At 39.1% G+C, this 141099-nt stretch overlaps 1 protein-coding gene, 1 long non-coding RNA gene and 1 other non-coding gene across 6 annotated transcripts; 2 read left to right on the forward strand and 1 right to left on the reverse strand.

Annotated features, from left to right (window-relative positions):
• Window positions 1-10693: 10693 nt before the first annotated feature.
• On the forward strand, window positions 10694-102755 carry PTEN (phosphatase and tensin homolog). 3 transcript variants are annotated; one of them, XM_042909404.1, is made up of 8 exons: window positions 10694-11290; window positions 36163-36247; window positions 71731-71774; window positions 73839-74077; window positions 88649-88790; window positions 93660-93826; window positions 96338-96562; window positions 99246-102755. In XM_042909404.1, the coding sequence occupies exons 1-8, from the start codon at window positions 11212-11214 to the stop codon at window positions 99429-99431; spliced, it is 1167 nt and encodes a 388-aa protein (XP_042765338.1). In that variant the 5' UTR covers window positions 10694-11211; the 3' UTR covers window positions 99432-102755. The 3 variants fall into 3 exon arrangements, with proteins under 3 accessions (XP_042765338.1, XP_042765339.1, XP_042765340.1); XM_042909405.1 differs by lacking the exon at window positions 10694-11290 and adding an exon at window positions 65891-65935 and having other exon boundaries at window positions 36151-36247; XM_042909406.1 differs by lacking the exons at window positions 10694-11290; window positions 36163-36247 and adding exons at window positions 63338-63360; window positions 65891-65935.
• Window positions 102756-112222: 9467 nt separating this feature from the next.
• Window positions 112223-112328, reverse strand: LOC122202863. Its single transcript, XR_006194919.1, has one exon. It is a non-coding gene; the product is annotated as a U6 spliceosomal RNA (small nuclear RNA).
• Window positions 112329-112765: 437 nt separating this feature from the next.
• On the forward strand, window positions 112766-136365 carry LOC122201945. 2 transcript variants are annotated; one of them, XR_006194391.1, is made up of 4 exons: window positions 112766-114817; window positions 131090-131533; window positions 132206-132283; window positions 133892-136365. It is a non-coding gene; the product is annotated as an uncharacterized LOC122201945 (long non-coding RNA). The 2 variants fall into 2 exon arrangements; XR_006194390.1 differs by lacking the exon at window positions 133892-136365 and having other exon boundaries at window positions 132206-132883.
• The last annotated feature ends 4734 nt before the right edge of the window (window positions 136366-141099 follow it).

A 141099-nucleotide genomic window follows, 5' to 3' on the forward strand; every position in this document is an offset into this window, starting at 1 on the left:
ACTTGGTCCATTTGGGCTGTGGTAACTGAATACGGCGTCCTGGGTGGCTTCTCAGCAGTGGAAGTTTACTTCTCACAGATTGGGAAGCTGAACGTCCGCGATGAGGCTGCCTGCAGGGTCAGGTTCAGTCTGGTGTGGGCGTGCTTCCTGATTCATGGGGGGCTGTCTTCCACCGGGAACCTCACCTGGGTGGCGGAAGGGGAGGGCGCTCTGGCAGGCCTCTTTCCTAAGGGCACTGATCCCATTGGTGAGGGCTCCCCTCCTTCGGACCCAGTCACCTCCCAAAGGCCTACCTGCTAATACCATGACCTTGGGTTAATTTCAACCCAAGGTTTTGGGGAGGACACAGACATTCAGTGCATCGTAGTGTGGGAAAACTGAGGCTGTCCACAAAGGATCAGCACCTTTCCCAGCCTTCTCCATGTACGTGTGTTTGTACAAGAGGAAGGGGTGCCACTCTTGATCTCTTGGTTGTGGGTTACAGTGTTGGGTGCAGAGATCACTTAAAAAAATTTTTTTTTAAAGAGGAAAAAATGGGAAGTGTAAAAGAAAAAAAGGCACTTATCTGGGGAAGGGTATTTAGTGGGTCACTAGGAATTCATAACCACGTGGACGTGTTAGTTGAATAAACGTCTTCGTATTGCTCCTTCTTCTCATGTCCCTTTTGTCTGGTCTCAGCAGAGTATATTTTATTATTTTGAGGTTTCGGTCTTGGGGGAAAGTTCAGAACTAACAGGCATAAATATTCGTGGAAGAGAGGCAAGCAGAGACGCAGTACTCTCTTACTTTCCTGCCAGGAACCAGCTGACCTTTCTCTGGCGCAAAGTGGCCTGGTGAGATCCAGAATTAAATTTTCTCTCTACAATGACCTGTTCAGACGGCAAATAGATCCATCATCTGGTTCTGGGCCCTGCGGAAGACACCCCACCCCCCCACCCCCCCACCCCGCCCACGACTGCGCGGTGCGCCATTTACACCGACTCCGGCCCTTCAGCAGGTGGCGCTGTTCGCTCTATTCCGGCCGCTTGGCGTTCCCTTCCTTTCTAGAGCAAGGTCCCCTTCCTTTTTTTCAGTCCATATGTAACGGCTGCCTCTTTTACATCGTCGCTTGGGAGGTACTCTCCCAGTGATCTTAGCACTGAGGAGGAGAAGCAAATTAGCAACATGGAACAACTCACGTTTTCATGTTTGATCTTTAAAGCCCTCATCTCCTGATCTGATTAATTGCCCCACTTAAGGGCAAGCGAGTGAGCCTCAGAAATCGTATTGTTCACTCATCCCTGTCTTCCCCTATCCTCCACCCTACTTTTCGTCCCTCCTTAGGCAGCCTTCCCTTCTCTTCATTCACCCCTGCCCAAGGCTTCAAAATACTATTCAAAGTATCTCTAAACCAAATTTCTCTCTAATTAACTTCTTTAGGTGTTTATAAAAGTGAAGTTCTCTTCCCATCCTTAATCACGGATGGGGTAGCAGGAATTTTCCCAGGCTGCCATCCCGCGTCCCTCATTGAGTAGCTATGTAATCTGGGCCTAAAAACCCCTTGTAAAATGGGATTGGTGGACCAAGAGACTTTGAGGCGTCTTCCAGCTCTCATACTCGGATTATAAAGCGGTTTGCCACTGCCTTAAATAATAGTTGTACTGTGATACCAGATGATTGTTTCTGATATTTTCTTTGAGCAGGAAAAGTTAAGTAGCACAAAGAGTCAGTGGAGGCAGTTGATCTAGGGAGAGAGGGTATTTGGGGTAAGATGTAACACGTCTACCACACTAGACAACACTCATGACAGATATTCTCATGTATTTCTGTGGTGCAGCAGATACCAAATAGGCGTTTAGGCATAAATTCTAGAACTTTCTTAGTGTGCTTATTTATTTAAAAATGGAAATCAGAATTGAGCTGTCTCCCTGGTTTATTTGATATTCTTCTGACAATAGACATTTGTTGTATTGTTAGACTTCATTCTGTTGGATGAGATCACTTTTTTACCTTATGAAAACACTAAATGATCATTGTAAAGAACCGTCAACACATACAGAAAGAAATGGGAAGAGGAATTCTCCTCCCTCCCCATCCTGTCATTAGAGATAACCCGTATTATTTTCTCTCTTGTTTATTCCTTCAGATATTTTCTATGGATGTACACAAATACCTGTATATGTATCATCACTTCTGTTTTATCACTAAGTATCGATGAATATTTTTGCGGCACATATTAATCCTACTGGAGAATTACGCATGTAAACTACATGAGAGAGCAAATGAAGACACTGTAGGGTTAAGGAGCAAGATCGATAACAAACAGAAAGCACTCCATTGCTGATCAAATAGTCAGCTGATAGCGATTCCTAACAGGTAGAGGTTCTAGAAAGAATTGAGCACGGAGGATCGTGTGTCTGGAGGAGTCCTTTCTAGGGGAGTGTGCTGGGGTCATGGTGGGAGGTGACCACCAATGATTTCTCCACTTCTGTACGTGCTTACAACTCAGAGGTAGAGTCTCTTCTTCTTCCTGTAATGGTGACAGTCTCTTACAGGCTAATGGTGACGCTGTTACAGTTCTGGTGTATGCCTGGCAATTTCAGGTTTTGCTTTCTTGGAAGACGATCCTCATGTGAAGAAGGCTGACCGCCTTGCGGAAGAGAAAGGCCTGACAGATGCCTCTAGAGGATGAGACCCTCCGGAGGGAGATCGGTCCAGCCCCTCGCCATTGCAGCACTCCAGCTGAACCACCAGCCATGTGGCGCAAGTCATCTTGGGTCCTCTAGCCCAAGTCAAGCTGCCCCAGCCGACACTCCATGAAGGAAAGACAAGCTGTCACTGTCATGTTCTGTCCAGATGGCAGAATGGTGAGCAAGAAAATGGTTGATGCTCTTTTAAGCTGCTACAGTTTGGGGTAGTGTGTTATGCACAATAAATAACAGAAATTGATGTCTGAAAGTTGGGTGCTGGCACAACAAAAATCTAAACAAAAATCTAAAAACAAAAAATCGAAAACACGAGGCATCAGCTTTGGGACAAGGCATTGGGTAGAGATTGCGGAGGTGATGAAGGATGAAGGAACTCTCTCTCTGTCTCTCTCTTTTTTTTTTTAAATTAACTTCATCTTTAACATTTTTATTTTGAAACAATTTTAGACTTACAGAAAAGTTGCAGAAACAATAGAGTTCGTGTACCAGAGTTCACCCAGCTGCCCTAATAATAATAAATTACCCAAAGCAGGAAATTAACATAAACTACAGACCTTAAGTGAACTTCACCAGCTTTTCTGGTGATGTTCTTTTTCCATTTCAGAATCCAACCTAGGATCTTGCATTTGCGTTTAGTTGATATCATCTCCTTAGTCTGGGAAGGAGGATCTTAGTGGAGGCTCTGAGAGTGGCGAGTAAATTGTATTAGAGGCTGGAGAAACGGTGCTATATGGTGGCAAAATATTTGGTAGTCCTTGTGTGCAGTAAAACAGAAGATGAAAAATGTACCTAATGAACTTGTAAATCTGGCAACAGGGATTTTCATGCTGAGTGTTCAAAGTATCATTTGGCTTTTAGTGATGTGTGATGGTGTTACAAGAGAGAGATGTGTTAAAAAAGGAACTATTCAGTTTTCAAGCAGAATGTAGAGGAAATAGACAGGGCCTAGGAGATTCTCTTGAGTCAGCAATAGCCTCAAAGTAAGAAATGGCCTCAGGGGGCCTGTTAAATGTGGCCTCCAGGTAATGATCCAATCAAGACTCTTATGTTAAGGCCTGTCAACATTTTAAGATGTTGTCTCATAGACCCTCTCAGCTAGTCAGAAGGGCTTCTAAGAAGAATCTTCAGAGGAGTCCAACAGCAGCTTCCTTGACAAGGCCCAAAGCAGGCAGAAGTTTGTTTTTGGAAGAATTATAGATGTGGCTTTGTGGGCACAGTTGTTGTGGGCAAGGAGTAAACTCCAATAAGAGTCCTAGAAAACCCACAACATTTTAATGACAATTATATTGATAAAACCACCACCGGCCTAAACTAAAGAAGAGGCGGTTTAAATGTAAAAAAGAGCCACTGGGCTCCCCAAGTTTCTATGGATAGGACACAGGCTGAGAGAAGCCGTCCCACTGTAAAGGACAGGCCGTGTCTTATGGAAAAGGAAGCCTCAGAGGTCACAGCCTGCCCCTGAGCGCAGGGAGCCCAGAACGGTGGTCCGGGAAGCTCCCGGGGAGAAGAACCAGACCCTGCTGGAGGTGTGGGTCCCCAGAGTGAGGCTGCCAGTGCTAGGCTGGCTTTGGGGACTGCTATGGATGGCGGTTGCTTCGTGCCTGCCCTGTTGCCAGCCTCGGACACGAGTTCGTGTCATGGTTACCCTACCCCATCTCAGCACTGTCCGCTGTGAATGGAACTGGTCCTTTTAGCTCACAGGTCTTCAGAGAAGCGGAGCAGCATCCAAAATGCCTCATCCACACCTGGGCCTAGCGCATGTCCTCAGAGCCGGCGCTACGCAGAATGACAATTTCCGGGGAGGGACGGGGCGGATTTTGCAGGTCAGCGTGTGGGTGTGTGCGGGTGTGAACTGTTATGTTGGGAGTGTGTCCCAATATGACCGTCCATAATTCCTCCTATTCCAGGTGGTCTCTTTGCTGTTCCCTGGCATCTGGGCTGGCCCTGTGGCCTGCTCTGGCCGCCAGCCATGAAAGTGATGTTCCGGGACTTCCGAACCCCCTGCTTTCGGAGGCCTTGTAGCTTCTGCTTTCTCTTTTGGGACCCAACCTGTAAAGAAGCATAAAGGAGCTGGGGTGGTGAAGCCGTCTTGGCCATTCCAGCCCCAGCCAGATGCACAGCTAAAGGCCCCCACGTCTGCCCCCTCCCCCGCACTGTCTGCATGGGAAGGCAGAGGAACGGCCCAGCTGCGCCTTTCCAAATTGTAGAATTGTGAGAAAGTAAGGGGTGGTGGTTCTTTGAAGCCACGAAGCTCACGGTGGTTTGCAACGTGGCAATAGGTAAATAAAGCCGTTATCAAATATCAGGTTTTTTTCTACTGCTTTGACTTCACTCCACAGGCTGTGAAGAGGTTGTAACAGTGTCAGATAAAGAAGCCAGGTTTTCAAGGAGACTAAATTCCATAAAAGCTGGAGCTCATATGCCACCCACAGTCATTGCTCTGTCCACAGAGCTTAGCACAGAACTAGCACATAACAGACTCCCAAATATTGGTTGACTGGATAATTAAATGGGTGAATGGAGATAAAAGATGCCATACCATGAAAAAGACAAAAAAAGATACTTTAAACAGAGTTTGTCTCATTTTATCTTTCAGAAAAATTTAACATTTATTTATTTTTGAGAGACAGAGAGAGACAAACAGGGGAGGGGCAGAGAGAGAGGGAGACACAGAACCCGAAGCAGGCTCCAGCCTCTGAGATGCCAGCATAGAGCCCAATGCAGGGCTCGAACTCACGAACCGTGAGATCAAGACCCAGGCTGAAGCCAGATGCTTAACAGACTGAACCACTCGGAGGCCTCCACTTATTTTATCTTTCAAAAAGGTGCTCTTAGTTTTTCAAAAAATGTGATGCCTCAGAAGCCACAAGGATGCTCTTAAGGGAAGGACTGGTAGGAGTGAGGCACGGGGCACCCCTGAGTCCTTCTCCATGTCCCTCCTGTGCCTAGATGAAAGAAGGTCCCTCTGGAAAGCACCTGGCAAATGCCCCGATACCTGCCGGTACATACAAATTGTTACCTTTTTCTATTATTGGCAGAGCTGAAAAGCAGAATATGTGTTCCATAGGACTCCAGCTAGAGTTAGTACTAAAGGCAGAATATCCAATAGCCAGTGCCAGGTTGGAGAGTAAAACAGTCAAAACGGATTGATCATGTTAGGGCTTTTCTTTCCCATCACTCTCTGGTCCGAGTCACAATTTCTGAATGCCACTTGGACACAGTGAGTGCCTGTTTCTGCTCTTTGGTTCTCTCAGGAATTCTCAGCCCCACCCTCATTTCTCTGAGAGTGAGAATTTCATCTAGCACACCTCTCTACTGCGATGTGAAAGGACACCCATGTGCAAGAGCTCCAGGAGAGCCTATGGACAAGAATGGAAATTCTTTAGGATACGGTTACTTGTAGTGCCTTCTGGAGAACTGTCTTGGGTAAAATGCCTTTATTTAAAATAACAGCAATATTTGTAATTAGGATAAATGAAATAAGGGGAGAAGGCTTGGACCCTTGCAAAAATAGGGTGGTTTAAATTCAAACCTATAATTATTACATTTTCTATTCTGTACTATTCAGAAAACCGTGGTAAAACAAATAAAAATAGAAAAGATTGCTTAAAAAATTAAAGCCATTGATTTAGATCTCTATTTGAAAGGTCACTGTGTGGGAGATGTTAAAGGCATTATAGCGATCAGTGTTCAACAAAAGACATTTTAGCAGTGGAATCTACAAAGAGCATATCAACTATTTATATCAGCCACATCAAGTTGCTGGTCATTTCATTTATCAAAGAAAATAAGAAAGCTATTTTCTTTGGACATTCTTTGGGTGTAGTAACAATATAGTTTTGGAATCAGCTGTTAGAAACTATAATTAAAGCTGGTTTATCGTGTTTACTAATTAGTCTACATAGTCAGTCTCCCTGAAGCTTTATATAATTCTCCCTTTGTTACAAGCTTCTGTTTCTCCCTAAGGCATTCTGAATCCAGACAGGTAAAGAACTGAAGTGCCTGGAAACCAATGTATTGTAACATCTGTACAGCCAAGCAGCTCTTTGCAATTGAAGTTGAAAAACAACATATAAATTTTAAGCCTTCTGTATATTAGACAGGGTCAGCTATTTAGAGGTTTCAGCTCTACCACTTGGGTAAGGAGATCTCTTGGGTAGAAGGAAGACGTGAAGGAAAATAAAAATCGAAAACAAAATTTCCTTCAGGAGCCTATTTAATGAACACTGGGAAGGGGTGGAGGTTTTTATGCAGTGACTCCTAGTAACTACCTGATATTGCCGTCAGGCTGGCCAGATGTCAGCCAACAGCGGTGATCCTTTCATTCACCACTAGAGAGAAGTAGAGGGACCGCATGTGCAGAGAGGCAGCAAACTCAGGTCCCATTTTCTTCCCTCTGCTAGTGGGAGTGCCGTGGGCCAGTCTTACATTCCAACACTTTGGTGCTGGTGGTGCACACTCTCTCTGCTCTGGAATAACTCTGTGCCATGGGAATGGAAAAGCATCCTCTCTCCTCAGGCCTAAGGGGCAGGAATGAACCCATTTCCTTCCCAGGAAGTGGATTTCAGAACTTCGCAGAGGCTGTGCGGCTAATCCTTACACAGGGTAGGCTCCAGGGGAGGGGCAAAGTAGGGCACGCTAACAGCAGGGACTCTGGAGACAAGACCAGCAACCAGAGAAAGAAAGGTGGGGCATTTTACCCCTTCCCAATCTATCTCCCTTCATTTACCGTCCTCCTCATTTTCCCTTTCCGCACCAACTGGTATTTGCTACTCAATGGGGGCACACACAGCTCAGTTTCTTACCCTGCAATCTTGTGAAACACCTAGAAATCAGGGACTCCTTATCATTGGTTATTTGTAAAATAAATCTCTGGCTCAACCTAGGTGGTGTGGACAGGATTTTCATTTTTGGAAACCAAACGGAGGCCTTTCTCCTACTCTTTCCAGATTACCACCCCACCCCTTTCCTTTTCCACTTGTGGCCTCCACCTCCTGCAAGCTGACCAGGGCCATGCATGAAAACAGCCTCCAATGAATATCCACACTGAAGCTTCAGCAGGTTGCTAACTCCTGCAGAGCTATCTTAAAAGGATGTTGTATATAAATGCAAAGTGTTATGGAGCCTCAGAGATCTGTAAGAACACTGTAAATATCCCTGGTTTAATTAGTAGTCCTGGAATTAGGTAATGGCCTGTGGCTTCTAAGCAAGCTCTCTTGGGGTTTCTAGTCTTGAAGGGGCTGCCTGCAACCGTGATGTGCAATCTTCTTTCTCCGACACCGAATAAATCCTTTTAGACCTTCCTAGGCACCTACTCACAATTACTGCAATACACATGCAAATTGGTTCCATTCTCCCAGATTTTTAAAAAGAAAGAAAAAAAAAAAAAAGAAAAGAAAAGAAAAACGATCCAGCGCCTCAGCCTAGGTTTCAACTCCGATACTTTGGACTCAACTGTCTGCTTGAGTTCTACTTCCCAGGGGAAGGAAAAGGAAGAAATTCCTAGATTCGTGTTGATGGGGTGCTCATTCTCTTCAAGCAGAAACCGGACAACTCACTTTGCAGCTGATCAGTGTCAGGGCAATGCGCTCCAGTTCTCAGAATTTCTGAACCAGCTCTCTCACGGGGACAGGTCAACCAATCGGGGCAGTAGGCAGACTTGACAGGTTTGTTCTGGGCTGACGGCCATCGACTAGGTTCTCGGACCAGATAAGTCACTCGGCTGAGTCTACAGTAGGTGGGGCGCGCTCACCAGCTCTGGGGTAGTGACTGGAAGTTTGTTGCAACACTGGTGAATTCAAGCAGCGGGCTGCTGCAGCAGATACCCTTTTGCCCTGTGAGCACAGCGCGGAAGGGTTCGCCCTAAGGGGCAGGGCGCTAGCGAGGGAGATGCCAGACCCCAGGGGCCCAGCCCGTTCTCCCACGGTTGGGAACGCGCAGTGTTGGCCGACCCGGAGCTCCGATCTCGGGTCTTGGCCCTTTAGCTTGCTGGGCAGGTAGCACGCGAAGGATGGGACCGGCTCAGGAGCTCTCCCTCGGTGGTCTGCGAGAGTCGGCGACCGCGGCCAGCGGTGCGGGGAGGCGGGGGCACGTGCTTGAATGTGGGTGCTTGTGTAACCAGCTTCCCAGGCGCCAGCACCGACCGTGCTTGGGCCGGAGGCCCGTCTGAGCCTGCTCTTCCGCGGCGACCCGGAGGCTCGGGGTCCCGCTACCGGGACCAGCCAGGAGCACCCCGCGCGAAGGAGGCGAAGCACTTGCCTCCCAAGCCATCATAGGGGAGTGGGAATTTGGAAAGTTCCCCAACTAGGAACACACGTGACCTCCTCCTGAAAGTAGTTCCGACTGCGGCCCGCGTATCCCTCCACCTCCTTTTGAACCCTCCTAGGTCTCCTCGGCCCCGCCCACTCGCAGGGGCTGCCGCTTCCTACCGTCCCGTATTTCACACTCGGGCCCGGGCAGCCCCGGCCGCCAGGCTGCGCAGCCCGGCTGGGGCGAGCGCGGAAGCCGGCCCTCGGCGATCCATCCGGCCGGGTTTTCACAGCGGCCCGAAAGGGGCGGGGCGAGGCAGTCCCCGAGCCCCGAGCCCGTCGTGGAGAACCTAGCTGGAGCCCCGAGGGGAGGGATGCTCAGCCCTCCGGGGGCAATGCGGGGGGCTGCGGGTTGGGTCCAGTCCTCCCGGGTCCTCTTTTGGTCCACGCGGGCAGTGGTCCTTGGGGACCTAGAAATTCGGGAGCGATGTGCTCCCACACCGCGCGCTCGATTGCCAGCTCTCGTTTTTAGGGCGAAGGAGCCGAGCTGCCGGGGAAGCGGGAGGTGGGGCGGTGAGAGGGAGCCGGATGAGGTGATACACACGGAGACACAATAGGGGGTTGTTCTTTGTGCTGAGACTGACACCTGGAGAACACGGGTGGGGGGCGGACAAGGAGGGAGGGTTTCTCGGCAAAGGCTGCTGCAGGAGGGTCGCCCCGAGCGACCGTGATCCGGCAGCGGTGCAAAAGGAGGATGAGGCTGCAAGGCCGAGCCGGGGAGGTCTGGGGGCGGTGGCAGGGGGGAGGGGTGCCCTCGCGGCAGGGGCCGTGCCTTCGTTTCCCTGTACCCCCACCAGCGCGGGTCACCTGGTCCTCCCCACCTGTGCGCAGGTAACCTCAGGCCCCAGTCAGTGACACCCCTCCACGCACCCCGGGGCTTCCACCTACGGCCGTCCCTGTCCCCGCCGGGTTTGTGGGCTCAGGCCGAGGCTCGGCTCATCTCCCCCCTCCTCTACATCCACCGCCCGCTCCCTCTCCCCCCCCCCCCCCCCCCCCCCCCCCCCACACAGCCCCGCGCTGCTGCAGAAGCAGCCGCGGCAAGTGCAGCTCCTGACGGGCGTCTCGCACAAGCCCGAGCGAGCCCTGGGCGCTCGCACTGGGCATGCTCAGTGGCGCCCGCAGGCCGGGGGCCCGGCGCTCGCCCCCGGAGCTGCCGCCCCTGCCCCGCCGCGTCCCTCCCTCCCCCGGCGCGGTCGCGCCCGCCTCCCGCCTCCCCTCGGGCTCCCAGGCGCCGGGCTCCCGGCGCGGCGGCGGAGGGGGCGGGCGGGCCGGCGGGCGGTGATGTGGCGGGACTCTTTGTGCACTGCGGCAGGATACGCGCCGGGGCGCCGAGCCGCGGCTGCGCTCCGCTCTCTCCTCTCGGAAGCTGCAGCCATGATGGAAGTTTGAGAGTTGAGCCGCTGTGAGGCGAGGCCGCGCTCAGGCGAGGGAGATGAGAGACGGCGGCGGCCGCGGCCCAGAGCCCCTCTCAGCGCCCGTGAGCAGCCGCGGGGGCAGCGCCCTCGGGGAGCCGGCCGGCCGGCGGCGGCGGCAGCGGCGGCGTCTCTCGCCTCCTCCTCGTCCTCTCTTCTAACCGTGCAGCCTCTCGCTCGGCTTCTCGTGCAAGGGACGGTGGAAGCCGCGGGCCCGGGCGGGAGCCGGCTGAGGCGCGGCGGCGGCGGCGGCGGCGGCGGCGGCACCTCCCGCTCCTGGAGCGGGGGGGAGAAGCGGCGGCGGCGGCGGCGGCGGCGGCCGCGGCGGCTGCAGCCCCGGGGAGGGGGCCGGAGTCGCCTGTCACCATTTCCAGGGCTGGGGCCGCCGGAGAGTTGGTCTCTCCCCTCCTACTGCCTCCAACACGGCGGCGGCGGCGGCGGCACGTCCAGGGACCCGGGCCGGCTCTAAACCTCCCCTCCGCCGCCGCCGCACCCCCCCCGGCCCGGGCTCCGGAGGCCGCCGGCGGAGGCAGCCGTCCCGAGGATCACCCGTCGTCTCCCCGTCCCGCGGCCGCCGCGGCCAGGCCTCTGGCTGCTGAGGAGAAGCAGGCCCCGTCGCTGCAACCATCCAGCAGCCGCCGCAGCAGCCATTACCCGGCTGCGGTCCAGAGCCAGGCGGCGGCAGAGCGAGGGGCATCCGCCACCGCCAAGTCCAGAGCCATTTCCATCCTGCAGAAGAAGCCCCGCCACCAGCCGCTTCTGCCGTCTCTCTCCTCCTTTTTCTTCAGCCACAGGCTCCCAGACATGACAGCCATCATCAAAGAGATCGTTAGCAGAAACAAAAGGAGATATCAGGAGGATGGATTCGACTTAGACTTGACCTGTATCCATTTCTGCGGCTGCCCCCCTCTCTGCCTTTCTGTCACTGTCTCTTAGAACGTGGGAGCAGACGGAGGCGAAAAATTCCCGTGGTTTGGGGGCCCGTGGCCGCTACCCCGGCTCGCGTTTCTCGATCGTGCGTGTGTCTGGTGCCTGCTTTGAATGCATTCAGCCCAGGGTGTGTTCGGCGCCGTGGAACTCTCTGCCTGGTTGCAAGTGTCAGGGCACCAGATTGGTTTTCTCGGTCTGTCCACGGGGTCTCCTCTTAAGGGCTATTGTCCGTTAATACGGAATCCAGTGCACGGTTAGTGGATTAGTGAGCTCGGTAATCCGGTCTGCTAAATGAACAGAAAAGTAGGCGCTTTGAGGTTGAGCATATTTCGATTAAATCTTGGCTTTAGGCCCTAGATCAAGGGTATAGATTAGATTAAAATGAAAATTAGTGTTTCACGTATGCATATTGCATCAGAATCTTGCAGTGATTGTTTTTAGTTTCCTGGGTTGCATTGATAGACTTTTTTTTTTTCTTTTTCTTTTCTTTTCTTTTTTTTTTTTTTTTTTTTTTGATGTGAGTTGTGAACTGATTTGCATAACTTTGGAAGCAGAATCCTTTTCGGCATATATGGTGTTCATTTGAGGGCCAAAGTGGGCTTGTATATTTAAACTAAGTCAATCACAACTTTGAAACGGCATTTCGAAGTTTTGTAGCTTCCCATCAGTCGTGGCATACGTAATCTGCCTCCTTAAGGCGTTCTTGCTGGATCTTTGTTAAATTTGCCTTTTTTTTTTTTTTTTTTTTTTTTTGCCTCCGCTGGTGGGGTCGTGTAGGATGGGGCACGAAATTTGCAGTTCAGTAGCACCTTATATCCAGCGGTCTTGTCGCACGAAACAGAATGGAGAGGGAGTGCTTTTTGATCCCGGATGATGATGTGCAGCGTCTGGGCTGTTGCAGGGGTTCAACTTCAGCTCTTGCTTGGAATTGAGGGGTTCCTGTGAGGCCAGAATTTCAGGGTCGGGTCCTCTGACACGTCTGGGTGTCCGTGAATGTGACTCTGACTTGTGTAACCTGTCAAGTGTAACTTACCAGCTAATCACCAGAAATGCTGGCTAGGGTGGCTCACTCCGGCTTCAGACTGTGTAGGTCTGTTAGCGGTTTCTCGCACGCTGTATTAAATTTACTGACTCAGGTTGTTGAGTATTCAAGACAGAAACCCGAGAATTTTAACAGAGTATCGTTTTGGTTGTCTAGGCCTTTGTACCTCAAAAGATAGTGGTTATCGAAAGGCATTAATCTTGGCAGTTTCAGGTGTAATAAGCTGGTTTTGATCAAGGGTGGGGATGGAACCCTCCTTTTTTTTTTTCTTTTCTTTTCTTTTTTTTTTTTTTTTTTTTTTTCAGAATGGAAAGGATCGCAGACATTGCGAGTTCCTGGTAGGTGAGAGGCACGAAAAACAATTCAGTTACTGGCCCGAGGTGACTGAAGCATCTGGTGAAGGCCTCCCTTAAGACCAGAATTTTGGTGATGTGAGTTATAAGTGTGGGCATTACTTAGTGAAGGTTATGTAATTGCATGAGCTCTAACAGAGCATTCTTGATTAAAAAAAAAGAAATCATTTCTGGGCAAATACCAGTAAACCTTTTGCTTAAAGGTAGAGTGGTGCTGGAGTGTCTGTACGTCCTGCTAAAAATCGTGGGGAAGATGTGTCTTTTGAAGACGAGAACGTGCTTTCTATCTGAAGAGGTTTTATTCCTTTGGATTATGTAGCTGTGCACATAAGCGTGCACAGCTAATTTTGCCCGAGTGTTTGTTTTGAGATGAAGAGAAAAGTTACTGAAGAAGGAGCTTTGTAGCACACAAAACGTAAGTTTTCTGTTAAGTTAAAAAATAATATTTTAAGGGAATATTTAGAAGTTTTGGAGCCTGCATTAATTGCAAAACTAGGAAGGCTGAACTTGACCCGCTCGCCTAGAAGATAATTAGCTATGGAAACCCTTCTCTGATTTGTAATTTATTTCAAAAGCAGTCTACTGTTGGCAGGAATTGACAGTCATCTGGATGTATAGGAACAAATTAATTAAATGCTTATTTAACTTTTTAGGAAAAGTCCTCATGTAAGAAAATGTCTAGAATGCTGTTTGGTAGATTGCTTTTATGATTTAGAGTACGTTTATACTATTTTTACTTTACCCATTTGCTTTCAGATTGTCAGAGTTTGAAGATTAAAATTACTCTGCCAGGTTCTTACATGTGAGTAGTGAGATGATTGGCCAGTTCTCTGACTTCAGATGTTTGCCTCTGTACGTGACACTTACGTGACTTAGAACTTTCTCTAAAACTGTGCTTTTCGTATTGGGATGCATAGAAAGCAGTATCAAATATTGCATCAAATGACTAATAACACTTAATTTCTAGAGTTGTGGTTTTATTGAGCCAAATATTGATACGGAAAAAAAAATCACTTAGGAAAAAGATCAGTGAAGGGCTCGCTTTTTTGATAGTCGCACTTCCAAAAATTTTGATGCACCAAAGCACTTTGCTTTGCTTGGTTTCACTTTAGTGTTCTGTGTTTATTTGGGGGGGGGGGGGCGGGGAATTAAAATGGCCATTGAAGACTCTGTCTGGCAGGTTGTGGTGTCTGTTTCAGCAGCTAGCCTGTGAGAAGGTAAATTCCTTTATGAAAGTAGCGATTGGAGTATTTCTATCTGTAAGATGATTTCTCAGAGGAGCAACGAGAACCATTGTTCAGTTTTAAAATATTATTTGCAAAATTGAGTTATTCTAAAAATAATTTGTTGGTATCTTACAGTTAGTCTGGAAAGTAGTGCTGAACATGAGACTGTAAAAAATTTCGTGTCTTTCGATTTCATGGAAACTTTAGGCTTTGGTTGTATGTATTTTTCTTGTTCGATGAGTTTGGGTCTTTTCAAATATTAACCATAGGGAATATTTTTTTTTTAACTTGCAGAGGGTACAGTGACTATTGAAGTTAGCTGTATTCTAGGATTAGTGCTTACTGAAATGACCGTATTGTATTGTCAGGTTTGTGTGTGTGTGTGTGTGTGTGTGTGTGTGTGTGTGTTTAGGTTTTTTTTTTTTTTTTGGAAGATTCTATTCACGATTTTTACTTTACACTGTTTTATATCTGCTAAGTTGTATTTTCTGAAGAACATGACCACCTAATTGGGGCCACCTAAGTGCTGTATGACAATGTACAGACTTCATTTTCATGAGAAGTATTCAGGAATAAAGGGGATCTGAAAGAAGAGTAACTTGAAGTTTATATGATTTAACATAAGGAAAAAGGAATTTTATCGCTGTCCATTGTAAAAGTTTGCACAGTAGTACAGTCCTCAGTGCAGATTTACATTGCTTATAATATACTAAATGAATATTAGATGAATAAACATCATGGTGAACAAAAATGTGGTGAGTTGTATATAACCTCCTTACTTTCAAATATATTTTAGGAAGTGTAGAAAAGATGCATTGGTATTCCTTACCTTTTAGAATTTTATTTTAACAACGTCAGAAACGTATCTGTCAATATTTTCGCTTTTGTGTGGAACGGTGTATCTGCTTTTTCCTAATAACCACATAAAATCCACAAACCTCTTAATGTTACAGACTTCTGTACTTTTTAGAAGTGAAGTCTTCAATTCTTATTTTCACGTGTTCTCATTTTGAGATTTGCCCCTCTTGCTATGTGGTCATTTGGTGATAGCTCAGTATTTTAATGATTTTTAAGTCACTGAAGTAATTCCTTCAGTGACTTTTAATGGAGGAGTATTTATTATGGGAAAATCAGTGCACAAAGTTTCACCATTAATTCACTCTCAGTGAACCTTTTATTTTAAAAATTTGACCTCAGCCTTTTAGTAGGACAGATGTGTAGGAAATGTTTTTATATTAATATTGTACGTGAAATGGAGTTTTTAAAGAGAAATTTAGAAGTGTGCGTGCATGTGATAGTTTGTCACTTGGTGGTGATACAAGGATGTAGCTTCCAGAGGATATGTTATTAATGGTGGTATAAAAGATTTATTTGATATCGTATTTTTTTTTCCTGTAGAAACCATTAGTTCTGAAGATTTATTTCTATTCCATAGAACCCTTACTCTTTACTTGCCTTTTCTTTCCTTTCTCCTTTCTTGTTAGATAAACTTTAAGTCAAGTCAGTTTTGGAGAATTCTTTTGTGACCTGAATTCTTTCAGAAAAGGTGTTAGGATTGTTGTAAGGGTGGTGACTTGAGACATTTGTGTCATCTTCTGAGAGGGGTCAGTAATGATTTCAGTAAATATTCAGTTCTGTTTTACAGTTGCTTTCGGTCTGGTGGCTTTGAAATTAATGTCGTTGCTGTCAGAACTGTCAGTAATGTTGAGGTTCAACTGCATGACCTTAAGTTGGTAAGATTCTCTGAGCAAATTGGTATCCTTAATTGTCTCCTAAAGGCCACATACTGCCACATGCATTCTTTGCTAGGTGATTCAAAAGTGTTTTGGTCTGTCAATAATGATCGTCTTTCTAAGTATTGGATACACGCAGCTAGTAATGTAAAACGCTTGTCATTTGCGAGGAAAGGTGAAGTTAGTATAGTGGGTTTGACTCTTCACCTGTTCCCTAGTTTTTTAAATGTTTTTCATTGGTTACAGAAAAGGTATTAGCAGTGGGGTTCTTTTAAAGTCATTTGCACTGGAGTAAAGTCTATCGGAAACCTATTAATATAAGAAGAACACACATTGTTCAGAGGTGAAGTAATTTTAGGTGGGAAGTTGTAGCTCAGTATAGCTCAGGCGTATTCTCTTCATTTGCAGCACTTTGCATTAGGAGGCAGGTGGACCTCTTCAGGGTGTTAGGCATTTACGTGGTAGCCTGGACGGTCCTGGGAGGTGGATACAGTGGAAGACTACTTACACCTGCATTTTAGGTGGTTCTACACTTTAATTGTCGTCAGTAGTCGTCGTGTCGACTACGGAAGTGTTTGAACATTGGGTTATTGTGTGTAAATAAGTATAAAGTCAGCAGACTATCCTAATATTTCTAAGTAAGGAACTCTCCAAAGAGATTACCTTGGTGGATATTGTTTTACAGTTTTCAAATAAGATTAAATTTATTTCAAATTGCGTTAAAATATTACTAGTTTTATGTACACATTGTGTGTACGTTGTTTCGTTTTAGATGATGGGGTAGCAGTGTGGGCTCTGCAGCCAGACTTTCGGCCTGTGTTGGGATCCTGGTTCTCCCACTGAGCAGCTGGGTGACTTTGAGTAGGTTACTTCATCTTTCTCCATCTGTTTTCATCTGTAAAATTTATCTTAAAGAATAAATGAGATGATGTAAGTGACTCACTTAGCATACTGCCTGCCACATTGTAAATACATGGTAACTGCTGCTGGTAAAACTTACAATTTCAGATTACCCACATGTGAGAAATTTGTATTTTCATTTATTATGGGAGGAGCAGTGACTGTAACTGAGTTTCCTCAGTTTGGGATATGTTAGAATTTTAATTGGTTGAGACTATGAGTAGAGTTTGAACTCAGGGTGTCCCTTTAGGCGCTCTGAGTGTAAGCAGTCTGTGACTGCTTTGTGTCATCACACACGGAAGGCAAAGGTCCGCTCCCTCCCACAGTCTACCACAGAAAATCAATTATGCTAATCACAGAGGATTTGCTGTAAGATAGGTAAGAGGACAGCTTCCTGGTGTTACTGCATCATGAAGTAGATGTTTTCAAGTAAAAAATTGTTATAGTAAGTTTTCTTTAGTGTTAAAGATAGGTCAATTTAAATATCCTGTATTTTATTTACAAAGAGTAATCTTCTCAAAGAAAACTTTGAATGTATGATACAAAAAGTTATATAAACTTTATCAATAAAGGTATGTATCTTAGCATTTCTTTTTTAAGTTCATAGTTTGGGGAGAGGCATGGGACTTTGAGTGCCAGGTTTCAGCTACTACAGTACAATTTATAGTTAATCTCATGGTGCATTCATATAACGTAAGAATTTTAATTTGGTGTTGAAATTTTGTGTTATAGTGCATCCCATGTTCACATTTGATCAAGAGTCTCAATATAACTTTAGTCCCTGGAAATGGGAAGAAAACTAAAGAATTTTTTTCTTCATTCATTCTTACCAGGTGTGGCGAAGGATGGACTAAGCTTGAGATCTGCCTAGTAAAGGCCATCGTGTGTGTATAGGGATGCTTCTTTTTTCCCTTTGTCCCTGCTGGTCCCTCAGCTGTCTCCCAGTACTCTCAGTACTGGAGCACTTGATTTCCAGTGAATTTCTGGGCTTGTTGGTTTGTTTTGCATTGCAGAATGAATGGTGCCCTGTCTCATTATATATGTGACTTCTACGTATTTTGTTGTGTGTTGTACTAACTGGCTGTAGTTTTGGTCTGGTCCAGGTCTAGGTTGGAGAGTTGAACGTTTGACATCTTCTAGGACAGTAGAGTTGTCTAAAATCCTCTTTCTCTCATGCCACATGCCATCTGTGTTTTGCTTTATATCACTACCCAAAACTTACAGTTGATTTAATACTGTTAAGTCCCTTCAGAATAGTTGTGAATTTTATTTTCTTTGATTTTTGTAGATTTGCAGGCCAAAATATCAGAATTTCTTCATTACTAGTAACCGCAAGGATTGCATTCTGCCAATTTTATATGTTTAATACTTTTGACCTTTTAGAAGGAGTATCTAATTATTTAAGGTGTTATGAAATGCATTGTGATATGAATCACATCTTTTTAAAAAAAATTTTTTTAACATTTATTTATTTTTGAGAGACAGAGACAGAGCGCGAGTTGGGGGAGGGGTGGGACACAGAATCCGAAGCAGGCTCCAGGCTCTAAGCTGTCAGCACAGAGCCCAACCCAGGGCTCGAACTCACAGACCATGAGATCATGACCTGAGCTGCAGTGGGACGTTTACCCAACTGAGCCACCCAGGCGCCCCTTGAACATGTATTCTTTAAGTCAGATGGATTCTTGAAGTGATTTATAAATACAGAATACATGCTCAAATTGCAAACAACTCTTTGCTTTAAAATCAATGCAATTTTTCTGTTTAAAATTCCTTTGCTCTCATGAATTAGACTTCTTTTTGAGTATTTTAGTCATTTTGAACTGATTGGAGGTTAAATAAGTAGAACTGAAAACTTTTTTCTACTTTTAAAATGAAGTTTGGGTGATGTTACTAAGCTTGATTTTTAGGTGTTTATTTTTTAAATGTGTATTTATGTATTACTCTGAGTCTGTTAGAGATCAAATGGAATGCTTGGGCTTTTCCTGTTTTTTTTTATTTCTTAATGTGAAAACTGTGTTTTGCCAGGCTGTATCTAGCCATGATGTAAAATTTATTTAACATTCTTACGTAATCATTTATGAGATATGAAATGAGAAAGATGAGAACTTGAGTCAGAAGGGTGTTTTTCTTTTTAATGTAGTAAGTAGAATTAGCTGGCATGTATCCTACCAATGTCTTAGATTTGTTTAGCGTTTTTTATTAACAAAGCCTTTTCTTAATCTTTAGCTCATTTGGTTTTGCAAAGAAGAAAAGAGCCTGAACAAAGTATTACTGTCCTTATTTTTTTGTAGTATAGGAATCATGGCTCCAGTAAGAATCAGTAACTTGTTAAGAGGTAGTTGAGATGGAGTCCAAGGAAGGATGCAGCATGTGCAGGCACTTGGTGCAGTATTTTTCCCATTATGTTATGTCAGTGGTTCTCAAACTTTAGAGGGCATCCGAATAACCAGGAGGGCTTGGTAAACTATAGATTACTTGCCCTACACCAAGAATTTCTGAACATTAGGTCTAGGTTGGGGTCTGAGAATTTGCATTTGTAGCAGGTTCCCAGGTGGTGCCAATCCTGGTGGTCCGAGGGTCATACTTTGTGAGCCACCATACCATACTATCTTCAGTCAAACAAATCCTTAACGTGTATTTGTTCTGTAAACCCTAAGTAGCTCAACATGGCAAATGTTATTCTGATTATGTAGATGAGGCAATAAGTTTAGAAAAGCAGCATGGTGGAATGCAAAGAGCATGGACTTAGGAGTCAGCTAGACCTAAAGTCCAGCTTAAATCCTTGCTCAGCCACTTGTCAGTTGTGTGATAAAAGATACACGGCTTAACATTAGTGAACCCTATTTTCCACATCTCTAACATCGTGGTAAAAATCCTTGTAGGGTGGTTTTTAGGTATGTTGGAACTATAGGTTAGGTGTTTTTCAGAATATTGGTTGCCAATTGGGAGTGACCCCTTCCCACCTTGTCTGGGCGTTTGGCAATGCATGGAGACATTTTGGTGGTCATAGCTGCGAGATCGCTGTGGGGAGGGATGCTCTTGGCATCTGGTAGGCATCTTGTAGCAGCCCAGAGATGCTGCTGTGCATCCTACAGGTTACAGGACAGTCCCTCCCACAACAAAGAATTATCTGGCCCAAATGGCCAATAATGTGAGGTTGAAAAACTCTACTTTAAACGTAGCAAGTGTCTGGTACATGATAAGTATAATATTTGATGGAAGTCAGTACCTTTGCCATTAGGCTGCGGTATGGCTTGTCAATTTGCTAATGACTGATGGAGCTAGGCTTTTACAAAACATCTAGGTCTTTGGACTGCTGTTAGCCCGGTACTCTTTATAAAGAGAACTTTGCCCACAAAAGATGTCACTGGTGACTAAAAAGGTTTATTTGAAAAAGGCTCATGTGTTATTTGGCTGATTGTGAAAGTTTTGCTTTGAACTCCTTTTAGAAAGACTGAAGATGTTTTCAATAAATGTCTAAATGTACCTTAAAGGGAGGTATTCAGAAGGACGTTACATAGAACCGCTCTAACAGGATGGATATGCTTTATTAAAAAACAAAAAACAGAAAAACCCAACTTTTTTTCATCTTTATATTGGCAATAGTTTTTAATTTTAAAGTAATCTTTAGCTTGTTTCCTTTAATTATATACTTGTGGAGCAACTGAGAGATACTTTGCCCCCAGTGTATTTGGTTTTTGTTGTTTAATGCATTCTTTAGTCTTAGACTTTATTCTAAAGCTGTTTTTATTATAGTCAGATATGGTGGAGTTAAATGTGTGGGTACAAAATGGCAAATTTCTGACAAGTTATTAAAAACTTCTCATATCTTTCCAGATAATGATAGTAGGGCTGACTCTGAGGTTCCCTGATGGATGTGTTGCATTCTTTTCCAGACCCTAACTTTGCTGTGTCAGCCTGTTGAATTAAAGTGCTTTATTTATCTAATTAAAAAAACTTGCATTAATGTGAAGTTTTTAGAAGAAATTAGGACAGAGCTTTAGATTAGTTCAGAGATGAGATGTCAGGGGAGTATCTTGGTGGATTCTGAATTTTGTTTTGTTTTTAGGGCAGACAAATGTAATTACGAAAGTGTTCTAGGAATAGATTGTTTGCTATGAGGATTTTTTGTGTTTTTTTTTTCTTTTTCTGTTTGCTTGATTTTACAATTTACTTTGCCTCTCATTTTACACAAGCAAAGTAAAATGTCAGGCCTATCTTAAACCTTCTTATGAAATTTAAGTTTTGACTGAGTGTTGTGATTCTTTTTGAAATTACAGGAGGTATCCAGAGATACTGATAAATATTTTAAAACCGGGACTGCTAATTATATGATAGCTTCAGATTTGTTAAGGAAAACAGATGGCATTTATTGCTATAATTTAATTGAGTAAGGCTCATGGTATTTATTTCATTACATGAATAATAAACTTCATTTGCTTACCATACCTCAGAAAATTTCTTTTAAAAAATTTGTTTTATAAATATACAACTAAAGAGAATTTTTTAAAGTGCTCATTGTCTTTCTTTGAAACTTCACGTTTCCATTTAGCTTCTAGTTTATGTGCATTTATTTAAAAATGTAATTCATCAAAAAAAAAAAAAAAAAAAAAATGTAATTCATCAGAAAAAGTGTCATTCATCATAGTGAACTTAAAAGGTGTGTGTGCATTTTTAAACAATTTCCAGAGTCCCTCATAATTGGCTTAACTGTTTTAAATGTCGAGGCTATTAGATATATTTATTTCCCTATAGTTATACATTAAACTTGTTTTCAATATTTGGCTAATATTTTTTCCTGCTATATTTTTCTGATTTTTTTTTAGAGCAGATTTAAGATGACCTAATATTAGGAAAGATTTTCATGATTTTGATTCATAAAATCATAATCTGTTATGCACACAAAAAAGCTGAAGTGTTGGACTATTGAAGTTTTTTTCCCCTTGGTTATTTATAGGAAAGCTATCGCATATTTAAAGTTTTAAGCATATTTTACTCATTTAAGTAAGAAAATATCTAAACACTTTGGATCTGTCAAATTTCCTTTTGTAGGAAAATTGTATTGAAATTAAAGTGGATACAGAAGTAATTTGAATAAGCTATCACATTTTATACTAAAAGTAGTTATAACTCTGTTGCATTCCTATCTTTAATCAGAAAGGGTATGGCTTGTCATGATGTTACTGTTCCCTGGAGCATACTTTGAGTGATACAGTTTCTATTTGCATAGTTGCCTCGGTAATTGGTGATATTTATTGATGAAGGTTTGCTGTGCATTTGCACTTATAATCAAAAGTTGCATTTGTTAGTGTCAGATTTTCAAGTGTCAGGTATTAAAATAGGGAGATAATTTTGACATTAGCTGAATGATAAATCTCAGTGAATGTATTAATTCGTGTACTTAGAACAAAAATATTGAGGAAGAAACAGACTTCTCTTTTTTAAACAAAATTACTTGTTAGAGTAACATTTTTCTTTTTTTTTTTTTTTTTTTTTTTTTTTTTTTTTTTTTTTAGAGTAACATTTTTCTAAATGAGGTAAAATTGTTTCAGTTATTAAACTAAAAAAAAAAATTTGATCTAGGTGTGGTATATGCCTTCTTGGTGCTAATGTAAACAAAGTAATAGTAAAAATACTTTGTGAATGTATGCACGTGTCTTTTGAAAACTGAAGAAGCACTCTGACGTCTGAAGAGTTCATGGACTAGTTGTAGGAACCTTATGTAAAATAAATAGCAGCACACTGAAAGTACGATGCAGTTTTGGATATCTAGTTTCTGTCCACTGTGATCAAAATTATATGTATTACTGCAAAATACACCAAGGTGCTGGTTATTAAGGCTATTTGGATTTTTTTTTTAATACTGAAAAGGTCACACAGATTGTGATTATTGTGTTGTGTCCAAGAACTAAGGCTTACCATCTGTTACTCAAACGTAGGGAAAAGTTAAGATAATCTACTGATATAAGTGGTCTTGACATTTCTGGTTTTGGAATCATCTATTAATTACAGTCTTTAAAGACTAATATCAAATTTTAAGCTTTTGCAAAAACAAAACCTAGTGGTTATGCCAGTGTTTATATTTTTCTACCAAAATGCAGAGATACTGGTTGAGAACTAAAGCTTATGTAATGGAAGTCTGGCTTTTAGTCATTTAGTTTTACAAGGTTATTTGGATATTTAAGTGGAAACATCATGTTTTAACTGAGGTATTAAGTTATACAAGATTTCGGTATTTTTAAACTCTTAGTTTTCCTAGCAGTTGATACCTAGGAATTCATTATTACAGAACTTAATCAGGAAACTGATTTAATATGTATTCCTTAAATATTTGCTTTAAAATATTTTTCAGGTTCTCTGCTTTCTTGTACAACTCACTTCTTATCTTTCTGCTAGTAAATGAGTTTTCTGCCTTTAAAATTTTGCTGTTGCCTTGGAGCCATTACATAAGGTGTTTCTATAACTTAATTCCTTTTCACCCCTAAGAACTTGGTCTTGCCAAGGTGCAAAGAAGTCTTTAAAACTGCATGTTGGGCATAATAAGATCTGATTAGTTTTAATCTACTTTGTTTTATTTATTATATTGACTTTGTTTTTTTATTGAGAAGTTTGTCATCATGACAAATGATTAATGTGACCCGGTATAATATATCAGTTTAGGTAGGATTTTGGATTTATGTTCCCACATCCAACTTTGTGTTTAGGGCCTCTTTTTTTTGTGTGTAAGAAACATCTTGCCAATTTCAAATTCATGTCTGATGGAAGTAGATAGTTTTACCAGCATCAGTTTATAGAATTTGTTCAGGTCTGCACTGTAGGCCATGGAAAGAATGGTGCCTTTTTGGATAGACAGATAATGTGTGCGTAAATTTCCTCTCTGACATTAAGTGAGGCGGCACACATTAGGTGAGATTTTTGTCCAGATACTAAGTTGTTACCTGTTTTGTTTACTGAATAGTATTTAAAGAGTGTGTGTAAGGTGTTAAGAGCTCCTTTCTCTCTTTTTTTTTTTTTTAATGTTTTTTTATTTTTGAGACAGAGGGAGACAGAGCACGAGTGGGGGAGGGGCAGAGAGAGAGAGAGAGACAGACAGACGGACAGACAGACAGACAGAATCTGAAATAGGCTCCAGGCTCCGAGCTGTCAGCACAGAGCCCAATGTGGGGCTCGAACCCGCGAACTGTGGGATCATGACCTGAGCCGAAGTCGGACGCTTAACTGACTGAGCCACCCAGGCGCTCCATTCTTTCTTTTATTTTTGTCTTTCTGTATATTGAACTTCATGTTTTTAAAAAGTTTATTGGTTGACAGAGTTGATTCCTTAGTTTTTGCTTTCATGTTTCAGTTTATTTTCCAAGATGATTAGTATGTTCTCCTCTGAATATGAAGATTCCACAACTAATTATGATCAGTAATTGGGCATTTTTTTCCCCAATTGTAATAATTAGATTTATACTAAAACGATAATGCTTCAGGAACAAGCATTTAAGGGTAGCTGATGAAAATTAAAAGTATTACCTGTTCAATGTAGACTTGCTCTCATATTTTTTAGTATATTTAAAAATTGCATATTATTAAAATTTAAAATATGAATTTTCACTTGTAATTCAGTGTATGTAATTTCAGGGTTTTTTTTTTTTTTGATAATCCACATATTCAAGTGATTATAAAGTTCATATAATGATAAAAATACACTCAGTGGGAAGTGAATATTTTTCAATATTATAAGACAGTTATCATAAAGTCAGTAATATGAGTCTTCCTAACGTAGTAATGAATGCCAGTATGTGTGCCTTCGTGTTTTAAAACCTACATGTATTTCTGGCTTATATTGTTTTTATCCAGGATTAAAATACTGCAGTTAGGCAAAACTATTTTTGCCAATTGGAAGAAAAAAAAGAAAAAAGAAAGCAAGTCCTTTCCAAATGATTTCCTGGCTTAGATATAAAATAAAAAGACATGATTTTATTATACTAAAGCCAAATATAAAATGAAGCAGTCTAGCTACACACTTGCTTGGAGCTGGTGTGTGTAGTAGTTTTTGAATATTAGGAAATTAGTGCGTGGTTGTATCTAAAAGATCAATACAGTTGGAAATGTTGGAATCTTTTTTTTTTTTTAATGCAGTTTACTACTCTTGAGTAATTTGCACTAAATATTACTAGGCCTTTATTCTCAAACTCTTGACACATCCCTGGTCATCTTCCATATCTTACCTGTTTGTTTTTTTTTCTGTAAAAGTTAATAGCCTTTTGTCGTTTTGCATAACTGTATAGAGTAGCCCAAACCTAGTGGTTTTATCTGTGGTACAATAAATGATAAAAGCATGGCTTTTATAACAGAGTGAATTACAGAAGTAACATTAAGTCTAATAGCGAATACAACATTTATAGCGTTATAGATACTCTTTTCTGTATAGTAATGGTGGATCAGTGTTATAATTTTAACTTTTCTAATTTTTCATGTTATTTATTATGATTTTGCTGTAGAAAATTAGAGTTAGCTTTGGCTTAGTTCGGGTATATAATGCTGACAAGTATGTCTAATGCATTTTGTTGACCTAATGATCTTTTTGAAAGTTGTTATGTAAGTTATAACCGTATTTTATTTGATTTGTCATTGGTAGTCAGTCTTGGATGTTTGTTAGTGGAAGCAAAACCATAGAGAGGGGGTAGGGTGTGCGTGTGTGTATTTTAACAGCAGCAGAGTTCTGAAACAGGAAATCAGTCTTATCGTATTCATCCAGAGACCTAGGAAGAAGGTAATTGTTTCTCATACTCGTTAAAACCAGTTAGTTGGGCAACTTAAATTTTTAGAGGTTCACAGATGTAGGCTTGAACAGTTGTAGATACATTATTTCATAACAACTCTGAAGAAAAATTGATTAAATTCGTTGAGGGGACTAATCCAGCTAATACACTAAAAAATTGTACTTTGGATTTTAGAGTATTGCTAGCATTATCAGTGACTTGATAAGATACTTTTCCGTGGTTCTGATTTGCTTAAATTTAAATAAAGTTCAGAGTTCCTTGATTGTTCCTTTAAAAAGTTTTTAGAAACTGTGTGTAATCTTAATCTTAAATTTAAACAGTAGGAAAAATAGTTAATTCTGTGTCAGGTGTATGTCCCTGGAAATTGTCTTTCCCTCTTTGTTAATGTACATATGCTCATAATTACATACATATGTATTCACAAAGTAATTTTTATTTGTCATTTTTAAAGCTATATATAGGTAATATTTCATCAGGTTAAGTACCACATTTTGCTTACTGTACTATGTTAAGGTTATTTCCATTTTTTTCTTTTATAAACAGCATTATTGTGAATATTGTGAAAAGTATAGTCTACTTTTTTGTTTGTTTTCGGGTGTCCACTATAAAAGGGAAGAGTGTTTCATAGCTCTTTGTTACAGATTGTAGATTTCTTGTCAAATGAACCAATGTATAGTGTTGCTACTAAGCAGAAGACTTACTAACATTCTTGATGTTACCTTTGAAGAATGTGATTTTTTATTTAGAAAGTGAGATCTAGGGGCACCTGGCTGGCTCAGTCTGAAGAGCATGCAAGTCTTCATCACAGGGTTGTGAGTTCGAGCCCCACGTTGGGCGTGGAGCCTACTTAAAAAAAGATTTTAAAAAAATTTAGAAAGGGAGGTCTGCACTTCATTTCAAAGCAAAAATATGTGTAAACTTTTCAGTCAAGACAAGTTGGTATAATATAACAACACGAGAGAAAGTTGTGAGGTTCTAATTGTTTGGAGGAGTAGAAAACTCCAGTAGAGTTCATAAATTACTTGGCAGTCAGTCTTCCTTTCTGGTTTGGCACTGTGGGCAGTTAATTTAGAAGTGTTAAAAGGAACCTAAAATTTATGCTAAAGTGAATTGAAGTGAATGTATTGGAATTCTTTCTTTTATAATTTGTTTATAAAAACACCATATTGAGTCGCCTTGTAATGAGACATTAAAACTAAAATTAACAGGACATTTCTGACCCATGCAAACCTCAAATAATAATAACTTCTTGCTACAATTGTAGAGCCCTTTTCAGTTTATAGATTTAAAGATATATCTAGATATCTCATTTGATCCTTGAAACAACCAGTGAAGAAGTTACAGCAGGTATTATCATTATTTTGCAGAAAAAAAGACACAAAAAATATTTGAGGCCCAGAGATTTAGTAATTTACCTCAAGTCATAGGTTTTTAAATTGCAAAGCTGAGAACGGAACTCTGGTCTTCTATATTAAATGACAGTATGCATTAAGTGCTCCCGTACAGGGCCTGGCACCTAGTAAATATTTAAATGTTCCTGTGTCCTGTGTTGTTCTGACCATTACTTCTTTATTCATAAAATGCCCATCATTGGGAGCATTCTTTCTATTATATTGCTGTACTTCAAGCTTTGGTACTTTAGAAAATAAGATTTTAGGCTGTGTTACTTTGGTCTGTACCAAACTGTATACCAGGAATGATTATATGCTTTGTATGTTGGGACAAATTGTTCTCAAATAATGAACAATTAGCACTTTATCAACTGGAAAATTCAAGGAAGTCCTATTTCTGCTTTCCTACCCATATGAGTCTTCAATTTAGAAACCAGATACAAACATTTTACACATTTAATAGGAAAAAAACAAAATGTAGTAAGAAATAGGAAATGTTTCATTAAATGAAAAATTCTTACAAGTCTATGAGAGTGGCAGTTATTTAAAGCATAATTTGATTAGTAAAGTTGATAAGACAGATATAACTGGGATACGCGTGGAAACTATTTGTTACATTTAAACTTGTTAAAATTTGTTGAAACAAACATGTAGACCTGGTGTAGCTTATGAGTCAGTGGCTGAATTTTTTTCCCTCTCACCTGATCCTTAAGCATCCGTTAGTTGAAAGCCCTGACAAAAAGCAGGGAAAAAACTCCAGAAATTCCTGGAAAGGAAACTTAAATGGTGAAGTCCTGGTATTTGCTAACTTGCTTTCAATTCTCCTTTTTAGTCTATTTATTCCTTCACTCCTGTTGCCGGCTTAGCTCAGTGTTCTCTTGTGAGCCAGGCCCCTTCAGATTTGCTTTCGACGCTTTTTGATCACTACCTCTGTGAATCTGTATGTCATTTTCCGTGTGCCAGCCAGTCGTGTTCCGTGTATGTTATGGCTTCATTTTGTCAACTTTCAGCCAGTTAGAATTTTAAAGTAGCTTATATGTGATCGGTGGAAATAAAATATTTCCCTAAAATAATTATGGCAGGAAAAAAGTGTTACTGGTTTGAATACTACTACTCTATTAGTTTTTTAGTTTATAAGTTGTTTAGGGATAAGTAGATTTATATATTATGTTGAATACTACAAAGAAACTTCAGAACTTTATTTTCAATAATTATACTTAAATTAAGATTCAGTCTACCTTCAGGAACACACTCATAAAATAAGGTTTAAGGAGGTATTTTTGGTTCTCCTCTATTTGAAAATTCTTAAATTTGTAAAATAAACCCCATTAATTTAGGTTCAAGTAAAATTTTGAGAAGGTAGGTATGAAATCTCAACTCACAAGTTGTTTTCTAAAAGGTGTTTTGTTAACTAGGCGTAACTTAGCATATACTTTTAGTGTTTTAAGTCATGTCATGATTGGATACTTAGAACAACCAGTAAAAATTTATTTAGCTCATATAATAGCCATGTTATTTTACAGCATGTCAGTGAATGTTATTGGTGAAACGGACTTCTGTGGACAGGTGTTAGGACTTAATTACCTTTTTTTAAAATTTTTTTTTTAAACGTTTTTATTTATTTTTGAGACAGAGACAGAGCATGAACGGGGGAGGGTCACAGAGAGAGGGAGACACAGAATCCGAAGCAGGTTCCAGGCTCTGAGCCGTCAGCACCGAGCCCAATGCGGGGCCCAAACTCAGGAACCTTGAGATCATGACCTGAGCCGAAGTCGGTGCTTAACCGACTGAGCCACCCAGGCGCCCCTTAATTAACATTTAATTTTTTTCTTTCATTCAGTTTTCTGTCGTGTGAGATGGGATTGTTGTAGCACTTGAATCAAGACTGTCCAAATATGGTCTATGTAATTATCAAAACAGCAATGAGTCCCTTAAGATCTTGTATTTTATTGTATGTAAATGATACCTTAATTAAAACAAGTTGAACACATTTGCTCAAAGGTTGGGCCAAAGGAGACTGTCTGCTGTATGTCATGCATGTCATCTCCTGTAGCAGTGGTGGCTCTCGTGGCTCTCCAGCTTAGGCGAGCGAAACACAAAGTACCAGGCGTGTACGTGTGCGTTTCTTCTGCCTCCCTGCTTCCTGCACGTGGCCACTGATAATGGGGAAAGAAGGCTTTTGTTTTTCCTTTGGGGAATTTGGGAATATTTTACATTTGTTCTGTTTCTTTTTTTTTTAAAGTTTATTTCAGACAGAGAGAGGGAGGGAGGAAGAGAGAGAAAGGAGAGTGAGGAGAGAGACACAGAGGATCTGAAGCGGGCTCTGCGCCGTCATCCCAGAACCCGTTGTGGGGCTTGAGCTCAAGAACCGTGAGATCATGACCTGAACCGAAGTCAGATGCTTAACTGACTGAGCCACCCAGGTGCTCATGATACTGTCAAGTGATATTGTCAAGATTTCAAAGAGTTAAGGTTTCTGTTAGGCTTTGGTGCTCTTGAGAAGGATTAGGCTATTCAGTAAGTCCGTGTCAGTGGAAAAAAAAAAAACCACCCAAATAGTTACGGTGAGCTCCTGTGGTCTAGGTCTGTGCCATTCAATTGTTAGACAACTGCCACTATGTTCTGGTCATTTTTTAAATATATTCACGCATTTATTCCTTAGAAAACCCTGTATGATGAGTATTTTCACCAGTCCCATTTTTCATAGGAAACTGAGGATATGGAACTTGCAAAAAGGATGTACCTGAAGCTAGAGTTCAAGTCCAGACAGTTTGGCTCTAGAGCAAACGTTCGTAGCCTTGGCGCCATACTGCCTGCGAGTAGATCCCTAGATGGCAAAATATTTGGCTCTCTTTAGTGACCTAGTTAGTATAATTCTTTATGTTCGGCATTTGTAAGTCATTAGATCAGAATTTCATATTAAACCCTCTACTACTTGTTTAAGAGTATATCCAGTAAGTTCAGGTTAAGGCTGTTCTGTATTAAAAATCATACATTATTTTTTCTCACTTATATTTATTTGGTTTAAATTGTCTAAAAAGGTATGTCAGAAATTTAGACATACTGGTAAGCAAAAAAGTCATATTAGAGGTTTATTGGCATAAGTCTTGGCATAAGAAATACTTGTTTCAAAATTCAGCCCTCGTTATTGCTGACATTCAGTATTGGAAATGCCAGTGAGTTTTGTATTATCTTTTAGAAGTTTTAACATTTGGTTAGTAAAATTCACTTTCATTTGAGCCTGCTTCGTTTGTAAATTTTTTATTATTGATTTGGAAATATATAAAAAAAATTTTAATCCCCTTTTGTGAGGCAGCATGGTATAAAAAGCCTGGGCTTTGGGTTATGCACTTAACAGGTTTGAATCATAACTTCGTACTTATTGGCTGTGGAACCTTGCACAAATTACTCAGTCTTTTTGACCTGCAATTTTATCATTTATGAAATGGTAATATTACTCAGTAGGATAGTTAGGATTAAATGGGAAGGTATTTCCCATACCGTGGCACGTGTTCTCTGCCTCATTCTAACTTCTGATGGGTGCCAAAGTCTTGGGTAAAATCTCAAACTGTGAAAAAGGAAGGTGAGAATTTGAGGAAAAGGAAACCTTGAAAGACCGACTTCCTAGATTCTGTGTAAAGAAAGTATTGGATTGTTGCTCTGCAAAAGACCCCCACGTTATTTCTGGCCTCTGACTCCTTGTGTGTGGTTAAATTGAACTCCCTGCCGACAGCATCCTTAAAACTAGACCTAATCTTCTGTCTTGGTGCTTTCTCCATAGAGCTTTGTGTGCGAGCCACATGGGACTGCTGGCTTTTTCCAAATATTTTATGTATTTCCATAACTCTGTCCTGTACTCTGCTTGGAATGTTACAGTCACTCTTGTTCTTCTGTCTGCTGATGCCTGACTGCTTAAGGATTATCTAACATATCGCCTGCTTTGTGAAGCTTTATCCGTGCCCTTACAGAATTTATCCTGCTCTCTTTTTCTCTTAAAATATCTTGATCTTGTATTCAGTAGAGCCTGAGGCACGGTTGCACGTCTGTGTGTCTGTCTTCCCTGATAGAACAGGAACTCTCTCAATGCAGTAGGCTTTGCTTACTTAGCGTTACATTTTCAGTGCCCCTTCCGTAGAATGTTCAATTTGTGTTTGGATAAGTGATTGAAAGAGGGGGCCAATTGAGTTTACTTTAGTGAGTATGTAACATCCCCATTTATGTATTGTCATAAACAAATAGTTTTTTAAAGTAAGTTAATCAAATCCTTTGCAACTTTATTTTCTTTATTAGTTAGTATTCATAGTGTAAGGATAAATTTGAGTTTAGTCCTGGTAAAAGTGACTGCATTTCAAGGGCCTTTGTTTTACTGTGCTCTTCTGTAAGGCTAAAAATCTTCCTAGCGTTTTCACTGAAATTAAGAATTCAGTTAGGAAGTTTGTTAGTAGCAGTCATTATTATTTTTTGAATAAAACATATTTCTCTGTTGTATTGCTCAGAAAAACTTGGGTGATTTCTCTCTCTCTCTCTTTTTTTTTTTAACGTTTATTTATTTTTGAGAGACAGAGACAGATCGTGAGCGGGGGAGGAGTAGAGAGAGAGGGAGACACAGAATCCGGAGCAGGCTCCAGGCTCCGCACAGGGCCGGACGCGGGGTTCGAACTCACAAACGGTGAGATCATGACCTGAGCCGAAGTCGGACGCTCAACTGACCGAGACACCCAGGCGCTCCTTGGGTGATTTCAATTTATATTTTTGACTGACATATATTTATAATTTTTAAGGTAGGAATTCTGGGCTGGCGGCAGCTGCCACTGCTCTGGGGCCTTACTGCTCCCTCATGTTGTTTTCCGAGTGTTATTTCTCATTTTCTACATGTTGGTGCTCCCAAGACAGAGTTACAAAGTAAAGATTATTTACTTTAAGGAATTACACTGCTGTAGACTTGATTTGAGCCTCCATTCTTTTATTTTTCTCATGAATGGGTATAACAGCCTAAACCATTTCGATAATTGAACGTAGCTGCTTTTTTTAAACATTTTTATTTATTTTGAGAGAGAGAGCGTGAGTAGGGGAGGGGCAGAGAGAGAGAGGGAAAGAGAGAATCCGAAGCAGGCTCTGCGCTGCTCAGCTTAACTGACTGAGCCACCCAGGCTTCCCAATCATAGCTCTTTGAATTGAGCTACATTTTTAGGTGGGACTACTTTCTTATGTGAGAATAACAGATGACAGCTGATATTTGTAATGTTAAAAATGATAATCCTAGTAGTTTTGGAACCTTTCCAGTAAAGAACCCTTTGAGGTTGGGGTGAATTTATAAATTCTTAAAGTAACAAAAATTGCCACATAGTAAATGCTATTTAAGTGTTAGATACTTTTATCATTATATGTATGTGTGTGTGTGTGTGTGCATATATATGTGTATATACATATATGTTTTTGGGCAGAAACTCAGCATTTTTTTCTTTTTTTAGCTACACAGCTGAAACTGAGTCATGCAGGATAAGACAATATTTTGTCATGATGCTTAGTAAATAGACTTAGAGATAATTATAATCTTTTATAGAAATAGTACAGGTGCATTGTACCAAAAGTAGAAAATATAAAACAAAAATGAGAAAAATATATATTTCTACCACCCAGAGATGATTACTTTTAGTACCTTAGTTTGTAAATCTTTTTGTCTACATATGTCTATATGGATATATATGCATTATTATGCCAACATGACGAAATGCTATATGTTCTCTTTTGAAACCTTAATTTCAGTCAATAATAATAATACTGTCTACTTTTCCATTTCAGTAAACTTTCATCTTATCTAATGCCCAGATGATATTCATATTTCTCTAGTTAGCTCAAAAATGTTCTTTATGCCTGGTTTGCCTAGAACAGTATCCAGAACAGCATTGTACATGTGAACTTGGCTCTTAGAACCCTTAAGTCTTTTTAAGTCAAGGATAGCTACCTGTCCCTCCCCTCCTCACCTTTAAAAACAAGGCATTTGAGGGGCGCCTGGGTGGCTCAGTTGGTTAAGCGTCCGACTTCGGCTCAGGTCATGATCTCACAGTTCGTGAGTTTGAGCCCCACATCGGGTTCTGTGCTGACAGCTCAGAGCCTGGAGCCTGCTTTGGATTCTGTGTCTCCTGCTGTCTCTGCCCCTCCCCTGCTTATGTTCGGTCTCCGTCTCTCAAAAATAAATAAACGTTCAAAAAATAAAAAGGCATTTGAGCAGAGACTGGGTCATGTGCTGTAGACCTTTTTAATTTATCCAGTTTATTCTCTGATAATGTCAGTTAGCTTGGTTTTTCTGTCTCTTTGTAAATGAGTAGCTATATCTAAATGCTTGGTGGGTTCTCAGGTTGAATATAGCTTGGCTATCATAGATGATGCTATGTCCTTCATATTGTATCACATCAAAAGTTATACGATCTCCACTTGATGATGCTGAGATTGACCAGTGAAATTGGGTGGTGGCAGTCTCTTCTGCCCATTGTTCAATTATGTTTGTTTCCTTACATTAGAAAGTATTTTGTGTGGCATTACTTTGACTGTAAGAAAGTTCAGTTCTTTTTTTATTATTTAAAATTTTTGTTAATGTTTATTTTTGAGAGGTAGAGTTGAGTGGGGGAGGGGCAGAGACAGGGAGACACAGAATCAGAAGCAGGCTCCAGGCTCTGAGCTGTCAGCACAGAGCCCACATGGGGCTCGAACTCGTGATCCGTGAGATCATGACCTGAGCTGAAGTCAGATGCTTAACCGACTGAGCCACCCAGGTGTTCCAGAAAGTTCAGTTCTTCATCATCAACTCACTTACTGCTTTAGAACCGGTTGTTGATCCTGGCCTAATCAATAATTTTATTAGGGTTTGCAAAATATGATTTTCAAAGTTCTGTTCTCTTGTGTTTTTCTGTAAAGTGTATCTTTGTCATATGAACTGGGGCTATTTGATTGCCCTGAAATATAGTACCTACAGGAAAATTTGCATAAATACTTAATCCACCCCCCTCATTAGCTATTTTCAAAGTAAAGAAAGAACCATTCTGATAGCTACTTCAAATAAATGAAAAAGAGATTTTCTTTTTTTCTTTTGAACATCTTTATAGGCTCAAGGTTTTAGTTTTATTTAGGGTGTTTTAATTTACTAGCGTTTAAATTTTTTCTTTGATGCTCAGATTGTTACAGTTTTAGTTGTTGGGATGTCCTTCATGTTAGCTTCTATGTCTGGTATACACCATTAGTCTCTGTACACCTTCCATGTTCTCTGGCACAGAAAGGAATCCCAGGCTCACCTTGAACCTTCTTGTCCCACCCCTGGCATCAGCTGTTGTTCCAAGGAGTTTAGTACCTTTTAATGTATTACGATATGAGAGATGAAATCTGGGTTTTAGGATTGTTTACTTTTGCTAAGGTAACATGCTTTTAGGCCACTTCAGTGAAAAGACCTAGAGAACATACATTTTAACGTGAGTTCGTATTTAATTAATGTTTTTACCTTGATTTTTGATTTTTTTATTTAAAAAATTTTTAATGTTTATTTTTGGGAGCAAATAGAGAGAGAGAGAGAGAGAGAGAATGTGGAGGAGGGGCAGAGAGAGAGAGAGAGAGAGAGAGAGAGCGAGCAAGGGAAACAAGGCGCTCGAACTCAGGAACCATGAAATCATGACCTGAGCTGAAGTCCAGAGTCAGACACTTAGCTGACTGAGCCACCCAGGTACCCTGTTGATTTCTTGATTTTATAATGGTATCTCTTTTATGTCTGTAATCATGAATCTGAAAATCATTAGCAAAATTTTATTTTTTTCCCTACAATATAAAGAAAAAAAGCTTGAGGATATCCATACTGATATTAGTAAAAACGAACTCTCAGAAGAAGTTTAAAATTTTTTTTCTAGCTGTTTTTGTTCTTATAGTGTGCTTCCTAACAAGAAGTACAGTAAAATTGTTGCACTGTCCAGATGAAATCATTTCTCCTGGTCATCAATTTGGTATTTAGTCAGGTTTGTTGTTGCTGTTTTTAGTGTATGCTTCTCCCCTTTCCCTTCCCCCTCCCTTCTCTATGAAGCAAACATTTGTATTAGTTTCTCGGTTGTGTGTGTGTGTGTGGTGTGCACATGTGCATTGGAAAGTTCAAATTCAAGCAAATACGTGTGTAAATGTTATTTCATCCAAACAGTAAATATTTTTTCATATAAAAGGTAGTATACTGTATATGTTGTGCTTCTTTTTTCTTAAAATATTTGTTAGGTCTGTTCAATCAGTGTGTGGCAAAACTATGGATAAAACCTTTTAAAAATTCTGATACTAAAATAAAAGCTTTTAGTAATTGGATAATTATTTTTGGATTGAAAATAATACTGAGATCAACTCAATAATGTGAATGTAGCAGAAAGTGAAGGAAAAAAGATCTAGAAAAGGGCACTGGCTTTGATGAATTTTGAATTGTATTTGAAAAATGAATGGGTCCAGAAGTAGACAGGCAGAACACTTTAGGGATGGTTTTGAAGAGAGGCTTGAGGCAGATTAGCTTGGCTGTTTTGGAAGGTCCATGTCAGAAAATTATGAGATTAAAGAGATGGATAGTGGATCTCAAGAAGAAATTAGTGCTGGTATGATCCAAAATACATAGAAATGTAGATTGTGTGTGTGTGTGTGTGTGTTTTAGTTAATGCTTCTGGAGTGCAGAAGTTTTTATGCCAAATATAGTGTGTGACATAAGTGAATAGAATGGCATGCTAAATGTTGATTACCTTGATGGAAAGGGAGAATAAGTTTGTACCTTAGTTCGGTATTACCAAGTCACAAATACCAAGGACTGGAAGAGATCACTGTGGTTGTTTCAGCCTAATCATGTGGAATAGGAAATTGAAGCCTGCAAATGTCTAAGTCACATGTCAAAATTATACAACTGGTTAGATGAACAGCCAGGTCTTAAATCTGGCTTCCTAATTCTTAATTGTAGCTCCCTTTCTCTATGCCATGGTGCGTTTTATATTCATGAAAAAATTAGAAGTTGTGTAGCTATTTTTGTTTTTATTTTGATACTTGGTTTTTGTCCCAAGATAACTTGAGTTCTGTGATTTATAAAGTCTGAGGTTTTTGTTTTTCATGTACATATGCCTAAATACCGTAAATGTGGAAGTTAAGTTTTTTCCTTGAGGGCATTTTTAATGTAGTAGGTAGAGGGATTTGAAAATTATTTTGCCATATAATTATTTTGATATAATTCTTTCGGAATTAATGTATTCACTTGTGTTTCTTAATTATGCATGATGGTTTATAAATAAATAAATTTGACAGTCTTTTGCTAACATAGGTATAGTACTTTTTATAATCAGCTAATGCTTTAAAACATTTACACGTAGTTTGCATTTTTGCATATTTCAGATATTTCCTTAACCTAAGTACTCAGATATTTATCCAAACATTATTGCTATGGGGTTTCCTGCAGAAAGACTTGAAGGCGTATACAGGAACAATATTGATGATGTAGTAAGGTAAGAACTCTTAATTTTCTGTTTCAACTATTGATGTATTCATGCTGTATTTTCATTTAGAGAAGATTTCTAAACCATGGAAAACGATGTACTTGTGAGGTAAACTATTTTTATTATGTTGGTGCTCTGTACTGCTTTTTTGTTTGTTTAATGGACTTCAGTGGGATACAACTCCGTTGATAAGAACTGACCTTTGACATGATCAGGTGTATGTGATGTAATTTCATGGACTCCATACAATACTTCTTAACCAAGTTAATGTCTGGATTCCATTACACTATGGTTTTGTCTTTTATTTCACAGTAGGGGATTAGGTTTAACATCAAGCGGATTCATTCACTTAAATTTATTCATCCTAAGTTGGAGATAACTGATACCATGTATTTTTTACATACAACAGTTTATAGTAGGGCATAAATGTACCAAGCGTTTGAGTAAGTATTTGGTAGAGGGTCTGGACAGGAGTTGGTGGGCAAACCAAAGTCTGACTTTGTCTCTTTTATAAACGTGAGTAATTTTCTAAGTGTGATTATCATTCGCTTCCGAACAATGTTTCTCAAGGCCCAATTAAATGATTTTAATACATTTATAACCTAAGAGTACATCATGTGTTTCATGAGAGAAGAAATTTGTGTCTGCTGTGTAGTCTCAATATATTTTCTCATTCCAAATAAAAAATATCTATGTATGAAAAACTAACTGTAAATGTCCGTAGAAACTTTAATGGTTTTTAAAGTTTAAAATTTTGGATTATTCCCTTTATGCTCTTTCAGAAATCTCTTTCTTGGAGACTTTGGATTTAAATGTTTGCTGGGAATTAAATGTTACAGTGAGTGGGAGAGCACTTTGTAAAGCATTATGCAGGTGTAGAGTCCTTTTGTATTAGTTGTTTAAGCACATGAGCCGACCTGTGTCCTTATATGAGTGAGCCACAAGTTGTTTTTCTAAGTGGTAAGTTTTTACCAATTTGCTTTGAACCAATGTATATTTAAACTTTGCCATATTGAGTTGTGTCCAGTTGGACTTTTGTAGTGTTTCTGTTCTGTGCAGAATTAGTAAATGTCAGTGTCTACAAAAACTACAGAAAAGCCCCAAACTACTTCTTTGTAGTTTGTATTACAGTTATAGCTACATGAGACTGTTAGAAGTGCTGTTTAAGAACTCGAAAATAGGGAAATAAATTTGTTTTCTCCTAGTTAGGTGGGACACAGTTGGAAGGATGCTTACCATCACAGATCCATGAGAGCAACACTGTGATACGGTTTAGTCAGTGGCAGTACACATGTACAGAAAATGTGGGTGGTAGAGAAAAGAATGAGGGACGTAAATTTTGAATCAGCAGAGGAGGAGGATCTGGAAAAGGAGTCGTGCAGTCACCAGACTTGTGTTCTCTGCGGTGGTGCAGGAGTGTTCATGAGGCCTCGTTATGACCTAGGCAAGATATCCCCCAGGGTGACTATCTTATATTACTGCTTTATCGTTCTGTGTCCAACCAAGTACTGATTCAATCAAATCAGGTTAGTACTCACCTGGAAAAGGAGTATGAATAGTCTGGGTAGAGGACAAGTTTTCTGATCACTGTAAGGGTATCATCCTCGTGGTAAATTAACCTGGCATGTTAGTTTTGGTTGGTTCTCTTTGTTCTCTTCTGACTGAATTAGTTTCTTCTGACTTGTTAGTCACGAGGCTGATTTTTCATCTTTCAGGTTACTGATAAAGTTCAGTTTTTGGATCTGTACACTTCATTTTCAGACCTTAGATTGTAATAATTTCACCAAGAAAATACTTTTTTGGGAAGCATTTTGATATGTCATCTTCTGACTTCATAGCCCTCGCCTGAATTAATGACACTGAATTAAGATTCCCAAATTTGGGGCTCCTGGGTGGCTCAGTCAGTTAAGCGTCCGACTTTGGCTCAGATTATGATCTCGCGGTTCACGAGTTCGAGCCCCATGTCGTACTCTGTGCTGACAGCTCAGAGCCTGGAGTCTGCTTCAGATTCTGTGTCTCCCTCTCTCTCTGCTCCTCTCCTGCTCATGCTCGCTCGTGCACTCTCTCTCTCTCTCAAAAATAAAATAAAACATTAAAAAGTTATTGAAAAAAAAAAGGATTCCCAAATTTAATTTGTAATCTGTAACCAAGATTGAAGTTTATTCTGCCTGCTTTAATGTATCTAGCTTATTTTGTCCAGTTCTTGGCTTTTTCAAATGTTATTCCTTAAAAAAGTTTTATGTACATGGTTTTTTATTTAGCCAGTAGTTGCTTTAGCCAACTGATCCTGTCGCCTTTATGGTAATGGCAGTGGTAATAGCACGTAAATGATGAGGAATTACCTGTGGAATATAATAGCTATGCTGTGCCTGGTTTGTCTTGCCCTCCCACATGTTGCGATTGGGGGATAAATGGCTAGTGAGGCTTTGCTGGCTTCCGTTGCTCACTCCGCTCCCCTTCTGCGAGAGAGAGGATGAACAGTGACCAAGAAGATAGTTGTGGTTTTTCCTGTGAAATAAAATAAAAATAAGTAACTTCCAAGTAATTGGCCTGTTAGGATTAACTTCTCCAAGGGGGAATGGCTGTCTCTAGTACCTAAATGATTGATTTTCTTGTTTGGTTCCCACGGTATTGGACACAGTAGTAATAATCAGTAGTGATTCCTTTTTGGCTCAAAGATGATAATGTCTCAGTGAAAAATGTGTCTTTATTCTTGTAAATTTTCTCTCAACAAACATTTCCAGTTGGATTTTCCTTTGCCCTCTCATTCCATGTGTTTTCTATGATTTCTCCCCAAAGGAGAAACACTATGCCAGGTTCATACTTTGTTAGTGTTGAACATCTTAGCTTTGAGTACAAGAAACTCACATTGCAAATGCCTTTACTTAAATTATGCAGTATTTAACCGTTGGGGATATGGTTTGTTAATGGCAACGTGAAATTTTATATTTGAGGTACTCAAGTGACAAATATTTAACTTCTTTTGAGGTTACCTCCTAGGGTCAGGAATTGATGCAAAAAAATAAAAAGTCGGGGAGAAGTGAACAAAGCTGAAATTTTTAACTATCTTAACTGCAAATGTTTTGTTTAATAAGCAATCAGAATTGACAGGGTAGGACAACGACGTCTCAAAAAGAAAGTTGAAGAGCTGAACTCTTCCCAGATTTTTTCTTCTTTTCCTCTTATTAACCACCTTCTCTCCTCCTCCTTTATTGCCCCTAAGATCTTGCTCTGAACTGCTGGTAATTTGAAACAATGTTTTATTCAGATAATTGATTATTGTGTGGTAATCTCATCCCTGGGGCTAATATTGAAGTTACCCTAATTTATATGTTATCTGGTATAAAATCTAAGCAGTCTTTAACAAAGTGATGAATTATGTGTTTAACAGACATAGCTTAGGAACTGTTCTGTACTTCATAAATCAGACAAATGTAGGTTTAATAGAGTCGTGAACTGGCTTTCTTACTGCAGAACCTTTAATATACTACTATGCCTTGTAACTCTCCCAAGAGTGAAATTTGAATATGCTGCTTTTCTTTTCCTGTTTTTTCTTTCTCTTCCCTTCCCTTCCCTTCCTTTCCTTCCCCCTTCTCTCTTTCTTTTCTTTTTATATGTTAAATAATGTCTTCTAAACAGTGTTCCTTGGAGCATAATTTGGGAAGTGTTGAAAATGAAAAAAGATGCATAGAACAATATTTCCCCTTAGTCTGAAATCAGTAGGAAGTAATTTGCTTCCCGTTTTATTGGAACGATGTTAGATGTGGGTGGGTTCCCATATTTATTGTAAGGAAATGCTTTGAGCTTAGTCTTCTGATATATAGTGATTTTCTTTAAAAAAAAAAAAAAGACTTTATTCATTGTGTTCTATACTCTCAGCCTTTTTATCTGTGTGTGTGTGTGTGTGTGTGTGTGTGTGTGTGTGTATGTGTATATATATATATATATATATATATATATATATATATATATATATATATATATATATATATATGGCTGTATTACAGATTCAGGTGCAGCTTCCAGCTTTCCTCTTTTATACATTTTTCTCCCTGAAGAAACGTTACATATTCTTATAATTATATGTTGATCTCTCAATCAACCTTAATTATGTGTTGATATTCCATGAAAAAGGAAGTGTTTGTCATCCCAACATTATCATTATTGGTTATTCAGTTAAAAAATTAAAAAGAGATTATTTAGAGGAAAGCTTCGAAATAATTTAGAGAGAATATCAATTCCATTCTCCCTTTTCAACAACTTTTGACTTCTTCCTTGTATTGCCTTTCTTTTCCCTGCTTCCTTTTTGTTCTTCATTGAGGTGAAAATTACATAACATAAAATTAATAATTTTAAAGTATACACTTCAGTGACATTTGGTACTTTCACAATGTTATGTAACCACTACCTCTTTGAAGTTCCAAAACATTTTTATCACCCCAAAAGAAAAAGCTCTACCCATTGGCTGCCTCCCACTTCTTTTGTTGGTCTTATTTTCTTAAAATGGCAGTCTTGACAGATTTGACAGTGTTTATAGTATCTGCACCAATTCAGTTTTTGATATTTTAATAATAGGTAACATGTATTTTACATTTATTTACATACGTATGTTGCTTTTGTACAGTTTACATGTGTCATATTTTATTTTATTTTATTTTATTTTACTTATTTATTTTGAAGGAGAGAGAGAGCAGGGGAGGTGCAGAGAGAGAGAGAGAGAGAGAGAGAGAGAGAATCCCAAGCAGGTTCTGCGTTGTCAGCAGAGAGCCCCATGCAGGGCTTGATCTCACAAACCAAAATCAAGCTGAAATCAAGAGTCAGCGCTTAACCAACTGAGTCACCCAGGTGACATGTGTCATCTTATTGAAAAACTGCAGTTTTTAATAAGTCCCCATTTCATATATGGTGTTAAAGAAGTTAGCTTCCCCAAGTACCAGAGCTGGTTAAGTAGTGAGGCTAAGGGTTGAGTCCAGTCTGTCAGATTCCAAAGCTGATAGCCATATGATCCTGTATGTCAGAGAACAAAATGTTTTATCCTATACATGTGTACACCAGAGGTTATATACCATGTATAGGTAAATACCAGAAAGTTTATTTAGGATTTGAGTTTCCAGATTGAAAAAAGCTATATTGTGCCAAGCCCAATGAATGAAAACAGGCCTATACCAGGCAATTATGAGATTTCTTTTTTTTTTTTTAATGTTTATTTATTTATTTTGAGAGAGCATGTGCCTGGGGGGAGGGGCAGAGAGAAGGAGAGACAGAATCTCAAGCAGGCTCTTTCCCATAAGCACAGAGCCTGACACAGGGCTCCCTCTCAACGACCCTAGGGATCATGACCCGAGCCAAAATCAAGTGTCGGACACTCAACTGGCTGAGCCACGTAGGCACCCCTGAAATTTCTTTAATGATGCCAGAAATAATGAGAATGTCTCAAAAGCTTTCAGGGTCATGTAGGAGGGATTAAGAATATACATGACGTCCAGCTTCTCAGGATGGAAGAATTAATGATGGAAGATGGAGGTACAGTGTGTCACGTTTGCGTTCAGCATAGAGTTCTGTATCCAGCCGAGCCACCAGCCGAAGTGCGAGAGGAAGAAAGAAAGCCATTCGAGAACAACAGCAAAAACTTGTATCCATGCAACATTTCTTAGAAAATTATTAGACAGTGTGTTCTAACAAAACAAGAGAATAAGCCATGAAAGAAGAGAAAGGGGCTTTGGTAAATTGAGGCTCCAACTCCGAAGCAGCAGAGGAAAGCCCAGGGATGACACCTGTGCCATCGGCTGAAGAGCAGCTAGTTCTGGGTGAGCAGTATGACAGAGGGCATCAAAGAAGAAAATAAGAAGTAGAACTGATAGATGGATACTGAAATGTTTTGGGAAAACGTGATAGATTCTTACAAATATAGGTGAATTAGGTTAGGAAGCAAATGTTAACATCTGCCGATTGGCTTCTTAACCACAAATTGTCATATTGCCGTTGAAGGTAGGGATTCGGAGAAGTGAAATGTGGAGGTGCTTCTGGTTTTGTAAGCTTCATCTACCATGGCAGAAGATAGGCAGGTAATTGATAAACCTGTAGGAAGCAGGGGTATGTATATTATAGAGAAATGCCAAATTAAATACCAGCAAAAAGGATATGATAGTTGAGGATGGTTACTTTTGGAGAAGACCCAGGAACAGATGAATGAATAGAGCTGGAGATGAATTTTTTTTTTTATTGTGGTAAAATTTTATATACACATATATATATCTATAAAATATGTGCAATACAATTTACCATTTTGACCATTTCTAAGTACACTAGTGGCATTAGGAACATTCACATCGGGCAACCATCACCAGTACCCATCTCAGACTTTTTTTTATCACCACACTGAAACCGTGTACCCGTTAAGTAGGAACTCCCCAGTGCCCCTACTCTCAGCCTGGCAACACTGTTCTACTTTCTGTCTTTGGTATTTATTCTGGGTACCTTATGTTAAGTGGAGTCAGGCAATATTGGTCTTTTTGTGACTGACTTAGTGTGACCTAGCATGTGACTTCACTTAGCATAACGTCTTCAGGGTTCATTCCTGTTCTGGCCTGCGTCAGGATTCTCTTCCATTATATGTATATACCACATTCTGTTTATCTGTTCATCCACTGATGGACATTTGGGTTGCTTCTGCCTTTTGACTATTGTAAATAATGCTGGTGTGAACACAGGTGTACCAGTATCTGTTCAAGTCCCTGCTTTCAGTTCGTTTGGTTGTACACCCAGAAATGGAATGGCTGGGCCAAATGGTAATTCTGTGTGTAATTTTTTGAGAAACTGCCGTATTGTTTTCTACAGTGCCTGTATCATTTTTCATTCCTACCAGCAAGTGTAAGTGTTCCAATTTCTCTGCATCCTCAACATTTACTATTTTCTGGGCTTTAAAAAAAAATTTTTTTTTTTAAGAGCCACCTTAATGGGTGTGAAGTACTATCTCATTGTGGATTTTTTTTCTTCCCTATCTTTATCTTTTGTTTATTTTTTAATTTTTTTTTAATGTTTAGTTATTTTTAAGAGAGAGAGAGACAGAGTGTGAGTGGAGGAGGGGCAGAGAAAGGGAGACACAGAATCTGAAGCAGGTTCCAGGCTCCGAGCTGTCAGCACAGAGCCCGACGCGGGGCGCTAACCTACCAAATGTGAGATCATGACCTGAGCTGAAGTCAGACACTCAACCGACTGAGCCACCCAGGTGCCCCCCCGTCGTTATTTTAAACTACTGTAACTTGGAGAAATCACACACCTCAGCTACAGAAGCAGAGACCTGAGAAACTTCCCTTCCCCTTGGTAACTGACCTCTCCTGCAAACCCCTTCTTTCAAAGTCAGAGGGAGGGGATGAAACATAAAAGAACCCTTATTTTAGCTAGAATCTTTCCGAGATTTTCCCATTCTTCTTAGTTTTGGGGTATGACAGCTGGTAATTTCTTCATTTGCTAGGAACCAGAGCTCTGGGAAATCTAGTTAACCAGGAGGCCTGGTGTTTAAAAAAATGAAGAAATGCTAAAAGGATCTTAGAAACAGAGGTACTTAAAATGTGCACATTGAATGCATCAATACTTTCAGCATATGCATACGTACAATGGCTATATAATTATCTTGAGACAACTTCCAAAGTCTAAACTTGAGGCTTATGATCTCCCTTCTTGGAAGGCCTATTTAAGCATCTAGTAGATTGAGTATTACATTTTTACCACCTAATGGGAGGCCTTCCATCTCCTCCTCCCTCTGTTCCTCTTTTAAATTTGAGTCTAGGGGCGTCTCGGTGACTCAGTCGGTTGAGTGTCCGACCTCACCTCAGGCCACGATCTCGCAGTTGACGAGTTCCAGCCCCGCATCAGGCTCTGTGCTGATGGCTCGGAGCCTGGAGCCTGCTTCCGATTCTGTGTCCCCCTCTCTCTCTGCCTCTTCCCCTCTCATGCTCTGTCTCTCTCTGTCTCAAAAATAAAGATAAACATTAAAAAATTTTTTCTTTTTCAATTTGAGCCTAGACAAGTATAGCACAGGTTCCAGAAAATGTCCAGTGGTTTTGATCTTTGGGGCATGCAATTTTGTGTATATTTGCTAAGTGATATATTTTTTTAAAGGAGGCATATAGTTAACATATGTGTTATATTAGTTTCAGGTGTACAACATAGAGACTGGACAATTCTGTGCCTTATGTTATGCTCACCACAAGTGGAACTACTGTCTGTCACCACACGGCACTGTTACACTGCCATTGACTCTGTTCACCATGCTGTACCTTTTCACCCCTGGCTCATTCCATAACTGGAAGCCCATATCTCCCACTTGCCTTTACCCATTTTGTCCATACCCCTACCCGCTTCCCTCTAGCAATTATCAGTTTGTTCTCTGTATTTACAGGTCTGTTTCCGCTTTTTGTTTGTGTATTCATTTGTTTTGTTTTCCAGATTCTATATATATGAGTGAAATCATATGGTGTTTGTCTTTCTCTGACTGACGTCTGTAACTTAACATAATACCGTCTAGGTCCATCCATGTTGTCACAAATGGCAAGATCTACTTTTTTTAATGGCTGAGTAATATTCCATTATGTTTGTGTGTATGATGTCTTCTTTATTCATTTCTCAGTGGACACTTGGATATTATAAATAATGCTGCAGTAAACATAGGGGTGCATGTGTCATTTTGAATTAATGTTTTAGTTTTCTTGGGCTAGGTATCCAGGAGTGGAATTACTGGATCATATGGTATTTCTATTTTTAACTTTTTAAAGATGTTTATTTTGAGAGAGAGACAGAGCACGTGCGTGTGCACAGGGGAGGGGCAGAGAGAGGGAGAGAGAGAATCCGAAGCAGGCTCCATGCTCAGTGCGGAGCCCAGTGTGGGCCTTGGTCGGATGCTTAACCGACTGAGCCACCTAGGTGCCCCCTCTTTTGAATTTTTTGAAGAACCTCCATACTGTTTTCCACAGTGGCTGCACTGTGGAATTCATATGCCACATATTCCTATTCCTACCAACGATGCATAAGGGTTCCTTTCTCTCCACATCCTTGCTAGCCCTTGTTTCTTTTGGATTCTAGACATTTTGATGGTTGTAAGGTGATATCTTAGCGTGGTTTTGATTTGCATTGAACATCTTTTCATGTGCTTATTGACTGAATATCTTCTTTGGAGAAATGTCTAAGTTTTTTGCCTATTTGTAAATTGAATGCTTTATTTTTTTGTTGTTGAGTTCTAGTAGTTCTTTATGTATCCTGGGTATTAATCAGGTGATTTGCAAATATTTTCTCCCATTCTATGGGTTGCTTTTTTGCTTTGTTGATAGTGTCCTTTGATGCATAAAATGTTCAGAAGTTTGATACAGTCCAATTTAGCTATCTTTTTGTTGACTGTGTCTTTGGTGACACATCCAAGAAATCATTGCTAAACTGGTATCCTAAAGCTTTTCTCTCATGTTTCCTTTTTAAGAGTTTAGAGTGTTAGGCCTTTTTTTAGGTCATTAATCCATTTTGAGTAATTTTTGTGTATGGTGTAAAATAAGGGTCCAACTTAATGTTTTTACATGAGGATATCCACTTTTCCCAGCACCATTTGTTGAAAAGACTGTCCTTTTTCTACTGAATGGTCTTGGCACACTTGTCAAAAAATTATTTGACCATATATACAAGAATTTATTTCTGGTCTCTGTTCTAGTTCACTGGCATATATGTCTGTTTTTGTGTCAGTACCACACTTTGTAGCTTTGTAGTAAATTTGAAATCAGGAATTGTGAGTCCTACAATTTTGTTCTTCTATTTCAGGATTGTTTTGGCCTTGGAGGGTTCTTTGAGACTCTATATGAATTTGGGGATGGAATTTTCTACTTCTGCCCCCCCCCCCCAAAAAAAAAAGTTTTTGGGATTTTGATAGGAATCACATTAATCTGTAGAATGTGTTGAAATCTTAACAATATCAAGTCCTGATCTACGAATGTGGGATGTCTGTCCATTTATTTAGGTCTTTAATTTTTTTCAACAGTGTTTTGTAGTTTTCTCTGTGTATCACCTTGATTAAGTTCATTTATAGATACTCTTTTTCAATGCTATAGTAAATGGAATTTTCCACTTTGGACTGTTCATTGTTAGTGTACAGAAATGCAACAGATATTTGAATTTGAATTTTGTATGCTGTTACTTTACTTAATTTGTTAATTCTAACAATTTTTTGTGGAATCTTTAAGGTTTCCTACATATAAGAACATGTCATCTACAAACAGGTAACTTCATTTCTTCCTTTCCAATACGGATGCCTTTTTGGATAGAAGTGGCAAAAGCAGACTTCCTGTCTGTCTTGTTACTGACCTTAGAGGAAAATTTTTGTCTTTTATGATCGCATATCATACTAGTTGGGTGTGGATTTTTTTTAATAGATTTTATTTTTTAGAGCCACTTTTCATTCATAGCTACATTCAGCAGAAGGTAGAGAAGATTCCCATATCCCGCCTGCCCTCACACATGTATAGTCTCCTTCACCAGTTTTTTTTAAGTGTATTTACTTTGAGAGAGAGAGAGAGACAGCCTGAGTGAAGGAGGGGCAGAGAGAGAGGGAGCACACATGGAGCCTACTTGGGAATTCTCTCCCTCCCTCTCTGTCTGCCCCTCCCTTTCTCCCTCCGTCCCTCCCTCCCTCTCTCTGTCTCTCTCTCTCTCTCTCTCTCTCTCTCTCTCTCTCTAAATAAACATTAAAACATTTTTTGTCCAGGGGCACCTGAGTGGCTCAGTTGGTTGAGCGTCTGACTTCAGCTCAGGTCATGATCTCATGGTTTGTGGGTTCGAGTCCCACATCGGGCTCTGTGCTGACAGCTCAGAGCCTGGAGTCTGCTTTGGATTCTGTGTCTCCCTCTCTCTATGCCCCTTCCCACTTGCACTCTGTCTGTGTCTCTCTCTCAAAAATAAATAAACATTAAAAAAATTAAAAAATTTTTTTGTCCAAAACCACAGGATGCATACCAAGAGTGAACCCTAATGTAAATCATGGACTTTCTGTATGATAACGATGTGTCAGTATAGATAAACTAATTATAACAAATACAGTAAAACCTTGGGTTGTGAGTAACTTGTTCTGCGAGTGTTTCACAAGATGAGCAAACATTTCTAATAAAGTTTAACTTGATAAACGAGCGATGTCATGCAATACGAATAGTATGTGAAGCCAAATGTCACATGATCACAACTGAGCCAATGGTTCTTCTCTCTCTCTCTCTCTCTCTCTCTCTCTCTCTCTCTCTCTTTCTCTTTCTTTCTTTCTCTCTGGGATTGTAGGTGATGATTTCCCGCGCTCAGATGCTCAGTCTCAAGCCGTGGTGTTTGGCAGAAATCAGTGATTTTTCAGGACGTTGGAAGGTGCCCACAACTGGCACTGGTGTATTTTTGTCACTTCAAAGCACCTGTGGACAGTCCTTTGCTTTTCCCCACAAGAGTGAGCTTAGGAATGCTTTGCTTCATTCTAGGTCAGGCTGCCTGCAGATAGAGACCCTTTCCTCTGCTGCCTTATTGCCAGTTACATGAAATACAGTCTATGACAAGAGTTTATTAATTCTGCACTGTGGTCAGCATCCACGTGAGCGTATACAATGGCCCCGTGCAGAAAAAGATTCCTTTGAGTCGATAGATAGCAGTGATTCCGTTGGTGATAGTGAAAGTTGTCCTACACAATAACCCTCCTCTCTCCTGTCTCCCTCAAACCAACCATGAAGGTTATCAAAGGGAAGTACAGGTTAATTTATTTTTCCTTATGCTTTGTATTTTCTTTATTATTTTGTATTATATTACAGTATTGTAATCATTTTTATATGAATGTTTTTGGGTTGTGGAACAATCATCTGAGTTTCCTTTATTTCTTATGGGGAAATTTGCTTTGATATACAAGTACTTTGGATTAGAAGTGTGTTTTTGGAATGAGTTATGCTCGCAAACCAGGGTTTTACCATATACCACTCTGGTAGAGGCCATTAATAATGAAGGAGAGCCCAACATGGGGCTCAGTCCCATGAACCGTAAGATCATTACCTGAGATGAAATCAAGAGTCAGACTCTCAACCGACTGGGCTGCCCAAGCGCCCCTGGGTTTGGACACATTTTAATGACGTGTCCATCATTATAGTAATATACAGAGTACTTTCATTGCTCTAAAAGTAGTCTGTATTCTGCCAATTCATCCCTCTCCATCCTCCCTGCCCCCTGGCCTCTGGCAAATGCTGATATTTTTACTGTCTTCATACTTTTGACTTTTCTAGAATGACATATAGGTGAAATCATCCAGTATGTGCATATAGAAACTCTCCTACTATGCAATATGGCAGTATATGAAAAACCCACAACATGCACAATGGTATGGCCACTTTGGAAGATGGTAGTTTCTTACAAAACTAAACATACTCCATAAAATCAAGCAAATGCATCCCTATGAGTAGTTACTCAAAAGAGTTGAAAACTTGCATTCACACAAACATGGGTGTCATGTCTTAAATGCCTGACTCCCAAAAGAGGAAAAAGGGGGATAAAAGGAGGAAAAAAAAAAAAAAAAAAGCCTCTGGATCTTTAAATCCCCTGGAAGCCTTTTCCATCAGTGGGGATTTCAGCCGGGGTGGCCTGCTTCTGTGTCTGCATGTCTGTTATCATAAGCAGAAGTCAATGATAAGAACACAGATCTCTGATATTTGGAGGACAAGGTCCCATGAGCTGGTGCAGGCTGTGCTAGGAGTATGTACATGGCTGCCTGCTGGGAGGTGAGGGGCACTGGGGGTGAATAGCTGCTGCCATACTGAGTTGAAACGGGCTGAAATTAACTATGATTTACGGTCTAAGCCTTCGTCTGGACGATGCAAGCTTTTGACTAGACTCCAGGGTTCCAAAATAGTTACATCAGTCCGATTATGCCAGTAGAGTATTTGTCTAGGTGGGGAGATGGGTTTCCTGGGGTTCCTATTCTGCCATCTTCCCTCAACTAGTTTTTTATTACATGTTTTTGTCTGTCTTTTGAAATACATGTTTATATATTATTTTGACAAAAATAGTTTTAAAATGCACTTTGGCAGCTTACTTAGGACTATTTCATAGGAATTCTTTGAGGAAAGAAAAGACTTCTAAAAAAGACAAAGACTGTTTATTCTCACAGCTGTCTTTAGTGAATTCAGATTTTTATATATTGAAATTATTTGAAGTAAGGTATAGTTGTCTTAGAAAGATTTATATTCTAGATTTTCCACGTCTTGAGGATATTACCTCTTTGCTCTTGTCTAAGTTTTTAACCTACTTTCCAAGTATCTCCAGTTAAATTTTCCCATTTCCCTTTGGAAAGTGCTGTTTTCTTGCTTTTTTTCCGCTTTTCCATTGTATCAAATTTATAAGGCAATGAGCCAATTGTGGGCATGAAATCCTTGGGAGGAGAGAGGAGGAAGTGGGAGGGGCAGCCATGGTGAATGTTTTCCTAAGTAATATTCAAGTTCTTTGAGAGAACTTACCCTCCCCCCTTTTTAAAAATGCTGTGATATTTTCTTTTAAATAGATTGTTTATTCTCCTGCCAGTCTCCCTGTTGCTCAAATGCTAGATAAGAAATTGTAAAGTTCACATGTTAAAGGGAGCACAAAAAGTATTTTACCAACCCTCAATCAAAAAAAAAAAAAAAAAGGAAAATGCTGTAGATGAACAGGGTCAGGGTTCTTGGTTGCACAGGATGGAAAATAGCTCTAAATAACTTAATCAGAAAATAATTACTTGCAAAATGTTAGATAGCTCATAGCTCACGGCTCAGAGCCCTGAGCTGGGAAGATTGGCAGAAGCCAAGGGAAATAAGGCATGTCACCAGGTTACGATAAGGGCAGTCTCTGCTTAGGATGCTGACTGCTATTGGACGCTTGCTGTCCTAGTGCTGTCCCAGTGTCCCACACTGCTGCCTTGACTGGATATTGGTGACTGTGCTCATTACCTTTCCACTCTGCTGGAGATCTCTCTCCATGACCTGACTCCTCCGCACCCTGCTTTTACCCCTGGGAGTCAGTGTCCAGAGCAGGAGGACCTAACTGGTCTCGGCCTTGCTCCCATGAGGAGAAAGATGGGGAAGGGGAGTATTTGCTTCTCACCTTTTGAAATTGTCTCCAAACTGAAATGGGTTTGGGTGCAGAGCAGCCTCAAAAGGACTAATACCTCCTACCGATTTCTCCTGCTTTACACCTCCTGTCTTCAGACTCTGTTTGCAACTAGAACTTGCAGTCATTCTTTAAAGAATTGTTTTCATCTCAGACCTACTTTTTACAAAAAAACAGATGGGAACATACTGCATACTCTTCTGCATTTTGCTTTTTTTCATTGAACGTACTTAGGAATTTTCCATACTGGCACGGAGGTGAAACATCTTTTTATTGGTTGTCCTTTATTCCATTTTATGATCATTCCATCATAAATAGTCCCCTCTGAGGGACATTTAGGTTATTTCTGGTTTATCACGATTGAAAACAGTACTCTAGGAAACATTGTCACACATGTATCTTGCTGTCCTTTTCCAAGTATTTAAGGTAAATTCCTAGCAGTGGAGTTGCTGCGACCAGTGGGTCCATGGATTAAACTTTCACCCTCAAAAACAGTATCATTTTATATTCCCACCCACATGCATGAGAGTGTTTCCTCCCTCCCACAGCCTTGGCAGACTTTAAACTTATCAACTTTTTGCAGTTTGTTGTAATTTGATTTTTGATTGCATTTCTTTAATTGTGACATAAAGCCACTTTGTGTTTATTGGTCATACGTAATTTTTTCCTTTGATCTGTACATGACTGCTGACTCCATCTTCAACTTTTTTAAAAAAATTTTTTCCTAAATGATTTTGATGAACTCTTCAGAAAACAAGGAAGTTAGTTCTCTTTGTTCAGTTTTATGGCCCTGCCTCTGCTTGCCTTGAATTTGATAACTGCAAGATTCAGATGAAGTTATTATAGAGCTTGATGGATTACTCTATTTTGAATTATTGATTGCTGACTACTTTACTAATATGTACAATCATGAAATACCAAAGATTTTTTTTGTTGATAGTTGTTTGTTAAAGAATATTCTTTAAGAAATCACCTTGCTTAAACAGCAAATTGACAATGCTTTTAATCCAGAAGAATGTCATGTATCCACCACTGTTTGAGTTACTGAATCAGCTACATTCTCTTGGACAGAGATGGTAGAAATAAAAGGGAACTTAGTGGTTTTTAAACCTTTTTTTTTTTTTTTTTTTTTTTTTTAAGGAGTTCTGCTTTTTCTCTGGTTCTAGTGTCATATAGCTGTCTAACCTGTGGCATGCTGCCTAATTTAATATTCTTTTTGATCCAAACATTTTCCTCACTCCAAGCCTTTTCTTTTGTCGTTACCATTTTTATGTTCTTTTATATGTGCTATTTGTGTTCATCTATGATTATTCCCTTTTTTTTTTTCCCTGCTTGTTAAACCTTTTAAATCTGAATGTTATGGGTAAATTTCACTGCAGCTTTGTTGATTGGTTTTCTGAGATAATTTCTGTTATTTTCTCATTTGTCTTTTTTAACCTAGTATCATTTGTAATTGTTTATACAGAATTTTAGTTTTTAAAGTCTCTCTGTAGTCTTTCCTCTTAGATTTTGAGTTATGAATTCATAGCCTGTTATTTAAATGAAGCTTTTGAAATCCGTTTTACTGATGTGTATCATATCTAACTATGCCAGTATTTCCTTCCTTGTCTGACGTGAACTCTAAAATTATATGAACACTTTCTCCCTGTTTCCTGGCATTTCCACTCAAACTTGTTCCTCATTCTTGGTTGAAAATGTGTCCAGAGTTGTAGTTTTCTTCTTTATTAATCAAGCATGTCAGGAATTTGTTAGAAAACTACATATGGTTGAATACTTTTTCTGTAAGTATTTTGACAGTTGTAAAGTACTATTATCTTTCCTGTTTCAGTTTTATGCACTATTCCAAGAATGTACCCATTTCTACCTTACTAAGGCACGTGTATTGTGTTCCACTGGATTTTTTCATAGATACATGTATTTTAGACTTGTGCTATCTAGTATAGTAGCCATGAGCCACATGTAGCTATTTATGTTAAAAAAAATTTTTTTTAGTGTTTGTTTATTTTTGAGAGAGAGCGGGGGAGGGGTAGAGAGACGGGAGACAGAGGATCTGAAGCAGGCTTTGTGCTAAGAGCAGAGCTTGAACTCATGAACTGTGAGATCATGATCTGAGCTGAAGTCAGACGCTTAACTGACTGAGCCATCCAGACGCCCTATTTGTTTAAATTTAAATTAATTAAAATAAACATTGATTTTCATTTGCACTAGTCGCCTTTCAAGTGCTCAATAGCTACATGTGGTTAGTGGCTACCATGTTGGACGACATAGATACAGAACATTTTCATCATTGTGGAAAGTTCTATTGTACAGTGCCATTCTAGACAGTGCCGTTTTGCTTTTCATTCTAAAAAGGTCTCATTCCTGGAGATGATATAATTATTCCTTCTATGGCTATCTCTGGTATTAAGCAAAATAAATTTGAGATATTTTGAGGTGGGTTGCATTTTACATATTCATAGTTATAATCAGATTACTTTTAAAAATCAACTTTATTGAAGTATAATTTATGTGCAATGAAATGTAGTCACTTTTAAGTGTACAGTTCAGTGAGTTTTGACATGTATACACATCCATGTAAACAGCACCATAGCCAAGATTTAGAACATGTCCTTCTGCCATCAGGTCCCCAAACCTGGTTCTAGGCAGTTTCTAAATCTTAATTGTAGTTAAGTTTTGCCTGTATGTATATTTTATATAAATGCAGTTACATGGTATGTACTTTTTTTGTATCTGGCTTTTTTCTCTAAGCATAATTATCTCAGTTGCTGCTTGCATCAGTAATTTGTTTCTTTTTATTGCTGAGTAGTATTCCATTGTATGGATAGGGCAGGATTACTTACCCATTCACCTTTGATGGACATTTGGGTTGTTTTAAATTTGGGTCTATTATGAACAAAGCTGCTATGAGCATCCATGTCTAAGACTTTTGTGGACATTTATTTTCATTTCTTTTGATAAATATCCATGAGTAGAATTGCTGGGTCATATAATATAGGTTAATAAGTTAGTAAAAGAAAAAAAAAATAGATGTGAGGTTAATGTAGCAGAATAGAAATCATAGGAAAACTGACACATACATTGTTAGACAAAGATGCCAAGATAATTCAATGGGGAGCGGATACTCCTATTAACCAACGCTTTGGAACAACTGAATGTTGGTATAAAAAATAAAATGAACCTTGACTATTTGTCATATACACAAAAATCTCATACTACATACAAATGGATTGTAGATAGAAACATAAAAGTAAAATTTAAAGCTATAAAATAGGTAAAAACAGAGAAAAAAATCTTTGTGACCTTTGGTTTAGTTAAAGATTTCTTAGTGCACAGGAAGTTAAGCATGAAAAAAAATTCACAAATTGGACTTTATCAACATTAAAAATTTCTGTTCTTTGAAAGGCACCATTAACAAAAGAGAATGAGTCTGGGAGAAATACTTGCAGTGCATATACCTGACAAAGGACTTGAATTCAATACAATATAAAGATGCTTTTACAAATTTGTAAGAGGACAACTCCATAAAGAAAAGGGCATAAGATTTGAACATAAACTTTACACAGAAGATATGTAAATGATAAGTAAGTATATTAAAATATATTCAAAATCAATCATTAGGGAAATGAGAATTAAAAGATAGTGAGGTGTGGTTTCATATTTACTGGGATGGCTAAAACTTAAAGGGCTAATTGGTTGGCAAGGATATAGATCAACTGAAACTCTCAACCATGTTGGTAAAAGTGCAGAGTGATAACTTCTTTGAAGAAATACGTGGCAGGTTTTTTCTTTTTTTTTTTTTAAGCTTAAATTTTAGTTAATATACAATGCAATATTGATTTCAGGAGTAGAATTCAGTGATTCATCACTTACATACAACACGCAGTGCTCATCACAAGTGTCCTCCTTAGTACCCATCACTCATCTAGTCCATCTCCCACCTCCCTACCTCCATCAACCCTCAGTTTGTTCTCTGTAGTTAAGAGTCTCTTATAGTTTGCCTTTCTTCTCCACCCCTCCCCCCATATGTTCATCTGTTTTGTTTTTTAAACTCCACATAGGAGTGAAATCATGATACTTGCCTTTCTCTGATTGACTTATTTTGCTTAGCGTAATACATTCTTGCTCCATCCGCGTTGTTGCAAATGGCAAAATTTCATTCTTTTTGATAGTTGAGTAATAGTCTTCTCTCCCTATCTGTCTCTCTGACATCTTTTTTTTTCCATTCATCAGTGGATGGACATTTGGGCTCTCTCCGTAGTTGGGCTATTTAATTCTGCTATAAACATTGGGGTGCATGCTTCCCTTCAAATCTGTATTTTTATATCCTTTGGGTAAATACCTAATAGTGCAATTGCTGGATTGTAAGGTAGTTCTATTTTTAGTTTTTCCAGGAATTGCCACACTGTTCTCCAGAGTGGCTGCACCGGTTTACATTCCCACCAAGCAGTGCAAAAGGGTTCCCCTTTCTCCACAGCCTCACCAACACCTGTTGATTCTTGTGTTGTTAATTTTAGCCATTCTGACAGGTGTGAGGTGGTATCTCATTGTGGTTTTGATTTGTATTTCCCTGATGATGAGTGATTTTGAGCATTTTTTCATGTGTCAATTGACCATCTGGATGACTTCTTTGGAGAAGTGTCTATTCATGTCTTTTGCCCATTTCTTCACTGGATTATTCGTTTTTTTGGGTGTTGAGTTTGGTAAGTTCGTTATAGATTTTGGATACTAACTATATATATTATTTTTAATAGCCTTCTGAATTTTCTCAGTGGGTTATAGTTCACTTCCCCTACTGTTTCTTTTCCCTCTAGTTTTATTTTCTTTAGTACTGGGGATTATTGTCTTTGAGCATAGACCTTGACGTAAAGCTCTTAGTTTTGCTTCTCTGTTTACCTTGAGGTAATTAATATAGGAAAAGGCAGTACTGTCCAGGCAAGTGTTAAGAGTGGATTTTCAACAAGATACTTTACTTGTATTGGATGTATAATTGATTTTAGGTTTGACAACATGAAGGTAAGTAGGAGAAAATAGTTAAGGACTAGAATGTTTGGAGCACGCCTGTGTTAATGGGATTAAGGCAGAGATGACTTATGTTGAAAAGGAAAAACAACAACTCAGTTTTTGTTTTCGTAGTAGCAGCGGCAGCTGTAGATGAGTAGAGTTCTAAGAGCAAGTTTTAATTTAACATGAATACAGCAGAAGTAAATATGATGCCAAATAGCTACAGAAAAATATAGCAGATAAGTAATTATTTTGCTGTTTTTAGATATGCACTTTTCTTTTTTTTAAATCTGTTTTTGGATTAGTAGGGACTGTCCAATGTTCTTAGGTTCTTTTCTGAATGGGATACCTTAAAAGAGGGTTTGCTTCTGGGTTTCTCTCCAAGTGCTAGGAGCATTTGTTATGATTGTGGTTGTCTGTACTACAGTGTATCTGTAGTAGAGCTTGTCACATAGGAGGTACTCAATAAATATTTCCAAGATGAATTTTTATCAGTTCCCCAAGCATTTGAAAATGAAATAATGCTCTAATAATATAAAATTTAGTATCAATATGTATTGGTACCAAGCAGAGATCTACCAATTCATCTTTAAGAAACAGATTAACTCTCAGGTTTTACAATAAGACTTGAATTTAATTCTCTAGAATATAGTCTACATAAAGCCCATCAACGGGTTGGTTAGCTGTTGAAACATGGAAGAAACATGGCTAAGGGAAAGGAAACTTTAGCCAATGAACTTCAGATATTTTGGGCAAGAGATGGAAACATCCTGTTGTGGAGATGGAAACATCAGAATGTCTTTGTTAGAAATTGATTTAACTAGCTTCTTTTGTTTGATTCCATGTTTACTCAGCAGCAGTATAATTTCACTTTTCAGTGCATCTGCTTATGGCAAGATCTTGAACTGGCCATAAAGATGTGAATAATTTTGTTCCTGTGGCAGTTGGATTTTTCAAGGAAATTAATATATTGCCATTATGGTCATTATGATATTTATATATCAGTCGTATGATATGAGTTTGAATTTGTCCCTGAAAAAAACAAAAGCACCACTCAATATACTGACAGGATCAGGGCTTACCCAGAAAGGTAGAAGATCAGACCCTGGACCATCACACTAATAGTACTTCACCAAAGTAATTAACAGAATTTTTGAGGCCTATAAAGAAAGCTTATCTTGCAACCCAGATTCTTTTCCCCCCTCTATTGGAATGAGTTTAGTGGCATGGTCAAGTGTTTGGAGCAGCTAGATAGAATTTGGCATTTGATTTATGTGATCTTCTTTGCAGTTGAACATTTTGTATTCATTTGCCTGTAGAGTGCTCTCCAGTTGGTAGAGCAAGTATATGTAAATGTGTATGTACTGTATTTCATAAAGAAATATTGTAAGGTCAAATTTGAAGTTATTTTATGATCACTGACTTTCTTAATTGGAGTATTTAGCCCATTTATATGTAGTATAATTATTGAAATGTTTTGTTTACGTCTGTCATTTTTCTATTTGTGTTGAGTTGTCCAGTATTCATTTATTCATTCATTTATTCCTTCATTCCTTCTCTCTCATTCGCCTTTTCCTGTCCTTTCTGGAGTTAATAGAATAACTTTAGGTATTTAATTTTAATTCTGTTGACTTTAGCTGTACTAAATTTATATACTCATACATATTTTAGAGATTGCACACCAAGAGTTACAAAACACATTCTTAGCTTACTATAGTCCTCTTAGAGTTAGTATTGTCAGCATTAAAATGTAAGAACCTTACAAAAGTAGAATTCCTTATCCTTCCATTTCTTTTATGTGGTTATTGTCATATATTTTATATCTATGTATGTAATAAACCCCAGAATACAGTGTTACTTGATTGCTTTAAGCAGTTGTCTTTCTTTTTTTTTTTTTTCTTTTTTTTTTCTTTTTTTATTTTTTAATATATGAAATTTACTGTCAGATTGGTTTCCATACAACACCCAGTGCTCATCCCAAAAGGTGCCCTCCTCAATACCCATCACCCACCCTGCCCTCCCTCCCACCCCCCATCAACCCTCAGTTTGTTCTCAGTTTTTAACAGTCTCTTATGCTTTGGCTCTCTCCCACTCTAACCTCTATTTTTTTTTTTTTTTTTTCCTTCTAAGCAGTTGTCTTTCAAAGCAAGGGAAGAAAAAGATGTTCTTTTATAAATATAAATATCTTTTATATGTACTCCCATTAATTCCCTTCAGCCTGAGGGCAACAGATTTTCACTCATCTTTTGTTGATCATTTTTGAGGGGCATTTTGCCGGATATAGAATTTGGAGCTGAGGTTTTTTGTTGTTGTTGTTGTTGTTGTTGTTTTCCCCTTTCAGCACTTTAAAGATGTCATTTCATGAGCTTTGATAAGAAGTCAACCATTATTGATAGTCCTCTGTTTTTGTTTCTTTCCCTTTATCGTTGGTTTTCACTGGTTTTGACTAATATGCATAGTGATTCTTTTTCTATTTCTCCTACTAGAGGGTTAGTGAGCTTCTATAATCTGTAACTTGATGTTTTACACCATTGTTGGGGAATTTCCAGCTGGGATGTCTGTAAAAAATGTTTTTCTGCTCCATTCTCTTTTACCTGTCCTGAGACTCCAGTAACATATATGATAAATTACTTTGTATTGTTCCACAGGTCACTGAACTGTTCATTTTTTCAATTTCTTTTTTTCGTTCTTCAGATTAGATAATTACTACTAATCTGTTGTCAGGTTCATTAAATTTGTATTCCAGTTAGCATTTATACATAACAAACCACCTCTAAACATAAATATGACGTAGAACATTTATTTATCTTCTACTCATGCATTCAGGGAGTCAGGAATTCAGATGAGGCATGGTGGAGATGGCTTGTTTCTGCCTCACAGTATCTGGAGCTTTAGCCGTGAAGACTTGGTGACTAGAAATGAGTTGACACATTGGGGGCCCGAATTATCTGCAGGTGTTTTCACTGGCATGTCTGGTAAATGCTGGCTGTTATCGGGTCTTCAGCTGAGCTCTTGGCCAACACCCCTTTACTTGACCTTTCCAAGTGGTCTCTCCGTGTAGGTTAGTTTGTGCTTCATCGTAGTATGTTTGTTAGCTTGGTGTCCAAAGTGAGGATCCAGAGTCCAAGGTGAACGTATGTGACATGTTTATGATCTGGTCTTAGAAATCACTCACTGTCACTTTTGCTACACTCTCTGAGTTCCAGCAGTCACAAAGCTGTGCCCAAGTTCTAGGGAGGAACCGCAGACTTTACCAGTTGATGGGAGAAGTATTAAAGGTACGTTAATGAAGAGTGTGTGGGATGGTGCTACAGTCACTCTTGGAAATGCAGTCTGCCATGTCTTTCTTCTGCAGTCTCTAGTCTTCTGTTAAGAGCACAGAGTAGATTGTTCTTTCCAGATACTGTACTTTTGAGACCTAGAATTTCTGTCTTTTATAGTTTCTGTATCTTTGCTGAGACTTTTCATCCTTTTACTTATTGTAATAACCTTCCTTTACATTCACGTGTGTATTTACAATAGCTGCTTTGTAGTCCACCTCTGCTAATTCCAACATTTGGTTCATCTTGGAGTTGGTTTCTATTGACTGCTTTTTTCTCTTGGTCGCGGGTCATGTTTTTCTGCTTTGCATGTCTAATAAATTTTAATTGTATGCTGAATGTTGCGAATGAGATGTTGTAGGGAGTCTGGATTGCTACTTTCTTTATGGGTGTTGAGTTTCACTTTGGCAGGCATTTAAATTAACGGTTAATCTGGTATTGTCAGCCTTGGTTTTCTTTGTTAAGGCAGGCCTATTTCAGTTTTGTCTTTCATCTTAGGGCATGGTCCTCACTTCAAAGGTGTGGCCTTTCTGGGGTCTCAGCTGAATACCTGAGGTGCTTACATGAAGTCTCTCCGTTCTGGCTGGGCCAGAACTCCTTCTCCTGGTACCGTGCTGTCTCCGGTGTCCTCTCTAGTATGCTTTCAGACCCTGCGCACCTGCAGCCAACCTTTGGCCAAGGACCAGAGGTGCATTTCCGTATGGACTTCTGAGGCTCTCCCATTCATCCCCTTTTCTGTGCTATTCTGTTGCACAAACTTTAGCTGCCTTAGCACCCCTGAGCTTAATCAGATCTCTGCCTTTTACCTCGGTGAGATCTTTGTTACATTTGTTGTTTCTGCTTCATCAGAAGAGACCCTCCCAGCTGAAAGCACGGTGGTTGTGGGAGTACTCTCCTGTTTTTCTGGAAGCCTCAGAAGCCTGTGCTGCCTTCTGTTTAGTGCCTCAAATAGTCACCTCATCCATTTCGCCCAGTTTCACATTTGCATATAGCAAGAGGATGATTTGTGTACCAGATATTCTGTAATGGTCAAAAACGTATACATGCTACTGTAAGAAAATTTTTATTAGATGACCCCTTTATATTGAATGCCAATATGAAAAGAAGATTCTTAGAACAAAATTATTTAAAGCATGTAATTTGGTTACAATAACTTTGCTATTATAAAATAACTTATAATGTTCAAATTTTGCTTTTTATTGCATTTTACCCATAAATTTGTATTGACTTTCTCTAGAAATGGCAGATACAGTGAAAATGTTTATATTATTCTCTCTTCCCAACTACTGGTTAAACATTGCTAATCAGTAATGATATTCTTTTCCAGTTTTCAACCTGGATGTTTTTTTATAGTCTTAATATTGCACCCCAACAGGCCGCCACCAGTTTGATGCCTGTTTGCCAGTTCTAGCGTATTTCCATTTTACTAACCCAATCAGTATTATTTTGTGGGATATTTAATTTTATGAAAGGTTACCCCAGTGGATAATTTTCTAGAACTAAGGTGATTAAAAAAAAAAAAAAAAAAAACTCAAAGGAATCATTCAGGCTATTTAGTAAGTCCTCAGCACTTAACTGTATCGAATGTAGAAAAATACAAGATTGGGAAGCAGAAATTCTCAGCCCTTGTGCCTCTAATAATACTTGAGATTTAAAAGAGAATCAAAAACTGGATTTGAATATACCTTATAGACACCTAGCCAAAGTAACCCGAGAAGTGTCTTGATGAAATTAAAGATTGGGCTTTCCATGGCTATGCCTCTAGGAGGGATTTAAAGAGCATTTACTAGCATTTTAACAAATTGTTTGTGTTTGGTTACTCGTTGTTTCTCACTGGGATCTGATTTGTGGTTTTGTGATTGTGTACGCCAATAATTTCTTTTAAATATCCTCAAGACAGGCTCAGTATGAATGAAACCTCATGAGTCTTCATAAACAGGAATTGCATGAATCTCATTAAAACTATTTCTCAAAGAGGACTGTTATCACATTAAAAAAAAAAAGGCCTAACTTCTATTTTTTTCTAATTCAAAAATAGTATATGAAAATACTAATTTTGTGTAAACTAAGATATATTGTTCAAAAGCAGTTGGATTTCTAAGCTCATCAGACCCATTTTTTGGAAGTAAAATAGTTTGATACAACTTTGTCCGTTCTGTACTTTTTGGGAAAATACAGTAGGACAGGCAACTTTTCTTTTCTTTTGAAAGTAGTGTACGCTTCTGTTTTAACAGCATAGTTGCAGAAGTGTTGGAAGCGAACAGTGAAAACCTGCGTCTGTCCCCGAGAACTTTTGCTAACCATTATGACCGTTTTGGTAGGTGCCCTTTCCTTCCTTTAGGCACCACTTGAATGTGCCTGCGGGGCCGCCACGTGGGAACCCTGCTCCCTGGATTTGGGCAATAGGATGTGCATGTCCTTGTTAATATAGTGTTGCTTTATGTACTTGGATTCAAAAGTTAAAATGACCAGACCCAGGATGAACTAAAAATAAATTGTTAATCCTCCGGAACACCTTTTTCTCTGCTCACATTTACATTACAGGCTTTCTGTGAGAAAACTGTAATTTGCAGATCATTTCCTGCTTATTCATTTTCTCTCCAAAGAAACCCTTGGAGGAAAAGATAAGGCAGATAGTGATGAATTGTTGTTTTCTGAATTTTATAATCACTGTCCTTCAAATAATTTGTTTTTGTCTTGGTTATCCCAGTTGTCCATAGCATTTATCTAAATTTCTAAATTTTCAACCAAATTAAAATACAAACAGAAAAAGTTAAAAGCTTCTGGAAGAAAGCATAGAGAATATCTTTGTGAACTCTAGGGGTAGGGAACGATTTCTCAGAGAGAGGACACAAAGTTCTAAACAAAAGAACAAAAGAAAACTTTGATATAGTGGATTGTATCAGAATTTAAAATCATTGATTGTCAAAACACGTTATTAAGGGAATGAAAAGGCAAGTCATAGACAAGGAGCAAATATTTATGTCAGTACATGTGTCTGACGAAAGACTTTTTACCCAGAATATATAAAAGCCAGTAATAAATAAAAAAGCCAGTTAATACAACTGGGGTGGGGGAGAAGAATGAGCCCATGATTTGAAGAGACATTTTAAAGAAGAAGGTATAAAAAAGGCTAATAAACGAATGAAAACATGCTTAAAGTCACTAGTCATGAGAAGGAAATTTAAAACCGCAGTAAGATACCATTTTATGTACATTAGAAAGACCGTGATTAAAACAGCACCAGATGTTGATGAGACTTTGGAGCAACTGGAACTCTTTTAAAATGCAGATGGGATTGTAAAATGGTATCACTGTTTTGGAAAACCGTTTAGTAGTTTTTTTATAAAGTTAAACATACCACCTGTCTACCCTGTCTACCTTATGACCCAGCAGCTCTACTTCTAATTATCATTTATTTATGTGAGGAACGAAAAGCATGTGTCCCCAAAATTCTTGCACAAGAATGTTTATGTACTTACTCATAATAACCCCAAACTGTAAACGTCCTAAATATCCATCAAAGGAGAAGGAATAAATAAATGGTGGTGTAGTCACACGATGGAATCATACTCAGAATGAAAGGAATGAACTGTCGATATAGGTAACATAAATCAATCTGTAAAACATTAGATTGGATGAAAGAAGCCAGTTGCAAAAGACTATGTATCATGTGATTACATTTATATGATGTTCAAGAACAAGGACAAATTAATCTGTGGTACTAGTAGCTGCCTGGGAGCTTGCTGGGGTTTGACTGTAACTGGGCATGAGGGAATTTTCTGGGGTGGTGGAAGCATTCTATATCTCGATTGAGATGGTTGTTACAAAACTCGTAGAATTGTACACCTAAGATCTGTTTGTTTCACTGAATGTAAATGTTGCCTCAGTTTAAAGAAAAAGTACAAACTGAGAAAGGTACAGGCATGGAGAAGATAAAGATGGAACAAGAGACAAGAGACATAACACTTTTTTCTGTAGTGTATTCAAGTTCGGTAGAAGTCGTCATAGAATCAGTGCTTCCTTGATTAGTTGAAGAAGTAGGTTAAAGTGATGTATCATAAAAAGTGGCACATACCTTAAATATTTAAAGAAAAGAACCTGTGCAATATTAGAATCAAATATTGTTCTACAGGTTTATTAACAACCACCACCAGAACCAAAAAGTAGTTATTTTTGTTTCCTTCTGCTTGTGGACCCCTTCTTAGAGTGATTTTAAGTTAGGATTACGAATATGCCTGCCATGTTGGTCATTTGTTTTTGGTTTGCAGTAGAAAATAAAGATTAGAGATAAATTAGAGAACAGCCATAGAGAAAATCAGTGATCATCTTTTTCTTCTCCTTCATTAGTAGAACGCTTGCTTGTTTGCTGTGTACATGTTTTCCCAGAATGCCCATAGTAATTCCAGCTCCCCCTTTGGCTAGATATGATAATGTGACAACTTAAGATCTGTGGTTTTAAGTTGAGTGATGATTTCTTAAAGGAGGGACCTGTTCTTCTTTCTCTTCTCCAGTCTGTTACTGCTGCAGATATGGCACACCATCTTGGACCTTGCGGCTGCCGCTCATATTGGCCAAACAAATGGTGGAACATTGCTTTTATGAAATCCTTTTATCCAGTCCTTTATGAAACATCTACCTTACCAGCTGTAGACTACTAATCCTGGAGTTTATGTGAGAAAATAGTGTATTTAATATATTCAGTAGCATATTTGTTTACGAACTCCACCTCCGCACCCCCCCCCCCACCTTTTTTCTGTTTCTCACAGGTAACCCTTATTCCAATTGATTCAGTTACTCCATTATTAGTTTGATAGCAGGAGCCATAGTTCATAAATAATTTTATCCCAGGGAAATAAGCACAGTTTCAAGTATATAATACGTGTTCTCTCCATATTCTTAAATAAATAAAAGGTAACATTGATAGGAATGGGTATCAAGGAATGAACACAGGAAAGCATACCATTCAAAATAAATACTAGTGACCTGAGCCCTCGATGAAGCACTGGCCATGCAAGGAAAGAGCCTGGTCTAGAAACTGTTGAGTGGTTTAGAGAATGAGGGCCTGACTCTGCAGAAATAAGAGGAACCCATCTTGTCATACTAAATCCATGAGAAAACGTTTTGTTGGTGTAGGAATGTCAATAGAGAGCCATTATTATGTTAGTTTTGATTGTAATCAGAAAATTTTCAAAAACCTAATACTTGATGTATTATAGTTAACACACTAAAATCTACTTATAGTCTAATGACTTAATTTTTGTGTATATAAATAATAATATTTTGACATTTGCAACAACCATAGTGTGACATAAAAATATATCATTTTAATTAGTGACAAAGTTACTTGTGTACCACTTGTATTACTGAGTGACACGATTTTTCACATCCAAGTTTATGAACTCTTTCCCCCTCCATCCCAACCACACACATACTTTCAGCCCTTCTTTTGCTCGTTAAATAGTAATTTTGGTTATATCAGTTTTGGTTTTTATGTGATTATGACTAGATAAACACCATTTACAGTTAAGTAGTATAACTTTTTTTCTGGAAAATTTTGTTTTCCCTGGAGTTCTAATTCTCTCTCCCTCTCTTTCAACTTTAGTTTCTATGTTCTTATCCCTGAACTGTGTAAATCTCTCAACATGTTCAAGCACATTTGGCATTATGTCAATTTTATCTTCTTCAGGAGCCTTCTGATGTACCCTAATCTGGGTTAGTTGTTAACTAGACTTTCTTCACCAACATTCTGGAAATTCTCTTTTCCCTTCTCATGAGTTGGATTCTTCAGTTCCTGGAATTGTCATCTTTCATGGTTTCCCACCCTTCTTTTGGTGGAACAGATCTTCTAGTAACTTCCTGAGACAGACTATGTGGGCAGAAAAATTACTTGAGACTTCTCTTATTTAAAAATATCTTTATTCTATATTCACACTTGATTTGTAGTCTCTTTTGGTATGGACTTCTAGGCTGGGAATAATTTTCCCTCAAAGTCAGAAGGTTTTCTGCAATTGTTTTGTAGCTGCTAGTGTTGCCATTAAAAACGGTGATGTAATTCTGATTCCAGATTATTTTTATGAAACTGTTTCCTCTTGGGCAGCTTCTAGGGTCTTAGGTTCTTGTCAGTATTCAGAAATTTCACTAAGCTATGTATGCCTTTATTTGGGTCTGTTTTCATCATTTTTGCTGAATACTCATTGTATCCTTTCATTTTGGAAACTCCTTCAGTTTGGGGTATTTTTCTTGAATTATATCTTGCATTTCTTCTCCTTTTGTTTTCTTTTCTCTGAAACTTCTATTCATATGTTGAAACTTTTGGGCTTTAAAATTTTTTAAAATCTCCTCTTTTGTTTTCCATTTGTCTTTTCTATTTATCCCGAAACATCCTCAGCCTTATACTTTTCTAACTCGTCTGTTACCTACCTCATAAGAGTAAACAAATTTATATGCATAAAGTTTTTCAATGTGATAAATGAATGTGGTAAGTGCTTTTGTTGACTGTAATTGTTGTTCAGTTTCTTAACTGGAGGGAGAGGGCTTTGGTCTGGATTCTTTGACTTACTAGCAGTATAACCTTGGGCAAGTTGTGTAATTTCTTTGATATCTACTTTCTTCATTTGTGAAATGTGAATGAGCTCTCTCTCTCTCAGATGTTTGTGAGTGTCAACTGAGAATATATATGTGAACATACTTTAAAAACTTTGCATGGACTTATTGGTTAGTACTTGTATCTTTCAAATATCAAAAGTTTTTAGTTTGAAAGAAAATGGTGGCTGAATTTTCAGGGTGGTTTTTCAGGTTGCTTGATTGCATGTGACTATTTCTTGCACATCTGCATGAGCTAGGTGAACTTGAGCTAAATGCTAATGCTGCCTTTTAAATGACGTATTTCTTAATGCTTTGACCTCCTAATCCTAGACTGGAGACAGGTTATGACAGTATTTATTCTGTGACAAGCTCTATCGTTACTTCAGATTGTATAAACCTGTGTAATGTAATAATTATTTACAAGTATCCTGATTACCAGTTGAAATCCATGAAGAGAATATTTACTGGAATTTATCTACTTATTTTTCTTAAATGGTATTTGAGATTAGGAAAAATGGAATCTCTCCTTTAGGTATTCTCAATAGTATAAATGTAATTTCAAATGTTAGCTTATTTTTGTTAATGGTGGCTTTTTGTTTGTTTGTTTTGTTTTAAGGTTTTTGGATTCAAAGCATAAAAACCATTACAAGATATACAATCTGTAAGTATGTTTTTTATTTGTATGCTTGCAAATATCATCTAAAATAACTATTAAGTGAAAGTTATTTCCTTGTTAGAATCAGGTAGAGTTAAAGATATATTTTAACATAATTGTGTTCCTAAAACAATTAGTCCAAGATGTCTGATTAAGAGCATTGTTAGGTCACTCAGAAAGTGTAGTGATGAGGTCAAAACAATGTTGGCACACATTCACATTACTTGATCTGCTTTAAGTGACTTGGAATCCAGCCCATCTTTGAGCCAATAACCATGCGGTAACTTGAAGCGTAATTCACAGCAGAGCTTTTCTGTTAAAGCATTAATAACAACTTCCATGGAGGGATGCTTCAGAGTGGGTGTAATTTTGTTTCTTCTGTGTCTTTAAGGTCATTTGATTGAAACAGCTATTAGGGTAATCTCTAGCTCGTAGGTACCATACATAAGTTACCTACACCTGTTGAGTTGGGTGGTTTCTCTTGTCTCGGGCAGGATGTAAGGATTGCCCACTTGGTACAGCTAGCTCATCTTCTCTTTAACCTTTTGTTTTTCTTTTTGACTTTGTGAGTAAGGATGTAAAAAGGGAAAAAACAAAAGAAAAATGGGAAGAAAATATTTTATCACTTTTGCCCTTGAAGACTATTATTCCTTCCCAAAATATTGACCATTTCCTACCGTTTTAAAAATGGCATATAAAATGTGTTATTTTCCTACCTGGTTTTTATTTTTCCTATGTGATGTCTGTAAATTATGCAACAAAAATTTTTAATCTGAGGTTACGTTTACTAATTCACTGTCACAATTTTTGTAGAATTTGTTAATCAAATGTGAGAGCAAGATTCTTTTCTACCTTCCATAGGCATTTAAATCTTCACCAAAAAGGATGTCTGCCTTGTCAGCTTGTGAGATTTGCTTTTCTATCTTTAATTTAGTGATCTTTCTGTTCTGATAAGACCTCAGAAGACCTGAGGGTGAAGTAGACACCATTATTGTTTCTCTTTGTAACTTTTCACTAATTTCCTCAGATTCACAAAGAAGCAAATGTTTATGCAGTGCTTGCCACATTAGGCATTGTAAAACTGGGTGGTGGTTCAGAGGTGAATAAGATAGAGTTTCAGTCTCTGGTAGTTGATAGTCTAATGTGATAGGTGGACAAACTATTACAAAAGAGGTGACTGTTGTGTAGAAGAGAGCTGTGTGGGCAACAGTGGAAATAGTAATTGTACTCCATAGGAAAGTTTTCATAAAGAAAGGCATATTTGGGCTGGGGTGAAAGAATCCATGGGGCCTGTCCTGCAGCCCTCAGGTTAGGGAAATGGCATTGCAGGCAGAGAGAGGGGCACATAAGGACCTTGTTGGCATAATAGTGTTTAGAATATGGCAGATAATCCATTACGGTCAGATTATGGTAGGTGTGGGGAGGGGGCGGGTGTGGCGGTAATAGATAACAAGGTGAAAGAAAGTAAATGTGCTGTAGAGACTTAAGTTTTGGTGGGCCCCAGCTTACAAATGCTCTGTGCATATCTTTTCCTCTTGTACTGATTAACCTCCTGTAACAAGCCTTGTTGCAGATGCCATAGTGTTTCCATGTAGGAAAATAAAAACCACAAAGCTTTTTATATTTTTTGAATAACTAGACTCAGAAGCTAAGTTTAAAAAAGAAAACACACACACACACACACACACACACACACACACACACACGACAAGAACTGTGAAAAGCTTCAGTCCACTGAGTTACTTCGGGTTTAGACTCTCAAGATAAGGCATTTAGAATTCCAGATGGAAGGGAGAAAGATACCAAAGACATATTCTGCCTTTTTCAAAAATTTATTTGAGTTCAACATTATATCCAAAGAAAGGGAAGGAAATTCTTTTCATTCCTGTGTTCAGTGGCTTCCTGCTTCCAGAGTTTAGGACCTAGGCTTGCACTGTCAGTACTGTGGATCACTTGGCATTATTTTGGTTAAAGGTGGCTTTCAGGAGCTCGTCTGGGGACTTGGCTGCCTGTTTGTTTTTGTATTTCTAAACATTGGATCCCGCAGTTAATGAACTCTCGTTATCAGTGGAGAGGAGCTTTTGGTGTATGTATTTCAATTCCCCTTCCCCACTCCGTGTAATGGAATCATAGACTTTTCAGAACTGGAAAGTACCTGAAAGATCATTTAGTCCAACCTTCTCATTTTACAGATGGGGAGTCTGAGGCCTAGAGAAGTTAAGTGAGTTGAACAAGGTCACACAGGTACATATGGTAGCAGACCATCCACTATTTATGCCAGTATTTTCCTTTCTGGTTTGTTGTTGTTGCTGTTGTCATTTGTTTGTTTTAATCTCCCCAAATTTCACTTACTTCAGAAGTTTCTAGAACTGCCAACTTGTAGCATGTTGTGATTTCTGATGTCACTTTTCATTCTACACCTTCTTTCTACCTGTTTATATTTCTGGCTCTGGGTAAGTGAGTCTGGCTAGCAGCAGATGTTTCTCTTTTATTTCTTTTATTTTGGGGATGTTAATTACTTGTGATGTATGTTTTTGCGAACATATATAAATGGAAAGATCTTAAAGTATTTACTCTAGACATATGTATATTAATGGCATATTAAACTTTTTATGGCAATTACGGCATGTGGGTGAAGAATGGTTTGTAATGTGGACTTTTAAATGATCGTACCTGTTTATATCTCTATATTATCAAGCATTCAGTAAGTTATTTTAAGAAGGAACAAAATTTTGCCTCGTATCATTAATCAAATTTGGGTATAATGATACTTAGTAAATTAGTTTGTTTTGTGCAGGTGTGTGTATTTCATTCTTGTATGTTCCTCTATTATAGCAGGTATGTGGGTGGGTGTAGGAGGTGAAGGGGGCAGGGAGGGAATGAAGGCATAATATAGTTCTTGCCTTTGAGGAGCTTAAATGTTCACTGGATACTAATTTTTAAAAAGGTTGCTGTATTTCACTGTGTACACTGTTTGACATACAGCTCTCCATCATTTTGTGGTAAATCTTTAGCTGTTGTTAATTGTCTCTTAAGTTTTCTTTTGTAAAACAGGGATAGCTTTGTTGAAGAGAGTTACAGAAGAGATCTACATGCCTAGCTGATTCTTCAAATCTCACTTCTCTGGAAGTTTTTCCTAGTAATCTTATCTCTTTCTTCACATTCTGTCTACTGCTTCATTAAAAACTAAGGTTCTTCATCTCTCTTGTCTCATATGAGCCTACATAAAGTGAAGATTTTTAAAACATGGTATCTTTTAATTTAATTTTAATTATAAGAAAGTATAAATGGTCAGATTCACCTAATCCTTGTCTTAGTCAAATCCCATTTTCCATTTACGTATCTTCAGTTTTGGTTTGTTGAGAAACTTGTCTTATCAACTAACATAACACACAAAAGCTATGAGGAGCTTCATGTGTGTGTGTGTGTGTGTGCGTGTGTGATGTGCATGCAGTTATTAGAGAAGGTTGTAATTAAGAAGAGAGTCCTCATTCTTACCCTAGCAACCCTCCTGCAGATCACTTTCATCACTACGGGTCTCAGTATATGTTCTCACATACGCCTCATCCATACCTGCAGAGATTTTCATAACTTTTTCATTTTTTCATGATCACTCTTTGTTGGTTCTATCTTTTGTGGCAAATATCACTTTTATAGGAAGGCTGACTTTGAGTAAAATTTGTTACTGCTTTTGTTTTTAAAACCGTTCTCTATTTTTTCTTATGTATAAGAATATAAATATTCCTATGGCACAGTGCTGGAAGGAGTTTGACTTGTAATCACAAATATTGTGCTTAAGTCCTGGATCTTTGATTTGCACGTTGTGGTTTGGGGCAAGTTTTTCGATGCTCTTCTAAATCTTTGCTTTCTCATATATAAATTGGAGATTATATGGCTGTGACTATGAATTAAAAAACTCGGAAACTCCTTTGGAAGGTGTGCGCATCTGGTAGACACGTAGTAGCTCGTTATTTCCACTTCTTCCTCTTAACGGTAACGTTGGAGAATCAGTTTACGAAGGTAGTCCTTCAGCAGTGTTTGTTGAACCAAACATTTGAGCTCCTGAAAAAGCACAGGAATTTTAGCGAACTAAGGTTGTGCTGCCATGAGACCAGCTTCTTAGAATTGTTTCCTAGGTTGTTCCTTGTCCCTGCACCTAAATCCTGTCTTTGCATGATTCCTTATAAAATATTCCATTATGGATTCTTCACTATTGACCAGACCTCTTCTTTAACCTGTACTAAAGGAAGTATAAAATGTGACTTTTTTCTTGGTCAGTCTTCCTCGTACCTGTCACGTTTTTTATGAGTGAGTATGAAATTATTTAGTAAGGATACATATATGTGCATATGTCATAGCTAAATAATTTTTTTGAGCGAAACTCAGTATACTAAATTACACAAAAAAGGGGAAAAGTTTTATTTTAAGCAGTAGTATGAAAGCTGATTTATTTCAGGTCTGACGAATTAGAAACTACTGGATTCTAATTTGTTGATAATGAGTTCACTTTAATGTGGATTTGGATTTAAAACTGTTTAGAGGAACTATACAGATACTTACTTATAGGATTTCTTAAATGTAAGATACATGTCTACAGTCACGTATTTGAAACTCTTGGGGCCAGTTGTGTTTTGGGATTCAGAATTTTTCCTTTTGCAGAAGGGTACCATGAAAGCAGATACTTTGTATTACATGATACCTGGAGCAGTACATAACATGAAGTGTTTGACTCTTCACTCCAAGGGCATTAATTAAAGAGGGCATACAGTATCATTAACTCAGGTCAGGTTCTGCTACAATTGAGTTTGCTGTATATTTAACAGAAAGTGTTAGATGTTTCCAAATTTGGGGGTTTTGGAATTGGAGATTAAGGGATTATAGGCCCTTATTTGTTTTAAAATGCTAAGTTTTTGTTTTATATGATTTTTTAAAAAAATTTGGTTTGGTTATAACTGCTGTTGTAGTTACCACGATGCTGCTGACCACAAACTAAAGTATAGGGTCCCTTTTGGAGCCTCTTAAATGTTTATAAATACAGTCTGTTAATCATAAGTAAGCCAGTGCGTGATGATAAACATGTCACTACTGTTAAAAAGACAGCTTTAGCATGCTCTAAGTAGTGCTAAGTCAACATTTTACTATTCTATATTTATTTTACTTATTATTCCTTCATGACTCTGAGACTTTAATTAAAACTTGTAACCTGAGAGATTATTGAAGAAGATGACCTTTGGCTTTTCTAAAGAGAGAAAGGTCTGACTTAAAAACATTTTTAGTTAACTGTTGTTTTTTAGTAGATTAGCATCATTCACTTTCTTCCGTTACGTTTTCTTTGCCCTTATAATTTTACTATTTAAAAAATTTATCTTTTTAAGTAATAGTTTGAGAACAGTATGTATGTGCAACTCTGAGGTAAGGATAATATTGAAACTAGTTAGTTGTTTCTATATACTTGTGAAATCAAAAATAGATTCCATTAGCATGCAAAATGTCCATCCAGGAAATTTGAAGTTAGAGATGCGGCTGAATTGGCAATGTTGCATATTAGTGGCATCACATGTTTTGTAAGCAAGTGTATAATTGCATACACTTAACATTTCCAAGCTTTGGTTTCCTTAATTGTAAAATATTGGGATAATATCAGTACCTACTTCATAGAATTTCTAGGATTGAAAGAAATAGTTAATACAAAACAGCATGATGTGTGGTACATTATAAAAGTTCAGAAAAATGTTTGCTACTGTATTTTTTTTCACAAGTGTAAAAGATAACTTTAGATCACATTTAAACTTTTCTTTTAGGTGTGCTGAAAGACATTATGATACCGCCAAATTTAACTGCAGAGGTAGGTATTAACTGCAGAGTAATGTATTATGTTATATAAAACTTAAAACCAGTAGACTAAATCTTACTGTCATAGCAGTGATGACTGATCTCATTATTAAGTGAGATAAATATTTCTCTTAAAGATGGTCTTAAAAAATTTGCAAAACAAACTTAATTTTGCTATTGTGTTTTGGGAAGCAAGTATCCTATAAACCTGCCGGTACTAACTAGTAGGAAGACCAATCCCAGAGTAGACTGGAAGAATTTGGAGAAATTCCTAGACTAACAATACAGTGAAGAGAGGGGTAGACCTACGCTGGAGACATTTGGTGTAATAGTGAGAGATTATAGATTATAGGAAGGAAGCAGATCAACTTAATAATTCTGTCGAACTTGACCTAAAAGGGGGAAAAGATATGACAAATACGGACAAGAGGAACCTGGCAGATGAGAGCAGGGAGCTGCTTTCAGTGAGTTCTTCTCCAGGTGTAGTGAATCCTGTCTCCAAGTCTACATAGAGCTTCCTCTGTGTTTGTGGAACCCCTTGGGCCACGAGAGACCTGGAGCGTGGAGAGGCTTGGCAGGTCCTGCCGTGATAGTCAGGAGAAGGTAGACGCCGGGATCCCTTCTGAAAATCTAGAATGGACTTTCGGACGGCTGGTTGGAGAATTCAGAAGCACTAATGGCTGTGAAGCCAGGACATATTCACTAAGAAGTTTTCCTTTTTCATGACTTAGGCTGCTGCTTACTAGGCAAAGTGTGTTTTAGTCAAGGTTCGTCTAGCTTTAAATAGATGTTTAACAGATTCTCCTGGATGTTTTTGGGTGCCACTGGGAAGATGAAGATGGAATGATAGTACAGCCAGACCAATGGCCAGGTGAAAGCTGTCCTGATGACTCCTTGTAATGGAAGTCGTGTCTTCCAGAAGAGCTCACCTGACGTACGGGAGGACTTAATCGATCAACTCCTGTTCCACATTATTAATGACTTGACTGAAATTAGAAGGCATACTTTTCACATAGTTAGATGACACAGAGATCATTATATCCTCTGGATTCGATCAGGATTTTTAAGGATCTTAGTCGAGTGGAACCAAGGCAGAGACCAGTAAGACAGAATTTAATAGGGATATGTTCAAAATCCTATTTCTAGGCAAGTTAAAAAAGAACTCTCAACTCTGACTATAGGGAACAGAGAAATTTTGGGTTTTTATAACCCATACGAAAAGACCTGAAATTTCATTTGATAAACTTTACTACAATTGTACACCTTTTTATAAGTGGCTTTTTTTCAGTTTCTTTTGTAAATGCCTTTAAAATCCCATGTAGTAGGTACAACACTAACATTCGCAAGGCCATCTTTATTTTATTATTATTATTTTTTAATGTTTATTTATTTTTGAGACAGAGAGAGAGACAGAGCATGAGCGGGGGAGGGTCAGAGAGAGAGGGAGACACAGAATCTGAAACAGGCTCCAGGCTCCGAGCTGTCAGCCCAGAGCCCGACGCGGGGCTCGAACCCACGGACCGTGAGATCATGACCTGAGCCGAAGTCGGCCGCCTAACCGACTGAGCCACCCAGGTGCCCCTGCAAGGCCATCTCTAAATAGCACAGTTTGCATTTTTATTATATGCATTGCAAATTGCAGTCCTTTCCAGTGTTGATTTACTGGTAATTGATACTTTCTTTGGAATGTATATTTGTGATGATGTAATAGTATAAGCGTTATTACTCGTTTTGTCAGAAAATGCATTGAGAGCCCTGACAGGAAACCTGTGTGACATTCCAGGTCCTCCTCTCCCTCTGACACGTTGTGACTTGTGCTTGCTCTCCAGAGCAGTCTCCTCTTCGTCACGGGGGGGAATACTCGGCCTCTCTGTCTAGTGCATAGGTTTAAAAATTAATGAGAGACTGTTTTCTGTTCAAAAATTGGAAAATCATCAGACGAGTATTTTTCTCTGGAGTTTAGTTTTCCTTCTAAACATCTGTTAAGCTTATATGCAACGTTTCTGAAGTTAACCTACTTTTAAGAAGCAATTCAGGAAGGCCTCTTTTCTCATTCTGAGGTGATCTTTTTACACAGTTGCACAGTATCCTTTTGAAGACCATAACCCACCGCAGCTGGAACTTATCAAACCCTTTTGTGAAGATCTTGACCAATGGCTCAGTGAAGATGACAATCATGTTGCAGCAATTCACTGTAAAGCTGGAAAGGGACGAACTGGTGTAATGATTTGTGCATATTTATTGCATCGGGGCAAATTTTTAAAGGCACAAGAGGCCCTAGATTTCTATGGGGAAGTAAGGACCAGAGACAAAAAGGTAATACATTATATTAAGTTATATTTGATGTTCTTTCTTTCTTCTTCCTGGATCTGAGAATTTATTGGAAAACAGGTTTTTAAAAAGTTGGTTGGTAGCCCTCGTTTCTTTATTCTGAACACTGAAACCAGTTACTGCCTTAGCTGTCGTATGAGCAAATAACGGATTCTTGCAGTTTTTCTGTTGATGCTAAGCATTATCATATCATGCTAGTAAGCGTATTGGGTATTTGGTGTGATAAAATCCTTACAAAGCAGTACATTGATCAAAAGTAAGCTTGATACTTCTGAACGTTGCCTGAGAATAAAATGTCTTTGGATAATAACTTGGATGCCATCACCTAGTTTTACAGTACATGAAAACCATTCTTTAATATGAATGTTCACAAATACAGTTATGATTAAGATTAGTCAAAGGTTCTTCTCTTACTCAGAAGATTAAAGACTGTTGAAAATCAGTGACACACTTAATCTGTGTAGTATGTTTGAGAGGAAAACACAAACTCTTGGGAGAGCTTTCGCAGTGATTTTCAAGGGATTCATTTCTTTGGGTGGCAAGTGTGATAAAATATGTTTATATTTCTTACAAAGAGATTTTGTACAGTTCTGCGTCTCTGAGAAGGAAAAACCCAAGATACTCCAGTGAGAGAGAGAAAAACCCATTCCCTCGCAACTTTATGTGAAGATTTTTTTCTAGTTTTAGTAATGTTTACAATCAGGAAGGCTCTCTTCCAGTTTAAGCTGATTTCTTTTTAATTCAGCTTCCAAACAGAAACATAAGTGATCATTTCCATCATTTTAGCCAGGTAGTTGCATTGATTGCTGGTTTATTTTCTCCTTCCTCACTTCTTGTTTTATTTGTCTTTGTGACTTTTTATTTACATCTGAGGATGTCAGAGTACTGTTTACTCTCCTCGTTTATAAATTTGAATCTTACATTAGTGCTTGATTTTGGTGAATGTTGATTATGGCAGTGCTTTACACTTCTGCATGTTGCACATACCTGGGATGAGAGCAGTGGCCTGAGTCTTGGAGTGGAGGGCGGAGGGCCTGCGCTCTTTACTTCGGCTCACTCTTTCATCTGGAGGGAAATTGTTGCTTTTACTGATGAAAAATGTAGAAATGAATTGTTCTACACTGAAGCAAATAAATGCAGGGCAGCACAGGGAAAAGAGAATGCATGGGAAGAAGACCATAGAGAAGCAGGTCAAATCAAAGTACAGTTGCAGAAGTAGTGGTAGGAGTTGAGAACAGGGTTGATGAGCAGTAGGCATTTTGGTTGTGGGAAAGAAGTCCAGTAAAAAGAACTTAAAATGAATATAGAAAAGCTGTATAATGTGGAGCCAGAGCACTAGATTTAAGCTAGTGGCTCTGTAAGTGTTTATGTTACATACCTTCCAAAAATATGATGAAAGCTATAAATGGTCTCTCCCTAAAAATGTTCATGATATACATGAACATAAAATTTTGCTTATAGTTTTTAATTGCACTGAAATTTTTCTTAACGTGGAAAAGAAAAGGAGTCTTCATAAGAATTATGTCCCTTTTTTAAATGCAAAAAGCAGTGACCACTCACTACTTGAGAATGATGAGTGGATCAAGTGGTAACAAATTCAACAAAACTAAGGCTTAATTCTATTCAATAGTAAGTTTTAATGAAAGGGCTGCTGTTATTTAGATTTTAAATAATACATTAAAACTATGTCATCATCTTTTACTTGACAACTTAAAACAATTTTTTTCCTAATGTTTATGTTTTGAATTGGGGTGGGGGGTACAGAGAGCAAGCAGGGGAGGGGCAGAAAGACAGAGGCAGAATCTGAGGCAGGCTCCAGGCTCTGAGCTCTGAGCTCTGAGCTCTGAGCTGTCAGCACAGAGCCCGACGGGGGGCTCGAACTCACCAGGAGTGAGATCATGACCTGAGCTGAGGTCGGACGCCCAACCGACTGAGCCACCCAGGTGCCCCTGCCTGACAACTTTTATGTGATCTCTGATATCCAATCAATTTTGACTTTGTTTTTGTTGAAAACAATTACTTAAAACCCCTGTCTCACTAAAGAGTGAGAGAGTAGATAGAATCCGTTAGATTCTTTTCTCAGATGAAAGTAGGCTTGTGTCAAAAAATAAGAATTCTCTCCAGATAAATTCGTGTTACCTCATTTTCTTTGCCTTTAGTTAATGAGATCATTTTTGGCAAGATCTTGACATAACGCTATGTTAGGGAAGGAAAGGATTATGACTTCACATTTTAGTTTTAAGGTTGGAGAGTTAGACTGTGTAAATGAGTTTGTATTTTATCTAGTTAACAGCAGTTGAAATTTTTGACTATGGAATTTGTCTTCTGAAACCAGTGAGTTTATGTGTAGCAAAGCATTTCATAATTGCTCCCACTTCTTGACAAAACCTCTTGAGAAGCCCTTGATTGAAAGTCTTGGCTTTCCTGAATTTGGCAATTTTCACAACAGTAGATTTTTCATGACAGAAACTCTTGCTCAGGCTGTGATTCAAGGCTTGGCATTCATGGAGCAGTAGAGCACTTTCACAACAATAGATAAGATTTCTCTCAGGATTGACGGTAGAGTCTTGCACCCCAGTGCACAGCCGTGAACAAGGCGGTGAGTCACAGTGACAGGCAGAGCTCTGTCTTTACCCGAGCAACGAAACCAGATGTTTTGCCAGGCATTAGGGGGTACTGTCTGTCTGTGGAACACTGCGATTTCTTCAGCAGTGTTTTTGGGGCAAGGAAACTTCACCATTTTGAAAACGTTAATGTCCCCTGAAGTTTCCAAAGAGGATCCCAAAATAAATTATCCTTTGGTTGTGTTAGCATGCGTGTATTTGATGAAAACGAGTAGCTGGCTAAAGGGAGGTGTCATCATCCTATACTGAATGGAAGTGGTATTTCCGATCTTTTCATGCCCTGCTTCATAGTTTTAGAAAAAGAGGCCAGTTTTTTTTGGATTGGGTAAAATTGGTCACTAGAGATACTGCAACGGTATTATTTTCTGTTGCGAGCTCCAAACGTGTTTGACCATTTCCAAAGTATTTGCCTTTGCCACGTTCATCTGCGACTTTCTTGTTTGTTTGACATTCATAACCATCGGGATTTTGAGGTGGGAGTACTTAAGGTTTTTTGGTAATAGTCTGTCTAGCCTTTCCTAATCAAGCGGTGCTCTCACCCAGTGTCTCTTTCCCTCCCGCTTCTCTCCCTCCTCTCCACACTCACCCATACTCACCCATACACATATACATATGTACTTGGTCTGATGTAGGGCTTCTTCAGGAGAGTTGGCTAAATGCTTCTGATCGTGAGAACCAGCCATGTAAGAAGTACTTGGGATAGTCTGTCCCATCATATTCTGGGATAAAAGTATAACCCAAGGACACTCAAACAGTTTAACTTAGATCCAAGAGAAGTCTTCATGAACAAAAAGGACAGGTTTCAATTTGTCTTCGGAAAGATATTTTAGTCCTCACAATCTGATAAATATCCTCAATTCTGTTTTTCTGTAGAGATTTGGTAAAATGGCAAGGCCCGTGGGATATTATTGTGAAATAGGGGCCAGGGTGAAAAGGTCGCGAGAGAAGTGCTTATGAAAATAAAAAGCGGTATGTCCTAGAATGTGATAGTCCCCACATCATCAGCAGAACTGCTACAGGCACACTGCTTTCTTCATCCTCTTCGAGGTTAGGATCTCCCCCAGGAGGAGGAAGCGGGCTAATAGAGGATGGAGTTCTGTGTACTCCGTAAAATTGTTATGTTTGGCTGTTACATTATATCAAGACTCAGAGTTAAGTAATTTAGCCAAAATTGATCACTTTTAGCATCTTGGAGTCAAATCATCAAGATCTGTTGTGCTTATTAGTTCATGATTAATTAATGTTTACAGACCTTTTTTGGGTGAATTAGTCACAGGGTCTAAAGAAGTATGCTAATGTGCTCTTACCTTTATTTCTGTGTATATTTAAAAAGGCAAAAAAAAATTTATGAGCAGATGCTGTTGATGAAATTGTATTTTACAAATGGTCCCATTTGCATCTTATGTTGAAATAGCATTAGAAAGCTAGATTAAAGGGATACAGATTGTGGGCATAAGATTATGAATTTTTTTTGGTAGGATTTTTTCCTATTTCAAAAATGATAAAACTGATTTCCCAGAAAGATGAAGTGCTTTGATTAAAGGTGATTCAAACAGTTAATGATAGGGGTGCCTGAGTGGCTCAGTTGGTTAGCGTCCGACCTCGGCTCAGGTCATGATCTCGTGGTTTGTTAGTTTGAGCCCCGTGTCGGGCTCTGTGCTGACACCTCGGATCCTGGAACCTGCTTCGGATTCTGTGTCCCCCCCCCCCCCCCCCCGACCCCCGCCCCTCCCCTGCTCATGCTCTCTCTCTCTCTCAAAAATAAATAAACATTAAAAAAAAAAAAAAACAATAATAGCATTCAGAGTAAAAGTTGAGTCTCCTGACACATTATTGAACTTTTTTTCTCTACTGTCCCAGAACTGCAAAAGAATTTTGAGACTGTTCAGAATTAATCTCTGTACAGCAACCAGCTCTCCTGAAAGGTCATGTAATGCTGTTGAAATAGGCCTATTTTGACAAGGCTCATCAGTTCATACCCATTTTTGCTGATGTTTGGGCATTGAGTGGCCCCTGGCTCAAGTAGAAAAAAGGCAGCTTGAAGTGTTGGTCTTATAGATATAATGCTGCCAGCTGCCTTTAAATCTTTGAAATTTGTCTAAAAACTTTCCAATAATATATCACATGCTTACCTATTGGTTGCAGTCCTAGCGAAATAATATATTTTTAACCTTTAATGAATATGATTTCATCGTAAGAAATGAGCTGAGCTGAACATGGTAAAGCTATTGTTATACAACCGTGGGGTTCTTCTGGGGAAGTGTCTTATAATAAACAGAGTTGATTATCCAAAGTGGTTTTATTCTTGAAACATCTGCTAAAAATTTACCCTCTTGCAGTATTTCCTTTTAGTCCTCATGATCAGATCAATAGCGTCAGTTCTCTTTCTCTGTAGAGGTGAAGAGAGATTTGACAAACTCTCCGTAGATGTGCAGTTTTAAAATTGTGATCCATTATTACAAGAGGTACATATATTTGTTACCAGCTTTTCAGTTTATATAGGATTACTTTTATTAAAACATTATCTTTAGTGTTACTTTGTTTATATCCTTAATTTCACTTGTAGAGAAGCATTAAGAAGCTGAAGAAAATTGTGTTCTGGTGACGTGTACAGGCGAGTGTATTGTTTCTCCTCCTCCTCCTCTTTCTCCCCCCCTTCCCCCTCCTTTGCCTCCTCTTTTCCCCCCTCCCTTCCCTCCACCCCCCTACTCCTACTCTCCCTTGTTTTGGAGAAAGAAGAGCCAGGTGTCATGTTTTAGTGGAGAATTTGTGGACTTGGCAGAGACACTCCCAAAATAATCGGGGGCCATCTTGCCATTTTCTCAGCAGACTTGGGGCAGATTCGATGGCACAGCGGTGGGTGGGTGCCAGGCGACCATAAAATGTGCCGCTGTGTTAGTACTGCCCAAATAACACTCCGGGCTTTGACTGTTGCAGGGAAGTCAAAGTACAACTGATAACGTCCTCTGAAGAAAAATGTTTTCCGAGAACAGGATAACCACTGGAGGGAAAGAAGGGTCCTTCTTTTATGGGCTAATTTTGTAAGAAGGCAACTGGGTTACACTTCCCTAAAGGTCATTCCTTTGCATATTTGATCCTGTCACTTTAGGAGTATTTGGCAGATTATGTTAAAACAAGCTGTCAGTGATTCCCCCCCCCCCCCCCCCCGGCTCACCTGAGCATCTGCAGGCTTGGCCCCCATCTAGTCCTGTGCCTCCCAGCCCACACTTACTCTTATGAATCTGAATCCGAGTCAGCTCATAGTGTTTCTTATAAACTGTGAGTAAAGAGCTAAAGCGTCCTGCTAATGCTGGTAAGGATGTATTTGGGAAAGATTCCCTAAATTTCGGAAATCAAAGAGGCAAACTTTTGTTATACGACAGATGTACCCAGAATTTCTGCCACTCCTCTCTCCCTTGCCTTCCCCACTTCTAGAATGGTGGCAGGTAAAGTAAGCATTGATCATTGTTTGCTTGGATTAAACCTTAGGAAAGGTTCTTTTTTGTGTTGAGCTTCAGAGTTCTTTTTTGTGTTGCTTTCAAAGCTGTTATTAGAGATAAAGTTCCTTTAATGATCTTTGTATGTGACTTCATTAGCTTATGTAATGAAGACAAACTTTCAAGAAATAATAAATATTAACTTTATTCTAAGTGATCCCAAGAAGAGGAAATTTTCTAGTTTCTCTGAGGACTGAATTTTTTATGTCCTCATCATACAATCAGGTTAGTTTTTTTTCTAATTAGTTGCTAACTTTCCCCATATGATAACCTAATAAAATTTTCTCATTTTCTCCTCATTTAAAATAAACTGCAACTCTCCTCATTTTCAGTGAAACAAAACAAAACAAACTCCTAATGTAACATTCTTATTTTTTCTAACACATTAATTCTTCTGGGCTAAACTGTGTTCCTCTTATGCATGATATTTAAGCCTGTTATACAGTCTATATATTCATAAAATTATAAGCTCTTTATACACTGAAGAACTCTAGCAATGACTTACTTCAGACCTATTGTAATATAAATGATCAAGTAGATCTGTAGAAATCAGTCTGTCCTAGGTCATTTCATCTGCCTGTGTAATGACTCAAAGCCATACCTCCTAATCTCAAATCCAGTATTCTTTTTTTCTTTCTTCTTAAAAAAATGTTTGTTTATTTAGAGAGAGTGCACACACACATGCGGGTGGGGGAGGGGCAGAGAGTGAGAGAGCAAGGGAGAGCGAGAATCCCAAGCAGGCTTCGCGCTGTCAGCACAGAGCCTGATGCGGGGCACGATCTCATGAACTGTGAGATCGTGACCTAGCCAAAATCAACAGTAAGATGCTTAACCAACTGAGCCACCCAGGCACCCCAAATACAGTATTCTTTCTACATTACTGTCTTCTTCTGTGCAAAGTATTCTTATTGTTTTGAACCCCAAAGTAGAAATAGAAACTTAAAAAAAACACAAAAGCTATATTATATTAGCATGCTTTCAGTTTCCTGTCATAAGCCCAACTTAACAAAGCTTATACCAAGGAGACATGTATATGGGATTATATTACCATAAAAGCTCTGGCCTGGACATAGATGCTTAACAGGTGTCCAGAATCTCTCTTTCTCTCAACTCTCTCCTTTCCTCTGTATATGCTTTATTTTTAGGCAGGCTCTCTGCAATAATAGCAAGGTTTACTTTAATAACTACAATGGGAAGAAAGCTACAATATGAGCAGAAATTCCTAGATTGGCTGCTGATTTACCTGGATTAGGGCATGTATGCATCCCCGAACCAAACATTCTGGCCAGACGCTTGGGACATTTATCTAAAGCTGAAGAAGACAGTCCACCTGACTTCCCCGAAACCATACGGGTAATGATAGCTTCCCAAAGGGGAAAGGATGCTGTGCAGAGAGAACAGTATCAGTTGTCTGCTTCGTATTATTCTCAAGGATTCTGTGGTTCATGCATCACTACTTTTAATACATTACTTACAATCAAGTTTCCAGAATGAAGCACTGTTCTACTCTAAACTTTGGAGATTCTTCATAGATGGGAAAAATTGTGTTCTAAGAGGTGGTGACCTCTTTCATATTACCTTGTTAGTTTGTGTACTATTAATGAAACCCAGGGCACTGGAGTGTGAAGCTCTAGAATCAAAGTCACATTTAGGTTCAGGTCCTAGTTTTGAACAGGATAATTGTGTGTACTGGGATTGTTTTCTTATCCTTGAAATAGAGGTGATAGTGTCTGTCTTATACAGTTGTGGTAGTGTTAGGGAGGTATGTAAAATGTCTGGCACTTAGTTTAATATACAGTAACTACTGTTATATGTTGTCATTGTAATAATAGCCATTCCTAGGAGCTAGATTTCTTCCTTTGTTGAAACATTGTGAAACAGATTTTCAAGCTTCAAGCAAGCACTATTATTTTAAAGCATCAACATTATTTCTTAGTTTAGAAGTGCTAGTGAAACGTTTACTGAGGTATAAAATTACTTTTTAAAAAAATTTTTTTTTTTTAACGTTTATTTATTTTTGAGACAGAGAGAGACAGAGCATGAACGGGGGAGGGTCAGAGAGAGGGAGACACAGAATCTGAAACAGGATCCAGGCTCTGAGCTGTCAGCACAGAGCCCGACGCGGGGCTCGAACTCACGGACCACGAGATCATGACCTGAGCCGAAGTCAGCTGCTTAACCGACTGAGCCACCCAGGCGCCCCTAAAATTACTTTTTTAACTGAGGAATCTAGATTATGAATTCATCTTAGAGAAAATGATCTGAAGGTCCCAATGCACAGAATATGAGCAAAACATTGCATATCTTGTGTTCTGGTATCCAGGTGGTGTTCTGACCTGGAAGCACTATGACAGTATTCTAGGTTTGAAAGGTGTGTGTAACCTATACTTTTAAGTTTCTGTTTTTTAAGAGATTAATCACATACAAGGGGCTTACATCAAACAATTCAGGTTAGAAAAATAAGTGGTCTATTAAACATACAGCAGGCAAATGTAAATTTCAAAAGCAGATGACAGAATATCATTATCAGTGCATTTACGACAAGATGTATAAAACTAGATCAAGTATGTCATTTTGTATTAACACAGGGAGCACTCCACAGTGAAGACAGAGCGGTATGAACTCTTATGTGCTAAGCATAACATCAAATGTAGTAAGCATACGCTGGGAGAAATGAAGAAAAAATTGACAGTAAAGGAGTGATAATAGGAATCTTTAATCTACTTGAGGATCAAGAAGGTACACAATAAGAGCTATAGATGACTCGAATAATATATTAAAAATTAGCCCATAAAATGTATCTTTTTTTCCTTTTTTGTCATCCACAAAACAGTTACAAAAGATTAATAATTCATTAGGCCAACTACAAAGAAAATCTCCTCTCCAAGTAGAATTATATAAACCCCATTCCTTGATTATACTTCAGTAGAGCTAGAGATGTTTTTACAAAGTTTAAATCAACCATTTGGAAATTTAAAACCAGTTACTTTAAATAACCTTGGGTCAGTGGAGAAATACAAATAAAGATTATTAAGATAATAACAAGTAGGAAAGAGGGATTAGTAAAGATGGAAATCTAAATTTGTGAGGTAGTAAACAGTAAACCATTTGCGCTGACAATCTCAAACACTTGACTGTATGAAAATGCCAGTAAAATCAATACATCTCTTTTAAAGCTCTTTTCAACGAAAAAGGAGAGGGAGGGGAAACAAAAATTATAATTAAGTTTGATAAAGGTGATGAAACTACAAGGTGCAGGTAACTAAATTATATCTAGGTGTGTGCTAATGAATTTGCAATTTTCAATTGGAAGCAGGCAGTTTTCAATGAACATCACTGCTTGAAGATGAAATACAAAATTTAAACAGGCCATCCACGAATCTAAATGTATAGGAGACCTCAAGGTGTACCTGATCTGAATTGCATTTCAGGTGGCTGCTATCAAACCTGGAAGTATCAAATAATTATATCATCTAAGTTGGTCTAGATGTTAGAAAATATGTAAAACTTCCCAGATTTTTTTATGTTGTTACGGAATTACAATGTGTGATAAATTTTCTTATTTAGGTAGGCACTGGGAAACCATTTAGCATTTTGAATTGTCAGTGTGATTAATCTTACAGTTTGTAAAATTAATCACAGAGTGGTGTAAAAATAGATTGGAGAATAGATAAATCAGAGGCTGCTAATCAGTTGGCTATTGCAAAATTTAGAAGGTGGCTGAACCAGAATAGCCACAGAAAATTGGAACTGGTATTTGGAGAGGTATTTCACAGTCAAAATCAGGACTCTGGCATCGGAATAGATGTGTAAGAATCTACAACGTATATTCTAAATGAACTTAACCTCCGGTTTGCCTTTCATTTTGTGTGTACTCTGTGTGTGTGTGGGGGGGGGCGGTGTTTGTGTTTGTGTATTGTGTGCATATGCCAGGTGGTTGATACACCTACTAATCTCTGCCTTTACTCTGCTGCCTGGAGCTTTCCTGTACTGCTGGGGTTTCCTTACCTTTTTTTTCTATAACCCTGTGTATATCACTACTGTCTCTCAGATTCTCGGCTTTAGTCTAGCAGGAAGAAGATGGCAGGATCGTATCAGAGGTTGAGTGTAAACTCTGGAGTTGGAGAACCAGGATGAAATTTAGTGCCATTACTTGTAAGATGTGTGACCCGACCTCATCTATAGAATGGTGTTACCGATAATACCCACTTCCTGAGTACTAAATTATATTTATGAAAATACTTAGAACAAAGCAAAGAACATGGTAAGAGTTCAATAAACAATAGTGGTGGTGGTATTAGAAGAGGTTTTGGGTTCAGGTGCTGGAGAAAATAGTGAATATCATTAATAGAAATAACAAGAGGTTGGAAGAATATGAAAGCTTCGGTTTTTGGGTATGGTGTGTTTTAAATGCTTCTAAAGTTTTTGGCTAGAAGTGTCCAGCCAAGTATTGGAGATTCTGTATTGGGCGTTGGGAATGAAGTCATATTGAGAGACACAGGTTTTGGAGTTAATGTTTAAGATCGATAAGTAAACTACTATAAATAACAGAGGATTGACAAAGAGGGGCTCTCTAAGATCAGATTTTTGAGGTATGCCTACCTTTAGGGACAAGAAGAAACAAGATAGCCAGTAAGGATAGGAGAAAACCTTTAGAGATTGGGTCCTGTGACAGGCAGAGAATTTTCAAAATGGCGACAAAAAGTGATCCAAGATGGGACTAAGAAAATAGTAGGAAATGACCATGAAGAAATCAGCCTCATAATAACAGATTCCTATGAGGTAAGGAGTGGAGGCTTACCTTTGGGAGTTGTTTTTTGTTGTTTTTTGTTTTTGTTTTTTTAAGAGAGAGAGCGAGAGAGCGTGCACATGAACAGGGGAGAGGGGCATAGGGAGAGAGAGCAAGCATCTCAAGCAGGCTTGACACTCAGCGTGGAGCCTGACACAGGGATCGATCTTATGACTCTGGGATCATGACCTGAGCTGAAATCAAGAGTCGGATGCTCAGCTGACTGAGCCACCCAGGCATCCTCTTTTCAGAGTTTGTATAGAGAAAGAGGATGTCAATTTGAGAGAGATACAAGATCTGGGGAAAGTGTGAATTTTCAGTCTTTAAATTGTTTGTTTTGGATAAAGAATGAGGGTTACCTGAGCTGATTATTTGGAGGAAACAGGTAGAGCAGAGGCAAATGCCAGAGAGGGGTTAATTAATAGAGCGATTGCCAATATGGAACCTAGGCGAACATGAAGAGACACTTGTATAAAATATCAGGAGTAAAGAAATTTTAAGATGGGAGAAGGGAATTTGGTGAGTGCCCACACTGGATGACCTAAGGGTCCCCAGTGAAATAGGAGCTAAATTCATTGAGGATGATGTATGGGACAGCATGGAAAGAGAGTGGTTCAACAGAGTGCTGAAATCCCTGTGGTCGAGAGTTTAATCCGTGCGTGCCAGAAGAACGAGGTATTGAATGATGGAAATCAGGATCAGGGAGACCGAGTAAAGACTGTAGAAAGTGGCTGAACAACAGTGGGAGGAACACCAAGCCGCCTCCTGAACCCTTCCTCCTGGTCTGTGAGCGTCAGGGGTTCGGAGAATCGAGAATCGAGGACTGCCTTTTGAGAGGATGGCCAGGAATGTGGTATTAAGTAGATCTGAAGAATGCTAAGTATAGCCAAAATTAGAATGTTTTAGAAGTTATATTTGAGGATGAAAAGGTTAAGAATATAAGTAATTTTCTTCCCGTTTAGAGTGGGTCATTAGTGGTAGAGGGTGGAAATAACTTTTAGGATATAGTTATAGACCAGTTTAAGCTTAAGTGTTCTTGGTTCATTTAAATGAAAAGTGGACATTTTGAAAACATGTAGTATTTTTTAATCTCCAGGAGCTTTAAAGGTTAGCCCACTTTTCATATGTGTAAAACAAATTTTGAAGAGCCTAAAAATGTTCATTTCTTAGAGTTTAAAAGAGATATTTTATATGAAGTCTTTATATTCAAAATGCTATAGGTAAAACATGCCCATAAGCCATTATTTTCAGTATATGAATTCAGGAAATACAATATTTCAAGTGTTATAAATTTGCATTGTCAATTTAGTACAGAAGTTGCATTCACTCATTTCAAAATCTAGATAACAGTTTGATTCATTGTACCGTTAATTAAATTTTAGTAAGTGTGCATCGTGGCCATGAGAGATGAGAAGAGAGAGGACACATTGAGGCCTGGGGTCCGTACATATTTGAGCCTTCCTACTTTGTTATGTCTGCTAATCCGAATATAGTGAATTGGAGGTGCTGGTAGGTAGGAATTACAAAGTTAAGTCGCGGAAGCTTAGTCATGCGTAATTTGATGGTAAAGTCATTAATTAAATTTAAATTGTGCTTTTCAGTGTTTTTCTTTGAATCGTGTCAGTAATTTGGTTCGGCTTGTATTTAGACACAAGTATTCACGCGGTGTTGACATCTAACACATTCATACATTCTTTCTCTATACATGTGCCTAGCCCTTTGGGTAAGGATTGACTCTGTATATAAACAGCTGCATTATAGATATGCTACCAATTACTTGCTACTTGAGAAAAATTAAAGCTTTGAAAACCTTTAAATTATTCATACAAACTTATACCAAGAAGATAAAGAGGAAGAGGTCATCTGTCATTCCACTGAACCCCAACAAATAATTTGACAACTTGGTCTTCTTATGGACTTCCATTGATTGAATTTTGTAGATTTAAATTTAATTTATAGACTGGATCATAAATTCACATGGTTCAAAAAAGATTCCTTCCTGCCCAGCCGTCTTCCGTCTGCTATTTTCCCCCAACCTGCTTTGCAATTCTGTGTTTTATCTTGATAAAGTGTGTTGTTTGCCAAAGTAGGATTAAATAATGTGATAAGCCATTTTAAGTTTAAACACTTGTAAACTTTAACAATGATTTTAACATTAATTTTTATAGCAGCTTTTCACAGTAATACTATTTCACTGCTATTTCTTTAAGAAAATACTGTACACGGGACTAAAATTCCATTTCTTCTAAAATTGTACTTTAAATATAGATAGAATTTCTAAAACCACTAATTAGGATTTGCATAACGTTTTGTCAGTTTAGCATGCTTTTGTGTAACTGCATGTAGTGTTTAATCCTCGTGAGAATCCTGTGAAGAAGATAGGCCGTTTATTAACTGTCTTCATTTTTCCAAGGAAACAAATCAGAGTTTGTATTTTGACTGTCAGCTTTCAATCCAAGTCTTCTGATTGTATGGTCTTTGCACTGGAGCCAAAATCTTAAATCGTTTGTCCTGATTTGAAATGGCTTTTATCCATTTTTGACATTTTATATATTTTTTAATTGTAATGAACTTATGCTAACTTTTAAAAATTACTGAGAATACTACAGTGAATACCTGTTTACCTGCTATTCTGTGTATCTGTCTTTAAACTCATAAACGTACTTTATTAAAAGCATTTGTGTCCAGAGTTCTTAACACATTAGGAAATTTAGATAACAACTTACAAAATACTGCTCATTCTTTTTTCTCTTGAATATACTTTTAACTTTTTTGCAAGTCACTTTTAACTGTCAGACAGCTTAATGTTACTATTTGCCTTTTATTTCTAAGTTAAAATGCTTAAGATTTTTCTGAAGTCACACATGTAATAGGAAAAGAAACCTTAAATAAGTACCCTAATGCCTCATTTATTCTGCATCACTAATGAATGCATGGCTGCGCACATTAGATTTTTTCTTTAGATAAGTGGGGTTTTTTTAATAGCACATGAATTAAATATATTTTTAGCATTTGTAATACTTAAGTTTTCTCAAACATTATGTCTGTCCCTGGTTTCTTCCGCAAAGAGATACGTGCAGCTTGGGGACATCTTGAGGAACCTCTGTTGTGGAACTCTTGTCTCCGTTTATGCCAGCCACATGTTCCTGGATTTGTTGGGGTCTGTGGCCATCACTTTTTGCTGCTACTGTTTCTGTCTCTTAAAGGCACTGTGCCTTCATGTACGCTGCTGATTCTGATATACTTTTGCCTGAAAAATAACCAAGCTTTTGAGGAATTGTGCGTTTAATAAAAGTCCATACATTTTTACGGGAGGCCCTGTGTGTAAAGACACAGCTGCAGTGGCCTTTGCTTATCGGGTTCCTGGGCCGGGGAATTGCTGTGACCATTGAATAAATGAGGGTATTGTGATAACTATATTTTAAGGGAGAAAAGTTCTTCTCGTATTTTCCTTTGTACCGATGTTGCTCTGGTTTACTGTGTTGTTGAGGTGGATTTAAATATTAATCATTTAAGGTCAGATTTTTAATGTGTGTATGTTCTTCAGTGGGCACAACCCATGTAACCATAACAATTTAGTGAAATAACTATAATGGAATTTTTCTTTTGAATGTGGCTTTTCTTTCTTTTTTTTCCTGTCCACCAGGGAGTAACTATTCCCAGTCAGAGGCGCTATGTTTATTATTATAGCTACCTGTTAAAGAATCATCTGGATTATAGACCAGTGGCACTGTTGTTTCACAAGATGATGTTTGAAACTATTCCAATGTTCAGTGGCGGAACTTGCAGTAAGTGCTCTAAATTCTCATCCTTCCGTGTATTGGAACACTTTTCTGAACATATGTAGAAGTTTACATAAAAATCTAGACAGAAACAACACTTAACATTTATGCAGGGGCATATATGTCTGAACTATCCAGACTAATTAAGTAGCTCAATTTAGCACATTGGACTAAGAAAGCCAATAAATATAATGTCTTGGAAGCAAAATTATATTTATGAAAGAAACATTCTTTGCTGCATCTACCAAATGCAGCCTAAATTGTGATCAGGTAACTGGAAAACCTATCCCGTTAGAGATGTACCATCAGAGTGGCGGTGGGATTTGTTAGTTTATTGGTGTCGGGGCAGGGACTGATTCCTTGATCTCTTAGGAAGACTAGATGGTGATAGTAATAGTGACTGGGACAATAAAAAGAAAAACAATGATAAGACTAAGACGTGGTGAAAAGCTGAAGTATATTGAGTGAATAGGGTTGGGTCAAAGTATGTGGAGTATTAGAGAAAACCTGGATTTAGATCCAAGTTCGCATTCTAGCTCTGTCATTGCTGTACTGTATAACCCCGGGCACAATGAAGATACTTTGAGATCTGAAAACTTCCTAGATACATACTAAATAGAATAATGTCGGTGATGTCTGCCTCACATTGACCTCTGGCTTACCCTGACCTCTGTAAGCCTTCCTCAGTCACCCCAGTCCTGTTCTGCTTCTCTGCTATTCTTGGCTGGAGCTCTCAGCCAGCCTGGTAGGAGCCTTCATACTCAGACCCAGAGCAGTGAGTCAAGAGAGAACGCATAGAAGGAAGTATCATCCAACCCTGTGAAAGATTAGACTGCTGCTGCTTTTTCCTGTATCAGAATTTTATCAGAAGCATGTTAGCTCTGCCTTGGCAGTGATTAGCCATGTTGTCATGTTTAAGAAATACGTTTTATTTATTTATTATTTAGAGTGCAGTTTTGTAGTTTGTAGATAAGATCCCACGACATTATTTCTTCGAATACCTCTAATAATATTTCAGTGAGTTCTGTAATTTGTTAGTGATTTTAGTTTTTAGCTTTAAGTTTCGCTTCTTGAAAATATTTGCGGAATTAAAAAATTCTATCCCTAAATTAATTTGTACCTAGGAAATTAATTTCTTGGTTGTGTTTATCCTTTTCAGTTAGGTGTAATCACCTTCATCTTATCTTTCCTACGTTCTTAGAACTAGATAATTTCATCACGACCACAGATTTATTAATATAACGTTATATAGAGCCTTCTGAGAGACCTCACTGATGCTTTTGTCATCTCAGTACAATTTTTAAAAGTGCTGATAAAAGGCACAGCATAGGGAATATAGTCAGTGGTACTGAAATAGTGTCACATGGTGACAGATTGTACCCACACCTCTAGTGAGCACAGCGTAACGTGTAGAGTTGTGGCATCACTGTGTTGTACACCTGAAACTAATATAACGTTGTATTAGCCAGCTATATCAAAACAATAATAATGTTTTTGATAAAAACTTCTAAATGCAAGGCACTGAACTGTCAGAGGTAATTGACATAGGGACTTAAATTCATAGAGGAGAAGGAAGAAGGAAGGAAAAACTCCTGCTCTTCCTGTAGGGTAGATATCAGGTTTAAGAGCCAAAAGAAAGGTATTACAGATTAGGGACATTTGCTAAGGGGAGGAGAACATTCAGTTCAGTAGTCTTATTATCTAGTGTAATTTTTTCACATTCACCTCCTCCAGCAAAAATCTATCAGTTGTGCTCTGCCTGCTTCCACTTAAACATTGTGGTGGCCTTTTCTTTTTTGGTCTCTTCTCAGTATTACATTTAAACTTTTAAAATTACTGACTACTGACATCTTTTTAATCTTTATCAGTTTTCTAGTTCTCCATTTATGCACTGTGATTTAATACTATGTAATGAAGTTGTATTATAACAAAAGCAATACATAATTGAATGGGAGATTATATGTATAAGTTATAAATGGTATACTCAGAAAAATAAAAGTTTTGGGGCTTGTCAAATAGTTTCATGGAGGAAGTCGGATTCTCAGTGAACATTGGAGAAAGCATACAGCTTAGATTGGCATTAAAACCGAAGGAAGTATTACAGGCAATAGGAAATAGCTTGCATTGAAGCATACCAGTAGGAAATGAGCTGGACAGGAGGGTAGACACAGAGAATAGAAGAGGACTGGAATGTGTGGTTGACTATAAGAGGACCTTGAATGGGGTTATCAGACTAGAGGTGATAAATACTATGGCATCAGTGACAATTCTGGAGGCATATGCTGTGTTTTAAGTGTGGCTTTGTAGGAAGTGGAGGTTGCAAGATGGGGGAAAATGGGGGAAGGGTAACCAGTTGTGTGACTTGCCGTAAGCCAGATGTGCTTTGCTAAGGCAATCAGTAGGATTTGATTACTTTTTGCTTTGCCATTTATATCTGGATATTTTGTCAGTTTTGATTCTGGCCATGTGATTAATACACAGAGAAGGTATGAAAGAAAAAAATGAGTATCACGGAGAAGGTGAGCTGTTTACATGAGGATAGTGAGTGCTTGAAAGTATGGGTCTGTTAGGTGTGAGTCTATCTGATACTTTGGGGAGCATCAGGAAACAGAGCTAGAAGTTAACCAGCCTTCTACGAAAGGGTCGCACGGGGCTGGGATGGTGAGGCCCAGAGGGGTGGGATGGTGAGGCCCAGAGGGGCTGGGATGGTGAGGCCCAGAGGGCTGGGACGGTGAGGCCCAGAGGGGCTGGGATGGTGAGGCCCAGAGGGGCCGGGATGGTGAGGCCCAGAGGGGCCGGGATGATGAGGATGGAGATGTGGAGTTGCAGGTTTGGGCTCAAAAGGAGATAAGGAGTCAGTGAAGAAAAGAAAACTTGTGAAAGTAGAACATTTTCTGCAAAGCTGTCAGGGGTTAGCGGCCTTTTTCATATTTGAGAATTGTCTTAATATTTTCTAAATAAAGGAAAAGTTATTCTACTTTTAACATCAGAAAGGGTCAAAATGTTAACAAGATGATCACTGTGATTTTTCTGTCAATACTCTATCAGTATGCACATGTCAAAAAAATTTAATTCTGATTTTTGTTTACCAGGTATTGACTTGTCATTTCTTTAGAACACAGTTACATCAAAGGAAAAATATCTGAACTGTGTCTAGAAGTCAGCAGAACCATACTCTTGTTGGACTTCTGATAAATTAGGTGTGAGATACCTAAATTGGGAAATTCACAATGTAGGGAAAATTATTTTCTTTAGTGATTTGAAAAAATCTTTTCCACTTAATTTTGTTAAAACTTTTTATCTTAGTTTTGGGGGTAAAGTCTAAGTAACACTGAATTGTAATTAGCTTATGAATTGATTTGACTATTCTAGGGTTCCTGAAGATACACATTTTAGTTGTAGTTCACTTGAAATCTGGCTTATACAGTTAATACGCAGTTTAAAGTCCTAAAATCAGGATTATCAGGTTCTGAATTAGGAGTTTGAATTAATAAGATTACAAGGCATTTTCATCCTGGTCGATTTTTATCACAGTTTTGAAATCGTACCTTTTTGTTTGCTTCTTCAAGCCAGAAAATTTCGGAATCAGGTAAAATCCTGTAAAATGGCTCATTGTACTTTGAACCTTTAGTCAAGGGAGTGACAATTATTGACAGATGGTTGGTAGAATGTTTCCCTTTTTTGGAGTGCCCTTTTTCTCATGATAAGTGCCTCACAAATTCATATTAGAAAAGCCCAGTATGCTATTATCAAACCCATTTATTATGTGAGTGCTGATACTGCTTTTGATATTGCATAGATGGGCCAGCACATGTTTATTAAACCAGAAAATTCATCTAGCTTGGATAAGCTTTTTGCTTTGTTCTCAGTTGTTGGCCACATTCATAAACAATGTGATATTTCTTTTTTCATCTTTAAGGATGATGCCTTTTGATGCTGAGTATTTTATGCCTGTGTGTGTGTGTGTGTGTGTGTGTGTGCGCGCGCACGCGCGTGCGAATGGAACATATACGAAAATTTCTAGTACTCTTTGCAGGCTTAGGATTTTACTTCTTGATTGTCTTGGCATATTTCCTTCAACACACACTTCTTATTCATAAGGTTACTCACTAAACCATGTAGTCCTTCCCTTTATTTTGAAACAGACAGGGGCCAAAGCCAAAATATGTGTTGATGAAAATGCAGTGTGTTTGGAGGGAGGGGGGTTGTGCTTCAATTGGTGCTTGAGTCTGTTGTATTTCTTTGTGGACATTTCACACCCTTTTCTTCCTGTTTCTCATGATGATGGCTTTATATACCTTTAAGAAATAAAATATGAGCTATAGGTAAAATAAATCATGATTAATGTTTTGTTTTGTTTTGTAAATATTCAGTCTTGCGTTTATGGAATTTCGTATAACTTTGTTACAGATTATGTTCTCATGCCTGTTGTGAACATGTAGTGGTTTGTACTTGGTGGGTTTTGTTACATGGTAGAGACTTTAAAATACTGCAGCAAATATGAATGTGCCAGGAAATTATTGTAGCATTTTAATTATCAATCTAGTTTATGTTAGGTATTTTACAACTTAATGTTAAAATTTGATGTTAACTGCAGTGCCAGAAGTCTAATGTTGGGACTTACTGTTTGTAAAACAGATTGGTTTTCATACAGTGAGTAGAACCTTATGTTGAAGGTACGAGTTAGAGAAACTTTTGGACTGATTATATTTTTTGACCTTAGTTTTTCCGTTGATTTGTCTTAGATCAGGGTTACAGGTGCAGAATTACTGTTTTGTGTATATTGCTAATAGTAATCATTTAAACAGTTTTTGGCAGCCTGGCACTTGAAGGCATTTCCTGTGAAATGATGCTAATGTGTATCTCACCACGCAGATCCTCAGTTTGTGGTCTGCCAGCTCAAGGTGAAGATCTATTCCTCCAATTCGGGACCCACACGACGGGAAGACAAGTTCATGTACTTCGAGTTCCCTCAGCCGCTGCCTGTGTGTGGTGACATCAAAGTAGAGTTCTTCCACAAACAGAACAAGATGCTAAAAAAGGTTTGCACTTTACTCGTAGTGGGAAAAATACCCGGACTCACCATACCTCGGACGGCGACCTTAGATCTTTTGCTTAAAATATTTGGTTAAGCAGAAATCACTTTGTAAGGAGAGATTATAAGATATATTTTATGACAGACATTCATGAATTATAATTGGTTTTCTGTTGAATCTGCACACGCTTTGCGTACTACAGCATTGATGAGCCATTCTGATGGTAAAAAGTCTTATTAGAAGGGAAAGTCCTTATGACATATTATAATTTGAGATGAACGTTCTTTAAGTTGGGTTATGCAGAGAAATTTTGTAAAAGTATTAAAGATTGTATACCCCATTAAATCAGTTATAATCCTTCTGGAAAGGATGAGCAGGCACTAAGAAATTAGCAAGGGGCTATCAGTTTGTAGAAGATTTAGTGTATATGTATAAATAAAGATGTGTTTCATGGTCTTGTGTAATGACACAAACCATTTCCCCCCCATTAGGGTTCATGGTTCCTGAGACCAGATCATTTTATATTTAACTTCCTCAAGTTTATCGAATATTTTGAATTTTAGATAGAAGATCAGTTAATATGCAAAGGAAGTAATAAAGAATGAAAACAATGTGGTATTAAATATGCAGGTTTAGGAAGTTAGTGAGGTTTGCGTCTTACTGAGCTATAATTAGGGAATGCGAGAGCTCATTCTTAAACTGTCTTGGCTTACAATACTGAGTGAACATTTAAGGTAAGTGTGCCTAAGGTGCAAACTTTTGGGGTAGTAGTGAACAAAAATACTACCTTTGTATGTTGGTACTGCTCATGGAACATGCTAGATAATGTATTGCCAGTCTTTAGACATTCTCAGTAATAGGACTGATTTGGTTTTCCTGATATTTAGCTTTAAAAAAAAAAAATAAGAGGAAGTTTCATTTATTACAAAAATTTTAAATTCTACTTTGACTTATCCAAAGAAATACAGTCTCCTATATCCAGAATCCACATAGCTGGGAATCCACATAGCTCTACAAAACGTTGAGCTGGTTTTCTTCCGCCAGAAACCCATTTCCTACCTATTCTGTATAAATGAAAAGTTAAATATATCTCAGTAACTTTGGAAAATTATTTTTCAATAATCCAGGAAGCATTAGCAAGTGTTTTAAAATTAAGGTAAGTATTTCTTTTCCTTCTATTTGTTATAAGACTGGCACACATAAAGTTTTATATTTTCTTTTGAAAACAGGCAGCTGCATCACTGTTTCCCTATACCTTTAGGAGTGCATAAGTTCTTATTTCAGTTATCGTCTGTACATTAATACATGCAGAATTTAAGATTAGATCATTATTTGTAATACGTCTGTATCTGGGATTACTTTATGTTTATTTCCATTTTATGTGATTTCCCCTACCTGTTAGAAATGTTGCTGTGATTTAAACAAAAACCGTTGTAGTGTAATCAGTTATCTATACAGAATCCCCACTTGTGGAGATTTAAATATTACTAGCTTATGTTCTTCTGACTCTAAGTAAATATGGATATAGTTACTAATTCAATGACTTTGCTAAAATAATTGCAATTAATATTTTTTAAAAGACTTATATATGACATTGCTAGGTATTGTTAAAAGATAAAAAGACAGTTTTAAATGTAAGATACCTAAAGGTCTTACCATCTTTCTGGGAAAATAACAGAACTTGAAGATAAATTAGAATAAAGGATTTAACCGGCAATTTAAATGAGATGAGATGCCACAAGGAGGCTGCGCATCGTTAACTGTCAGGTGACCCGTACAGGCCAACTTCCAGTAATTAGGAGAGGGGAGAGGGGAGAGAGAGAGCATTTTGTGTGTTGGTCAGGAAAGGCTTCAAGTCATGAACTTCTGGTGTGTTTTTGATTAACAAGACATCATATTATAAGTAAGAAGCGATTTTTTAAAAATAGGCATTTTATAACATAAAAAAAGTCAGAATTGCTGGTCTTCCTTCCCCCACGTTGTGAAAGTCTCCAAATGTACACTCGTACTGTCGTGTGAGGAACAGGAGCCACCTAATGTTTGTTTGTATTGCTTCAGAAGTAGAAATGTGCCCGCCTTGCTATCTTGAGAAGTCGTGCTGACTTTTCAGGAACGTTTATTAAATTCGTAATAGATAACTTGTTGAGACAGAGGAAATTAAATCCACTTACAATTTTTTTTTAAATACGTACATACATATGAACTCAAAACATTTCTTAAAGCTAACATTAGACAAGAAAGGTGATATTTTACTTAAGGCTTTAAAACAAAAGTAAGTTATTTTGGAACTTGTGGAGTTCCAATTTTGGTCTAAAATGTGAACAAAAGAATAATCTTACGTGAGTTAGATGTGGCAGATAACCCAGACTGCCAAGTTTTGTGTGTTTGTCTTTATTCAAAATAGCAAACGGCACGTGGCTTAGGTTACTGACTTCTTGGGGCAGATGTTTAATATAGGGGATATATTTTCTTCTTTAAAAAAAATTTACAATCTGTCTTTTTTTTTTTTTTTTTAAGGACAAAATGTTTCACTTTTGGGTAAATACATTCTTCATACCAGGACCAGAGGAAACCTCAGAAAAAGTAGAAAATGGAAGTCTATGTGATCAAGAAATTGATAGTATTTGCAGTATAGAGCGTGCAGATAATGACAAGGAATATCTAGTACTCACTTTAACAAAAAATGATCTCGACAAAGCAAATAAAGACAAGGCCAACCGCTACTTTTCTCCAAATTTTAAGGTCAGTCAAAAACATTTTGAGGAATTGTTGGGTGGTTCTGTGTATGTGTGTGTCTAATTTTAGGTGTATAGCTGGTGAAGGACTTGGCATGACTAAGTTTTAAATTAAGTACTATTCAGAAGCAATATTTACATATCAGTAACTTGAGTTTCTAACAAGGATGCACACAGAGTAAAGAAAAAAAAAGTATGTTTTTTTTTTTTCTTTTCTTAACCCTCTTCTGTGTGGTTGTTTGGTGAAATCTGAGGCAGGGGTTGGGAAGGGGAGTTAAGTTTAAGCAGGATGTGAAGTAGGACTGGGGGAAGAAAGAAGTAGAAGGGAGCTCAGTCATTTGGGAATGACTTCTAGGGAATGTTCTTACAATTCCTACCTTTGTCCCCTTCCCATATATTCTCAACTCCACAGAGTGATCTTAAAATAGATGTGATTGTGTCACTCCTGTTCATCCTTTTTAAAGACCTTGTGGTTTTTTGATAGGACCTACAAGGACCTACCTAATTCAGCACAGGCCTCCCTCCTACATCAGCACTAGCCATATGCCCCCTGCTCCCCGAGAGTCCCCCATTCTGGGCTGTCTTCAGTTCTTCCACAGGCTAAGCTCTCCTGCCTCCAGTCCTTTTGGTTCTTTTTTTCTCCGTGTACCTCTCAACCCTCTGCCTTTCCCCTGCCCTTCCCGCACTCGGCCTTCCTGTTGTAGCCTTAGCTTCGGTCTCTCGTGCCCTGGAAGGCCTTCGCTCATCATCCTCTGGTGTTAATCCCATTCTAAAACTCTGTCCGCTTCCTCATATTGTGGAAGTATTTGCTTCATTTACTTTTATCTATATGTGATGTGTGTGTGTATTTCTGCTCCTGTCTATAGATAAGAATTTTCTATGAAAAGCTGATCTATAAATATTTCCAAGTGGTTAGTTTGCCCTTTTTTTCTCCTTTCTTATTTCTTATTCTACTTGATCCTCCCCCCCCTTTATTTCACCATACCCTTCTCCTTTCTCTTTTAAAAAATTCTCTCTTCCTTGTTTTGCCTCATTCCATTTTTGTAGTATACAACAAGCCTAACTATAGCTTGTAAGTATAAGAATATTGCTAGTAATAATAAAAATAAAGGGGCTACATATTTTAAGTGAAAATAAATCCATTTTTAAGTGGCTTTAGATCTTCTATTTCTTTTAAGTGTCTGTAAGTGTCTTTTAGAATTCACGGGTTTCCATTGATGATGGTCTTTTACCTAGCGCTGTATTTTCCTTAATTACTAGCTTTTAGTGTGACTTCCTCTAGTTTTATTGTTTTCTGTTTTAATATCACAAGAATATGTATTTGCGATTACATATAGAAAGTATTTCAGTTATCAGTAAACAAGTACCATATCATGGTAAGTGCTTGTGAATAAATAAAGCGGAGATCATTTGGTGTGTGTTTTTAGGTGGATAGTTAAGAGAAGTCCTCTACAAGCAGGTGACATTTAATCAGGGCCTTAATGGAACGAGTGAGCTATATAAATATCTAGGGAAAGAGAGAAGGACAGAGACAGTTACAAAAGTCCTGAGACAGGAATAATTTGGGTAGTTTTGAGGAGCAGTGGAGGAGTCATTTTGACTAAAGCACATGAGTCTGCGTGTGAAGACGTTGGTGTGTTTTCAGCACAGGATGGATATAATCTGAATTTTGTCTTTAAAAGTTCATTCTGTCCACTCCTTCAAAATGTAGACTGGAGAGGAGAGTAGGGAGAGGAGGCAAGAACGGAGCTGTGAGGTGAGTTGAGAAGCTGTTGCTGTGGTTTAATCCAGTGGAGACGGTGCTTGCTTGGACTACCGTGGTGGCTGTGGGGCACAATGAAAAGCTGTCAGGGTGGGGACAGATGGTATTTTGGAGGTGGAACTGAAAGGAGTCACTGATGGAACGGATTTTGGGTGGAAGAGAAGAATTGATGAAGACTGTTGGACCATGGGGGAGGGGCTGCCGATTTAAGAGAATGAGCGAGGGGCTTCCTGCCAGATCTCCCCGAAGCCTCACATCCACCACCTACTAGATATGTGGCCTTCAGCAAGTTGCCTGAACTCTCTGGGCCTTAGCTTCCTCGCCTTTAAAACAGAAATACCTGCCTTTGTCGACTTGTTTGACAGTTAACTCGGCTGTGCCTGTAAAAAGGCCCTTGGTCCACTGTTCTGATCACTGTGTGATGTTCTCTCCTCATGGGAGGTTTTTAGGGCTGATGGGATCCTAAACATCATTGTTGAGCAGTATTTTTATGATATAGCATTTGTATTTGTTCAGTATCATTTGTATCAGAAAACATATTGAGGTTCAGACAGGTAGTAAGTGAAATGTTCTTTCGGAACTCAGCTCTTTGTACGTTGAATTTCGAGATGGAAAATACATTTTGTAAACTTGATGAACTTCAGGCTCAGTGCATTTCTTTTGTAGAATTACTTAGTCCGTGCTTGCAGCTTATGCTTATTAAAGACTAGTATTTTAACATTCCAGTATAACTTTTTAGTGTATTGTAAGAAAGAACATAGAGGGAATCTGAAGAAGAGGGTCATTTAAAAGGCAGCTGCCTTTTAAAGATCATATTTGTCGTAGCGCTTTTAAAAACAAATCTTAAATTACTTAGTAAAGATCTCTATTTTTTAAGATTAGTCAGATTTATGGATTTTTCCATTTAAACCTTCTCTTCTTTCTCCAGGTGAAGCTGTACTTCACAAAAACAGTAGAGGAGCCATCAAATCCAGAGGCTAGCAGTTCAACTTCTGTAACACCAGATGTTAGTGACAATGAACCTGATCATTATAGATATTCTGACACCACTGACTCTGATCCAGAGAATGAACCTTTTGATGAAGATCAGCATACACAAATTACAAAAGTCTGAATTTTTTTTTTTTTTATCAAGAGGGATAAAACACCATGAAAACAAACTTGAATAAACTGAAATTGGACCTTTTTTTTTTAATGGCAATAGGACATTGTGTCAGATTACCAGTTAATAGGAACAATTCTCTTTTCCTGACCAATCTTGTTTTACCCTATACATCCACAGGGTTTTGACACTTGTTGTCCAGTTGAAAAAAGGTTGTGTAGCTGTGTCATGTATATACCTTTTTGTGTCAAAAGGACATTTAAAATTCAATTAGGATAAATAAAGATGGCACTTTCCCATTTTATTCCAGTTTTATAAAAAGTGGAGACAGACTGATGTGTATACGTAGGAATTTCTCATTTTGTGTTCTGTCACCAACTGAAGTGGCTAAAGAGTTTTGTGACATACAGGTTCACATCCTACCCCTCTGCACTTGTGGCAACAGAGAAGTTTGCAGTTGGCTAAGAGGAGTTTCTCGAGGGTTCCGCTACATTCTCATGCATGTGTTCGGGTCGGGGATGGAGGGAGTGCTCAGAAAGGGATGGGTTTCACGCTGGACTCTGGACCGTATGCCGTCTCCAGCTATTTCCACACACCTTTCTTTAGCATGCTACAGTTATTAATCTGGACGTTTGAGGAATTGGCCGCTGTCACTGCTTGTTGTTTTGTGCATTTTTTTTTTTTTTTTTTAAGCATATTGGTGCTAGAAAAGGCAGCTAGAGGGAGTGAATCTGTATTGGGGTACAGGAATGAACCTTCCACAACTTGTTAAGAATCCACAAATGAAGGGATATAAAAATAATGTGGTCATAGATAAGAAACACAGCAACAATGACTTAACCATATAAATGTGGAGGCTATCGACACAGAATGGGCTTGAAACATTTTAAAAATTGACAATGACTTATTAAATATGTTTTCTCACTTGTAGTGACCGCTCCATCTCCTGTGTAATCAAGGCCAGTGCGAAAAGTCAGATGCTATTAGTACCTACATCAGTCGACTGCATACACTTACGTTATTAGTTTTCAATCATATACCTGCTGTGGATGCTTCATGTGCTGCCTGCAAGCTGCTTTTTTTCTCATTGAATATAAAATATTTTGTAATGCTGCACAGGAAATTTCAATTTGAGATTCTACAGTAAGCGTTTTTTTTCTTTAAAGATTTATGATGCACTTATTCAATCCGATAGCTGTCAGCCGTCCCACCCTTTTGACCTTACACATTCTATTACAATGAGTTTTGCAGTTTTGCACATTTTTTAAATGTCATTAACTGTTAGGGAATTTTACTTGAATACTGAATACATATAATGTTTATATTTAAAAGGACATTATTTGTGTTAAAAAGGAAATTAGAGTTGCAGTAAATTTTCAACACTGCACAAATAATAAGGCATTTACTTCTTCAGTAGAAATTGTCCCACATAATGCTTTTATCGATTTTTATTGAAAGAATAGATTTTTTTTCTTTTAATGTGCAGTGTTGAATCATTTCTTCATAGTGCTAGAGTTAGGACTAGGGCTTCAATTTCACTTCTTAAATATCATATATTTGATATGCCCAGACTGCATATGATTTTAAGCAGAATACAACTACTATTGTAAAGCTAATGTGAAGATGTTATTAAAAAGAAGTCCCCCCACCCCCGAAATTTGGTGTCTTTCAAATTGTACCCTGACCTTGAAACATTGAAATATCCAGCCAATTGATTTCTTAATGGTGTAAAATCTCATTTTCAATAACTTCTTGGTGCTGAAATTGTTCACTAGCTGTGGTCTGACCCTAGTTAATTTACAAATACAGATTGCATTAGGACCTATTAGAGCAGCATTTTTAGAGTTTGATGGTGAACAGATTAGGCAGAACTTCATCAAAAATATTCTTGGTATATATAATGTTGACATGTTTTCCATACCTCATCAGTTTCATTCAACGAATAAAAAATTTTTAAATTTTTAACAAAGCTCTTAGGATTTACACATTTGTATTGAAACATTGATATACAGAGAACTGATTGCTCACCAGTTAAATTGGTAAAGTTAGAGACAACTGTTGCTAAGATCTCAGCCTTGAAATTTATATGCCACCTTTTCTTTCGTAAAAGCTGAAAATTGTTGACTAAAATGAAAATCAACTATTCATGTTTTGATGATAGTTATTAATACTGTTATTTGTTACACTTTTGGGCACAGTATATATTAAAACATAACTTGTGTTGTTCCAATATGTAACATGGAGGGCCAGGTCATAAATAATGACGTTATAATGGGCTTTTGCACTGTTATTATCTTTCCTTTGGAATGTGAAGGTCTGAATGAGGGTTTTGATTTTGAATGTTTCAATGTTTTTGAGAAGCCTTGCTTACATTTTATGGTGTAGTCATTGGAAATGGAAAAATGGCATTATATATATATATATTATATATATAAATATATATTATACATACTACTCCCCTTTATTTCAGTTACCATCCCCATAGAATTTGACAAGAATTGCTATGACTGAAAGGTTTTTGAGTCCTAATTAAAACTTTATTTATGACAGTATTCATAATTAGCCTGAAATGCATTCTGTAGGTAATCTCTTTGAGTTTCTGGAATGTTTTCTTACTTAGACTCTTTGGATGTGCAGCCGCTTACATGTCTGAAGTTACTTGAAGGCATCACTTTTAAGAAAGCTTACAATTGGGCCCTGTACCATCACAAGTCCTCTGTAGCTCCTCTTGAACATTTTTTTTTGCCATAATTATTAAGGCGTAGTTGAAGAAATAGCATCACCATTCTTTGCTGTGGCACAGGTTATAAACTTAAGTGGAGTTTACCGGCAGCATCAGATGTTTCAGCTTTAAAAAGTAAAAGTAGGGTACAAGTTACATGTTTAGTTCTAGAAAATTTGTGCAATATGTTCATAACGATGGCTGTGGTTGCCACAAAGTGCCTCGTTTACCTTTAAATACTGTCAATGTGTCGTGCATGCGGACGGAGGGGTGGAACTGTGCACCGGAGGGCTCGAACTGCAGTGTCTGGCCCAGCTGCCTTCTACCCTGCCAGTTCAGAAGTTCAATCTGTTTCATATCGATTATATATACTAAAAAATTTCAGTCTGTTAAACAGCCTCACTCTGATTCAGCCTCTTCAGATACTCTTGTGCTGTGCAGCAGTGGCTCTGTGTGTAAATGCTATGCACTGAGGATACACAAAAAAATACGATGTGTACAGGATAATGCCTCATACCAATCAGATGTCCATTTGTTATTGTGTTTGTTAACAACCCTTTATCTCTTAGTGTTATAAACTCCACTTAAAACTGATTAAAGTCTCATTCTTGTCATTGTGTGGGTGTTTTATTAAATGAGAGTGTAACTTAAGTCGCTTAAATTTATTGAAATTTTAAATGATGGGCAGCCACATGTGATTAAGTTTTCTGTAAGTTTTCTTTTTCCTTGCTGTCCTGCAAAGCCTGCAGTTATAAAAACATGGGCCTTTGTCAGCTTGGGAGTAGAGTATCTGTCTACTCATGTTTAAGAGAGGCACTTTTTTTAGGGCCTTAGTCAGCACTTCATAAATTCTTTCAAGCACATTAAGTAGCATTCTAATCCTGAAAAAGTTCAGGATTCTTGAAAAGTTGCTGCCTTTTTTTCCCCCTTTTTCTTTTTCTTTTCTTTTCTTTTCTCTTCCCTTCTTTTTCTTCTTCTTCTTTTTTTTTTTTTCTACTAAGCCAGATGTCTGAAGATAGTTTCCCCAAATGGATTTCAGATTTCAACTTTGTGACTTTTCCATTCTTTGTGATTCTGTAGAGACTGCCGGCAACATATGGGAAGCTTCATCTACTCATTGTGACTTGTGCCATTTACAAGTTGATATTCCAGAGTAGTCTGAAAGACTTTGTGTACTTGAATTAATCTGGTTATTTCTAATGTTCTTCAGAGTTTAAAGACGAAGGCATATGCTTTCGACAATAAGTGAAAGTGTAGCTTGCACCAATGTTTTGAAAATAAAGCAGACCACTTAGGTAACAGCGGAATTTAATGTGATTTCAAGTTTACATTTTCTCACGTGACTTTTTTAAAAAATGAACGTGAATAATGTATCATCTAAACTATGAAAAGTGTGGGTATGCACACAGGTTTATTTTTTTACTTTTAGGTCTATTAAGCATGGACGAAAACTATACTGGGGTTTTAAATTACTGTGTTTTATAAGAAGATCTTGGTCATGTCTGAAAGCTAGGAATTTAATGGCAATTTTGTTTTTATTGCATGTTTTCACTACAGTGTAGTTTGAGCTAGTTTGGTTAAGTGAATGCCATCACCATTTCCATTGAGAATTAAAAAATCACCAGTGTTTAACATGCAGGCTTCTAAAGGCAGACAAAAAATCAAACCCTTAAATCTAATGAATTTGCTGCTAACGTCCCAACTGTTTTTGCTCTTTTATTCCTGCCAGATAAACTAGCCAGACATCTAAGACTTAGTCTTAAACGACGTAAGTAGAAGTTTTGATTTGGAGTGCCGTTAACTAGCACAGAGAGAAAGGTTTGTGAATGGAACAGTATAATCAGTCTAAACTGGTATAAGGACAGTATTTGAAACTTTTAAAGATGAAATGTTAGGGACTGGTTTTTCTATAGAAGTAGATTGCTGTAGGAAGCCTAATGATTAAGTTGCTTCTCCACTTTGTTGTTGTTGTTGTTGTTGTTGTTGTTGTTAATTTTGGAGCAAGTCTGTTCCTTTATAACCATGATCTTGCTATTTTTCCATCCTTCAAGAGGGCTTCCTCCTTACAAATGTATTAGAATGTAGGTAGCTAGACTTGGTAAAGTCACATTGGTTGGCCCAGGCTTTAAAAGCTTGTAATGTGAAGAAGACAGGAAAGGGCAGATAATTTCATTGGTGGTAATAAATACCCTTTGGTTCTTAAGTTAGCTATTTTGAGAATACTTTTCCATAGCAACAACAATAAAATAATCTCTCCTAGTTCCCCCGTGTGGAGACATGGCCATTATTGATTCTTCAGTGACTATACATTTTTTTCTGTATATTCATATATATATTTTCTTCAGTAATAAAATTTGTACTGTGCATACTCTCAAAGCCCATAAGGTTAGTATTTCTGACGTAAACTTACAGTATTCAGTTACATCAGAAAATAAGCAGTGAATTGATTCTTTCTAATGCTACAGATGCAGATTATATGCAGTTACTGAGAGCCCTTTCCAAGTCGGTTGCTTAATTATGAATGTTAGATACTGTTGGTATCAGGATGATACATGTCTAAGTAAATAAAATAGTTACATTTATTTAGCATAGACAAGCTTAACATTGCAGATACATCTCCTCAAAAGCCATTTTAAGTATTTGCATTTTGGAATTACGTGTTAAATAGTTAAGCGGAATATGTGAGACACTATATGAGTAGTTCACTTCACTGTTACCTTTCAATTTCCCTCCTAGGTTGGAAAAGAGGATAAGCTTTTCAGTTTTTGTAGTTCCCAAACAGTTCAATATAGAGTGAGTTAGTTTAACACCTGCAAAAAAAAAGAAAAAGCTACCGCTTGTCTGTCAATTGTCTTTAAGTCTCTGTGCTAGTGTGGTTTCCAGCATCTCAGAAATAGTATTTCATGAATGGTTCATCTTTAGTTCTGGAACTTACCGTGTTTAGTGTCCTGGGGGCTTAGAACATGCGGCCCTTTTTTTGATAGTCATTTGAGAATTTTGGTGAGAAAGATTCAGCTGCAGGGCAGTACGTAACGTATAAACCAACATATTGATATTTCAATAACATTTTTACATATATGAGTGAGGTCAGCTGCCAGCTTTGAGCATTACCAGATTTTAAAACAGCCACATATTTTTAAATGAAGTGTTAAGGATTTATATATATATATTTTTAATTAAAGATAATGTCTGTCTTGTTGCATGTGGATTCTCCTCTGTTCTTGAAATGGTTAGAGGTTTTGTTTGGAATGGAGCAAGGCTTGTAGTCACGGCTCTACTGTTTCAGGTTGTCAACTGTTTAGTGAAATTCTGGAAATGTTTAGGTGTGGCTTTCTGAAGCCTGTCATTTATTGGCGTTAATTTACGTGCACCTTTAGTATTTTCTGCCCACCCTATCCAGTCGCCCAAATGATACCAAGTGGTTACAAATGCCCTTTGAGTTTTTACTTTCTCCTGTCATTAAATTGCCCTAATGGGAAGTTTATAAATGCGAGTGTGGATGGGTGGGTGGGTGAATTAAATTTTTGAGTGCTAGACTCCCAAGTTCAGAGACTAAATCCTTTGATTGAGGCAAACCGTTCTCACTGGAATCTCACAGTTCATTGTAATGAAAATAATGTTTACCTTGGATGACCTTTGACATACAGGAATGAATCTTGGATATTAATGAACTTGTTAGTAGCATCTGATGTGTGCATTGAGTTATTTTCAAACTTGTGCATTTAACCAAAGTTGGTGTATTGGAAATGTTGATATCAAGTTCCATTTGGCTACTGATGGACATAAAAACAAATGCTTTCCTATGGAGAGTATTTTTTTCTTTAAAAAATTAAAACAGTTAATTATTTTGAATATTTGGTTTTAAATTTTTTATTCAACAAGTATTTATCAAGTCCCTTCCTTTTATAAGATGTTTGGAAAATATTAGTGATCAAAATAGACATACCCTCTTTTGCCCTCAGGAGTTTCCACGCCAGGAGAGGAAATGATGTTTTATTAAAATAAAATGTGATCCGTGCTGTGAAATAGGAGTTACATGTGATACAGTAATGACCACCAAGCCTCTCATATGCTCCCCTCGACTTCGACCCCCTTGAGCTTGGCTGGGGCCATGGTAACTAGTCAGTTCCAATGAACAGACGGTGAAAGTGAGGTGACACTTCTGAGGGAAGGCATTACAAATTAAGTTCCTCGCACACTCCTTGGGCTCCTTTCTTCCCCTCTGGCAGTGACCAGGGACTGGACACATTTCAGATGGTGCAGCTCTGTCAGCCTGGGTCTTGAGTGACTTTACGGAGCAGAACGTCTTCAAATCAAACATGTTAGACATTAGCATGAGCAAGAAACCGATATTAAGTTAGACCGAGATCCTGGGACGACTTGTTGCCATAGCGTAATTAATTATATTCTGACATGCTTTGGAAGGGTCAGAGAAGGAAGCGGGGAAGGGGGATTTAAAATTAACCCAAACAAAGGGCAATGTCTTAAAACCAACAACATGGTGCAATAAAGAAACAAAATTGCAGGTCAGTCATTATGGATCACCTGCCAGGCACTGTTTTAGGTACCTGAGACCAATGGGCAAACGGCAGATCCCCATTCCCATGAGGTTTGCATCCCAGCGAGGGATACTAGGTGATAAACAGCGAGCACTCGGCCAGATATAAGGCAATGCGGGTGGCTGGCTGGGGGATTGTGGAGCGGGGGGTGTGGGGGGGTGGGGTGTGGGGGGTGGGTTCGGCTTTGCAGAAGTGATGAGATTGCAGTGGTGATAGGACAGTCTGGAAAAGCCCTCACTGGGAAGGTGAGGACTGAACAGAGCCCTGAAACCGTGGCATTAGAATTTTTTCCCATCCTATCAAACAGCAAGATGCACCCCATTATCCTTTATAAAATTTTATTCTCACCTACAACTCTATATTAGTTCCTGGGTTTTTATAAGATCATTATTGGTATATCTATCTAGGGGTAACTTTTGAGAATGACACCCAAAATAATCTAAATCATTCTGTTTTCTAAACTGGTTTGGCAAAATCCATATAAACAACATAGGTTCCTCTTCATTCTCAGAGTTTAGTTCATTTTAAATTTTTTCTTGTGAAATCTGTATATGTCTCAAAAATACTTGATAACCGCTTTTCAGTAGAAGTTATGGCCTTAAACATTTCTGTAAAGCTGAAAGGAAATGCCATTTATGATTTATCAATGGGAAACAAGCTGTAAATTTTGAGTTACTCCAGAAACAAAAGGGGTGAAATTTATGGCCTAGTGCTATATGCTTTAATTCTTAACTCACGAGCAAAAGTTTCTTGAAAAACACCAATATCTAAATAGTAAAAGAAACTTTTTTCACAAAGGAGGAAACCCTTCCTTCTCCTACCTCATTTCAAGATCCACAAAATTTAAATTTGTGATGAAGGGCAAATAGTATAATTGAGTTAATTTGATAAGATAGAGGCTTGCAACTTTTTATTTATTGGAGCATCATCTTACGGTATTTGCTGTTGATCGGTTTCTTCCGTCCGGGCAGGCACCTGGGGCATGAAATTTTGAAAGAAAATGTAAACTATTAGCTTTTCCTCTTTTCTTAATTTAAAATACAATTCTAAGTGATTTTAAAGACACTTTCCTTCGGAAATTTTGCATTTCGTTTCTATTCTGACTCTGATGAGTTGTTTTTTTGTTTTTGTTTTTTTTACATTTTATTTTGCTTTAGAAAAAACTTAAGGTAGCTGAATAGGTTTCCCCAACATGAGAAAAATGGTCATGTAAGTTTAGAAGAAATATTTGTGTACATCCTTTGGTCTCGGCCTGAAGATTAAACATTATTTACTGGGCATGTCTCTTAAACCTACCTCATTGGAATTTGGAAGAATATTCCAATAGTAATGATAAATAAGCCTCAAACTTAATTTGCAACGAATTAGCCATATTTTTATTCCACTTGAAATACCGGAGACTTGGGGCAAGATTTAGTTATGCTTTTCTATTTAATAATATTCCATTAAATGTGACCTGTAGAGATTACGAAGCTTATCAAAAATATAGTCTATAAAAATACCCTAAGTATGACGATGCTTTTTATGTATTAAAACTGAGCTCAAGTAGTCCAAGCAACTGATACTGGGATACCTCGTGACCTGTAAGTTAGGAAAAATAACAGATGAGAGTCATGTTTATGCTTCTCTTTTCAATTATAATCATGTTTTTGAAATTACAGATCTCCTAATTTTCCAATCCTTATCTGTAAGGAAGACCAATGTATATAAGTTTTACGGGTGGATGTGAAAATTAGCAAACTATTTCATTTTATTCAATATTTTCATGAAGATATCATTGGCAGGGCAGCTCAACATTTTACATGGTTATCTTCAACAAGGGAACTGTAAGTGTTCTTTAAGTCATTAATTAGCTAATCCTTATTTACTGCGTATAGCCATCACAATTCATATGAATAATGCATGGGCTTCTCAGAATTATTAGTACTGTACATCAAATGAATGTTTGAAAGGGGAAATAACTCTTAGTCTTTGGTAAAAGAGTAGGCATAAATTAAATTTCCCGTTTGCCAGACTCAGCAGACACCATTTCATGTGTTGAGTTGTCCTTGGAGAAGACTGAGGCCATTGTTTCCATTAACAACAACAACAACAACAAAAAATCCAATAATGTTAAAACAAAAATACCACTATAAACATGATCAACTGAGGTAAAATCCCTGCGAGGAGGTACTTGAAAATCTCAAGCAACTTGAATCTTCCTCAAGAAAGTTCAACACAGCTCTCTCAGAAAACCTGGAGATGCATGTCTAAAATTCATAGGAGTTCTGTGATAAGTCACCTACCTAGAGACCAAAATAACAGAGCAGAGAGAAAGGAAGCTGAGGTAAGAAAGGGAGGAAAAGGGAAGAAAAGAGCCCTGGGGGGGAGCTCATGCTAACTCTTAGTACTGGAGGACTTGCAGGAAAATACTTGGTGCCCGTCTCTTGTGCCCAACACTGTAGTAGACGTTTCCTATGCCTTACCCACCCTTCAAGGTGTGTGGTTTCATCCTAATTTGTGCACAAAAACTGAAAGTGTTCAAGCTGCCCAGGCCTCACAACCAGTAAGTAGGGAACTGAATTTGAACCCAGGTTCAAATTTTTACCATACTATGATACCACCTCTTAACTAAAATCAAATTCACAAAGCAAACCAAAAACAAAAGCGTGAACAACCGGTCGTAATGGAGTCATGCCTGTATCCTTTATTACTGACAGAAGAAAAGCAAATTTGAGTACAAGGTTTTAAGTCCTGCAAGATGAACAAAGAAGAGAAATACTTAACCGCTGTTCGCGCCGTGAAAGAGAAACAACTCAATCTTGCAAAGTTCTTGGGAGGTAAGATGGTAAGGTGTTGGCACATATGTTTGTATCAAGACTCAGAATGAGAGCAAAGTTTGCTGTTTTGGTCTTAGATCTGTTGAATGAACTTGTACCTTATTTTCAACTGAACTTCAAATACACTGTTGTTTAAAGCAATTGGTTCCCGTTAAGCAGTCCATCTAGCCATCTATCAGGTGCATCTGTATATGCCGCATGCCTGGTATCTAGTTGGAATTATGGTGGTGTGGAATCAGAACAGGTCATTTAGATTTCAGATTGGGAAACAGAGTTTACGCAGAGGGCAAAGCAAGCAGAGTGGCTTGTTGTGGGAACAAACCTGGCCGTTGAGGAAGCTGTAAGAAGAGAAAAGCTAGAACAGGGAGAGGGACATGGAGAGGCGTGGAAGACAAAACTTGGAGAAGTAGGTGGGGAAGCTTCTGATTCCTCTCAAGCCCATTTCTTCTGTGAACAGCAACTAAACATTTCCGGACCACACACAAAAAAGCAAATACCTAAGAACTCAGACGGATTGTGAAGGAGACTCAGAACTTGGAAAAGCAGCCTCTATGAGGATGCTTCCCTTCCCTTTTTCTTTTTCTTTCTCTTTTCTCTTACAGGTTTGCGCCAGGGGTCAGCCCCACTTATGGAGATGTACAGCAGTGGAGGTTTACTCTGGATTTTCTATGCAAGAAATCCAGCTGCCAGTCCAAAGAGCCAGGAGAAGCCTCTCCTGTTGGCCAAAGAGCATGGAGTGGGGGGAATGGGAAAGTCCTTAAGAGGGGAGAGCTGGAAAGGGGGACCCTCTCTCACTGTGTGTATGACTTTCCACATGTCCTGGGCTCACTCCTGAGCTGGTGTGCACAAGGCAGACCCAAGGAACTCTGGCAAAGTCGACAAGAAATGAAAATGAGATCAAAACTACTGTTCGTAGAAAGTAACACAGGATTTGCAATCTGAGCCTAATTGGGTTGATTGCCTGCTTAAACAAACAAAATATTTCTCAGACAATTTTAGTAAGACCCAGAGTTGACACAGCCCAGTATCCAAAATTGCTTAAGTAGGAAGACCAGGATAATGTGACCAATTTCCAAGGAAAAAGTCAATCAAGAGATGCCAGCCTCGAGATAAACCAGATGTTAGAATTATCAGACATAAAAGCAACTGTTATAATTATGGCCCATGAGATGGAAGATAAACACACTTGAACAGAAAGATAGAAGTTCTCAGCAGAGAAATTGTAAAAAAGAATCACATGGAAATTCTATAGCAAAAGATACAATATCTGAACTTAAAAACGACTAGATGGGCAATAGAAAAATGGAAATGAAAGAGTCAGCAAATTTGAAAGTAAATTAATAAGTGTTCCTTTAATGATGCCTTTAAAGTCTTAAAGGTGGATGAGGCTTTGAAAAGCAAAATGTATCTGACTGTAATTAGCTACAGGGAGCCCCAATAAGATATTAATCCAAGTACATTCTTGTGGCTTCCTGAGATACATATGAAGAAATTCCTGCTGTTTGTCAATTACGTTGAGTAAGGAATTAGCATTATCATAGGCCCAACTGTAATGATTATGCAAATTTTCTACTACAGCGTCTTACACAGGCTTACTATGTAGAAAACATGTCACATATGTTCTGCGACTTACAATGTCCAAGGTGATGCATGCATTGACAAAGAAAAGTTTCCCAACCGGCTCCATTAAGTTGTGTACCTGCAGTCAAAGCAGTTTTGAAACATAGGAGTGTCATCACTAGGTAATTGCCAAGCTCATCATCAGAGTCAGCGCCTGGGAAATTGATTGGCTCGCCTGCTCATGTTAACTCTTTGATTCAGCTTTTGTAATAGGACCTCTCCCTAAATATAGATGTTATTACAGTGATGCTGTATGAAAATTGACCTATCTTGTAGGCACAATACATGCTTTTCAATTTTATAACAAAAAAAAAATGCTGTTAGTACTTAGGAATCTGTTATGAGAAATCATTAAGGTGAATTGGGAGTAAGATTGAACTGGTATATTATGTTTGGAAAAATGACTTCCTGCTGAAGGAAGAGAATTTCAAGGCTTTAGAATACCTCCCATTGTTACATTAGCACCATATTGCTCTTAAGAGGTAGTGTAAATTCTTGTAATGCTGGTGATAATTCTGGATTTAAGAGTTTAACAAGTGTTGCCATTTAATTCTTATAAGATAGGAAGCACAGTTATATCCATCTTATGCGTTAGGAATCGAGGTATAGAAACGTTCAGTAACCGTTGAGCCTAGAAAAACTAGTAAGTGGCAGAGCCAGGACTGAAGTTCAGGTCAGCCCGATCGCCAAGCCTAAGCCACTAACCACGTGTTACATATGTTACTTCCTATAGCAACTAAAGGAGAAATTTCATGTTTCGTTTTTTTTTTTTTTAAGTTTGTGTGTGAGAGAGAACGAGCATGAGCAGGGGAGGGGCAAAGAGAGAGGGAGAGAATCCCAAGCAGGCTCCACACTGTCAGCGCAGAGCCTGATGCAGGGCTTGATCCCACGAACCACGAGATCACGACGTGAGCAGAAACCAAGAGTCGAATGCTTGACCAACTGAGCCACCCAGGCGCCGCTCAGGTTATTTTAAAAGGGCATAGCCTTCAAGCCACAAAGGGTAGAATAGTAGTCAAAGCAGTGGTTCTCGCGTTTTTTGGTCTCAGGATTCTTCTTTTTTGGCCGCAAAGAGGGTTTATTAAAAATATGGAATGCTTCACGAATTTGCGTGCCATCCCCGTGCAGGGGCCATGCTAATCTTTCTGTATCGTTCCAATTTTAGTATATGTGTTGCCAAAGCGAGCACAGTCTCAGGATTCTTTTAAACTCCTGAAATTTCTTTTCTTCTTTTTCAACGTTTTATTTTATTTTTGGGACAGAGAGAGACAGAGCATGAACGGGGGAGGGACAGAGAGAGAGGGAGACACAGAATCGGAAACAGGCTCCAGGCTCCGAGCCATCAGCCCAGAGCCCGACGCGGGGCTCGAACTCACGGACCGTGAGATCGTGACCTGGCTGAAGTCGGACGCTTAACCGACTGCGCCACCCAGGCGCCCCATTAAACTCCTGAAATTTCTTGAGGACCTCAAAGAGCTTTTGTTCATGTGGGTTATTTATACTTACTGATATTTTACTCTATTCGAAATTAAATCCGTGACATTATTACCTGAGAAATATTTATTAATTAAAAATAACAATAAACTCAGTACGTATTAACATAAATAACATTTTTTAATGAAGATAATTATGCTTTCCAAAACAAAACTTTGGTGATGAGGATGACTTCTTTAAAAAGAAAATACATTTCTTCCCCAAGTATCTATTAATACTTGGCTTAATAGAAAACAGCTGGATTTTCACATATGCTTCTGCATTTAATCAGTTGTGATATGTTGTTTTGGTTGTAGTATATAAAGAAAATAGAGCTTCTGTACACAGATATGTAGTTAGAAAGGGAGAAGTATTTTAAGAGCCTTTTCAGATAGTTGTAGGTATTCTTACCTGATATCATCAAACTCAAGTTGTAATTTTTAAAAAGGTTGTTGCAAGTGTGGGATTGGGAAACCTCATCGAACTTTTTGTGCTCTGTTTAATTCAAACCTGTTGCTTTTATCTTGTTCTTTGAATGGTCTTTTACTCATGTATAATTTTGTAACATCATGCATGGATTATTTGGAACATATTGGCTCACTGATTTGTATAGATCTTCCAAATGTGGACACATTTCATTGTAAATGTAAAAAAGGGAAAAGCACATATGCTAATATCATCTTGAGCTCAGCAGAAAAGTCTTTAAATACTGGGAAGCGATCAAGTTCATAGTAGCAGAAACAAGTTATTTAAAATATTTATTTTTACTTGAAAGCTTGAATTTTATCACCGAAAATACATACTGTTAATTGTTTTTCCAAAAGGGTCTCGGTATCCCACTGGGGCCATAGGCCACACTTTGAGGGTCACTGGCGTAAGAGCTTAGATTGGGGAGAAGCAAGTTAGAAAACATTTGTCTAAAGGTCCAAACAAATTAATTTTCAGGGTGCTGAAGGAACTTGAAGACGAGGTCTCAGAATCACTAGCAGTGGGGGAATGGGAGAGAGTTCAGACATGTAAGAATGAGAAAAGACTGCCTTGCCTCTCCAGAGGGATGTATTCTGGGTAACTCTGATTCCCAGAAAAAGACTACGGGATCTTCCGTAGCAGGTAGCTTAACATTACAAAATAATTCTGTGATTGCCAGATGTGGTGAAGGCTAGGAAGGCATCTCAAATATCGTTTTTTCTTTCTGATCATGTGACACACAGTGTCACATGGTATATACACTGAGCTATTTGAATAACTACATAAAGACAGTTGAAGAGTAATTTGTGTGGGTACTGCTTGTACAAAATGGCACATGTTGCTTTTGATCAGAAAATCAAACATAAAGAAATTATACATAATATAATTTCTCATAAAAGAAAATTTATAGAATACCTACCATATGCAAAATGTGGTGTTGGGAAAATGGCAGCTCTGAGGGGCACATATGAGGAAGTAGCATGGCATTATGGGAAGATCATAGCATCAGGAGTCGGGACACTTGAAAATGTGTTCATCCTGGTTTTCCACCAACTCAGTGGCTGCCCTTGGGCAAGTGACTTCGATTCTAGACCTACGCTTGATATCTGTCATATTAAAGAAGTTAAGGCCTCTGAAAGGGACGGAGTTGTGCTCTCCTATGCCATGGAGCATGACCAGAGTTGACAAATGGGATTTGGGAGATGCCAGTTTGCCTCACGGCGGATAACCTCCTATCTCCGTGAGGTCCATTACTGAAGCCACTAGCCTCATATGGCTATTGAGCACTCAAACTAGGACTAGTCTAAATCGCGATTTGCTCTCAGTGTAAGTTACACACCAGATTTTGAAGACTTCATATGAAAAATAGAATGTAAAATATCCCATCAGTAATTTTCATATTAATTTCATGTTGCAAAAGATAAGTTTTGGATGCATTGGGCTATGTTAAAGTATTATTGAATTAATTTCATCGGTGTTTTTAAAAAATACGTGGCTACTAGAGAGCTTAAAATTACATTAGATGGCTCACCTTATATTTCTTTTAGACAGTGCTGTTCTAGCTAACAGAGTTTCCAACAAAAGAACAGTAACTTGAAGAAGAACACAAATTTACTTTTAATTTTACTTTTTGAGGTTTGCAAGCAGAACCCGGGTCACAGTTTTGAGAAGACAGCCTCACAGAAGACTGCGTGTGCTATGCAGCTGGGCTATACTGGGTTCTCCATCTGCACTTGGGTGAGTGCTAAGGTTCTTTCAGCTCTGCTCCCAGGATTTGTCAGTGGTAGTAGGTGAGGGAAACGGCCCAAAGGAATGCCTGACATAGGACACGGGGGACTTTCCTCCGTTCCCGGATTCAAGCAGAGAATGTTCAGTGTGTACTAATTGAGTGAATGAGAGCGTACGAAATGCGTGTGGGTATTTCAGGTAAAATGGATGATGGTTTAAGACTCAGGCTTTGCAGCAGCTCACTGCCACCATTTTCTAGCTCTGTGGCCTTCCTTACCTATCCATTCGGTGCCCCAAGGTCTTGGTCTGTAAAATGCAGGGTCCGCAGGTGCAACTTTTCAGAGCATGCACTAGATTTCCCTGGACACGCGGCGAGCTACGAAACTTACTCTGCAGTGCTCTTGTGTGAGTCACGGCTTGCGAGAGAAAACTACACACGACGACAAACCCTTTGTAAAACACCTTGCCTGTCAAGTTGGTAAGCGTGTTCTCATTTCCTTGTGTCCCCTAACCACCTGTGCAGCATGATTCTGAAACGGCTCCACAGGGCTCGTCACTGAAGCAGACCTGCCGGGAGGCCCTTAACCACCCCATCTCCCATCTCCTGGTGGGAGGTCCACTTGTGGGGAAGCGGACCCCTTAGGTGCAAAGAGAGCAGAGGCGCTCTCTCTCCAGTCCTGCACCTCCCATGCAGACCCGCCCCTGCCTGTCAAGTGTTGATCTCATGTGCCTGCCATCTGACCCTTAGGATTCTGCAGCGGAGTCCTGGGTGATGAGTAGCGATTATTTTTGTAACCCAGGACTGCCTGCAATCACATCCTCCTTCCCTCCCCTCCACCCAGCTCTCTCCCCTTCCCCAAACCTTCTCCATCTGCCCATTCTGTCCCTCCCACCTTCCCCCCTTCTCTCCCTCCCACCTTCCCCCCTTCTCTCCCTCAGACCTACCTTGGCCTGATCTTTTACTGGAGAACCAAAGGCTCCCAACTTCTGTCCTATCATCACCCAGCCCTCTCCCTCCTTCAATCTGCCTCCCTGAGATGCAAAACGAAAAATACTCTTCCTCTTGTTGAAGGCAGACTTCTCTACCGTGTTCTTAGTCCTCTCTTCCCCAGGACCTAGACCATTTTTTATTGAATTACCTCTTTTTCATCTTATTTTTGACATTTCAATCTCCTTTGGTCATTTCTTAAAGAGTTTATTAAATATTCTTTTAAATATTCTTAAATCCTTTTTTTTTTTTCTTTGCAAAGGAAGAAAAAAACCTTCCCTACCTTGCATTCTGTTTAGGTATCACTCTCCTCTATTTTTTTTTTTTTATCAATTTTTAATTTTTTATTGAAGTATAGTTGATACACAATGTTACATTAGCTTCAGGTGTATAACATAGTGATTTGACATCTCTTTTTTAAAAAGCTTGTTTTATTTATTTATTTGTTTGTTTGTTTGTTTGTTTATTTTGAGAGACAGAAAGAGAGAGGGGGGGAGCACGTGAGCAGGGGAAGAGCAGAGAGAGAGGGAGAGAATCCCAAGCAGGCATCCCTGAGGTGGGGCTCGATCCCACAAACCATGAGATCATGACCTGAGCCAAAATCAAGAGTCTGAGGCTTAACCAATGGGGTCACCCAGGCACCTGGTGATTCGATATCTCTATACATCACACTATGTTCACCACAAGTGTGGTTACCATCTGTCACCACACAACGCTATTACAGTACCATTAGCTAGAGTCCCTGTGCTGTGCCTTTTATTCTCATGACTTATTCATTCCATAACTGAAAGCCTGTATCTCCCACTTCCCTTCATCCTTTTTGTCCATCCCCCTCTCCTCTGTCTTTTTAAAATCAAGTTAAAAAAAAAATTTACCCTTGTCTCAACTTCCTCACATCTCATTCACTCATTTTCCTATTTATAACATTTACCATATTAATTTAGTTACAAATGCATTCAAGAATCACATGTAGAATAATATGTCTACTTAGAAATATTTTAGACCTCATCAAGTTATCAATCAAGTATAGTAGTGGAATATACACATTTTCAGATATTTAGGGATTCAGAATCTTTATCTCCTATGCAACTTTCCTGGCAAGGTATGGGAGAATATGTTCTATGAAAATGCAGAAGTAAACCAAGAAACAGGAAGACACAGGATCTGGGAAAGGGGAGGGAGGGCAGCAAAGGGAAGTCCTAAAAATAAAAGCTACATAGCAGGCCTAGAGAAAAACCAGTCCAGATTGAACCAGAAATGTGGAGTCCTCCGGGAGGACTCAGGTCTCCAGGAGGGAAAAAATGGAACCAGTGTGTTTGAGTGCATGCAAAAAGTTACCAGTAGGTAGGTGACAGAGATGCTGGAGAATTTTGTAAAAAAAAAATATGTCAGAGTGTCAGAGGCACGTTAGAGTGTCAAGCAAATGAAAACATGGGGTCATTATCAACTCCAGGAAAAATGAAATGTTGAATAAGATAGGATCTATGCTTACAAATGACTATCAGTTTCCTCAGAAGCATTACTATACATTATTAAAGTGTAAACACCGATTAATGATTTCACCAAAAATCGCTGAGATGTTGGTTGGGTGGTGTGGTGGGGTAGAGAGGTGTGTTGTGCGAGAGCTAAGTCTTTCTCCGCCATCATTAGGAAGTCACCAGCTAACACCTAACACCTGATATCGATGAATAAAGAGGTAGAACTATGATGTGGAGTTCAATATGTAGAGACAGATTAACAAGAAAAGGTGAGGGTCCAATTGAGACATTGTCTCTGGAGACTGTAGTCATGGAGAGGGGCAAAGGTAGGAATCTGGTTTTTTTATTATAAACTTCTGAGTATTGTTTGAGATTTAAAATTATGCACGTGTTATTTTCATACATAATATTTAAAACTTAGGGGTAAGATTTTGATGTCACTGTTCTCCAGGATTCAAAACCTCTCCCTCTTCCTTTCTTCTATACCAACAGCCTTCCTTGGTGATTTCTTCTATTTCATGATATTCACTGGTATTAGTACTCCACAGCTTATAGCTGGCTGTACCCCAAAGGCACAGCTTCCCCTGTAGTCTTCTCTAATGGGAGGTGATTTTTTTTATTAAAAAAAAAACCTCACTTCTTTAAATTTAAGTTAGTTAACATACAGTGTAGTATTGGTTTCGGGAGTAGAACCCAGTGATTCATCATTTACATACAACACCCAGTGCTCATCCCAACAAGTGCCGTCCTCAATGACCATCACCCATTTAGCCCATCCCCCCCCCCCCACCTCCCCTCCAGCAACCGGCCGTTTGTTCTCTGTATTTAAGAGTCTCTTATGGTTTGCCTCCCTCTCTGTTTTTATCTTGTTTATTCCTTCCCTTCCCCTATGTTCATCTGTTGCATTTCTTTTTTTTAATGTTTATTTGTCTTGAGATGGGGGGAGGGGCCGAGAGAGAGAATCTCAAGCAGGCTCCCCCGCTTGGAGCAGAGAAGCCTGACACGGGGCTCAAACCCACAAAGTGCAAGATCATGACCTGAGCTGAAATCAAGAGTCGGATGCCTATCCGACTGAGCCGCTCAGGCGCCCCTCATCTGTTTTGTTTCTTAAATCCCACATATGAATGAAATCATATGATATTTGTCTTTCTCTGACTTATTTCACTTAGTATAATACACTCTAGTTCCATCCACGTTGTTGCAAACGGCAAGATTTCATTCTTTTCCATTGCTGAGTAATATTCTATTGTGTGTGTATGTAAGGTGGAAGCTGATTTTACCTTTCCTTTCCTTTTGTAAGATTTTGTAGGGGTGGGATGATGGGATAGGGATGGATCTTGCTCCTCATTGTTACCTCTCTTGTCCCGAAAACCAAAAAACAAGAACGTGTGCACGCATGCGCACACACACACAACACACACACACGTGTGTCCATCTCCTCTGAAGTTTATACCGTTAGATTTTCCAATCCGAACCCCTTCATGGTCCAATTTCCTGGTCATCTACTCTTCTTCCCTGAGGACTACAGTATCTGGCTTACTGTTTCCCCCCATCCCTTAATCCTGCCATGATTTCTGGTAGGTTTTCTATGCAACAGTTCCCGGACCCAATCACTTCTATCCGTTGTTTTCTCCCCTCTGCCTCAACCAGCAGCTCCCATTATCATCATGTTATTTCTAATTGTCAGTCACCCGAATCTCTGGTTTTGAGCCTCCTACCTACCCTGTATGACTCCGATATTTGCACTCACTTTGTCTTGTACCACCACTATTCACCCTACCACTTTTTTTTATTATTAATTTCTCCCCTTATATCCTTACATATATTCATACCCATTTCATGGTTCTTCATTACAATCATTCTTTTGTAGCACATTCTTGATTTCTTTGACACTTTCTTTCTCAGTCATTTGCCTGGCAAATTCCAATCTATCTGTCTATGTGTCGGCAGCTGAACATCAAAGGGTAGAACACAACTGCGCTTTCTGGTTTCACTCTGCATTGACTGCCACCACTGAAACATTCCCACCAGTCGGCAGTCCTATTTTTTCCTGGCAAATTTACTTTCTCATTCTCCAAGGTGACTACTTCATATCTTCTCACTCTTCAGACCTCCATAACCTTGATTGATGACCTAAACTTCTATTTTATGGACGGCATTTAAGTAATTTCATGCTAGTGCTCATATTCCTACCACAGAATCGAATAACCTCCTAGAATCAGTACCCATGCTCTCGGATTCTTTTCTTGGTTACAACGAAAGGGAAAACTTAGTTCATTTCAAAGACCAAGTTCTTCATATTGGCCCAAATGCTATCTCTCCTAGTGGTCACAAACTTTTTTTTTCAATCATCTCATCTCTTTGTTCAGCAATTTTTCCACTGTACTTGATGGATTGTTCCCATTAGCACACAAACAAGCTTGGGTATTTCTTCCAGATAAACTCTTCAATCCTTAGCATAGCCTACAAAAACGTCCATGGTCTGGCTGCTCTTATCTTTCCATTTTCATCATCCCACATCCTACTTTCCAGTCACCCTAGACAACTGGCTATTTGCCAAGTAGCCCTTCTGCTGTATACGTCCAGGTGTCTGATTACATTCAGTGTACAAAACTCAGGGAGATATGACCCAGAACCAGGAGAAAAATCAACCAATAACCCACTCATGATAAAAAGCCTCAGCAAACTAGGAGTAGAGGGGAACATTTTCAACTTGATAAAGAACATCTACAAAAACCCAAAGCTGACATCATCCCTACTGGTGAGAAACTAGGAGCTTTCCTGCTAAGATCAGGGATAAGGTAAGAATGAGCCCTCTCACTCCTTGTTTTCAACATCATACTGGAAGTCCTAGCTAATGCAATAAGGTAAAAACAAACAAACAAACAAATAAATGGTATAGAGTTTGGGAAGGAAGAAATAGAACTGTCTTTGCAGATGACGTGATTGTCTATGTAGAAAATCCAAAAGAATCAACAAAAACCTCCTGGAACTAATACCTGATTATAGCAAGTTTGCAGGATACAAGTTTAATATAAAAAGCCAATCGCTTTCCTGTATGCCAGCAATGAGCCGGTGGAATTGAAGTAAATACACAATACAATTTACATTAACAACACCCACCCCCAAAGTGAAATACTTACATATAAATCTTAAAAACATAGTAACAAGATCAGTATAAGGAACATTATAAGCTTGACTAAGGAAATCAAAGAAGAACTACATTATTGGGGAAATTTTCCATTTTTAAAGATAAGGAGACTCAATATTGTTAACATGTCTACCTAGTCAATGCAATCCTAATCAACATCTCAATTTGTGGATGTGGACAAAATGATTCTAAAATATATGTGGAGAAGCAAAACACCCAGAATAACCAACACAAAATTGAAGGAAAAGAACAAAATCAGAGGACTGACACTATCCCACTTAAATTTGTAGCAATGAAGACAGGATACTCTTGGCAGAAGAATAAACAAATATATCAGTAAAACAGGATTACAGAACCCAGATATAGACCCCTGTGAATATAATCAACAGATCTTTGACAAGGATAGAAAGGCAATATGATGGAAAAAATCCTTTTTTTTTTTCTAGGTTTATTTTTATTTATTTGAGAGAGAGATAGACAGCAAACGGGAGGGACAGAGAAAGAAAGAGAAAGAGAGAGAGAGAGACAGAATCCCAAGCAGTCTCCACACTGTCAGCACAGAGTCTGATGTGGGGCTCAAACTCAAGAACCGTGAGATCATGACTTAAGCCAAAACCAAGAGTTGGACGCTTGACTGACTGAGCCACCCAGGCACCACAAGATAGTCTTTCCAACAACTGGTGCTGAAACACTGGACATCCACGTGCAAAAACTGAATCTAAATACATACCTCACACCCATCACAAAAATTAACTAAAAGTAGTTCAGAGACCTACATGTAAAATGTAAAAGTGTAAAACTCCTGGACAATAACATAAGAAGAAATCTAGATGATCTTGGGTGCGGTGATAACTTTTTAGATACAACACCAAAAGCGCAATCCACGAAAAAAAAAAACGTTTGATAAGCTGGACGTCATTCAAACTAAAGCCTCTGCTCTGCGAAAACCACTGTCAAGAGAATGGGAAATCGAGCCACACACTGAGAGAAAATATTTGCAAAAGTCACATTGGATCAAGAACTATTATTCAAAATATACAGAAACATACAAAAAATTAGAGAACAAGAAGAAAAATAAATAAACAAGTGGCAAGAGATCCAAATAGGCACCTCACCAAACAAGATACTCAGATGGCAGGGGACAAGCTGTTCCACATTCTGTGTCTTCAAGGAACTGCAAATTAAAACCACAGTGAGATACCCCCACATGCTTATTACAGAGGGGAAAATCCAAAACACTGAGAGCAGGAAATGCTGGTGAGGATGGAGACCAGTGGGAGCTCTCATGCACTGCTGGTGGGAATGCAAAATGGTGCTGCCACTTTGGAAGACAGTTGGGTGGTGTTTTACAAAGCTAAATATAGTCTTACCGTATGATCTAGCGATCGGGCTCCTTGGGATTTACCCAAAGGAGTTGACAACTTATATCCGCACAGAAACCTGCACGCAAATGTGTATAGCAGTTTTATTTATAATTGCCCAAACTTGGAGGCAACCAAGATGTCCTTCAGTAGGTGAATGGGTAAAGAAACTGTGGTCCATCAGACGATAGAATATTATTCAACGCTAAAAAGAAATGAAATATACAACCCTGAAAAGACCTGGAAGAAACTTAAACATATATTACTAAGTGAAAGAAGCCAATCTGAAAAGGCTATATATTCCAATTATATGACATTCTGGAAAAGGCAACAATATGGAGGCAGTTACAGGATCAGTGGTTGCCAGGAGTTAAGGGCGAAGGAGGAATGGATGGGTGAAGCAAAGAAAATTTTAGGGCAGTGAAACTATTTTGTATGATGCTATAATGATAGTTGTATGTCATTACACATTTGTCAAAACCCATAGAATGTGAACACACTGAGTGATCTCTAAACTGTGGACTTTGGATGACAATGACATATCAGTGTAGGTTCATTGGGTGTAACAAAATTTCCACCCTGGCCTAGGAGGAGTGGAGGAGACTATGCATTTGTTGAGGCAGGGGGTGTAGGAGCACATTCCATTAAATTTTGCTGTGAACCTAGAACTACTTAAAAAAAACAAAAGACTATGGGGCGCCTGGGTGGCTCAGTAGGTTAAGCGTCTGACTTCGGCTCAGGTTATGATGTCACGGTTCGTGGGCTCGAGCTCTGCAAGGGCTCTGTGCTGACAGCTCAGAGCCTATAGCCTGCTTTGGGTTCTGTCTCCCTCTCTCTCTGCCCCTCTCCCACTCATGCTCTGTCTGTCTCTCTCAGAAAAATAAAATTGAAAAAAAAGATTTTTTAAGGCTATTAAAAAAAAATCAACCAAGAGAACCAGGCCCAGCAATAATAGTTAATAAAGTTAATAGAAAATAATCCTAAGGGGTGCCTGGGTGGCTCGGTTGGTTAAGAAATCCAACTCTTGATTTTGGCACAGGTCATGATCTCACGGTTCGTGGGTTTGAGCCTGAGTCGGGCTCTGCACTGACAGCATAGAGCCTGCTTGGGATTCTCTTATGCCTCTCTGTCTTTGCCTCTCCCTCGCTCATGCTCTGTCTCCCTCTCTCTCTCTCTCTCTCTCTCTCTCTCAAAATAAATAAATAAACATTAAAAAATGGGAGAAAGAAAATAATTTTAAAATAGTTTCTATAACTGTTATCATGTGTTAAATAATGTAAAAGAGAATACGATTGTCAAATTCGATAACTGATTTTTAAATACAAAGCAAACAACACAACGTAAACTTAAACACAAGGACTATTATGAAGGATAAAGAGGGAAAGAGGAGCATTTCTTAATGTAAGAGAGGCCAATTCACCAAGAAGCCATAATTGCTTTAAATGTGTATAAATGTAATAACAGAGCTTCAAATATATGAAACAAAAGCCAGTGGCATTGAAAGGAGAAATAGAGAAATCCACACTTACAGTGGCAATTAAATCTGGAAATATGACCTAAACTGTAAACAGGCAAAAATAATTTAATTTTGATTTATTTTGAGTGGTTATTCCGTTCACATGGCTGAAAATCAGAGGTGAAAAGCACATAGTGTATATGGTATATACAGCATAAAGATATGGTGAAAAATCTCGCCACCTTGTTACTCGCTCCTTAGCCAGTTTTCCTTGGAGGTAACACTGTTACCAATTCTTGTGTATTGCCTAAAGATATCTTATCCATATATAAAAGGTTTATGTACCCACTTTTCCCCTTTTCTATACAAATAGTAGCACACGGTACCCATTTCAGAATTTTGGGGGGTACCATTTAATAATATTTTTGATTCCATTATTGGTACATAAAACCCTAGATTAGGTAAGCTTTAGGGCATGGCACTTTGTCCGTAGTTCTATGCATTCTTTTTTGTATTCAATTGTGCGTGCCATGGCTTGAAATTCTTCAGAAAGTTTCAAGCCCCACTGAGATCGCATGAGAATTTTTTTTTTAATTATTGGGATGTAATTCACATACCATAAAATTTACCCTTTCTTTTTGTTTTTATTTTTTCAATTTTTAATTTTTATTTATTTATTTATTCACTTTTTTTTTTTTTTTTTTTTTTTTGAGAGAGCGCGCACACGTGTGCAAGTGAGGAGGAGCAGAAGAAAGAGAGACAGAATCCCAAACAGGCTCCAAGCCCAGTGCAGAGCCTGATGTGGGGCTCGAACTCATGACTGTGAGACCATGACCTGAGCCGAAATCAAGAGGCAGTCGCTTAACCGACTGAGGCACCCAGGTGCCCCACACACTTTCAAAATATGCACTTTAAGTGGTTTTTAATGTATTTATTAAAGTTGTGCGAACATCACCACTTCCTAATTCCAAAGCATTTCCATTACCTGTGTCCATTAGGAGTCACCCCGTTTCCCCTAACACACCTGCTGACTCTATAGATATGTGCAGTGGACATTTTATAGAAATGAACTCATACAATACGTGGTCTTTTGTGTCTGGCTTCTTTCACGTAGCGTACTGTTTTCCAGTTTCATCCATGTTATACTTCACTCCTTTTTGCGGTTGAATAATACACCACTTTTCATTTGCATTAGAATTTTATTTTATTTTTTTAAATTTTTTTTAAACGTTTATTTTTGAGACAGAGAGAGACAGAGCATGAACGGGGGAGGGGCAGAGAGAGAGGGAGACACAGAATCGGAAGCAGGCTCCAGGCTCTGAGCCATCAGTCCAGAGCCCGACGTGGGGCTCGAACTCACGGACCGCGAGATCGTGACCTGAGCTGAAGTCGGACGCTTAACCGACTGAGCCACCCAGGCGCCCCTGCATTAGAATTTTAAACATCCTTGCTAACGATGTGTAATTGAATCAGTACAGGATGAGGTGGTGTGGTCTCGTGCACATTAAAACATAAGTCCTTTTTAGGTTGTGAATTCGAAAGGGTCTATTTTTAACACATTTTACAAGAATCTTCAGATATGAATGAAGCGCATTTCGGAGAATCAGGAAGCTGTGCCTGTTGCCACAGACTTTTGGCAAAGATGGTAGTTTATGTGTAGGTTTCTGAAGCTTTTCTCAGAATTGGAAATGACCAAAAGACATTAAAGGAAGAAAAACAAAATGCCCCCGGCTAATTTGTGTGGAAACCAGGGAATGATGCCAACCACACTGCATGAAATTCAAGGTATGTCTGTTAAGTCCAGTGCAGTGGGACCAGATGGAAGTCACAGAGGAGGAAGGAAATTCTTCAGGTTCTATCAGCATCCCCTTAAGTCCCTGATCGAGGCTGACGTAGGGTGGGACACAAGGCTAAATTAAGAATATGACACACGGCTTACAGCAATGAAAAGCAGGTTGGGGATTTTCTCTGATCCATTGTCTCAGTGACGTCGGGTTTCACGTAGAGACAGAGAAGGACTTTCCCAAGCAGGAGTGCCATGAATGCCTACTTTCTCGTCAAGAGGATGGGACACTGTTCCAAATGAGTGGATGTACCAAGAGTAGCTTCCAAGCCAAACAGTAAACTGACGTGGAAAATGGCCTTCCTATGACAGGGAATGAAATATGGAAGTCAACCAACAGAGACAAATGACCCCACCCCAGTGTGACCCGGGGCAGACTTTGGCCTCAGTTCTTTCTGGCCTTCTATAGACTTCTTTTGGAATGGTTATGAGAACATATATCATCAGCCCTCCAGCTGATGTTTAAGGGGAGGTTTAGAGGGCGCCCAGGAACAGTGAGGAGACTCAAGGAGAGTCCATGTACATTATTTGGGGGCAAATATTGGATTTGTCCATGTACATTTCCATGTACATTTCCATTGGATTTGTCCATGTACATTTGTCCATGTACATTTCCACATGTACATTATTTGGGGGTAAATATTGGATCTGGTATTTACCTCCGTGTTTGTAAGTATGTCAGTACACAATCTCTTTATTTTTTCATTTTAGAGCTTATATTGACCTCCTATTTTGGTAGATGCTGTTTAGCACACACGTCCTCCAAACACCAATTCTGATGCTTTTCCAGTCCTCCTGGTTATACCACAGGTTTTAGTTAAATCATTATGAAGTATTAATATCACTGGACTAAATAAACACTGCCCTCTGCTTTGCCAAGCAGCATACTGATTGCTTCTTACACGACTTTTGTTTTTCCTGTAGTTAGTAATTGCCCGATTTATTTCACTTGCCCATTTCCTTGTACCTTGTACTTTTGCTAATATTTCTCCTTCCTTTCAATATAATGTTCCACAGAGTCAAATTCACCTGTAACCTATCCATTTCACTGATTTTCCCCGAGACATTCCATTGATCTTCATGGGTTGTCCTCTAGTGGACATGTCTTTCCGCCTATCAGGTGTCCATCCATATGGACAAGCAAGACATCCCAAATCCCAAAGCTCCCCGTGCGCCTGCACAACACCAGACGCCTCTGCTTCTGGCGTCTTTTCAGGGTTTGACCTCGTTCTCGTCAGTGCCTCTCGTGGCACACACTGAAGTGTCACATTTCACTGCTCTGACAGGTGCTAACCGTCCCGCCCTATCTTTTCTGTTCTTCATATTTTTGTGGTCTACAGACATTTCCAGGATTCATTATGGTTGGAATCTGTGAATCTGTCCTTCTGTTCTCATTTTTCTTGTTCAGTGCAGATTTCTAAGAGGAAAGGTGTGCAGAAGGATCTTTATGTTGCCATTTTACACAGAGGTCAACCACTCTGTCTTCTTCAAACACCTTCTTTCCTTGCTCCTGTGACTCTAGTGTGTGGGTTCTTCTCTTCCCTCTTTTTGTCCTACAACACGTCTGAATTTGGGAGACCCTCAGGCTGTGGTGTGTTGCTACCTACTCATCTCTCTCTATCTCTCTACCCACGATTCTCTTTTTTTTTTTTTAATTTTTTTTTTTTAACGTTTATTTATTTTTGGGACAGAGAGAGACAGAGCATGAACGGGGGAGGTGCAGAGAGAGAGGGAGACACAGAATCGGAAGCAGGCTCCAGGCTCTGAGCCATCAGCCCAGAGCCCGATGCGGGGCTCGAACTCACGGACCGCGAGATCGTGACCTGAGCTGAAGTCGGACGCTCAGCCGACTGAGCCACCCAGGTGCCCCTCTACCCACGATTCTCTAATCCATCCATGTGATGTTAAATACCTTCTCTGTCCTGAGGACTCCCCAACTTTTAATTTCATCCAAGATTTCCCTGTAAAGACCTGATCTTGTCTATTTTTCAAATGCATCACAAACTTACCATGTCTCAAACTGAACTCCTGATTCTCAGCGCTAAAGCTGTTTTTCTGCAGGACTTTCACATCTCAATTACAGTGGTGCCATCCACCCGGTTGCTTGAGCCTAAAGCCTGGCAATTTCTTCCTCTTGTTTGTTTGTTTTTATTTTAGAGAGAAAGCATGTGTGTGAGTGGGGGAGAGGGGCAGAGGGTGAGGGGGAGAGAGAGAGACAGAGAGAGACAGAGAATCTTAAGGAGGCTCCATGCTTAGTGCATAGCCCAACTTGAGGCTTAATCCCATGACCCTGGGATCATGACCTGAGCCAAAATCAAGAGTTGGACGCTCAACCGAGTGAACCACCCTGGCACCCCTCTTCCTTTTGTTTAACAAACCTCTCTGCACCCCCATTTAACCCCAGTTCACTTAATCCAAAATTCCAATTCCAAAATATATCTTGAATCCTTTTGCCATACTCTAAACTATAATTTTTTATTTGGATCACTGACTTTGCAGCCTAACAGACTTCTGCTTCGACTACTTGGCTTTCCACCCCATGCTTCCCAGCAGCAGCCACAACGGATTTAAAGTGTCAGTCAGATCATGCACTCCTTTCCTTGGAGATCCTAGTGAATTCTCGTAGCATCTCCAAGAACACCCAAACTTGTACCAGCCTGGGTGTGGCCTGGTTTTGCCTGCCTCTTTCACTGCAACTCCTGCAGAGTGATCAGGGCAGAGAAAAGCAAGAGGGTTTCTGGCCTCAGGGCATTTGCAAGTGCTGTTCTTTTTACCTGGTTCACGCCTACACTCTCTCTTCATATGGATTGCTCATTTTCATCCATGAAATCTCATCTCAAATATCACTTCCCAAGAGGTTTAGAGGGTCATCCAATCTAAGGCAGTTTCCCCGGGTATGGTCTCTCATAGGACTCCCTTCTTTTTCTTTAATACCTGGCCCTAATTCATATTTGTTTTCTTACTTGCTTAAAGTCTGTCTTTCACACCAGAGAATGAGACTAGAAGCTAGTTCTAGGATTTTTTTTTTTCCCTTTCAACATTATCCTTCCGGTGCCTGCCCTGTGGAGATCCTCAATATATTTTTCAATTAAAGGAATGATTTTAAAAATAAGCAAGCAGCAATAAAACAAAACAAAAACAGGACCTATCAAAACATTCTGCTGCAAACAGAGGATTGCCATCGATTCAGATACAGAGGATGAGTGTATTTCAGGAAAGACGGTGACATTTTAGGGAGCATTTGCTCTCTCTCGGGGCCCTTAAAGAAATTGTGAAGTCTCTGAAGAAGAGAAGAAAGATGTTACAGAGAGACAGCAAGATGAGGACGAAAGGGAAACGTAGACTCAAATGCAGGGGGACAGTAAGACCAGGACAGAAATTCCGACGGCATCGGAAGCCATGAGGAACAGAGTCAACGCTGCCAAGAATAAAGTCAGTTCAGTGAAAGGCAGGTAAAGGATGCTCTGAGAACACAGTGGGAAAGGGAACTGGAAGGAGCACACCGGACATGTGATAGATAGACAAGAAAGAGTGCGGTGTGGACAGATGGCGGACAGTCCTGAGAGGGAGAGAGGAAATGGAGCCAATGGATCCAAATACGCCCGCGCACGAATTAACGGCAAGACTAGCAACCTGGACGTATGTTGGTGACTTTCTGTGTCCTCTGTGTCTTGTACACAGTAGGTACTCAATCCACATAGCCAATTGTAACATAAAAAATTTTTTATGTTCTTAATAAAAATCAACAACTAAGACGGAGGGTTGCAGTTTTATTGTTGACCTATACAAACTTCAATAAAATTACTGTAATAAAATGTGTACTGAACAACAAAATACATAATACGAAATCTATTTATAATGTGTGAAGAAAAGAATCAAAACAACAGAGGAAGGAAACACTAGCGTCATTCCTTTGAATTTTTACCTGACCAAAGAGATCTATGATTATATCTATGATTATAGATAAATTTAATATAAATCAATAAGATTTCTTTAAATACATAAAACATTTTGTTCTTTTTAATGTCCATGGAACACTAAATAACAAGTTTTAAATTAAAAATAACTTATGCACATAATATAATTTTATCTTAAAAATATGTATAGATATATACAAATATATTTATTTTTAAATTTATTTACTTATTTTGAGAGAGAATGTGAGTGGGGGAGGGGCAGAGAGAGAGAGAGAGAGAGAGAGAGATTCCCAAGCAGGCTGTGTGCTGACAGCACAGAGCTCTACATGGGGCTCGATCCCACAAACCATGAGATAATGACCTGAGCTGAAATCAAGAGTGTATGGACTGAGCCGCCAGGTACCCCACAAATGTATTTATGTGGGTAAAAATAATGCAAGATGGAGACTGGAGTAGTAAGTGTGTTTTCTCTGAGTGGTGGGATTTCTTTTGTTTTTGTTTTTTTTAATGTTTATTTGTTTTTGAGAGAGAGACAGAGTGTGAGCAGGGGAGGGACAGAGAGAGAGGGAGACACAGAATCTGAAGCAGGCTCCAGGCTCTGAGCTGACAGCACAGAACCCGACACGGGGCTCGAACCCACGAACTGTGAGATCATGACCCGAGCCGAAGTCCGATGCTCAACCGACTGAGCCACCCAGGCACCCCTAGTGGTGGGATTTCTAATTATTACTATTTTCCTTTCATTTATATGAATTTTCTGTCATTTCTACAATGGACTTGTATTGCTTGTATAATTGAAAAAGTGAAGGGGAAGCCGGTCAATTCACACTCAAGTGAAATGTTATTAGTAAAGACACAGCCCATCATAAGGGAGGGGTGACCAGTAGGAAGGATGAGACGTGCATACAGACAACAAAACCTTCAGTGTGTTTGGGGAAAGCTTTATTAAACCATAAGAATTGAGAGAAGTCCAAGAATACGTTCTCTATGGAAAAGGAAACCAAGGGAGGACAAAACTAGATCACAGGCTGTCTTCACAGGCAGAAGGCTTTCCCAAGCATCACATACCACGAGGTAAAGAGGAGAAAGAGAAACAATCCCAAAGGAATATGGATATTAAAATTAATGCTAACCCTAGAAGGATTATAGTGCTGTGCTGTTGATTTTGGAAAGTGGAGAAAACTCCAAGCCGCTTGAAGTCATAAGAGACACTGTGCTGTAGTAAAAAGAGCCCTGGGTAATCAGGCATATTTGAATTTCAGTGCAAAGTCTGCAACTCAACCAGGCTGTAACCTGATTACTGAACTGTCTCTGACCCTCAGTTTGCACCTCTATAAAATGGGGATAACGATGCTTGCTTTGGATGATTGCTATATTGAATTATCCAAAGAAAGTTTGTGAGGGGTGCCTGGGTGGCTCGGTTGGTTAAGCGGCCGACTTCGGCTCAGGTCATGATCTCACAGCTCACAAGTTTGAGCCCCGAGTTGGGCTCTGTACTGGCAGTTCAGAGCCTGGAGCCTGCTTCCATTCTCTCTCTCTGCCCCCACCCTGCTCGCACTCTGTCTCTCAGTCTCTCTCTGTCTCTCTCTGTCTCTCTCTGTCTCTCTCTCTCAAAAATAAATAAATAAATAAAATAAACATTAAAATATTAAAAAAAGGAAGTATGTGAACACATATGGATAAACATATATACAGAAAGGGGTGCGGATCTTGAAGAATTAATTCGGTATCTATGTGTGGAGCACTTACTACATAAGAGCCACAGGGGCGTAGAGACCTCGTGTCTGCCCTCATGAAGCTCACGAACGTCACGTCCACGAATGCAGCCTAAGATAGTGGAGGAGGAGTTCCCCTGAGGACAGCATGCTGGGCGTCTCAGGGAGCAGATGTTGGTGTTTGAACTGGACCTTACCGGAAAGCCAGAATCTGGACGTACTAATCCACGGGCAGGAGGGGGAGTGATTAAACACCCCCTGCGTTATGAAGAAGGATGGAGAAAGGCAGGAGGAGAAAAATAACAAGTTGTCAACAGAGCGTTGTTCGATTTGATTAGATCCGCAATGATCTAATCATTTTTTTTCCTACAGATCTTCAAAGATCATTGTTTGGATGACCATGCAGGCGCAGAGAACTGAGACAGTGATGTTAGGAAGCTGGTGAAAACGCTCCCTATTTATTTCTGCCTGCTTGTCTGTGACCAGTGTTTCACAAAAGGAGTGAGAAATTAGTAACCACATGCTGGGTAAGATGTTCACGAGAAGGTCAGGAAGCTTGTTTGTCAACCTTAATTGACAACTGATGTTTAAAAGGCGAAGCATCATTCTCGTAATTTAATGGGAGAAATTGCTATTTAATGCCAGAGGGGGAAGAGCTACCATATGCAAAAGCCTGTGGAAATGAGACATACGGACAAAATAATCCCCTTTTTGTTTTAGGAAAACGTAAAGTGGTGCCCCAGGGATTGTTGGCAAATATTATCATCTTTGAAAGCTACTACTTAACACAAATTCCGGGAAACCAGAGGCTTCTGGGTAATGTGAATCACAAGGAAAGAATGCCCCGTTTTGTGGCTGAAACTTTTTAATGGAATACTGGTTGATCTTAGCGAAGAAGGCCAGGGGTCAGGGTCAGTTTGGGAGAATTTTCTGCCTGTTTCTGTAGAGGCCCCTACATAAAACACTTCTTTCTCGGCCTGATTGAAATGTTTCATGTGATCACCTACCCGTGGGAGCCACTCACATCTCCAGAGATATGCTTCCTCCTTTTTCCCTATGTTGCCTAACTTGAGATAGAGCTTCATAGGGCTCTACTCATTCTTTAAATGAAAATTTATTAAGCACTGGTTGCCTCCATGCCTCCTGTCTTTGATGATCTTGATTTAGAGATGGTGTATCTGAGACAGGATCCCCTTAGCCAAACAGAATCACTCTACATTTTAAACCGGAGGGCATTTACTACAGGGAATTGGTTACCTGATGAGGGGGAAACCGAGATGCCAAAGTGGGTGGTAAGGCCACCCAGGGGTTATCGTAAGAGCAGGCAACTGCTTCGGCCCCAGGGCTGCAGAGGGCCGGGGGGAGTTGGTGGGGGGGGGGGGTTGTTGTGGGGTGTCCAGGAGCATCACAGAAAGCTGAGAGGAGGGGAGAGATATCCTGACTCCTTTGGGTTTCTAGCTTTCTAATCTTTCACTGGTGTCTTCACAGGCCAAACCCATCCAGAACTGGAGGAAAGGGAGGAAGAAGTTCCTTGTAATACAGAGTATAGCACTAGGAGAGAGATGGGTAAGCCAGGACTGTACTGTGATGTAGTCTGTCTGTGCTAAGTCCTACGAGAGCAGGTTGCACGGTCCTCTGTGCGCTGAGATGCCTTCAGAAGAAGCTATTATTTGAGCTGCTTCATAATGAATAGTTCTATGGTAGGAAAAGGCAGGGTGGGGGTAGGGGAGGAAGGGTGCTTTGAAAGAGAGGGGAAGAGACTTGGAGGGCTCAAAGCTTATGTTGGAGTTGAGGAATCACAAACAGCTCTTTGGGGATAGAGCATCAGTGGATGGCAGGTGTGCAGGGGATGAAGCTGGAAAGAGTTGGGGACCTCCTAGCACTTAGGACGAGGAGCTGGCCTTGGCTAGGACGCTAGGATGGGGACAGTGTCGTTGAAAGTTCCCTCGGAGGTCTGCACCAGCGTGAAAATGTGGTGTAATGGGGAGACTGAAGACAGGGAGGTCAATTAGAAGGAGGAGAGAGCAGGGAGAAGGGCAGGACTCCCCAGGGAGGAGCACGCAGTGAGGAGGGAAACCTAGTGACATCAAGAACGTTGAATGGATAGGATTTGGAGATTTTTTTAATGTTTATTTTTGAGAGAGAGAGAGAGAGAGAGAGAGAGCGCAGGGGAGGGGCAGAGAGAGAGGGAGACACAGGATCCAAAGCAGGCTCCATCCAGGCTCCGAGCTGTCAGCACAGAGCCCGAACTGTGGCTTGAACTCACGAACTGGGACATCATCGCCCAAGCCCAAGTCAGACGGTGCTTAACTGACTGAGCACAGCCAGGCACCCCTAGGATTTGGCGATTTTAATGTACATCATGAGGGGAGATGCAGAAATCCCCATTGGATGGCCATGGTGTCATTTACCCAACAGGAGGAGGGAGCTTTTTATTGACCTCTCTGATATTTTCCATGTAGAGTTTTATTTTTGGCTGCTAGTAGAGTTTGAAATGGAGAAAGCTAAAGCTGTCTATCTGGTTGATGTGTCATTACTGATAGGAAGAGAGTAGATAGGACACACCCACCGCTCTCCCCATTAGCTGCCTCATTTCCTGTGGGAGAGACACGTATGCCAGCACAGAATAGCAAGACTAAGTGATAGTCATGGAAGAGGTCAGTGCCAGCTGCTAAGGAGCTGAAGGGGGAGCCAGCTTCCAACTCTGCCTGGGTGCAAGTGGAGGTGGGGTATTCATGAGGGCTTCCAAGAGGAAGCGACTCTTGACCTGACTCTTGAAGGGTGCGTGGGAGTTCTGTAGGTGGAAGAGTGAGAAGATAAAGTGTGTAGAGACATGACCTATGAGAGAACATGGTCCCATCTTGTTGAACATAAGTGTGAGAAGGACAGAATGATGTGAAATGATGCCAAGAAGGAAACGAGAGGTAGAGCAGTGACAATGTTTACCCTAAAATTGATGGGGAGACCTTGGTAAATTTTGAGGAGATCCTTTTTAGATACCACTTTCTTGCTCACTCAACAAATATCATCTGAGTTCCATGTTGGACCACTCTGGTGGCAGAGTGAAGGATGAATACATAAGAGATATTTCACAGGGAACCAGCTGTTTTCCAAAACGTGCTGCTTCTGCCTCCAGACGCAACTAGACCACATCTCTGTCTCTCTTGCCATTAGGTGTGGCTGCGTGTCCTTATTCCAATCTAAGCAATGTGTGCAGAAGTGAATCGTGCTTCATTTTGGTGAGATGGAGCCTTTGGGACCTACCCTGTGCTGGGCCTTATGCTTTTCCTCTTCCTGGCCGACTGGGTTGAGACCTTGGAAACCAAGTCAGGAAGATGCTGGAGCTGCCATCAGCACGGGCCTCCCTACTGTCTGGAAACATACCCTGGACCATATGTGAGCCAGAAATAAATATTTCTTAATGTGAGCCCTTGTGTATATGAATCTATCAGCATAGCTCAGCTACCCTAATCATAATCTTAGTGACATAAGAGGTTGGTGTAAGTAAATGAAAGTTTCAGCTGGGGCCATAGAAGTGAGGATCGAGAAGCAGGAGGAGAGGGAGTAAATGGCTATTTAGAAGAAAAAACGTGCTGGAAAGTGGTTGGCTTCGTGGGCGAGAGCGGTCCAGCATGACTCCTGATTCCTGCCTTGGGTGACTGGTCAGATGATGGTAACATTCCATGATGGAACCAGAAGAGGAGCAGGATGTTTGGTGTTAGGGGTATGGATCTGACTTAGTGAAGGTCTGGGATTTAGACATTTGGGAGACGATAAACTTATGAAGGTATGAAATGATTCATTTAAGCATAGAGGTAGAGTGTAGAGAACAGGATAGATAATGGACTTCGATGAAGCATCTATCTATCTATCTATCTATCTATCTATCTATTTACTGTTGGCCTTCAAATATTTTGATCATGAAATTTCAAACATATAAAACTGAGAGAATGGTGTCATGAACTCTGCACAACCATCATCATGCTTCAGCGATTTCATGTTCATTAGCTTTCTATTGCATAGAACAAATCACCCCAAAACTTAGCAACTGAACACAGTAAATATTTATTATTGCATACCATTTTGGTGGGTCATAAATCCAGGAACGCCTTAGCTGTGTGGATCTGGAACTGTGGTCATCAGGAGGCTTGACTGGGGCTTGGAGATCTGCTTCCAAGGTGATTCACTCACATGCTTGGCAAATTAGTGCCAGCCATTGGCAGGACGTCTTATTCAAGGGTCTTTATGGTGTGCCTGCTGGCTTCTCCCAAAGTGAGTCACCTTTAGAGACAGCAAGGCAGAAGATGTATGTGACCTATCCTTGGCAGTCAGACGCCTTCACTTCCACAGTGTCTTGTGGCTACACAGGTCAACTCTGTTCACTGTGGGAGAAGATCACACAAGAGCATGAATACTAAGAGGTGGAGGTCATTGGGGTCATCTTGGAAGCTGGTGACCCTATCACTCCCAGCCAGTCTTATTTCCTCTATACCCTCAACTCACGGCCCCTTGCCTACATTGTTTTGAAAGAAATCCTCAATATTGTACCATTTTATTATTAAGCATTTCAATAGGTATCTGAAAAGTTAACAGTATTTTTTTTTGATAGAATTCAATATCTGGTCAGTATTAAAATTTCCCCATTTTGTATATTTCTCCATAAATGTACATACCTATACATATATTTATTTGTTATATTATTTGTTTATATGAGTCATGTTCCTACTAAGGTGTATATATTGCAATTAGTTAATATAACCATTAGGTCTCCACCTGTGGGTTCATCCTTTTTTTTTTTTTTAAAGGTTTTACATTTATTTGTTGAGGTAGTTTGTTTTGTTCCACAGTCTATTTTTTGATGATTGCAGTATTATTTAACGTGTCTCATTCTCTCTGTATTTCTCACAGAGACATCAATATTTAAAGTGTCATCAGAGAAAGAGAGCTTACAAATAGATACTTTTGCTAGTGTTAAGATCGGTACTCGGCCCAAACCAGTACACTACAACAGAATGAAATTCTGGTATATAAGAATACATTTGAATTCTTATTTTTAACTATAATAATTATTACTCTTTTGTTGTTTAAAAACCAAGCAGTCAGATTGGAGCACTTCGAGTGGAGTAGAAGCCATCAGCCCTCGGTGCCGTCTCTTCCCGGACTCTGGCCAAGTGTGTGCACATTTGCAATACTGAATTGTTGTTCACTTTCAGTTGAGGCCAGTAGAGGAACCAGATATTCTGGGGAGCCCTACTGTTCTCTGATACTTTTTTCTTTACTTTCTTTCTGTTCTGTCTTGTGTGTGCACCAAGATAACTGATGGCAGCACTGTCCAGATTTTGGAAAGCTTTACTTGTGAAACTTGGAGGCGGTCAAGGTGTCATTGTCCTTTTAATTTGTCCTTACAAGGCATGCAAGGGTTCCCAAGTAAGACTTTTTCTTGAAAGACTTACGGCCTAATGTGATTAAGCAACTGCACGTGAAGTATAGCTCTTAAAAGTGATTTTATTTATTTTCACGAATGCTAGCCTACCAATTAGTCTCACAAAGCCTGAAATGGTGACACGTTATCTTTACTATTTTGACCTGTATTATTAATTGAAATTGTATTTAAAACATTATAAACATTAGGGGCGCCTGGGTGGCGCAGTCGGTTAAGTGTCCCACTTCAGCCAGGTCACGATCTCGCGGTCCGTGAGTTCGAGCCCCGCGTCAGGCTCTGGGCTGATGGCTCGGAGCCTGGAGCCTGCTTCCGATTCTGTGTCTCCCTCTCTCTCTGCCCCTCCCCCATTCATGCTCTGTCTCTCTCTGTCCCAAAAATAAAAACAAAAAAAACAAAAAAAAAAACATTATAAACATTAAAAAAAATTTTTAATGTTTATTTTTGAAGGAGAGAGAGACAGAGCACGAGTTGGGGAGGGGCAGAGAGAGAGGGAGACACAGAATCTGAAGCGGGCTCCAGGCTCTGAGCTGTCAGCACAGAGCCTGACGCGGGGCTTGAACCCACAAACCGTGTGATCATGACCTGAGCCGAAGTCAGACGCTTACCAACTGAGCCACCCAGACGCCCCTGAAAGTGAATATTTTGATATTAACAATAAATCTGAATGACATGCTCTTTCTGTATTACGGTGATGTGATCAGCTATGAAGGAAACCTGTGCCATCACACGATTATTGGTGGGCACAAGTTCAGGGATGCCAGAAATGACAATGAAGTTGGTATTTAGTTATTTGGTCTTTCAGAAGCTGAAGCAGAATCCTCAGGTGAAAGGACATTCAAAGAGAATGTCCAGATAAGCAGAAGCGGGAGAGAGTACTTAATTCAGCAAATATTTGTTTAGAGCCTATTGTGGACCAGGTACTGTTGTTTTAGGATACACTTGGGACATGTTTGTGAAAACCAGACAGGGCTCTGTCTGTATGGAGCATACACATTCTCAAGGCCAATGGCAAAAAGGACTGGAAAATGTCCACTGAGCTTGACAAGGAAAGCGTTAAGCTGGTAGGCTTGTGAGAACAGCTCTAAAGGGCTTGCTGGAGTGGAGGCCCCTGTCTCCACAGGCTAAGTGGTGAGTGGAGGAGAGGGAGTATAGATTCGTGTGTGTGATTCGTTCAGAAGTTCAGCTGTCAAGGGATGGAGGAAGGGCTGCATAGAGCAGAGGATTTTTCTTGTAAGCTAAGAAAGGCTGAGCACGTTAAGCTGATGGTGCAAATGAGTGTCAACATCTGGAAGAGCAAGGAGAGATATTAAGAGTTCAATGGTCAGGGACAAGGTGAGGTAGACCTAGAAAGTTCTTTGAACAACCTAAGCTGATGGACAGGGAGTCCTGCAGGGAATTGCCTTAGACACCACCAAGACCTTAGCAGCATACTCTCCCCACTTCCTCACTAATAAGAAACTGGGGCACACTCAGCCCTTACTTCCATGAGCCATGGCAGGAGATGCCTTCCAACTCCTGGATCCTTCTTAGTGTCCAACTTGCTTCATTAGGCACAGGGCTTCCTTCTAAACCAAACCTACCTTCCTTCCTTCCTTCTTTCCTTCCTTCCTTCCTTCCTTCCTTCCTTCCTTCCTTCCTTCCTTCCTTCCCTCCCTCCTTCCTTCCTTCCTTCCTTCCTTCCTTCCTTCCTTCCTTCCCTCCTTCCTTCCTGATCCTGGTTGAGAAGACAACCAGGAGTGGTAGTGCTGACCTCCAATCTGAAACCATCATGCAAGAAACTTAGGCCATAAAAGTGGGGAAGTAGCAGAATTCCTCCTGCTTTGTTCTGGTTTTCAGAAAACCAGGAGTTCCTTATAGAAAACAGGAGTGACCAACCCAGGGCAGTAGGATAAGATCAAGCAGATTGTTCACTGTGTAGGGGCACGTGGGCTCGGGAGCAAATGAAGACTGGAGCTCTCTGCTTATCAGGCCTCGTCCCTGGGCCATGGGTTTGAAACTCCAGCAAGAGACATCTTTTTTTCTTTTTTCTTTTCTTCTTTTTTTTTTTCTTTCTAATTCATACAGACATACTCCTTATCCGCTAGAAGCAGCCCTGGAAAAACTCAAAAAGATACCTCAATAGACATTCTACCAGTGGCCAGATGAGGTATTCCTTATTTTTTGATATATAATTCCAAGCTCTCATTTACTTAGAGCAAACCTGAAACATGACTGTTTCCAGAGTCTAGTAAGAAATTCTTGAGTGGGTATTTTTTAGTGATATCTCTGATAGCCAAGAAATCATCCGCAGATGAGTCATACAAGAGTCAATGCAAGTATTAAAGAAACACATGGGAAAAATCTACGACCTCATTAGACAACAAAGAAAGTAGAATTGAGCAGCCTTGAGGCAACATTTTAAACACATAAAGATAGAATGATTTTGTCCTGTGTGGGGAAGTTGGTGATGAAGTTTACCCCTCACAGGACAGCTGGCATCATTTGAGGGCAAACCCATTTGCAAAACAGCATGACAACATGCCCCAACAACTATAAAGATGTTCCTATTCTTTTTTCCCCACACGGTTATCCCATGCCTGGAAATTTATCCCATGGAATTAGTTCAGAATGCGTGAAATGGTTCATGGCATCATGATGTACGTATCAGATAAATAATAGGAGCTCAATAAGTAATTATGCATTGATCTAGCAGTACATGAGGGGGTCTGCTCTAGGAACATTCTGCAGAGACTAGCTCTGTGATACTGGTATGTTTTCAGAAGTCATCCATACAAAAGATGTGCTAGCATCTTGTAACGAAATAGCATATATACACGTTACACAGCGGTGTCTTTGGTATCCACAGGTGATCTTTAGCAAAATTTTCACAAGGAAAATCATCTAGGCATTGCTTCGTGCTTAATATAAAGTAACGGTCCTCAAATTGAAGTGTATTTCAGACTCCACCCCCAGCAATTCTGATTCAATGGGTTTGGAGTGGGGACTGAGAATTTGCATCTCTGACAAGGTTCTCAGACAAGCTGACCGTGTTGGTCCCCGGGCCTCACTTTGAGAACCACTGGTTTAGAGTAACTAGCTTTGGCCCCGGGAATTCTAATTATGTCTAAGTATCTGGAATCAAAAACACAACTGAGATTTAAATGATTAGGGGTCACGAATTATGCCTTACTCATCCATGTGTCCCTAGCACCGAACCCATGTCGTGTCTGGGTTAATGCTTGCTAAACCGAGTTGCAGCCACAGCCGGGAATTTCAATAAATAAGGCACATCTTCATTTCACTTTCCGGTTTTCCTCCATCCACTGGAGGCAGGATTGACGAGACCATGGGTCACAGCCATGTTTATGTGGAGGCCACCTGGTTGGCTCAAGCTCTCTGATCTGACCTTGGAGTATTTAAACAGCTGTTGAGACCGGGCAGCGGGGTGGGTGGTGAGTCCCTGCTCTTTCTGTTTTCTGTGCCTCTTAGATCCTAGACTCTCTGTGATGGAGGCCCAAAAAGTGACCCTGTGGCCGAGGATGTACTCTGTGCATTTTCCGCAGTGACAACCGGGAGAGAGCAGTGTGCTTGAGAATCACGTGGGCGTTGAGTTCCCTGAAGGGATGTACTACGATTTAAAAAAAGTACTTCAATTAACATCTCTTTCACGCCTGTGTTTTCACAAATTGTGGAAATGCTAGTCCCACGTTTGCAAAATGCTCTGCAAAAGGGTTTTGTCATACTTTTAAAAATTTTGCTTCCAGTAATAAGGTTTCTTTACAGGTTTGCCGGCATGGCATATGATTAATCTTTTAAATTTCTTTTATCTTACGGGAAACATTATATTTTTATTGTTTTAAGTTGCATTTTCCCAACTCCTAAGCCTCCTATGTTCGCTGTCCAATTGTGTCTCTTCTTACGGGACTATGGCGCCTTTGTTAAGGAAATTTCCTTTTATTCCTTTTCTAAGGTTTCTTCCTTTTTGAATTAGAATAGGTATCGAAATTTACCAAATGCCTTTTCAAGTCTATTAAAACTCATATATTTTTCCCTTTGATCTGTTATATTGTAGCAGATTATATTAATATATTCTACATACTCTACAGAATAAATTCTACTTGGCCATAATGTTATTCTCTTAATATTCTGCTGGATTCAGTTTTTAAATACTCTCCCAGTATCAGTTCATAAGTGAAATTTGCTTATGAACTCTTAATTATATATTGATTGAACCACAGCCCCCTCTGGCTCTCCATATTTCTTCAATCTGAATTGAGGTTCTCCTCTTCACACTATTTTTCTCTTGTGTATGTTTCTATTTCCAAAGAACTAATCACTGATGAGACTTTCTTGTGTTTTCCACTGCTTGTTGGGTTTACCCCTGTTGTACTAAAAATTTGACAGTCATGTGTGTTCTTCGATCTATCACCTTGATCCAGTTCCAATGCCATTGCTGCTATACCTAAGAAAAAAATTTATGTCTACTTTGTATCTTTCTGCCCTATTAAATTCTCTTTTTCAGACTGACAGTTTTTCATTAATTGCTTTGGGTTTTTTTGGATAAACAGTGATAGCACATACAAACAACAATTTTACCTCCTTTCCTCACTTTTCTTTCATTGTCTTATTTCAGAGACTGGAAATTCTAGACTATGTTAAACATGGTGAGAGAGGACATCTTTATCTTATTTTTGATGTTAACAGGACTCACTTTTTCACCATGCATATCATATTAGCTGTTGGCTTTATATAGACATTTAAAAAATCTTTATTTATTTATTTTGAGAGAGAGAAAGAACAAGCAAACAAGCAGGGAAGGGGCAGAGAGAAAGGGAGAGAGGATCCCAAGCAGGCTCCACCCTATCTGTGCAGAGCTCTAGGCGAGACTTGAACTCACAAACAGTGACCTGAGCCAAAAGCAAGAGGCAAATGCTCGACTAAGCGCCCCTAAACCTTCTTT

Source organism: Panthera leo, chromosome D2, assembly GCF_018350215.1.
Source record: "Panthera leo isolate Ple1 chromosome D2, P.leo_Ple1_pat1.1, whole genome shotgun sequence".
Taxonomy (NCBI): Eukaryota; Metazoa; Chordata; class Mammalia; order Carnivora; family Felidae; genus Panthera; species Panthera leo.

Coding starts and splice junctions, on each gene's coding strand:
- PTEN (XM_042909404.1), top strand. CDS start 11,212: ATGACAGCCATCATCAAAGAGATCGTTAGCAGAAACAAAAGGAGATAT. Junction 74,078..88,648: donor TAAGGACCAGAGACAAAAAG/GTAATACATTAT, acceptor CCTGTCCACCAG/GGAGTAACTATTCCCAGTCA. Junction 93,827..96,337: donor AGAACAAGATGCTAAAAAAG/GTTTGCACTTTA, acceptor TTTTTTTTTAAG/GACAAAATGTTTCACTTTTG.